Source organism: Pangasianodon hypophthalmus, chromosome 24 (genome assembly GCF_027358585.1).
Source record: "Pangasianodon hypophthalmus isolate fPanHyp1 chromosome 24, fPanHyp1.pri, whole genome shotgun sequence".
NCBI classification, from domain to species: Eukaryota; Metazoa; Chordata; class Actinopteri; order Siluriformes; family Pangasiidae; genus Pangasianodon; species Pangasianodon hypophthalmus.
Window position 1 is genome coordinate 16,106,235 of NC_069733.1, and position 144,179 is coordinate 16,250,413.

Genomic DNA, 144,179 nt, shown 5'->3' on the forward strand with positions numbered 1-144,179 from the left:
AAAAAACATTGTGCTTCCCATGTGAACGCTTTAGAATTGTGCCTGATCTCCAGTAGGACAAAAAACATTAAAGTTGTAAAGCTTCTAAATGGTTGTGATTCAGACCATTTAATGTTCTTTAGTGTGTTTCAACATTTGTCAGCCTGTCATATAATGGTTCCAACTGAATCGTCATCAAATTCAACTGAGTCCTGACTCAATTTATGACTCTTTGAGGCTGCACGGCTGGCTTTTATGATTAGAGTTCTGCTCATGCACTTCAGAATAACAAAGTGGCAGACCAGACGCTGAATTTTTCGAAGTTCAGAGAGAAAATGTTCAGGCCGTTGTCCTTTAAAAATCGTAGACAGACTGTAAACCAACACTGACATAATAGGTGTACTGCAGTGAAAAGGACATGATGAATTTAACCACTGAATAAAAAGACAGAATGTGAGCTTTGATTTTTAAAAAAATCCAGACATGATTAACATATTTTACAGACTAAAAGTTGCACTGGAGTAAGCCTGCATTATACACCACTCAAGCATTCATACAGTTTGTAGGTTCGTGACATGACAACAAGCAATGTTTTAATTAAGATTTCAGTTTTAAGCAAATTACTTATGGTGCCGTTAAGTGACAGATCAGAATTATTCATTCTGTCTGGGGAATTTCCTGTAGACAGTCTTATGTTTGACATCATCCCAATGTTCTGCTTTCACAGCTTTTCGATTCTAGGTTTATTTCTGATTCAAAAGAAGAAAATGTTATGTAGAAGGTTTCATCTTTTCCTTTTAACTTTAAAAATCTGGCAGCAGTGTAATATAGCATATAGACAACAATTCCCAAAATAACTGCAAATCTGTCAGGTGTGCAGAGTTTCCATTTGGCAAAAATTATGAGCACAACTGTTCTGAATGCCAAGAGTCTCTTTGAACTATTTCCCATCCAAGTTTGGTAGGAAAGATAGGTCATAACTAGTAGTAATAGTGTTACAGTGCAAGTTCCTGAGAAGCCAGCTCAAAGGGTTGTAGGACTTGAGTCCAGTCTTTGACTCAAGTTCAGGCTTGAGACATTTTGGTATTGACGTGGACTTGTCTTGGACATATTGACATTTGTTCTTGGAGTTGTATCATTCTTGCGCATTGGTGTTGCTAAACATGGTCTTGGTTGAGAGTTTCTAAAAACAATACTTGTGATAACTTTTCTTTTTTGCAAGTTTGACAAGAAGTAATTCCTTCTTCTAGAAAATAGCTACTAGTCAAGCCAACTAGTTGAAGTAAAGGCTTGGTCTCAATCTTGGCTCGGTCTCTTTCATTTGGACTCAGTCTTGACTTGGCCTCAACCCCCTTAAGACTCCGTCTTGACTTGATGTCGGCTAGTCCTGGTCTTGGACTTGACAACTGTGGTCTTGTCTACAGCCCTACCACTTCATCACAGGGCACCATGCACATTCATGGGCAATGTAGCATAGCCAATCCACAGACTGGATGTTTTTTTAGGAGGTGGGAGGAAACCAGAGAACCCAGAAAAAAACATCATACACACTCTACACAGACAGTAACTCAAGCTCAGGATCGAATTAGGGACGCTGAAGCTGTGAAGCAGCAACACTACTCGCTGTGTCAAGTGCCACACTTTCTCCATTCATTCATCTTCTTCATCCTGATTGGGTCGCATGGATCCGAAGGCCTATCCAGTTCATCACACACAGACACAGTGAGAATATCCAAAGGAGTCTTACTATTTGTTTAATGTCAATATTGAATACAGTGTGATAACATTTAAAATGTTTCCTAACACATAGATAATGTTAGTGCAGTGATTGCTTCCAAGGATGATACAAATGTGAACTGAGAAACTACCAACGGCCTGCCATGAGTTGCCTATTAAGGGGCCTTGTAAAAGATATTTAGCCTTATAACCATCCTCGAAGGACAGAAGCATTCACATTCACATTCAGCATTCTCGTTTAGTCTCAAGCAATGCATTTGGCTTTTTGAGCAGCCTGACAGGATGGAGGTTCCTCTACAAATTTACCTTTGTATCATCCTCAGAAAGAACATACATAACTATTTACAGTTAACAGCTCTATACTATTTATTTATTTATTATTATTTATATATTTATTATTTATTAACCACAGCACTGCACTATTGAATTCTCAATTCTGTTTGGTCTGTTGATTCATTTCCTACAACTTCAGCTCTGACACGACTGCAAATCACAAGTTTATATTAACACGCTTGTTCTAAAGCTAAAAAAAGAGGCTCGAAAAGAGAGGATAGTGAGGGAGTGATTGCTTATAGCTGCTATTATGTAAATGAGAACAGGAATGAACTTATTTATCAGGCATTTGACAACATTATAGGCAACTATAAATGGATAGAAACTACAATGTGTCATTCTTTAATAGATAAAAATGGTTAGTTTTAATAACTTTTGTGATAAGAGATATAAACCATTTCAAGTTGGCACGCTGTTTAGTATTTTCCTGTAAAAGCATGCCATTGGGTTTTGTTTCTTACTTATTATATTTACTAATGTTTGATAAAGATTGATCTTTGACAGTTTCACATATGTGCATTCTAGCTTTAAGCTCATTTATATTCCCTGTTCCCGTTAAATACCATATCAGAGCACAAACAGCTCATAGTACATATGGACATTTTGAAAAAACAAACAAACAGCAAAAAAAAGTAAATCCCATGCTCTGGTTAAGTCAGCTCTTTTTATATTAAATCATCTCCAATCAGAAATTCATTAAAAACAAATCTATGAAAATTACTAGAAGTAATGAGAAATAATACAATAATCATAAAAGACCTCTAGGACTACAAACTTGCTAGGCTGTTTTTATTAGGAAATTTTCTATTTCTGTTTAGAGCTAAAGGCATCTATAATATAAAGAACTAATTCACTGGGTCAGTAATTATTTCTTTTCCTTGTAGTTGAAATTGGATTGGTGTGTCAGTTACTCTAGCATACTCCAAAGATAATCTCTCAAGTCTCATCATAACAATTAGTGCATTCATGTCAGTAGGTCTGAAGGGAATCAAAAGCTATCTAAACAGTTTTCTGATGGCAAGTGACATGAACAGATCAGACATTGTTTTCTCTCCTTCTTTTTCTGGTGTAATATATAAACACTGAAACAATCGTAACAAGCATATGGCTCATTTTTATAGAGTGTATGGAGATTTCTTCTATAGTTCAAGTCACGTCTCCATTTACTCAAGTGAAAAACATATGTGCTTCCTCCATCACTGTAATTTAGTCTGGTGAGTCACTCATCATGAGTATGTGTTAAAGAGCATAAGTAACAAGACACTCTTTTAGCTCTTCGAAAGCACCGGAATATGAGATATCGACACAGTCTGTCATCCCAGACTTATTTTAAGCAGATGTGCTGCTTACTGTAACTCAAAGACTTCACAGTATGGTTTGATCTACTGTTATCCAACATATGGGTAGATTTCCATGCAATAGCATGACTAGCAGCATTGAAAAATAGCAGCTTGATGATAGTAGGAATTGCTTTTATTCAGAAATAATTATGTCGTTGCTTAATACAGTGTTCTGGAATAATGGACATTGGCACCTCACAGCTCCATGGTCCCTGAGTTCGATCCTGAGCTCGAGTTACTGTCTGGAGTTTCATATATTCTCCCAGTGTCCCTGTGGGTTTTATCGGTTTTGTCCTACTTCCCCAAAATACTGGAAAAAAAGCAAATTTTCTGTTAGGTATGAATGAGTGTGTGAATTTATGGTGCCCTTTGATAGACTGGCGTCACATCCAGGGTGTGTTCCCGCCACACACACAGTGTTCACGGGATAGGTTCTGGATTCACCGCCACTCAGACCAGGATAAAGTGCTTACTGAAGGTGAGTGTATGCAAAAAATGCATTGACGCTTCAACTAACCAAATGTGCCATATGGACAGAAGCTAGGAATATTGTTAGCTTAGAGAATATGGGTTTGTTTTCGGGACTGGAAGAATGTGAGCGATCCCTCGAACAAGGTCCCTCCATGGAAACTCTTGAAGATTCCATGCAGAGCTCAATAACATAGGGTCAGACCCCATCAGACAGGTTCTTAGCTAAAAGCAGAACCCCTTTAGGATGTGAAGAAACTTGGTGTTGCTGGAACAGTTGCAGTAACAGTTGGAAAACTGTTCTCTACACACTTTGGATGGTCTTTTTAAAGAGGATCTACGTGGTACCTTTTCTGGATGTTTCTTTAGTTTATCTATCTGGAAGAATCCTTAAAAGTTCTATTTACAGTAGACTCCTACAAGAGAGGGTTTCCTATCTAGAAAAGGGTCCAAGTGGAATACATTTATGAAGATGAAACCCTTGACCATCTGATGAACCTCTGAGAAACCCAACTTTGTCTAAGAGTGTATCGTTCTGCAAGCATACCATCAACACTATTGATCGGAAATCATTAATGTATCGGGCGCTTTTATCCAAAGTGTCTTATGAGTGAAACAAATCCAAATCTAAGCATCGACACTCTTAAGATACAGGGTTTCTCCAGTGTTATGTGGATGGTTAAGACTTCTGGCTTCCCTCAGTAAGGAATAAAACACAATGGAGCATAGTGTTATCAGAAATCAACCTGGAGCTGCTTATTTTCCTATAACAGTAGCAGGTTCTTCCTCTTACACCTCAGCAATTCGCCAACAATTCGCCAGTGATCACTTATGCAGCTTGGCATATAACTGAGCCCTCTGTCCTGAGAAAAAGTGCCTGTGTACGCTGTTACTATAGAAATAATAACGAATTAGAACAAGCTCATTAATATAAACCTGTGATTTGCATTGTAGCCAAAACTGTCAGAACTGCTGGTATAGAAAGTGAGTCAACACCTTCTGGCCAGGCAGATTCCAAAATATTTGATGCAGGATTTCCAATATTCCAATGGTGGCTGATGGTTTTCATTCATGCTCTGAGGGGTTTAATCATTTCCTGGTCAATAGCTACATTCCAAATGGCTATGTGTTGGACATATAGTGCACTACACAGGATGTAGGAGCCATTATTCCATAGTATAGAATAGGGAGCCATTTGGATATTTAGCCTATGTGTTAAATATTTCAATATCAGGCTCTTTTATTGTAAGTGCTTCAGTTCTCTTTCTGTTTCTCTCCCTCTTCTCACTCCCCCCTCTCCTCTCTTTTCTCTCCCCTCCCTTTCACTCCTCTCTCTCCCTAGCACTCTCTCGTTCAATCTCTCCCTCTCTCCCTCTCTCTCTCTCTCTCTCTCTCTCTCTCGTTCGCACTCTCTAGTCGCTGGGGGGCGTATTGTACTCAAGAATGAGTTCCAGATTTCCCAGGGATCCCTTCAAATTCCCTGGCTAATTTATTTCTTCCTCATCTCAGTTTGTGTTTTGTACATTTTGCTGAAGATGCCTCCTTTTTTGTTCTTTTCTTTTTTTTTTTTTAACTCGAAACAGAAAAATAAGTAATTAACCTGTGAGCCACATGACTCAGTCTCGGATTAAGTAAGACAACTATAAATGTTGGCCAATTTTCATTCCTGCTGTCATAACAGAAAACCCTGAAGTTAAAAATGCACATAGCATCATGATTGTGCAGTTTTATACAAGAAAGCATGAAGTTAATGCTGGATTGTTTTTTTTTTTTTTTAAATGCACCACTCAGGAGAAACTTCCAGAATACAATCATCTACAATGCCAAAGAAAAAAAACAAAAACAAAACATTCCTACTCCGGATTGTCACATTGGATTATATAGGCCATCCACAATGCCAGTAAACAATCCAATCTAGCACCTTAGATCGAGCCAGTGGAAGACACCTTAAAGGTTCTAAATAGAACCCTACAACTGAGGGTTTCTTATTTAGAAAGGGATCCAAATAGAAAGCCAGAATGAATTAACTATCAAAAGAACTCCTGAGATCCTTTTTTTTTCTAAGAGTGTGTAGCTAGACCTAGTCAAAATAGCCAATACAAGCAGTACAGTCTACACGTGTATCAGAACATGAAAACAGATATGAAGAACCTTGGAGAAAGATTGAACCCCAACGTTGATCATTTTCCAATAGCGAGAGTTTTGCTTCTCTTATACCACAGCAATTTGCCAATGCTTGCATTTTCTTTATTAAAGACAGACACATTGTACTTTTTATCCATTTACAGTTATATTTAATGTTATGGAATGTCTGCAAAACAATTTAGCTAACCAAAATCAGCGAGGTTCATTCCAAGGGCCCGGAGTTGCCTGGGGGACTAAGGGAACTGTAATGAAGAAAACTTCATCTGGGGTACAGTGCATTAACCTGTCAGATGATCCAAAATTCCAATCAACACCTTGTTGTCCATGTTGCCACAATTGGCAATTCACAATACCACTTTTTTAAGGACTGCACTGTGGAGTGCACCATCGATGGTAAAGCCCTTCAGGCCCACATCGACCCTGTAGTCTCGGAAGCTCTTACCAAATCACTCTGCCTAAATTTAATTGGAAGAGACCACCGAGACCAGAGGGACCTCATGGCAGCTGAGTAAGTAAAGTTGACTGAAGGCGAATTGTTGCGGTTTCCAGCAATCAATATGTTGTGTTTTTTTTTTTTTTGGTCAACGATCTACCATCCTAATCTATTTTTGTCCATCATGCATAGCCTATTAAATTATGTAGAGTTCCTTGAAGCTCCTATGAAGAATGCTGGCAGGCTCACTTTTTCAGCCACTAATTTGTTGACATGGTGCTGCCTATCCTAGATGGGGGAAATACATGTAGGGAGGGAGGAGTATGTTATAAAGAACTCAAAAGATGCTGGTACATCACTGGTAGCTTGGATAACCATCAAAATGGCTAGCTTTCCACTGTAGATGTTGTGTTGCTTGGCTCCTTTTACGTATGGTAATGGTGGGAGGGAAAACATTCTCTTTCTCCACTGTCAATCAGAGCAACACTAGCCAATCATGAGCATCCGTGAACTCGTGTATGTGGAAGAGGTTATATAGCGCTTTCAACAGAGTGTGTTACGCTGCAGTGTGAGCAGCAGTTGTGGTTGGCTGGCTTCATGCGTCTTAGAGAAAGCATGTGTCAGCCTTCACCTTTCCCGGAAAATTTTTAAAGAGGGAGAGAGAGAGAGAGAGAGTTTTCTACAATGGATCATTAGTGCTTCAAAAGAACTGCACAACTTGGTTAAATGAGTATTCCAGTGTTTTTTTTTTTTTTAATCAAATCTCTTGTCTACGCCATCTGTAGATTTTTTGCGAAGAAAACCAGCCTACTCAAAATTCTCTTATAATGAAAGTCTAAGGGCAGTTGCAGGCTGGTCAATAAACATTTATGCGAACCATTTTTTTTGCAAAAGCTTTCATTGAAGAATTGTTTAGTCAAAGGTCTTTGTAGTGAATATGAGCTCTAAAATTGGAACAATTCATCTTTTTCAGACATGGGACTACTTTTTCAGAGAGAAGAATATGTGGTTATCAAAGTAGTCAATTTCGGCCTGATTGATCATGGATGTCACAAAACCTTCACAAAAGCATAAAGAACCAAAATGACCTTTTATTATATTGCATCAAAATCGTAAGAACAACTTCAGCAAGACTTCTTCTGATGGTTGTCTCATCCTAAGCACTTTATTGTAATAGTATAACTGTTGTGTTATTACTGTATAGTCACTAATTCGACAGCACTGTTGAATTCTCAGTTCCGATTTCTATAGTATATACTGTATAGTCTATAGTAGTTTCTATAGTAACAACTCATTTACAGGGACTTGTATAGAGGATGGTCCACAGGCTGTTGTTATTGGAGGTGTGCTGTTATTGGAAAATAATCAACTTTGTGGTGGTAACAGTAACTCCGCTCCACGTCAGGTTGCATCACACCACCCAGTCACTGATTATTTTCCTAATAATTTCCATTTTATTCAGTTAATAAACCACTGTAGTATTCCTTTACCCTTTCATTTTGACCTTTTGACGATCCCGCTTATAAGCCTTATAAATTCACAGTTTTCACTCCAGACAAGCCGACAAGTGGTTCTGGACCCTGGACTTTGAGCGTGTCAGCTGTGTCCATTACACTCTGCTGGAAATCACAGCCTGTGTGTTTATAATAGTCTTTGTGTAAGAAGGTGGAGACGTGTTTGCTGCGCTGTTATCCAAACGGCCATCCAACTCAAAGCGCATGCAATTCATGAAAGATTCATTAGCACTTCATAGCTGCTGTAAAACATCATCTTTCTATCTCTTCCCTCCCTCTATCTCTCACACGCTCTCCCTCTCTCTGTGCATTCCTCTCTTAACAATTATCTCTCTTTCTCGGCATTCCTCTCAACCACCATTTCACTCCATCTCTCTCTCCCTCTACATGTTCCTCTTTCAACCATCACTCCTTTTTAACAGTTTTCTTTCTCTCTTTCACTCCGTGTATTCCTCTTTTAACTGCCCCCCTCTCTTTGTATTCCTGTCTTAACCATCATCTATCTCTCTCTCTCTCTTTCATTCTGTGTCTTCCTCTCTTAACCATTCTCTCTCTCTTAGTCCATCTCTCTCTCACACACACACTTGATGTATTCCTCTCTTAACCACCCCCTCTCTCTCCTCTCTCCTCTCTCTCTCTCTCTCCCCCTCCTCTCTCTTTCCCTCCCTCACTTCAATTCTTTCCTCTCCCAGCAGCGCTGCTTGTCTCCTTTCCTCTATCACTCTTTGCATGGACATTATTTGCTGGAATACTACATTCATCATTCCCTTTCCACCTCTGGATCACCTTTGACCCGTTCAGGATTCTCCACAAGACCGGACATTTATTATTATTATTATTATTATTATTATTATTATTATTATTATTCCCCCCCCCCACAAACCCCTCACTTTCACTTCAGTATATCGGGCTCGTGAGTGTTTGAACCCCCGCGTCTGTGCGCGCGCGCGCGTGTGTGCGTAGTGTGTGTGTCTCTGCATCTGGTCTTCGGTCCGGGATCCTAACCGCGCTCGCGTGCCCGATGCCCGATGAGTGAGCGCGGACCCGTCGGCGCGAGACTCCGCTCTCCGTCTCGCGCCTCTGTTGGCTGAATCCGCGAGCCGCGCTTTCTTTCCTTCCTTCCTTCCTTCCTTCCTTCCTCAAGCGCGCGCGGGATCAGGGATTTTGTTTTTTTTTGTTTTTCTTTTTTTTCTTTTTTTTTTTCAGTTGATCTCGGAGAGGTTTTCTGGACCGTTTAGCTGGAATTACTGGAATTTATTATTATTTTTTTTTTTTAAAAAAAAAGGGATTTATCCTTAATCATCGCCAATCATGAAGTCTCTCCTGCGCGAGGGTGAGTGTCCGAATTCACACCACAATTATTTTCAACTAAAGTTTATTCTTCTTTTAATTCTTGAGTGAGGCATAAGACTAAAAAAAAAAAAAAAAAAAAAAAATCAGTGATGCGCAGTAAAGCTGTGTCTGTTTACATGCATGAAGTAGAAATGCATATGTACATGCATAAAGTAGAAAACGCTGTATTTTAATGAGTAATGTGCGAAAAGCTCGCGCTGGGTCGCTTCGGAGCGCGTGCAGACGTGTTTCTGCAGATTTAGCGCCCATCTCGGATCTAATTTACACTTGGCTGAGCACCATATGAGTGCAAAACGCCCCACCACATTGTTAATGCTGTGTTAATGTTCACAGTGTCTAATTAACTCATACAACGTTGAATTAACACTTACAGAGTTTATTTAAATTCTAAACACAAATTCAGCAATGTGGGTCTTAATGCGACGCTGTAAGAATTTATTTCAATAACACAGGAGCTAAACACTGCGTGTTAATTCAGCATTAAGAGTTTAGTGTCGCCTTAGGTGTTAATTCAGCAATGCACGAGTTAATTCAACAATCTAGGAGTTAAAATTTTGCAGTGTCTCACCTGGGGAGAAATGGTACCTTTTTAGGTCTTGATTTTATCCCACAACCTCATTGTTTTTATTTAATTTAATTTTTTTTTGTAACACCCATGCTGTGTGTTTAAGTGTTACTGAAATGCATTGCTGAACTGCCAGGTTGGCATATGCATATGTTTTATCATAGCAGCATAGGTGCAGGCTTTGCAGGGGGGGTCTAGGAGGCTGTATGTGGACAGACATTCATCATTTATGATATCCAGTTCCAGCAAGAAGAGTGAGAATGAGACATCAAACTGGGCATCCTGCCTGTTTTCATCTCCTGTCCTATTAAAGTGCTGCCCAAGAATCACGGCTCGTTTTTCATTTTCCCAGCTCAGCATAACACAAGGATGCAACATCTAATCTGTAACGTCTTATCGCATGCTTTATGAGCACTGGCTTTCCTCACATGTACTCGAGGAAACAAGTCAGACAAGAGGACAATGTCAGCCTGATTTGCAGTGTTACTGATGCAGCATCATCAATTAAGACTGCAAGCAGACATAGCAAGTATCTATAGTATACAAGATGATTAGCTTATAAAAAAAAAAAGATTCATACAAATATGAAGGAACCAGTGAGGGGAAATCAGCAGAGCTCCACCCTGCTCTTATGTAACACACTGAAGAGGTACTCCATCCCAAGTCTGGTTCTTTTGGATGGAGAAAGGATAGAGTCCTCGATTCCCAAACTCCTTTAACCAAACACTTTTATTTGATTAAGAGAGTCAATTGGTCAGGCTGTGTGGGAGGTGAATACATTTTCACAGAGCACATGAAGCAACTGATCTACTTCTCAGGTGGAAGCTAGATGATGGATTATCCTTAAAACGGAAAAAGATTCCAGTAATCATGTGACTTTTAAAGGTGCAGTGTGAGATGTTTAATTAGAACACTTTTTGTAACATTTGGTGAAGTTCCTCTTACACTTTGGTGGCTGTCCATAAAATTTTATACTGAGAGGAATCATCTGGTCCATGAGCCACCCCAGGCTCTGTAAATGGTTAGTGAAGTGAGGTCCACCACATCCAACCAAACAGGACAAATAAGCCTCCACTTCCTTATTAATTCAGAATGTTCCCCTTATTGCAGTAGGATTTAGGCAATCTAGCATAGGCCAAGATGGCCTCCCACCTGCAAATTGGCATAATGCAATTAGTGAAAAGTTAAAACGAGGGTTAGGGTTAGTGGATATACATTTTGATATGGCTTCTTTAGAATAGAATTGGCTGAAATCCAACTGTCCTCATCTTTTGAGATCAGGTTTACAGCTTCTAGTATTATTAGCTTTAGAGGATGCATTAAAATGGAGGGAAGGCCGCATGGTGGTGGTAGCACAAATAAGCCCTGGTTTGATCCTGAGCTAGGGTTACTCTGTGGAGTTTCACATGTGTCCATGTAGGATTCTGTCAGGTTCTCTGGTTTCCTCCCACCTTCCAAATCTAATTGGCAAATCCAAATTGCTCCTCGCTGTGAATAAGTGTGTGAACATGTGTGTCCTCTGCGATGGACTGGCATCCTATCCAGGGTGTATTCCCATCTCACACCCACAGTTCCCAGTATAGGCTCTGGATCCAGAGCAACCCTGACCAGGATAAAGTGGTTATGAAAGAGGAGTGAATGAATTAAAATGGAGGGACTCTTTTAGAGGTGTGCATTGGGACTGGGATCCTGCATGATCCATCAGAGGTAATGGACAGTTTTTACTTTCACACAGGCTGGAATGGGTGGTCAGGTATGAAGCTTGTGGGACAAATAATACAGTGCATTTACAGTGTTTGTTCATTCATCCTTGGTTGCTGCTTTATCCTGGTTTGCACTAGAGGTCTTCTCGGGTCCTAAAATCCATACCTGACCCGAATCGACCCGAATCACTTCTTACCCAAACCCGACTTGCATAAATTAATTTTTTAAAAGAAAAACCCGACCCGAGACAGACCCGATGAAATTAGACCCGACCCCGACCCGACCCGAAGGCATTTATTTTCGAACCCGACTGGACCCGAACGTAAACGGCATTCACGTGTGCACGTCTTTTGTATTGTTGTCTATCACAACCAGACATTGGTTCGCGGGGTTAGTGCAAAAAGCTTCTGCCAGCAAGGTGGGCTGTTTATTGTAAATAGACACTCCGTTAAAGGGATTGGGTCTGATCGGGTCCATTTAGAAAAAGCACATTTATTTTAAATTACCCGAGACCCGAGGCAACTAATACCGAACCCGACCCATGTCCGAGGCACTCGTCGAAGTTTTGGACCCGAGTCTTGGGTCGGACCTCAGGTTTTCGGATCCAAGTGGACCCGTGAAGACCTCTAGTTTGCGCTGCTATGGTTTAAATGACTAAATTATTTATAATTTGGGAAACAGAACCAACCAAGGTCATTAGAAAGTACTGCAAGCGGGGACAAACAAAAATAATAACTGTGGAATTGAGCAGGATTGGTTAAGAGTTTCTGCGAGAGTGGATGGGATTGGTCGGGATTCCTTCAGGAGCAGGTGGGATTAGTCAAGAGTTTCTGCAGGATTGGATGGGATTGGTCAGAATTTCATCGGGAACCAGTGGGATTGGTCAGTGTTTTCAAGACATCCACCAAAATTGCTTGGACTTCGCCGTTGAAGGTTATGTCTGGGAAGACACACATGTAGAGACAGAAAGTTGACAGGAAATACAGTGTGCGAAAGTAAGAGAAAAAGAAAGGCAGAGTGGTCAAAGACATGCATTTTGCTGATCTGTGCTGGTGTCTTTTGACCGTGAGAGCTTTAGCGCAAGGCAGCATCCGGTCTGTGAAAGCACTGATTGGCGGCAGGCCAGTTGACTTACTGTATGTGTGTCAGAATAATGTGTGTGTTTCTCTGACTTCCTATCTCATAATGTCTCCTAACAAGCCTGCTGTAGCCCAACCCGCTGAATCCATGCTAACACACATTCACCTGCTGTTAATAAGAGTTTCCTAAACTGTATTTTAATTGAGATTTGAGCTTGCGGGTTGATGACTTTATGTTAGTTTTGTGTAAACAGGCCATTTTGGAGGTACGTAAGGAAAACAGTTTCTATCCTTCCTTCAATCTAATTATATTAATGGGTTCTAAATGCCAGCTTCATTCTTTCATTTCCTCCTTTACAGCTTGTTGTAATGAGCCTCTTTCAGCCCAGCCCGCTAACAGACACTGACATGGGAAACTATGGAGTCACTATGATGGCTCATTTAGAGAAGCACAGAAATGCATTCCTCATTATTTACCAGTCAAATTATGGGAATGATATGAATGCATGTCAGAGAGAGAGAGAGAGAGAGCGAGAGAGAGAGAAAGCAAGAGAGCAAGCTTGCTCAGACACCAGTAAACCTCTTTCTGCTGTATACAGCACGTCTACGTGTGCGTGAATGAGTCATTGGGGAGTTAGATTCATTTATCACAGCAGGTGTAAATTGGTTCATGTCACCTCTCATTTTGCATGGAGAATATTAATGATATGAATATGTTTTCATATGGCGATCCACATTTTAAAACAGCAAAATGTTCACTCATACATAGATAAACATCATGTTTAAATACGCATCATGTTTAAATACGCATTTATAAATATGCATTTATAAATAATTTTGCGTATTTAAATACGCATTGAATTCATTTTAGTTTTATATTTCATTAGTGAAGCACCATTACTCAGGCTTTATAATTCAGGTGCCAAACACACGAGCCCAAATTATAAACCAAAATTCTATTGAATTGCAAATCTGCAAGTGTGACTGTAACCTTATTGTTTTGCAAGTATAGTCATTGTAGTACACTGGGGGTGGACAAATCAGCAGCCTGGGGCAAGCAGATTTTGTGTCTGGGCTATTAGTTTTTCATAGGACAACCAAAAGTAGGTTTGACAACCAGAAAAAGAGAACAATCCTTCTTCTTCTTAATGACTTTCACAACAAATGCTTTTATTTGATTTGTAGCTTCACGGTGGTGTGACACAGCTCAATGTTGTAACTATATAATCAGAAATAAGTCTAGTTGCATTTCTAATTTTATATTTAAAATTTGTTGATGTGTATAACTGACTAATCACTTCAATACATGTTCATTCATTCATCTCATTTAAATGACATTTAGCCCAAAACCTCAAATACAGCATAATCAATAAATGAAGCCTAAAATTTTTTTCTAGGATAAACTATATTCAGTAGTTTCTGAATGACATAAAAAAACTAAAATTTTGGTTGACCTTTGGTTGACATCATATATCTGAAACGTCCTGATATTTTTATCCTATGCAACATCCAATCACATGCAAAAACTGGGAGAAGAAATTTCTTTAGCTTGCTTGAACTGTTTTAGGCTTACTAACGAATTCTCATAATGAGCAAACAAGTGTTGGACTAATCACTGACAATCAAGCAATGGAAACCTTTCTTGTAATGTAAACACCAGAAAACCTTATCAACAGCTCAGACAAAAAGCACCGGCAAGGAAGAAAAGGGATATAAATATACTGAATTGAAATGGGACGCAGGTGAAACCAACAATCATACAGGAAACTATGACCAAATAAGGAAAATGTGAACCGAAAGTCTCATATACAGTAGGTAGAATATGGAAAACGATAGGGGTCAGAACGTGGGCAGATGTGAGTGCATTCAATCTGAGCAAACACTGGGATGGCCATAAATAATTGGGTTCTGAATTTGTGCAGGTTGTGTAGGTTTTTTTTTACTCTAGTTTTTACATTAGTGTCCAATCCATATTTATCCTTAATGTGGTGTTAAGGAACTATTTACCTTCATAATAGCTAAGACAGAAACTGATTTTTTTTGTTGATTTTTTTCCTAATCCACCCCAGTTTTCCCAACAGTGCTCCATATATTTTAATCTGCTGACCTTCTAAACATGAATACATAAGTGAAGTGGTATTAGTTCATTAGCATTTGTAGATAAGTCTATAAGAGTTGGTGGTCCCACTTGGTATGTCATATTAACAATTATGTACTAGTGAAAAGAGTATTTCCTAGAAATGTAGAAATCGTTAATGTTTTTTTGTGAGCATTGTAACCAAACACATATAACAAACTTAATAATTTGTCATATTTAACATTTAAACACATTGTACTCTGTTATTTACAGTGTCCAAGCAACAGCCTGAAAGTTGTAATTCGATCCCATATGTTGACATATTCTTTTTGTTAAAGGATATCAGGGAAGGATTGGGGAATTAATGCATTGTAGGGCTTGACTGATTTCCACAACAGCCAATAGCCTTCGAAATATGCCAAATCTAAAGAAACTCAACAGTGGCTTATCAAACAAAAAAGCGGATTTTGAACAATGTTTCCATCATATTCAATATCTTAGAGTAGAGGTTTTCTAACCACTGGGTCTTGGCTTGGTACTGGGCCGTGGGTAGTTTGTTACTGGGTGTCATTCAACACAAGACCCTAAAGAAAACTGTATTGTGAAAAAAGCTTTCTAGACAACTTACACTTATACTAGTTCGACATCTTTAAATATCTTGCTTGCTCTCAGTGTCATACACACATTAGCTGTATCTTAACCGTGCTTTGTAGCTCATAGACCATTACAGTCAGTGCAGCCAACTTTTCAGCACTCAAGGGATAGTTTGGAAGGGAAATTAACTACACAAATGACCCATGTTTGCTGCTAATTAGCTGCTACTGTAGAGCGATAGCCGCAGTTTGTTTACAGGAGTGGGGTATACGGGCTCTAGAGAGTATTTGACTGGACATAGATTTGCAAGTACAGTATGAGTCATGGAAACTTTTTCAACATTTTCCCAGAAATGATAAATCTATAAAAAAAAAAAAAAAAAAACTGAATCAGAATAAGACAATTTTTGTAATTTTTTACATAGACTGGCATACTGGCATCCACAGTGCCAAGATACTCATACTTAAAGCTCTAAAACATTGATTATGATTTCATGGGTACTTTAAAATAAAATTTAGAAATATTGTTATGCAAAGCCCAAATGTAGTCACCCAAGACAGGTTTGTAGTTCTTTACTTTGCAGCTTCCTGATTGGTGGTCATAACTCTCTAGTACTTCTGAGGTACTGCCTCGTAGCATTAAGGAACAGAATTTGGATACCCAAAAAATATCATTGCTGATCAATTTCCTCATTGATACCAGAGAACTTTAACCACTCCCACTGATTTTAAGAGACACCACAAGTATATAATTGTTACTTGCATCTAATTTGGTTGATAAATCCAGTCCCATCCAGGGTGTAATCCTGGCTTACAGCCAGTGTTTCCAGGATAGGGTTCATCTGTGACCCTCAAGAGGATAAAGCATTTACTGAATATGAATGAATGAATGAATGAATGAATGAAAGTGCAGATGTAGGCACAGACATATACATAGACAGGCATACATTTGCAATTTTCACTAAGATCAGGCACCTGTGGTGCTCCAGTAACAAGCCCATAGGGGTTTAACAAGTTCTCCGTAAGATTCCAGTTACAATCTGCAGCTGTCAGAGAGAAGACTGTCTGTTGAAACGTTGCTGATAGACTGCAGAGAAGCACCAGGTTTCTGTGGAGAAAAAAAAAATGTTGATTCAGAGACTGTGAAGGCTGTGGGGAGACAAAATGGCTGCTCTCAAAAATAAACCACAGGAAATAATGTGCCAAGCACAGCAGACTGGGTGCGTACCTCTTCTGTATCACAGAGCACTCCATCAGACACTGCTGACTGACAGACTATAAGATAGATGCAGATATATCTGTGCAGGCCAAGAACGGCAAAACAGAGTCACGTATCTAGATGATGTTAAGATATGTCCACAATAAATGTTTACATATTCTCCAAAGAGCAAATAAATGTTGGAGCTGTCAGATAAACAAGGCACTAAAAACAACTTCAGAATCTGCTAATCTTTCTAAAAATTACAAAAAAAAACAAGCTTTATCCTAAATGCAAAGGATTTTAGTTGTGGTGTTTTAAAAGCCCAGCTCAGCTCAGACTGGATGGTAATCCATTAAAGGACAGCAGAGGCCATGTCGGACAGCAGCAAGCGTGAAATGCATGTTTAGAGAGGCTCATGGACAAGCAAAGGGCAAAACACTCTGAAGAGATCTATTCTGTTCAACAATATCCAACAATTTCCACTCTCCAAAATCTACCCCGAAACTTTCAGTGACCCTTAAAAGCCCAGTATGTCCCAAACTAAAAAGCGAACCTACCCTTCTTGGAACTTGGACAACAAATTTTAATCCTTCTTTTCTGTTCACTGGATGTCACATTGACCTACAACTGAACTTTCATTTCCTAATAATAGTAACTTTAATATTGTGAAATTGACAGTTATACTGTAAGAGGGTATATTACATTATCTCCAATGTTAGTAAGAAATAATAAGAAATAAAATATTTGGGGACATGCTGCTCTAAAATTTGCCAATTCCAACAATTTCTTTTCATTAAAGAGTGACAATACCTTATAGCCATTTATAGATATGTTTAATGGTGTCAAACATCCACAAAGCAGCTTCCTGTCATTATGTAGGTTTTAGCAGCTCACCAGCTTAACTTTTGCTTTGTATTGAAGTTAATAATGAAAAATGCACATTGTCTTGTTACTGAGAAACTGCAAAGCCTTCATTCTTCATCCTGAAGAATGTCCCATGTCCGAAAACTTGAAGGGACAGCTTTTCTTCTGACTGTTATAAACCACTGACACTGGAGTCTCCTTCCAAAATTGTCACAATTTGACTGTTTATCCCAGTATTAGCAGAATTATCTGAGAGCTCCAAAATTTATGTGCTTTTGAGAATATTTAAAGATTATCTTGAACATATCTCAACATCATCTTGATGCATTACATGTTCTACTGCCAGACCCATTAAAAATGTGATACTGAGATACCACAGTAATACCACTAGATACAGTTGTAAGATCTATCTTAAATAAATATTTATAGACATGTCAATGGGAATAGGCATGTTAAACTTCTCCATATGCTCATAGACATGCTCTGATGGCAGGTATGGGTGTTAAGCTGCCAATAAAAATGATGGAAAAATCAATTTTAGACCTGAATAGAAAATAAGAGTTAAAGGACCACAAAGAGCTCCAGAGTAAAGAGTCCAATCAGGCTACGCTGCTAACGTATGCTAGCTCCATCTCCTGATCACTCTGGGAAGGCTTTAGCTTTAAAAATTTACTCCACATAAATCTTTAAGCTAATGACCGGATCCTCCCACTCTTTTCAGGCTCCAGTGGCCGTGCTTTGTCCCTGTAGAAGCTAATTGATGTTTGTTCAATGAGGCCAGTCTCCCTGTCACGGCACATGGACACAAATGCTACAGCTAACCAAGCTAATGACTGTTTGGAGCCAAACAGAGGCTATAAAACTTTTATCGTTTAATCTAAGGCAGAAAAGGGGGTTGAAGAAAGTGTGGCTCATCAAAGAGGATCATCAGGGCCCACTAGCGCACATGACGGATGGTGTAGTAAATAGTTAATCAGACACAGCAGAGGAGGACCTAAAATTAGTCGCACAACTGGAGTCTTTGTCAGGACAATAAGTCAGTCTCTCCCACTCGTTTTTTTTAGCCATCATCTCTCTATTTCATCTTCGCCTCTGTATTCATCTCTGTCTTAATACCTCTGTCCATCTATATTCCCATCTCTCGCTCACTCACTCTCTCTCTCTCTCATACACACACACACACACACACACACACACACACACAGTCTTTCTGATAGTAAAACCACAAATCCATTAGTGCCTCCATGCCATCACTTAGAGAAATGAGGCCTATTAAAGTTTAAAAGGAAGCAGGTATGAACACAGATAGAGGTCTGTAGTTGTGCGATCCAGACGCTTCTCTGTTGTAGGTTTCTCTTTGTTTGATGCCTGACCAAGTCAAACACACAGCAGATCATTTTGTATACCCTTTTCAACACCAATTCAAATCAATTTTATTTGTAAAGCATGTTTAAGAACCGAAATGTCACAAATAAATATGGATGTACATTTTGATCCGTAATGAACAAGCCCGATATGACAGCGGGGAGACATCATGAGGAAGAAACAAATATTGAGAGGAACCAGACTCGAAGGAAACCCATCCTCATCTGGGTAACATCGGATAGTACTAAGTGTGCCACTATCTGTATTCGTATCTGTATCAGTGCTCCAGATATCTGTATCTGTATTCAGTGGGTGTGGCCTACCACTATGCCCACAGAAACACAAGAAAAAATGTGGTTTGTTCCTTCGCACAATAATTTCTAACTAATTTAGTTGGTTCTATTACCCAAAAGAAACTACTGGCCTAATTTAAACCACCATAGCCCTGATCAGGCAGTTGCTGTAAATGCATTACACAGGGCTGGTCTTTCTTTGTTCTGCAAGCTTCATATCTGACCACTCATTCTTATCAACATGAAAACCCTAATCCCAATTGCATGACCTTTTTGTCACATCCTGCAGGACCCCAGTTGCCATACCTTGTGAACCTTTCAGGCAAGCTTTCTAAAAGAAATGATCCATTTTGAACACTTTATCTGTTCAATCTGAATTATATATTCGGTTACATCCCTAGTGTGTTGAAAGGATGTTCAGTATGAGCAGAATACGAGTCATGGGATGAGCACAGGATAGTCTTTAGGATTACAGCAGCAGTCTTGGGAAAAATCTGTATTTGGGAAGTGCAGTTTTTAGGGTATTCATGTGGGACCATCGAGTTACAAGTGCAAAAGTAGAGCATCAGGATGAATCAGGCAAGTCCGAAAAGTGAGAGGAGCCACAGCAGTAGAAGTGTGTCAGGCAGCAGTATTGCACATACTCGTACATCACATACACAGATATATTGGAAATCGGTGACTTTTGGCATGGGCTGTTTTGAAGGTGACTTTTGGTTGTTTTATTAATCCCATAGACCTTGATGACATTTACTCAATTACAGCAATTGATCAGGATGACACAGGACCCAACAAAATCACTATATCAAATCCAGTATAGGTTTTTTTTTTAATCCGACTTGAATCTGAGTCATATTTAATGCAGAGTGATTATTGAGATTTTATCTTTCTATTGCATGGCAAACCAAAGCAGATGAAACATTACAACATAAGAGAGAGTATAAAAGCAATGTACATCAAACATTGATTTTATTCATTCAGGATGCATGTTGTTTTATTGTGGTAGTGAAGGCCAGTGCTTTTATCAATTCAGTGATCATTTAAACTTCACATATTTTTTTTCTTTCCTGTTTGGTATTGCCATTGTCTTCAGCAATGCATTTTACTTCCCATTTACAAAAGTATGAATCTTTTAGACCATTCGTTCCAATCTAGTCAATGTTTATGTATCAATGTTAGCAGTTTAAACAAATGCATTCATGGTATTCTAGATACCTTAGCAATGCTATGCAATGATTTTTCATTCATTCAATTATCCATACGGTATATACTGGTCAGGGTCACAGTGGATCTGGAGCCTATAAAACTCATTTCTAATGTTACAGTCAGTTCTAGCAATGGCAACTTTAGAACGCTAAATGTAATGCAAAATTCATACCAAGCAAGAGCTAGTTGGTGTTTACATGATTAAAATACACTATATGGCCAAATTTATGACCATCATACCCCTATGTGATTCTTCCCCAAACTGTTGCCACAACGTTGGAAGCACACAGTTGTATAGAATGTCTTTGTATGCTGTAGCATTACAATTTCCCTTCACTGGAACTAAGAGGCCCAAACCTGTTCCAGCATGACAATGCCCCTGTGCACAAAATCAAGCTCCATAAGACATTGTTTGACAAGGTTGGAGTGGAAGAATTCGAGTGTCCTGCACAGAGGCCTGACCTCAACCCCACTGAACACCTTTGGGATGAACTGGATCACCGACTGCGCCCCAGACCTAACGTCAGTGCCTGACATCACTAATGCTCCTGTGGCTCATGAGCCTTCCCAGAAGAGTGGAGGTTATTATAACAGCAAAGGGGGGCTAAATAAGATAATAATGGAATGCTCAACAAGCACATATGAATGTGATGGTAAGGTGTCCACATAAATTTGGCCATATAGTGTAATCAGAAAAACTATAAATGCTCCATGCACGTTTCTTCAAGCAAATCCTTATGAATTTGCAGCTCGGAACCTGCATTGGACAGTTGATCATTTAATGGTAATGACCCAAGCTGATTGATTATAATTAAATCTGCATCCTTACTCAATAAATGTATCACTATACTTCTTTGCTTATCCAGATTGAAAAGAAAGCCTTAAACAGAGTTACTCGATTTTGGATTGTTCCAGAAGAACAAATAATTTTCACTCCGTTTACTGTGAAACTGTAATGAAAAATAAATAAATAAATAAACGGACTACCGAGATTGGCGTTATATTTAGAAGACAAAAGAGTTATTTCTAGGAAGCTGAGGCCATATAACACAGAGCCCATTTATACTGTCACCTCACTTTCTGGGAAGAACGGATATGCCGTAGCCAGGTCGTTCTAAGAGTGGTAAACACATTAGATGTTATTTGGCAGTGTCTAAACAACTGCATTTGGCCATACACCATCAAATGATGAATGATTCCAGCAATAACATTTATGAAAGAGATCTATGAGATCGTCTCAGCGGATGAGATTTCATATATGGTACATCGAGTGAGTAAGGCTGGCTAGATGCAGCAGATGAAGCCAAACACCCACGCATGTGAATAGATATAAGGTGATATTAAAATTTCATAATCAAAAAAGTTGCATAACATATTATTACAATTTTTTTATCTTTTAAAAATGACTTTAGGTTTTTGATCAGTCAGTTGTACCGCATTTTAACTGAAAAGGAACTTCAGGAGAATCTCATTTCGGATTCAATTATCAGAACAGGATTATGGGATTGGATTTAAGGAGAAAGGCTCATGTGATGCTGGGCACAAATTTGTCCAAGATAAGAAAGCTTAGAAGATAGATATATGGGGCATTATGGACTTCACCTTGGGTTTGCCAAAATCTTGCCTACCTAGGCAATTTCTTCCTGAATGGAAGGCCAAACATTTATCATCTTAGTGTGAGACTGACAAGCAGACTGGCATAAAGTGTTATAGCTGCTGAACTGGTATGTGGTGGTGGAACAGGAGCTCAGTTTGCAGACAAAGCTCTCTATTTACCGGTCAGTCTACGTCCCTGTCCTTACGTGTGGTCACAAGCTGTGAGTCTTAAAGTCATAAGTACAGGAGGAGGAAATGAGTAAGCTGGGCTTACTCTCTGTGATAATGTGAGAAGCTTGAGAAATTTGGAAGAGCCTCAGAGTAGAACTTCAGGCCACACAGGAAAAGAGGGAAGTGGTCCAGAGAGAAAGCTCGTCCATAGAGACGGTCAAGAGAGGCGCTTTGGTGAAGCTGATCCTCAGCATAAAGATTTCATCATTCCAACCAGATAAATCATTGATGCTCCTGACACAGAGAGGAAGCGAGGAGTGGAAGGACGAGCAAGGGTGTGATTAGATCAAAAGGAACCAAATTACAGTGTGTGAAAACACTGAATGGTGGATGACATGTTTTACTTCCTCATCCGCCCCTTGAACATACGCACATACACACTGAAATTGCTCTGCATTTCACGTAGTGCCAGTGGGGTCAAAAAAACATAATAAACCATGAAACCAGTACTGAACTCTCAAATCCAGACAGGAGGGACGGGAGAGGAGGAGACGGTACGGCGTCATTCTAGCAAATTTGTACGAATTTACACAAAGCACTTCAAGGTAAATTTAGCTGAGGGGTGAAGATAGATAGCCAGTCCATCTACTGGCAGGTTTTTGGGAGATGGAAGAAACTGGAGAACCCAGAGAAAACCTACATGGACATGGAGAGAACATGAGAAACTCTGCACAGGAGTAACCCAAGCTCAGGATCAAACTGAGCTGTAAGGTAGGAACACTACCCACTAGTGAGACCAAGACGAGACCAGCACCACTCATGGTCGAGTCCATGTTAAGACTGAGACCAGGCCAAATGATTTAATTTGCTAGTTGTAGTATCTTCCTAACCTGATAAGAACTTTCAATTGAATTAACTAAAAGAACCCACGTGCTTTGGTATTATTATTTTGTATAAATAAGTACACGGGACACACATATGTCAAGTTAAGCATAGCCCATTCTTCTAGCAAGCAGTGCAGTGCATTTTGCTAGTTATACAAAAGATTCTTTTTTTTTTTAAAGAAATGCAACAGGAAGTAGTATAGCACATGTAAAGATTTGCGAATCAAAGCACACTTCCATTTATTTAAGCACACAGCAAGTAAATTTAAATGCATCATAAACTAGAATTTGTTTTGGCTCATACAGTTTTCTGAGACCAAATACAGCTGTAAACATAAGAGGATGAACTTGAAGTTTATACATTTTTTTTTATTGTAACTGTATTTGTTCATGGAAATTATGTTATGGTCTCAGGTGGTGTTGGAAAAATCTTTGTAGGTTGAGCCTGAGACAACACCAAATAAAATTTCACCCGAGTTTATGACAAGGCCAAGACCATTGATTTGTGGTCTTAAGACCGGTCTCGAGTACCACAACACTACAGTCTAGTACCTTTTTCTTTCACAATATAAAGGAAGATGGAAGGGCAGAGAGAAAAGAGAGGATGTTCGAACATGAGGTTGTTGAATGTGAAGAGCATTATTGTTATTCAGCAATCATGAGTACACTCCAGCTGTGTTTTACCAATGCCTCTCCAAGTGTGCTTGTGGGCATGTGTGTGTCTGCAATCGACAATCCTAGATAGTGTAGTTGCTGATTATTTAGTATAGATGTTACAAATTAAATGCCAAATTAAATGTGACCACAGTGCCTTTGCCAGAATATCCATTATAATGTGATCTGTAATCTCTCAGGTCTTTTGCAGGAGAGGAGAGAGCATAAGAGGAAATGTGTGTTTCTGTGTGGTGGGAAGATAGAGAAGGTTAGGCAAGGAAGAATATAGATCAGTGCTTGAAAACCTGTCACTGGCATAGCGTCATGAATCTTCCAAAGCAAGATTCAGGACAATTTGGTACGGAAGAAATACTCTCTTAGCAATTATATGTCACTATCTGAGAGATTATTACAAGGCTTGATATTACTCTATCTGGATCATGTTTGTGTCTAATATATAATAAATCAGTCCTTTCCCCATTTGACCTCTTACTCTAGTTGCCAATTTACACTTACATCAGCTCAGTGTGAACCGCAAGCAATAGTTCAGGTGTTTGGTCTAAATCAAGGACATTCTCTTAAAGTAAAACACTATCACACTCATTTACTGAACATAGACAGACTGTCCGATGAGTGTGATACTGCACAGATCCTCTGTACATTCCTAATAAATGGAAAATCCAGTCTTCAAACTCAGTGGCCACAAATTCTCCCAGAACAACGGACCAGTAAGAACAACCAGCCAGGTATTTTCAGCAATTTTGCTATTATTTTACTGAAACTCAATCAGCCCTTGTTCCAAAACACACATACACATGGCATCAGGTATGAATGGTATGAAAGACTACGAAGGTTAAGATTAGGGTTAGTGTGTGGTGAGCCTTTCTTACCTGACTTGATTTGCAACAAAGAAAATGGAACAGAATCCATCCACGGCATCAAAATGCTTGTTTGAATTTGTATAAATTTTTCACAAGGTCAGGTTTGTGTTGGCTAGGCTAGAACCCCAGGCTAGAAAATCCAATAAAATCCATCTGCCAGAAAAGTACATTCAAAATTGTTGCAATGAATTCCCACTGACTTCATTGCACCAATCCTATGGCGCAGGGAGTCTCTTGTCCATCGATTAACCTCACTTTTTTACTCACTTTTTTGCTTGTGATGTCTATAAAATTTACAGTAGAGTTTGGTGATCTTATATCAGAACGTAAAAAAGCTTGTCAGGCCATGGCCACAACACTGCAAAAAAATGACATATTTATATATACATAAACGGAAATATTTTGAATATAGTCAAATTTATCTAGTATTTCCTATTATAAGATTACTATAAACCAAATAGGAGATTATTAAACCTATTTTTTAAGCATTTAATTCTAGAAAGAAGCAAAATTATCTGCCAATAGAATACGAAATAGTTTAATAATCTTTTATTTGGTTTACTGTAAACTTATAATAGGAAATACTAAATGAGTATGATCATATTTAAGGTATTTTCATTTGGTAAGATGTCAGTTTTTGCAGTGAAGCAACAAATTGCTAGCAAAATGCGTGACTTGCTGCTTGCTAGTGTGAATGCAGGTGAGGTGAAAATTCAGAATGTGAAGCATCATAACGTGTAAGCGTTTGTAAACTTTTAGAGAGAATGATCAGTGTGATGCTCGCTCTACCATTTACTGATGGTAAGCCCTGACTGCATGGATGTTGCTGGTCTGCGTCATTAGTTTTTTTATTTATTTTTTTTTTCCCTATTCTGTGGGTGTTTCTTTAGCAAACTAGCTCAAAATCATGACCTCCAAGTGAGGGTCAGTGGGAATCCCACAAATGCAGCAAATCATTGTGATGAGCCAAGGTCATGGATGGAAAGTCCTTTTGTTACTTAGTGGGAGGCCAGATTTCATTTTGCATTAGCATCCATTTTGTATGATTTCCTATAAAAATGATACCAGCCATCAACTACAGAGGCAGTAGAATGGAAATGATTTGCAAAAGGGAAATAATTTCTCATGGCTTGAGCATAATAGGCAAATCAAAGTCCATTCTTTATAGCGTAGCACCGCTTACATGTATAAAAGAAACTTTTGTGAAAGTATGTGATTGGGTGCTAAATGAGAAGCCCATTAGTGTTGGTCACAGTATGTGTCATTGTGGCAAGGACACATGATAAAGTGCTTGGCTTCGAATAAAACAGTCTGCCAAACGATTCACTGTAAATAATATGAATAATTTTGTGACTCTGATGGAAAACCGGTGTTGTGTCAGCTTCAGTTGTTTCCGGTCAGCAGGAAATGTAATTATTTCAGCAACCAGACATACTAAGAGAGTTGTGCCCACAGCCATCTCAAGTTCTACTGTCTATAAGTAAATTAGCAGAAAGCTAGAGGAAATAAAAAAAGAATAAAAATCAACTGATGGCTGTCATACAGTCTCACAGCCTGACAAGAAAGATTTTCTGAGAATGAATCAATACAAGCATTATCCATTCAGACAAAGTCACATCACATTCAGAATCAATTCCACTGTCTTTACTGAGATCAAATCAACTGTTTTCACACGCTGTGGCCCGTATTCTAACGGAAATACGAGATACCAGCTTCAAATGAAGAGTCTGGAGTGGGGTTTAGTGGATACAGAGCTAATTTTGTACCAAACCTACTAAATAAAAAAATGTGAAGGATTTTTTCCATCATATCACATATTTCTGACTAAACTCAGTGTTTTCGCACACCTTTTTATTTGTTTATTAACTTCCTGACTGCTTTCTTTGCTTCTGAATCTTTACATTTTTTTTACAGGTGGCTAAAGGTACACACACTACATTTGAAATGACTTGGAGCATAAAACTAACTTCACAGTGGCGTATTTAATATCAGTCAAGGTTGAGGACATGGATGGCCTTTTAACTTCTTATGCAGTCATGGCCACTGCCATAATTTCTTTCGCAGTGCATTTTTTATGGGAAAAAAAATGGCACATAGTAAGTACTGCATAAATGAAATAGCAGGAACGAGTAGAGAGGAAATGAAAGTGAAAAATAATGACCCAGTGACCAGTTCAGCCTACGATTGGATCCAGTACTGGCTGTGTTTGTAAGTAAACAGCTCCATCCTGGAGGTTCGACTGCGTCTCTGTTGGTTTGGCGCTGTTGATATTGGCACCGCTCCTTTTCATGTGTCACTGATAGCAGCATTAAAATTTGGCCTTGTTGTTTATTACTGCCTTGCAAAATGTGGTGAAAAAAGCGAGGCCATGGCAGCTAATCAACGGAGTCCCAGTCCTCCTTCCTTCCAATGCGGTCTCAAATGGCTGAGATTTGCAGAGAATTAAAAATTAGTGATCCACCATGCCTGTTCTCTTTTACTGTTTTTCTGTTTGCTGGGAGAAGAGTTTTAATAAATTGGATTTTGTGCCTTACAGTGGAACTATTTCCACATTTTGAAAAGGCACCGCATGAATGAGCAGCTCAGATACAGGAGCCAAGAGAGCACCGGGACTGTGAAATTCCTTAAAAATTGCAATTTAATTTAAAAAATATTTAGCACTGCAATGCATTCAGAGATGAATTGGCCTATACTTTTATATTCAAAATTGTCTTAGACAAAAGAAACACACTTATTCAATTATTAGATAACTTAGAACGTTTAGATAAAAAGAATGTTTAGATTTTTAGATTAGATAATTGATTATTTTTTTAATTTGGCCACCACAAACACATGTTTATTATGTATAAAGGTTGCTGATATTACATAGCTAGACTTTCTTTTTTCTACTTATCTTCTTTTTTTCTACTTATTTTCAACATGTCTTCATGCAGCAATCTTTTTTTTTAAATGTAAATCCCATCCAACACAAATTGAGGCAGATTCCTAAATATTCACCATGTACAGTATGCTCACTACATAGGGTACAATGTGAGTAGACAAACAGCCATCTGAAGCCACAGAAAATAAGACTAAAGTAAGTGACTGCTGGAAATTAAATACTTCAATGTAAACTCACTTTTAGGATACATACTTTCAGAGGTCCAGCATTTATGATTTTGCCATATCTTTTACTACATAGTCCTGTTTCTTTACCTGACAGAAAAGCCAATACACTGAAGGGGAAAGGACACTTTTTCTAGATGAATTTGGAACTGTGTATTCTTTGCCTTATGAGTCAGTAGAAATTAAGTGGGTGTGACTGATCTCTTTGTATGCTGGATGATTAAATATTGCTCATACTAAACATGAGCGTCACTGTTTTTTTAACTGTTACTTGTAGGGAAGAAAATGACATATTCTAGGTTATTTTGTGATAAAATTCTATTTTTTCCCCTTTTTTCTCATTGCCTGCTTGGATTTTCTTGTTAGCAATGTAGGAACATTTTGTTCTTTGTTTCGTTCTTTCTTTCTTTTTTTTGTAATTTAAAAAAAATGACGATTATAAAATGGACTGCAAATTACATGCCTTTCTTCATTTATTTTCCTACATTAAGTGACACAAATGTTAAAAATATTCAGGTGACTAGAACATGCCATCAAAATCATTTAAATATATATTTTTTAATGTTGTAATATTTAAATATTATGTAAATATGTAAATATTATTATTAGAGCACTTGACTCATCTCATGCATCACTTCTAAACACATACACGCGAAGGCGTATTTGTGCCAATTACCATAAACATTACCAAACAGCTTAAATGTGTCTATGTGTATGTGAGACGATGCTCGTCACCAGTATTAGAACATGGATCATATCCCAAATGAAACGGTAATCTAGGAAAAACAAAGGGAAATCATAATAACATACCTGCAAACAAGAACCCCCGCTGTTTTGCATATGAGAGACTCTATTAGTCATCACTGAGTTTTCCTTCTCAGTTTCCCCGTCCTCCCCATCCTCCCTTCTCACTTTATTCTCTCCATCACTACTCTGGCTGATATCCCTCCCACAGAAACCCTATCACACTTTTAATATAAAGGATATTCCCTCTGGAACGCAGAGCATCTTCTGTGTTTCTTCCTTTGAAGCTGTTGCATACAATTACAGTTCAACTTTAACAAAAATATCACAATTAACTCCTTTTCAACACAAATGATCACACTGTTAACTAAACTGTACTCTTAAAATGAAACCTTTTACTTCTACAGTGTATAAACATAGGTACTGAAAGTGTATATTAAACTATAGGATTATCTGAAATGAATCATAGGAAGAAACGTAATGTACACTAAGGGTGCTTTCATACCTATTAGTCTGTTTGCTGAGTCGGAAGCAATCGATACTTTTGGTTTGTTTGCTATTTGGTTTGGTTTGGTTTCACACTGCTGGCTGAGGGTCTTGTTCTTATTAAACTTGTAAAACAGAAAAACAAACATTTGCAAAGTGCACAAAAATCACCAGAGCCTAGAGAACATGGAGTCAGTGCTAAATAAATCATTATATAATTATATAAATGATTAGCTTAAAACATTTTGTGTGTCACCTCCAGCATTTATTTTCACTTTTTGTTTGTGTTGTTGGTCCAAATGTCGGAACACTTCATATTTCTGCAGCACTACAGCTCTGTCCTGTGGCTCAGCTTAATATCTTGCATCTACAATAAACCCAAAATATAGCAGGTTTCATTCACTTCCTCTAGTCGAGTCGAATCGCTTTCTCACTGCAGTTGAATCGCACTGGGGTTCACGACATGGACGCGGACCGAGCCCATCTTGTTCAGATCCTCTCAGATCAGTTGTTTTGATCCGCACTCAAATGTGATTGCTGCCTAAAGAACCACACCAAACGCGTAGAGACTTCAGCGCACTTCTGCAAGTTGCTCTGGATAAGTGCGTCTGGTGGTTGCCATAAGTGTAAATTTAAATGATTCCATTCAAATGGACTAAACACTGCATATATGAAAGCACCTAAGTTACACCTAAATCTAGCTCTAATAGTGCAAACCCCTCCCCTAAAGACTGATTAACTAATCGTAGCCTAGAGACTGTTACCAGGCACCGCCACCTCTCACAAGCTTTCCTTAATATAAATATAAATCCTTCTTCAGTGTGTCCCTTTGCAAAAAACTTTAAACCCTATCAGAAAAGTGTTCCCAGGAAGCGATCTATCTTGCAACTTTAGATTATCAGAACATTGAATGTTACGGTTCTAGCAACATTTTGCTTGAATGTCTGAAAACATTTTAGTAACATTTGTAAATGTTCTTATTTTCAACTGAGTTACATTAACACTAACGTTACCATGAGGTTAATGTTTGTCTGATTGGAAATGGTATATGAGCAACGTTCTAATAACATTGTGAAATCCATTATCCCAGCAGATTTTTTTTTTTAGCATGGTAGGAAGACTTAATGCTCTAATAACATTTTCTGTTAAGTGAGTAACAACCTTTATCTAAAGAACCCTCGAGGAACCCCTTTTTTAAGAGTGTAGGTACGGTGTATCTACATATAGGTCACTTTGTAGGTCTTTAAATACTGACAGTAGCCCATCTGTTGGATCTGGACACAAGATCATAGGGCACCTGGAAACATTTAATAGCACAGATTAACTTTATGAACATAATCTCACTGTTTAAATATTAGGCTGATTATTTAAATGTGTATAATTATATTCTGGCTGTTTATTGGAGCAGTAGAGATTTTATTAAAATTGTCATTAGTTTACACTGACATTATTTATACAATGACTTGTTTTTGAGTCGTTGTAACTAAATAAAAAAAATCACTGATGCATTTGTGACTGATCGTTTGTTCACTGGCTTATCGGCCACAGTATATGAAAAAACCTCCATTTGACTCTTGTGTATTATCTGAGTATCAGCCATTCTGTTTGGACTGCTCAGGATTTCTTTTTGACTAATTAAGGCAATCACGGAAAGCGTGAACTAATGCGTTTTACACAGATAGCGGCTCCAAGGCATGTGGCGTGCACCGTGGGTCGAGAGCAGAGTCATTAACCGGTGATTAAACCTTCACAATGGCATTTTTATTGCTTAAGAGGCCTTAGAAGAAACAAGGGCACAGGGAGGGAGCTGATAGGTGCAAAAGTATCTGTGTTGTGCTCTGATATGGTGTGCCATTGTTTTCTAGTACATGGTTTATTTTTGTTTTTTGCTGTAGTTGCATTTTAGTTCTGAGTGTTCTTTAAAGTGGCCATGAAATTAAAATTGGTATTTCAGAGCTTTTTTTAACCTCTCCATTAGTGTTATGGACACTAATATGATAGTGTATTTAGAAAAAAAAATAGTAAAAAATAGCAGAAAATAGTTTTGAAGTTATCTGTGTTTTAATTTTATAGTTTTTCACTTCGAGAAAATTAATAATCTTTCCCCCCTTTTTCTCCCTATTTTGGTTATGTGCCAGCTCCCACTCACTACCTAGCTCTTCCTTATCACACAACAACTACAAACTGGGGGCGGTTAGGGTAATGCTGTTGTCAAGACCAGGAATAACTGAGTTCGAGTCTGGACTGAGTCTTAAGAGGGTCAAGTTAATTTCAAGTCCAGATGAAAGCAAGACCTTTTCAAGCCAAAGCCTTTACTTCAACTAGTTGGCTTCGTTTGTGAATTGCACCAATGATTAGGCTGTTTTCTGGAAAAAGGAATTACTTCTTGTCAAATGTTTTGTATACAAAAAGAAAAGACAACACAAACTCTCAGTCTCAGTCAAGACAGTACGGTACTCGGCGAGACCAAAACCCAAGGCTGAGACGAGTCCAAGTACAAATGCCAATAAATCCAAATCAATACAGAAAACATCTCAAGACCAGACTCAAGTCCTACAGGCCTAGGCGAAGGCTAGACTCGTGAAGTCAGCCATGGCATCTTTTCCAACTATGGCTCATGCTTCATCACAGGGCAGCTTAACACCTGAGCTCACAGCCACCCATGATTGACTAGTGTTGCATTGACTAGTGTTGACAGGGGAGAGACTAATGCCGTTCCTCCTACCTAGAGATCAGACAGAGAGTTGGGAGTCGTGAACATGATTAATATTTTTTGATTCATCCTTTACTTCACTTATGTTCATCCAGTTAAATGCTCTCTAGAAGGTATATGTCCCACCCACAGGGGCGGGTCTTGCTCTACACTAGCTTGGGGTTGTTCAATGCCACTGCTTCAGACTGCTCAAGAGTATGATTCCATCTTTATACACCGTCGGGGCTTCTCCATCAGGAAGAGTAAGTAGTATAATTTTATCAAATGGCATAACATTTAAGCTCAGATGCATTAGATGCCTCCTGGTGACAACGCTGTGGCTCTCTGTCACCATCGGCAACCAGTGACAGTTGCGCTCGGCTCAAACATGTACAGCATAACTCCAAAAACACACATCATCTCATATCGTACTTGTTAAAGTGGACAGGCATAGGTGACGTTGGCAGTGAGAAATCCTTCACTTTTTGCTGTTCTCCATTTTTAGCTAGTTCACTAAGCTACTGTCACGTTTGTTTAGATTCAGTGGGGGTGTGGCCTGGCGTATCTCCAGTGCTATTGGCTGTTGTGTAAATGAGTCAAGCACTTCAACACGCCCACATTCCGACTTCCTGTTTCAGCATGAAATGCATCAACGTACAGAATCAAATCACAGCTCTCAAACTGTATCATGGAGTGTTTAAAGAAGCATTTGAGGCATTCAGTTTCTAGTCTTTATTTTTTAGCACCAGTGAAGCTCAAAGCTCTGCAGATAAGAGAAGCTGCTGATTAGAAAGAAGTACAGCCTCTTGATATTGTATTTTACATTCTCCTTTTGAGGTTTTGGGAGTATATACAGTATATTTTATTAAGTGAGGTTCTAGTCACTGTGGCCACTGAGTCGTTTATGAGGTATCTATAGCTAAGTGTGATATCTCAAGTTGTTTATGAAGAGTCTGATGCTGATAGCATTCAGCACTGCTATCAGGAAGAAAATCTGGTAAGGGAGACTTAATAAAAATGATAGGGAGAGAAAGAGAGGAAAAGGGAGTGAAAGTGTCAGAGTGTTTGATCAAAGCCCTTGCTGTTTGAATATTCATGGGGCAGACATCACGTCTCGTTAATGTGCACAGCGCGTTCGTGATTGCGGCCTGTTTGCCACGCAGATCTGGAGGCCTTGCTCCTATTTTTTTGCTTTCTTGTCTGTCTTCAGCATTGAATTGAGATGCTTATCACATCGGCGGAGAATAAACAGACTCTCAGCGTCGGCTTAAACACACTACATGGGAAAGAAAATGAAAGACAGACGGATGAAGAGACAGACAGGCTGTGAGGCAGACGTGCCTGTTGTACGGCGGGGAATTACATAAGGAGGAGAATTCTTGAGCATGATTGATGGAGGATAAAGAGGAGAGGAAAGCGTGCCTGCTCTGTCGTTCTTTCCGGAGCTGACGAGGCAGGATCGTCTCATCACATATTCCGCAGCAGGAGGAGAAAAGCCGGGGATTCTTCGGCCAACTCGACTACATCTTCAAAGAGGAATTAACATAGCCATGGATCCCTTTTATCTCCACATTAGTTTCAAGGATATCAGGTGAAATTTAGAATTCAGAGCAAGAAAAAGACGAAAAATACGCTCAGAGAGCGAATGACAGAGAGAGACAGAAGGACGCAACCTTACTGTGAAGACTTCATACTGGGAAACATTAAAGAGATACACAACATGTACAGGGTTGATAAGGCAGAATTAAAAAGTTTGTTTTGGAATGATGAATAGAAACTCATAGATATTCTGTACTCATAGAACTCCAACTTCTTCTCCTACAAGAGGAACCAATAAAATGAACAACTTAGGGATGACTGGGAAAAGCAAGACTGAAATTATTAGCATTATATGGGATAGGTTTATAATAAACTTTAATATAATAAAAATTTTATGTTTTAGATGTTTTTTTAAAATTTTGTCTGATAAAAAGTAGTCCTGACAATTTTGACTAATTTTGTAACTGCATAAAATAATAAATAAATGAATGAATGAATGAATGTCTGGTGTGTGTGTGTGCGCATGTATTATTTCCCCCATTATTAAACATCAGTTTAATAATTTCTCTTTTTGCATGACAAACCTAGTATTTAAGCACCTCCAACACATACAGTAAGGCCCAAGAAGATTCATATTCACTATGTATGCTCACTACATGCTCACTACAAAAAATAATCACACCAAATTTTAAACCTTTGATTATAGTCTTTTACACTATATGGCCAAAAGTATGTGGACACCTGATCATCACACCCATATGTGGTTCTTCCCCAAACTGTTGCCACAAAGTTAGAAGCACACAATTGTACAGAATGTCTTTGAGGGCTGTAGAATTACAATTTCCCTTCACTGGAACTCAAACCTGTTCCAGCATGACAATGCCCCTGTGCACAAAGCGAGCTCCATGAAGGCATGGTGTGTGAAGGTTGGAGTGGAAGAACTCGAGTGTCCTGCACAGAGTCCTGACCTCAACCCCACTGAACACCTTTGGGATGAACTGGAACACCGACTGCAAAGCTCATGAATGCTCTTGTGGCTGAATGAACAAATCGTCACAGCCACGCTTGAAAATCTAGTGGAAAGCCTTCCCTGAAGAGAGGAGATTATTATACCTACCCACAAATGTACACGGGAGTTTGATACACTGATACTTGTTAGTTAGGCCAAAATCTCGATTGTCTCAAAAACACTACTGCATCTTTCTCCCTTAAAAAAATTGACTTGAGAAGCAAGGGATTTTGTCCTGTGAGTGAGATGCTGCTTTAATGGTGATTGGTGCTTCATTGATTCAATCAAGAAGGCTTATTACCTCATCGAATCAATGGCAATAAAAGAAACTACTCTTATCTCAAAGGGGTGTGGAGTGAGGCAGGGCTGCAGTTTAAACCCAATACAACTCAATAATTACATTAACAAATAGGCAAAGACCTTAGAGCCCTCTATTTATTGCCGTTGTTCTACAAGACTTAAAAATCAAATTCATTCAATCAAATTATATATAATCTTAAGTAAACAGCAGGTGGGATTTTTTTTAAATACCTGTAGTTCATTATTTTCCAATAACAGCACATTCTGAAATATTTTATTCCTCCTGTAACTCAGTAATTTGCCAATGATTAAATTCCTCTGCTTATTAAAGAACACATTATAGTTTTATCCATTTATAGTTATGTTTAATGTTGTGGAATGTCCAAGAAACAAGAAAGTTAGTTCCTATTAAGACTTATGTTATAGCAGCAATAAATATTCAGCAATAAATAAACCAGCCCCTCTGTTTTCTCTCTATTGATGTGAATACGAAAAAAAAAAACAGCTTGTGATGTTACCAAGAAACTCCTTTGTCCTGCAAATGTCTGAAAACTGAAAGATACCGCTTTACCCCTGATTGTTACAAAGCACTGACACTGGAGACTCCTTCCAAGAATGCTAAATAAACATCCGCTGACAGAAAACTTCACCATATCAACAACAATTACGTTTTTTTTTTTTAATTCATTTATGTGGACCATCTGCCATACAAATCAGTGTGAATGAGCTGTTACTATGGAAACATAACATATTAGAATGAGAGGTCCTAAATCACCTTAATAGATAACAGCATGGCAAAAATGGTCACACCCAAACAGACACGAATCAAAGAGACAAACAAAGCAACGCATTTATATGAGTTTCCAGTTAGAACCTGAGCAAAATATTTGCGTCAATAATTGACCTAGTTGCCCCCTTTTTTTCTTTGGAAGCAAAGTGTGTACAAATTTGGAAGAATTTAGAAAATGGGACAAAAATCCAACTCAGACCTTGTATGCACATGACCTTTATGTAGTTTCAAAAGCATCTTAGGTTCATTAGAACACAAAAACAAGGCATGTAAGGCAAAAGTAGGCCAATACACATGAATTACTAACATAACTGCCAACATGAAAAAAAAAAAAAAAACACCTACATGGTCTCATATGCAAATTCATATTAATTGCTCTATAGGTTTATTTTAGGATTAAGAGCAGGGTTAGTGTTCATACAGAATTCATTCCAAATTCATATCAGATCAGGTTGGGAAGCACTCAAAATAGAGTGATGTCTATTCCTTATTGCACTACTGGATTTCTAGCACACAATAAAGCCTCACAGGACCAGGACCAGAATAAAACTGCAAGCCTAATCAGAAATGAATTACAAACCCACCTGGAGCAAATCCACACAACAAAAGTAAAATGCATTTTCTTAAAGAGGCACATCTGTGTGGTTTACTACCTGAGCATGGAGATTTATAAGAAACCAAGAACCATGTTTGTGCAGTACAAACTAACTCGCAGGGTAAATACAGCTAGAACACTAGCTACATTTCTGAGGTTTTTAACCAAGGTGACATAACTTTGCATTCTTTTGTGTATCCAGTCTCCAGTCACATAAATAGCTAATCCCAAAACATGTATTTCTTATCTTGTGTTTAATTGCAAATGCTGAAGCTGAAAGTTAAAATATGCCAGAGGTAAGACGTTTGATGTATTACGAAACTCCAACATCTGATTATGTAACAGTTCAGTTCAGTTACAGTTCATGAGAGAGAGAGAGAGATGTGAAACTGATACTCTTGGTCATAAAAGATTTTATTTTTGATAAAAGACAAGTTAAATTTAAAAAATGCTATCCAAGCTTTAGCAGTAAATGTATAAGGAAAAAAAAAACACTTGGGGTCTTTTTGTTGATTATAGGAAAATAATCAACAACTGGATGTGCTTTTATAGGAAATAAATCAGCGACAGTATGGTTTAATGTGGCCTGACACAAAACGAAATGTTGTAGAATGTCTACAAAGCAAGTTAGTTCCTGTTATCACTATTTTTCTTTTTTTTCCCTCTGTTTTGAAGATAATAAGACAAAAATGCAATGTCGTGTTAGCGACAAACCAAAAAGCAAAAACCATGCAGTCCTGAAGACTTTCCCATAGTGGAAAACTTACTATTACAAAGCGCTGACACTGGAGACTCATTCCACAAATGCTAAATAAATAAAGATTTCTTTACAGAAAACTTCACCATATCAATGATTAGACATTTTCATTTTCAATAACAACACATTTTTAAGCCACTACTGTCAGAGCTGCTGCTATAGAATAAGTCAACACCTTCTGACCAATTTGCGTCATAGCAATAAATAAAGCAGGCTGAATGTATTTGAATGAGAGAGAGATAGAGAGAGAGAGAAAGAGCAGTAATGAGAATGAGAAATTGAAAATCGAGGAGGTGCTGCTGAGAGAGGAGTGTAAGCGCCAGTTCTTGTTAATGATGTCCGCACTGAACCTCAACCGAAAAACCTCTGCCAAAACCTCCATGTGGAATTCACCTTTAGCCGTGTCGTGGTTTAGGGTGGACATTCACCCAGAGACTAGAGTATGATCACTGTGTTAATGAGAGTGCGAGTGACACACTCCAGCTTCCTCACTACACCTGACCTGAGACTCGTCCTGCTGCACATGAAATGCCAATGTAAGCTGGTGTAATGCAAGCTGGTCTCAGATCAGCGAGTTTTGTTCAAATATGTCAGAACTGAAAAAAAACAAAACAAAAACACACCAGGATTTCTCTTCAAGGAATGAAGAACTGAACATCAGCTTCTTACAACATGAGCTGCAGTGGAATAAGCACAGTGTAGTAAATCAAACATCCACTATAGACAACGCTAAAAATAGCAGCGGGATATTAACATCGATTCGATGAAAAATGCACACTCTCTTCTTTTTCAGCCATAAGATATTGCATGTTCACACACACAAGCAAGATATATTGCATGTCCATGCAGCAATAATAATTCAATTGTTGTAGAAAATGTATCGATATTGAAAAAAAAGAGAAAAGAAAAAAGGGACAAAGAACTTTCATTTGGTGTTTATACTTCAAGACTCTAAGAACAAATTACAGTTATTATAAAAGATATTATAAAAGATATCTAGCATGTATATTAATAAAATGTAAAATAAGTATCTGTTGATGTAAATAACAACATATGTGAAATTTCAGTGAAATGTATGAAGTGAAATGTGCAGAAGTGTATATACAGAAGTGTAAAAGTGCCTATTAATTTCTAATACTAATATCAAGTTTAAGACAATATAAAGCTACTTAATATAAAATTAGCTAGAGGAAAATCTACTGGATTCCCTTGGTATCAATAAATTATCTATCTAACTCAGTCAAATTTGTTGAATTGCTTAATTTGTGTCACCTTTACATGGTATTTATGTGATCAAATTGGATGGTACTAACATTTTATTACAGGTTACAATATTATCATTATATCACAGTATTAAAAAATTGACAACACATTTGAGTGCAGTTTTGACTGAGCAGCATTTTAAAGAAAAATTAACCTTGGAAATGTCACAGCATCAAGAACTCATTTGCACACTGCTGACTTTTTTTTTTTTTTTTTTTTGCAAAAGGCTAATATTGAAGAAAATTATTAAATGGTGTACGCACAGGCAGTGTGCCCAGTCAAATGGAAGACCCAGGAAATCTTCAGAATGGAGGGCTTTGTGGTTTCTCAATAACATGACGAGCAGCATTTTTCTTTGTCTTATTACCTTCAAGAGAGTGAAAAAAGAGAGGTTGGTGAGTGACCAACTGCTATAATGTTAGTGATAACAGGAAATGACTTTTTTTACAGATATTGAACATAACCATAAATGGATAAAAACTATGACTTGTCATGCTTCAATAAATAAAACATTGTAACCAGTAGTAAGTTGCTGTGGTATAAAAGGAATAAAATACTTTGGGATGTGCTGGTGTAGGTAAACAATCAACAGCTCACCCTCTGTGTTTTATTCCTTACTTATTTTTCTTGGATCCAGCAGGCAAAAGCCATACCCAAATGATGACTCTGAGTCAAGCAATTATAAATAAACTGGTGATAAAATGCAACGGTACACTGGACACACACAAGCCCACTAAATTGGTCTGCTTAAATCTAAGGGTGATGGAGAGATTGAGAAAAGCCTGTATGAGTCACAGCGAAAGGCGGATTTATCGTGGGAGGGCGTTTCGTTCTCAATCACAAACAGCTTTACTAAGTCAGGGCCCTTTCCCTGATCCATCACAGGAATCATCTATTTTTGCGAAGCCCACACCCCCATGCTACATCCCTGGAACACACATTGCTCAAAAAACCCCGCCTCCTCAGCTTGGACATCCATATTTCATAACCTGCAGTCTTTCTTTGAAAGTTTGCCCAGCATGGACTTTTATAGGCCTGCTTTCATTCTTTTTTTCATCCAGTTTCATCTCTGATAGCAATTTACACAAACACAGCTTTAAGCAGAGGAAAGAAGATTTCTTTCAGATTGACGAGTCCATGCAGTGTCTCTCCTTCATAAAATCACCGCTGATTTTTTTGATACATACAGTACTGGATAAGAAGAAATGGTGAAATGGTGAAATGATAGCTGGGGCTTTTGTATGTACGGTATATGTTCATGCTGCAGAGATGCAAAAGCGAGGATCTCAGAAGAGTTTTTATCCAAAGCGGTGAGCACATTGAATATTGATGCTTTCCTCGTGCATTCAGGGCTCACCTTTTATCTCTCCATGTCCATCTCTCAGGCTGTCTGTCTATAAGACACTACCTTTAAATTCCTTGGTTCAGAGAAGCAGTGATGCAACTAACTCCAGCCATCCATCGTCTGCCATCAAAAATGCCCCCTGAGACTCAGTCGTAGAGCTGGAGAGCTCTACTTCCCATATAGTTCAGGGACAAACACAGGAGAATGCCAGTATTTTTACATTTAACAAGGTAGAACAGTATCTGTAGAGCCTGTAGCTGAGCTCAGCCATGAAATATTTAACATAAATAAGATGAAAGGATGTCTATATAATATATAGACCATTTCCAACAATAAGAGACTATATGTTTGTATAGTGCAAAGTTATAGTCCATTCTTACATGAAATATTGTATTTTTGCAACATCTGTATAAATTTATATAGCAACCTTTAATTGGTCACAGATGCAAAGGTCAGAATCATTTCTGCACAGCACCATGTCTTTTAACAGGGATCAAATCTGCTAAAACGAATCTTATAGCTTATTACATAGTTACTCATAGGGCACATATGGATGGCAGTGGTGACTCAGTGGCTGAACTTCTGTGTTCGTCATTGCAAGTTTGTGAGGTGAAATCCCAGGACTGCCAGAAAAACACAGTTGGTGTAACGTGCAGTTAGAGGCAGGATGTCAGGATTTTATCCTGGAAAATCGAAGAATCTCCATTATAGTCCATACACATGTAGACAACATCACAGTAGGATAATCCATATTCAGAAACGATAATACAAGCAAAGCAGAAACAATACACAGAGAAACGATGTAAGAACTGCATGATAGGTTGGCAAGACTTTGCAAAGAGGAATGGAGACAACAGGGCATAATGTATGAAAGTAATTAAGGGCTGAACACAGAACAGGTGCACACAATAGGGAAGAAAGCAACAACAAGACAGGGGCAGAGACAGGACTAGAGCCAAAACAAACACACATGGCAAAACAAAAACAAAAGCATATTGAAAATGAAAGGCAAAAGTAAGCAGCACTTGCTGTGTGAGGAACCATGACTTGCACTGAGAGGAGTAATTTGTGACAGTTAGACCTTTGAGCAAAGCACTTAACCCTCACTGTGGTAAAAATGTCTGCCAAAGAATTGTTTTCCCTACTGTACTTTATCCATGTGAAATGGCCTGTTAGATTTCTGTGAATTTAGTGTAACATTGGATTTGTTTCTTGTGAGTTCAAAACAACATTAAAAAACACAATGTTGTAGACAGTCAGTCAAGAGCTTCCACATGGTGCAACTGTCACCCAAAACCCACTGTCTGGTGGCTGATTATTAGCCATAATTTTATGCTGTTGTAACTTGCAGTGAGTAGAGACAGGACGCAAGTGTCATGTTTTATTTGGGCAAATTCAAAAATTGTAGTCAGAGTCCATAGCAGGTGTCAAAACACAGACAGGCAAGGTTAAACAAGGATCATCCACAATAAGAAACAAGGCAAACAAGTGAGTGGCAAAAAACAGGAAATACAACGAACCAGAACTTGGAAAACAAGGTTCAGATTTAAAGTAGCTCAACGCATGATAAGACTCTGCAAAGAACAGTGACACACAGAGAACATAAAAAGACAAACTAATCAATAACTAACACAGAACAGGTGAACACAATAGGGTAACAAACCAGTGGCACGAGAGGGGCAGAGACTGGAGAAGAACAGGATTCAAAACAAACATAAGCACATGCCAATTAGTGTTTAAAAGGATTGACACAGGTATGAAAATGGTAACTAGGCTAGGTTGTTTGGCTGCAAACCATATTCAACAGCACCACATAGTATAGAATATCACTATGTTTCCCATTACTGGTACATGGTAGGTGGTGTACTATTTTGATGTAGGCTTTTTAGTGCAACTGGGTCTTCGTTATCTTTTTTGTGATGAAGGAATTCAGACTACTGCCACCTCATGGTAGAGAGAGTTTCCTTTCAAATAGACACAGAACGCACATATCAACTTTTGTCTTTACACTGTGTTCAAGACCAGACTTTCCCTGAAGACATGAGGCGAAAGAGACACGAGCCTTGTTCTGCCATGATTGGCACTAGTTCTTCAGCACCTGCTTCAGATTTGCCCTCTCGTTAGGAAGTCGTGAGTTGGAATCCTGGAGATGCCAAGCCATCTGTGGCTAGGAGTCCATGAGAGGATGACTGGCCTGCTCTTTGGATATGAAGGATGACATTACTCTCTCCTGTCAATCAGTGCAATGCTAGCCAATCGCAGACATAGCACGTGCAGCAGTTTAAAAGGATGCAGTGGCTTTATGTATCTTGGAGGACATGTGTTTGCCTTCACCCACTCAGATTGGTAGCAAGATGGATCTAGCTAGTGGCTGGATATTGGAAATGAATAAATTAAGAGAGAAAACTGGGCATGAGTCCAGAAACATAATTAACTTTTTTAATATTGTGACACAAATCATCGGAAACAACTTCTAATATCTACTTTGTTGATGACGCCTGGAATATAACACTATATTAATTATAAAAATAAAAACCTCAGTAATAAAGCTTGAAGGTACAATGAACACATAAACTCATTAATGACCCACTCAAATCACTGTAATCAAGATGAGCAGCAGCAAGACCTAGAGAGAGGTGAAAAAAAAACAACACTACTTGCCCTTGAGGGGAAACAATTCAGCCATCAGATTTCCACTTACTGAAGAGGGCAGAGTTGCAATGTGAGCTGAGTAGAATAAAATTTCATGGTACATTAGACTGTGTGAGGACTCGCAGCTGCCAGCAGGTCTTCTCACCTTTAGCTGACGTAGTGAATCTCTCGGCCTCTCTGACGCTCACACACACTCGGCCAGGACACACAGGCAACTGATGTAACCATTAAATATCACCAGTCCTCAGCATGAGTAGTGGATATTTTATCACTTGTCATTTGTTCCTTATATTCCATTATGCCCAGGGCTGTTTCTAGCTATAAGTGGTATAAACAGTTTCTTAGGGCCCCCCAGCCTCCAAACCAACCCTCTAGTTGCTCTGATGTATCTGAAGTAGAGGAACAGTGGTAGGGTAAGATGTAGGCTTACCTCACTTAGGGCCACCAAAGGTTCAGAACCAACCCTGGTCATACCCTATTCCATACCAAATGTTCAGGTCGCACTTTATAGTGAACCTTTGTTGAACTCTCATCCAGTAAATAGCAACGTCTTCTCAGAGAAAGCTTTATTTCATACGATTTTGCTTTTAACTTGTCTAGTGAGGATATACAACTATCCTGATGTTGCCTTTTGAATAGGACAAACTTAATCTTTGGAGAAATACTAAACCAGAATGCTGCCTCCATAGTCAACTTCTGAAGTGTCCATGAACAATATTGTTCTTGTGGAATATCGTGACTGACTATAACTGATTTGTACATGACAAATTTCTAGAGGGGTACAGTAGACAAAATGAAATCTATTAATGTTTGTATGTAAAACTTAAACGAATACAGATTTAGTCAGGTCCAGAGTTATTGGCACCATTGGTGATAATGAGTAATAACTATTACACTATTATCGGGGGCAGTCGTGGCCTAATGGATAGAGCGTCGGACTTGCAACCCAAAGGTAAACCTGAAGGTCGTGGGTTCAAGTCTGAGGTCTGGCAGGGATTGTAGATGGGGGGAGTGAATGACCAGCTCTCTCGTTCCACCCTCAATACCACGACTGAGGTGAGACCCTTGAGCAAGGTGCACTTGGATGGGTTAAATGCAGAGCACAAATTCTGAGTATGGGTCACCATACTTGGCTACAAGTCACTTCACTTCATGTGTTTCTGTTATACATATAAGTGTATATATACAGTAGAGGTTTTAGATATTAATTAATGTTAAATTTCTCTGATATATTCACACAGGCATATTTTCATTCTAATTTTTTACCAATATTTACCAAGGGTGTCAATAATTCTGGAGCTGACCACATATATGTGATGTAATTTATTACTTTGTATATTTGAGTGGCTGTTTTATTTTCTTGCTTGTTTTATATGTTATGTCATTTTCCTTGCTGCTTTTATTCTATGTCGTTTTTCTTGGCAGTTTTATTTCAAGTCATTTTTCTTGCTGGTTTTATTTCATGGTAAAGTTATCTGTTACCTAATCTCAGTGGGACAGATGAGCTATTATTATTGTTTTATGGATGAGTAAGACTAAAGTAGTCCATGGTGTGTCTCATGCATGATTTCAGCACAAAAGTTGATTAGTCATGGGGAAAACAGTATTCCAACCAAAAGGTTCTTCAATCCCTGTTCAAGGCATATGCCAATTTACAATAAAGTTAGCTAATATAGCTAGATAATCTGGCCTAGAGTTCTAAAGGTGCTCGAACCGATGTTCTGCTACTCTTAATGTCTGCAAATAGTTAACAGTGCTGAACCATCTGCACTCTTAGAAACCAGGATTCCGCAGGGCTTCTTTGGATAATTAAGGGTTCTTAGTTTTTTGCCCTTCTTGAAACCTCTATGATTAGGAGACACTCTGTTGTAGGGTTCCACACAGAATGATTAGGAATTCACCCAAAGGGACAAAGTGAAGAACACTTTAGGGTAACCTAATCTAGTTTGACTTGACTCACTACTCCTACATTAACAATAATAGTTGATCCTTCCCCCTGAGTTTGATTGACAGGTAGACATGTCATAAAAGACAACTGGAAAGGTAGATCCTCTATAGGCATGGTTCTCAAAGTAGGTCCTTCATACCCACGATTCTCAAAGTAGATCCCCTATATGCATGGTCGTCAAAGTACAGTATATCTGCGATACCAACTTTGACAATGATGAGTATTGGTTCTTTAAACCGGTGGTAGATCTTCTATGCCCATGGTTCTCAAAGTAGATCCTCTACACCCATGGGTATTGAAGTAGATCCTCCACACCCAATGTTTTCAGACAAGATCCTCCCTGCACATGGTTCTCAAATTTGAACCTCTATAGCCATGATTCTCAAACAAGATCCTCTATACCCCTGTCTCTCAAAGTAGATCTATTCCCATGGTTCACAGAGTAGATCATCTATACCCATCATACTCAAAGTAGATCAACTATACCTATGCTTTCCAAAGTAGATCCTCTATACCTATGGTTCTCAAAGTAGCTCCTCTACATCCATGGTCCTCTAAGTAGACCCTCTACAGCTGTGGTTATTAAAGTAGCTCCTGCATGCCCAATGATTTCAAACTAGATCCTCTATACCCTTATCAGAGAAGACCCTCTAGTAGACATAGTTCTCAATGTAGATGCTCTAACTCATGGTTCTGAAACTAGATCCTCTATATCTCTGGTTCTCTACATCGAATTCAATGAACCATTGGAACATCTTTTTGTCTAAAATATACTGTCTACATTATTTAGTTATTATAGTTATTAGCATTTACTGTTTACTTGGATTGAATGGACTTTTTTACACTGGTTAAAGTTGTAACTAAGTACAAAACACTTGAGAACCTTCATTCTATACTAGTCATCCATTTGTAGTAACTGTAGATTTAACACCCCAACATGGCGCTCTTCATCACGGCATTCTTCATAGGGAGACAGCTGTTTCTCAGTCAAACATCGCTTATCGTGACTCGATTATGGCCCCTACTGCCTGCACTGATTTAGTTTAAGTGTCAGAGATTAGTTGGGATATTTGGGATCGTCACTCTCTATCTATTTATTACATAGCTACTATAATGCAGAAGATAAGAAGGTGATGAATGGATATGGAGAGACATGAATGAGATAAAGTAGGAAAATTTATCTACTGCACGTATTTTAAAAGAGACAGGCTCACAGTGGTGTTCTGGCAGAGGATTTACCACAGATTTCCAGGAGATATCACTTTCATTCTCAGACACAGATGGCATATTTCTCTCACTTTGGATATTTGATGCCTCTTATGGTTATAAATTAAGGAAGAATTGCTCTTAATAGTTGAGTGATGGATTAACAAGTGTGAAGATCTGACAAATGAGCCGATGAACTGATCAAAGAAAGTTATCAGGAAACTCCATTTTGTTCCGTTAGCTGCTCTCTCCCACCACGGGGTGTCTTGATTGTCAGGCAGCAGTTGACGGCAAATCTCCAAGCAACCCCATTTCATGTGTTATCAGACTTTCTGAGCTTAGACAAGGCTGCCGTCTGTCTGTCTGTCTGTCTCTCTCTCTCTCTCTCTCTCTCTCTGATGCCTCAGAAATGTCCTGCTCCCAAAGGAAGGAGTGTGTGTATTTCTATATGCCAGTCACTGTGTGGGAAATGGCAGGTGACTGAAGTTATTCTAGAGTGAAAGCCATTGTTTATGTGGATGCAGATGTTATCAATTCTCAGGAACTGGAACTGCCACTGTGGTCTCCTCCAGGTGGCTTACCCCAGAAACGGACAAGCAGCTCTTCTCTTTTAATCTCCTAAAGGCCAGTCTGGGCACTTAACACAAGAAGATAAGCAAGCTTTCAGTTCCGATAACGTCTTGCTCTCATCTTCCAAACATTACCAACCTGTCAGAATAATAAAAAAAAACATCAGTTTGCTTGGCTTAAGGGAAAGTATTAAGATTATGCCGTAGCATACAAGCTGCCCATGCTTTTTCCTATACATGTACCCCTGTCTTTCTTCTCCATCTCTCCACCGGATGTCTTTATGGGAAATATCTTTTGTAAAACCTCTAAATCCCATGTCATAATGCACATGCAACAGCAGCAGTGCAAAACAAATAAAGCCTCTTTTATCTGCAGCCTGCACTTTGATGAAATGTGGTATGTGCCAGGATTACTTGGGATTCATTCACTATAGCTGATGTCCATGTTTGCTCAGCAGCAGATTAGCCACAGACGGATGTGAACTGCAACTTGCCCTCGTTGCCTATTTACAATGCTAAAATCTGGGAAATGGCAGGCACTCACACTATTTGGTTCTTTAGTGGATTTGATCCCCGTTCAAACGGGCGGCTGGAGCTATGCGCAAATGACTTTGACCTTCACGTATGGGACTAATTAAAGGCTCCTGTCAGCCTCGACATGGCGAGGGCTTTTTGTTGATCAATGACAGCACTGAGCGCAGCAGCATCCGAGGTCCATTTTGGACAAATTTTAAAAGCAAAAGTTTCATTATGGGGTTTAATAATGGCACAACACTACCAAAACAAGCTGTAAATCCTCTGACTTGGTCATTCATGTGCTACAGGCTGGTGTATACAGACGATGGCTTGGGCCTGTACCAGCCATGCCAAAATATCTATTGTTAAGCTGCTTCCTATCATGTAATATTCAGGTTTTTTTTTTTTTTGCAAACCAGTGCTGCACTGCTAAACTACACATTGTCCATCTGGATTATTTTACTTTCGCTATTCTGGCTAGTTTTTCCATTCCACTTAAAGCCCACACCAATTTGTCACGGCAGAGGAGCCAGAACTGCTGAGATAATAGGTTTAGGTATCACAGCAGGATCTCCAGCTTTGTTTGCTATGCCTTATTGAATCATAATGAGGACACAGAGCAAAGCATGGCATGGACAGGAGAAGAGGAAAACGGTGGCTGAGCTTCCATTAATTGCCATCGATCAAGGCTCTCACTCAGAGCGATGCCAGGGACTCTAAACACACTTTCCTGGAGTGCACTGAAACCCTGGGAGTGTTCACTTGGTGACTGTGAAGCCTTCCAAGTCTAACTGTGAGAATGTTTAGCAATGTTTCCCTTAAAACTTTTCATCCATTCATCTTCAGTAACCGGATTATCCTGATCAGGGTCATATTGGAGCCTATCCCCAGAAAACTGAGTGCAAGGCGGGAATACATCCTGGATGGGACGCCAGTCCATTGCAGAGCTAAAAACTTTCCGTAATTGTTATTAAGATTCCATGACAGGCCAAGGGATTAGTGGCCATCAATAAAAGAATTCAAAGCAATGCACTCTCCTCCACAGTGCTCTTTGTCAAAAAAAGGTACCGAAAATATTTCCCAAAAGTACAAATTCTATGGAACCATTGAGGGTAAAGCAGTTCCTTCCACTTGACATAATGTCCTACCACCTTATTCATTTTTCAAAGTCTTCCAAATTCTCCCATGCTACTGAATAAAAAGTCTTAGGGACTGGAAAGAATCACAAGAAGTCAAATTATGTACCTTATGATGTTCCTGTACAATTATTATGTCCTTCTTCCTAAAGGTACAAAAAGCATTCTGAAGAAATATCATCCCAGTTACAAATGTGCCATAAAACCCACCTTTATTACCTTTTAGCTGAGGTCCAAAACCACACCCCTGTTTTTTTTTGGAAGTGATATCATCTTGTGTCTGAGGGTCCCTGGAGGACTAGTGATTAGCCACAGCACTCTCACTGGTGCGGCCCGAGTTCAATTCCTGGCCAGGGAACCAACCCCAGCCACTGGGGTTGCATGCAACAGTGTGCTCTCAGTGCCGGTGCCGAGCCCGGATAAAATTGAGGAGGGTTGCGTCAGGAAGGGCACCTGGCATAAAAACTGTGCCAAGTCAAATATGTGGACCAATGATTGTGGCGACCCCTAACGGGAGCAGCCGAAAGAGGAACATCATCTTGTGTCTGAATGCAAGATTGAGAACATCTAGCGTTCATGAAACATCACAATGCATTTGATTGATTAGTGTTCAAATGATGTACCTTAAAGCGTACAGAATATTAACTGATATTTGTACGTGGGTTGACAAAGGTTTTTTGGAAAGTTAAGAGGACTTAAGGTTCTGAAGGATTTCTGGTTGAAACCCTTTCTAAAAGGTGAACCCTCTGTTGTAGGGTTTTGCATAGAATCTTCAAGAGAACCTTGTTTTCTAAGAGTGTAGGGACTAGTTTGGACACAAGTAAAAGTCCAATGATTGGGTGCTAGAAGCTACAGGGTAACTAATCAGAGTACTCTGAACATATTGATGAGACATATTGCTTCTCAGAGGTACGTTGGATAGGTAACAGCTTTTAGACTCCTAAACATGTTCTATTTGAAAGCCTTTCTAAAAGTTGAATCCTTTGTTGTGGAGCTCTGCACAGAATCTTTAAGGGAACCTTGGAGTATTTAAGGGAACCTTGTTTCTAAGAGTGTAGGGAGTTGGATGCTATTTTGGACATAAGAGCAAACCCACTTATTGGTTGCTAGAGTCTGCAAAGTAACCTACTAAGAATCTGATTCAAACTGTCAGGAATATGCCAAAATTAGCAATGAACTATGTTTCCCATGAACCACTGCACCTCATGATCACGTCACATGACTGCATGCACCTGTTTCACATTTTGGATTAATTAGCACTAGTATTTAAGTCTTGTCTTTCACTGCACTCATTGTCTAGCTTTTGGCTTCCATTGCTGTTTATTACTCTTGTTATATTCTTTGGTCCATGTTTGCTTTTGCCTCGTTATCCTAGTTCATTTTGTGCTTCTAAACCTCGTTATTTGTAATGTTTGTGTTTTCATTAAAACACCCTCCACCCTGCTTTACGTGAGACACACCTTGCTAACATGAAAAGGCTTAGAAGAGAAGCAAGACTCGCAAAAAGATGGAAGAACAAGGACCTTTGGCTCAAGCAATTATAAAATGATCAATGAAAACGCCAAAGTTATTGATGAATTTGATTACTACTTTATTACCTAATCTACTTCACTGACATGTTCTTATCATGTAAGGGAAATCTTCACTAATGCAGATGAATGCCATTTAGCAGTTAGGTATTGACAGCTGGAATTAAGGCTTCCACACATAAATGACTCCCTGCTAGCCTCCTTCCCTCCCTTGCTGCCTCTGTCTCAGGGGAATCAATGACCCATAAGCTTAGTTGTAGACATGGCTTCACTTCAACAAATAAACCTAAAGTACATGAACCCTACATCACTGCCAATCTCAGCCAATGGTCACTTGAGGCAAAGAGAAGGGGAGGAAAGAGGAAGGATCTGCTGTAGCCCCACTGAGGATGATGATGAATGGGATGAGGAAGGGGGTGAGAGTGGCGGATGCAGCTGGTGTCGTCCTCTTGGGCACAATGACACTGATCATCAGTCAAGGCCTATCAGAGAGAGCAGTGTGGGTTTATGAAGGATCACTCTCACTAAGGGTGTGTAGTCGATCAATATTCGACCACAGAACAGCCACTGTAGAGATTAAACCACAGAAACTCTTTCCTAACAAGCTAACAAAACAAGCAGAGGCCATGAAGTTGTTTATGTGGGTTCAAGGGTGGAAAGACTTCACTCAGCCAAGCTTCTTTGTTGTGTTATTCTGTATTATGTTTCCCCTGTGCACAAAGACTTTGGGTAAGGCGTAAAACATGTATATCTTATGCTTTTAAGATCTCTTGCACGTGATCTTCTAGAAAATGGAATGGGTGTATCCGTTTACCATAACCATTTCCAAGTCATTTCCATATGTGTCTGGTGGAAAATTGGTACTTGTGGTATGAAACTTTTATATAAAGGGTGCTAAATATAGTGAATGTCAACTAACGAATGCATTCACATGTGTTTAGTGTTTAGTCCATATGACTTGACCCCTGGTGCATTCCCTCCCTTAGTGTGATTCTTTTATATTACATTATATATTAAAGAGTGCCTTTCATTGGTATGCCATCATTTCTATGGTAACAATTTTAATATATGGAATAACAGGAACTGACTTGTTTTTGTATAAATGGATAAAAAGTATGATTTGTCATTCTTTAATTACTAAAAGTATAGCAGGAATAAAATGTTCTGTTATTTGGAAATAATCACGTTTCACGTGGTACCTCTACTTTGTATCGGTCCACATCACACCACCCCATTGTTGATTAATTTCCTAAACAGCATGTCTCCAAGATGTTGTACTTATAATAGGTAGGCAATCCTCATTGGTGGCCTGTGTTTTGTTTTCTGGACAGATGAGCTCATAATTGAACTATTCACGCTCCCATGTTGGTGGCCTCCTCTAGGGATGAAGGTAGATGGGGCCTATAAATGCAGCTACCACTAACACTGGCCTACAGGCAGAGCTCCGATATTAAAACTGTGATAGCCATGAATCCCAGAGCTTTATCTAATTCAGGCAGGATATGAGCAAATGCGCCCAGAAAAGGAGTGAGTGAGCGGTTTACAAAGGAAAATGGTGGAGTTGTTGGAGTCATGTTGGTGGATGTAAATGGCAATATTCAGAAGAGAGCAAGAGAGAGAGAACAGAGAAAGTGAGTGAGAGAGAAAGTGAGGGAGGCAACCTGCTGTTTCTCTCTCTGCCTTTCTAATGAGCTGTGGTCCGTCCTGCTCCTGCTGCTCTCCTTTAGCCAGCTCCACCGAGACTAAAACACACAGATGGCTCACTCCGTAAAATGTCTGCATCAGCCCTTATCGTGCTTCTGAAATCCATGGCAGCATTTGTGAAGCTCTGTCTGGATTTTTGGAAGAAAAGCAACTCTAGCCATGCATACCACCAAGAGATGCCCAGATTAGCAGCATTTTCATTTTTTTTCATTTTCAGACCTGATCTTGTATTGACTACTTTTTCTTTAATATTTGTAAAAGCAGTTTAAAATGTATTCAAAAAGACTCTTGGCAATACTAGCATTTACTATTTAAGCTAATGTAAAAAGGATGATCCTGACTTAGCTATACTGCACCAAAAGCAGGAGTTTGTAACAAAAATGTAAAATTTAAATGTTAAGGTTTGTTTTTGCTTCTCTAAAAGGCTGATATCTACTGCAAGTTAAACCAAGGCATCTAAATCATATGCGTGTGTAGAGTGCTATCTGCATAATCTCACGTTGCTGGTAAAGGAGGTCATCTATTATTTGATCTGAAGTCCTTAGGGAATCCCAGAAACACTAGGGGGCAAGCTTGAGCTTTTCTTATTGACAGGATTGAGGCAAGAGAGATCATGGGAGAAGCCTATTAATATACTCTGCCTCTCTAGCTCTCCTTTCAGAGTCCCTCTTTCTCTGATTTCAGCTGATGCTTTAGCTACTTCGGTCTTGCCACTCATCCTCAGTGCTCTTCCTTATGTCCAGTCCACATAACCTTCCTCACCTGTCTTTCTTCCTATTACTTTCCTTTTTATTCTGCAGACTTTGTTTTCTTCCTACTCTACTAAAAAATGCAGCTCGATGCAAAGCTGTGCATACACTGCCTACTTGCATTACTATTTGTGTCGGCCTGATTCGATCATCCAGGCTCCAGGCTAGCATCACATCCTGAGGGATTCTTGCCTTATTTTTTAGCCCACATTTAGCTTGTCTTGTACCTGTGCCACCAAGCTCTCCAACGGTCCCTTGCTGTGGAGCAAGGCTGGCGTTGGGGGACTTCCTGTCGCGTCCACAAAAACTGGCAAAGCAGAAGGCAGACTGAAGGAAGGAAGAAAAAAACTGCTCTCAGTTTCTCTCTGTCCTCCTCCTTCATGGTTCTATTAGGAATCCATTTGGAAACTTTCAGCTCTACTGGGCTGAGGAATCATTTTCCAAGCGTAACCAGGCTTCTGCTGCTAGATAGGTTTATATTCTGTTTAAGAAGGCTAATTCATACAACCAGAGGCTGTTTCAGGGACAAAGCTTGACCTCTAATTTCAGCTGAAGCCTCTGCAAACTCAGATCAAGTGGAATCCAATGGAAAGGTATGTTTTTAGCTACATATAAGAAAGTCACGATGTTTAAATTCAATGTATTTGAGAATACCCATTTCTGTAGATTAGCTATCTGACATCAGCAATCATAGGCCTTGGACTGGAGGCTCTTAGATAACCACACTCAGAAGGGTCAGAAGGCACGACCATGTTTAACTAAGCTAAATGCCACCCATTATTATGAAAAGGAAGATTTAGTGCACTTTCACATCCAGTGTTTAGTCAGTTTGAATCGACCCTTGATGTGTTTCCCATTCTGATACGGTTCTTTTAGGCAGGTGAGAACACAGCAGTCACACTGAGGTGTGGAACAAAGCATTATTTTTCTTTTGGTTCATTTAATTTGGTTCATTAGAGTGTGAAGCCAAACCACACCAAATAGCAAAGAGCCAAAAGTATCCATTTTGCTTGGATTCAGACTCTGAAATGGACTAATAGGTGTGAAAGCACACATACTGAATCCTGATTAAGCGAAACAAGGTCCCTTTTATAAATCAGTGTTAATTTGTGTTTATGCAAAAGCATATGAATTCTACCAAACAAAACTAGGACAACATGGGAGTTGCTATATTTCAAACACCGTATGAAGCTCTTAGACTGAGAAGAGATGCTTGGGGAACTTGTGAAAAAAGCTAATTTCATGCAGCAGTATTAGCAGTTTAGCCAAAGCTCTTAAAACTGGCCACCCTGAGAGAGCATGACTTTGTGCAGAGAACTTTAAAAGCACCCAAACCTAATTAAGAAACACTGGAGAACGATCACAGGGCCATTAAACAAGCAGTGTTGGGAAGAGCTGATAGCAGGGGCAGAGCAATGACACAGGGCGATTTTAATGACTCATACCCTGGCTGTTTTCAGAAACAGCTTCAGCTTTACTGTAGCCTCATATGCCTCATATTTGGAGGGAGCATTAGAAATGGAAAAAAATACATATATATATATATATATATATATATATATATATATATATATACATATATCTCATTGAAAATGGCTGATGCCCAAAGCTTTTAGCTAAGTTCTTACACCACTTTGCAGCACTTTCATGGTTTCCCGAATGTCCAAGTTGCAAATCATTACTGTACGAAAGAAATGCTTATGGCCAAAAAACAGACCTCGAGAAAGATTCGAGAGTTTTATTAGCTCCCAGACAGTCTGTACTGACACACTGAACACTGCAGGACTGTCTCAAATTAGCCAGCCTGTCCCTGACGATGCTAAGCAGTGTTCGCGATTCAGCACTTTCTGGAAATGTCTTTTGTCAGGTGCGGCAGGCGGAGGTGATCACAGCTAATGGCTTCGTAAGCAAAAACCTGCCGTGTCTTGTCTTTGCTTATGAATAGGGCTGCAAAGTGCTAGTGTCGCTTTCGACGTGTCCTTTCTGAAATTGCGAGGGAAAACAAAGAGAAAAGTAAACAGGAAATAAAATAGGCCTTCGAACAGCATCAGGCGCAACAAAAGGTGTGTGAGAAAGAAAATAATATTGATTTAGGAGGGAGTAGAAGATACAGCGAGAGATGGAGGGAAATCAATATTGTGGGGATAACCAGGTGAAAAAAAGAACCGAAGGCGATATGAAGTGAATGAATCACCTCATCCACCTCAGTGCTGTCCTGGTGTGTGTTCTCTGGCCTAATGGTCTCTCCAGTATGCTAGTCATGCTTAGCGACGCCTGAAGCCATGCTACACATAAAGCCACTTAGCTGAAGCATGAAGGCTAATTACCTACACTAGGCGTAAACAATGTTTTTTCTTCTTCTTCTTTTCTTCTTTACCTCTCTGCTTAATTCAATGATACAGCATCCGTTGGTGCTGAAAATGGCTTTCCATAACACGCACTCATACAACACCTTTCTCTGAAGTTGATAATGGCTGTTTAGAACATGGAAGATTGTTGCTGGGTGTCGAAAGCTCTCATTAGCACCACAATAAAGCAAAAGCTCCAGTTACCTGGGTCATTACATGCATACATACTGCAGATGTGCATGGCCAAGTGATTGCATGAGAAATGACACAGGTCCATATCGAGAGGAATCTTTGTACTTGCTAGGTAATTAGTGCTCACAGTCTAGCAGCTTAGATTAGTAAGTGCTTCATAGATGGAGCTGCCATTTTGCAGCATTCTAAGAAGAAATATAGAATTAAGTAGGAAATCTTTTGCACATCATCCCTTACTGCACGATTTCCACATATGTTATAAACAGTATAACATATATACATATCCATATCTATCTATCTATCTATCTATCTATCTATCTGTCTATACTATTAGCATAACATCACTCTCAGATGACACATCCTTCTCCAAAAGATGTGTTGGGGTGTTGGGGCACAATGTACAACTGGTTTAGGTTTGGACACAGTGTACATTTGAGTCCCTCTTGAGGATGCGGATAAGCTGCGCTAAAATTTATTAGCCTAGTCTCTTTGGAAGCAAAGGAGAGGCGAAAAAGGAGTAAAGCAGCAGTCACTGTGAGCACAAATCAAATTAGCTAATTAACTTGAATTGGAAGCAATGCTAGAAAGTATGAAAGGAATCTGGTGGTTAATCTGAGGTTAATTTAGCTAGGTGAAAAAACATGCCTCATTGTTTTCTTAGTTGCTCACAGTTTATCTAGCTAAAGTTAGATGTTCACTGAATCACTATGTTCCCTCCAATCTCTTATCACACCATAAGGACTGTGGGGTTTGTGTTATCTTGGTGAAAAAAATAGCGACGTGACCGCTACTTTACACCACTTTCCTCTTGACTTTGCTACAGATTTATACATTTGCCCATAATACCTCTGGAAATACCATACATTACATTGCAGATAAGCAATCAAACCCCAAATCATCCTTCTCGCTGACATGGGTATGTTTTGCCAGAGAATATTTCCTCTTATCTGAAGTCTAGGTCGCGGCACCCTCCGTGTAAACCCCTCATCCTTTTAGCGAGGTGTGTGTACGGGAGCGTGGATCGACCTCCCTCTCTGTTTTACTGTCAGACAGGAGATAAAAGCCTGGCTGATAAGCTCGCTGCATCAGGGAGAGCGAAGAGCAGAGTTGTGACCTTTAAGAGAAAAGGGGAGTGATCCATGGTGAGGGTACATATAGGACGAGCACTTATCAGGCATGGCAACGGAGAGACAGGGCGAGGCGATGAAAAACGAAGCGTGCAATAGAGAGCAAGAGAGTGAGATAGAGAAATTTGGAGTGGAAACACAGGGAGGATGGATGAGATACAGAGAAAAGTAGCAAAGCAAGAGAGATAAGAATGGATGGAGAAAGATTTCACAGATTTCAAAGAGGAAGGCCAAGGGGAATAGCATGAAAAGGTGGGGTGGAGGAGTGCAGAGTGGGTCTCAGTCCTCTGGTCGTCCATTCCTCCTTTCCAATTCCTGCACTAAATCTGTCTCGCTGCAGTGGAGAGAGCTTTATCTGAATGGCCCAGCATGGAGGAGCACAGGCAGGTGCTAAATAATGCAGATGCTGTTATTAATTTTAGCAAGGACTGATTAGCTCTCTGTATTGGGAACTCAAGGAGTGGAAGTATGACCTTTAAAAGAAAATGGTGCTCTGTATATGGTATGCTTTAAGACCATTTACACAGAAATAAACGACCATAGAGATTTCTATTTTGGCAGTACCCACAAGGCAAGTCCTGTCATATACCATTAGTAAACCTGACATACACATATACTTGTGATATTAAGCTCTTGAACCTTGTTAACTTTCATCACAAGTACTTTAAGGAACTTGTTAAATTCCTGGTTATACAGAACAGTAGAAGGATCTTGTCTATTTGTAGGCTGTCTGTTAAACAAGTAAGTAAATGGGACGTAGTGATAGGTGAAAACCAGGGTGGCAGTAAAAATGTTGGTGTCTTTGACAATATCATGAACTGGGTCTGCCATCCAAATGATTTTGGTTGTACAGTTCCTTTGGACCCCCTGTCTACTCAGGTAACTTTCAATAATTCCCAATAACTTGCAATAACTTAAGCCCATTTCCAAACCCATTGATTGATTTTAAGAATTGGGCCCAATTTTAGCTTCATTGGCTATTATTCGATGTGCTGTGTGAAGAAGGTCTGATGTCCCATTAACTGGCCAAACGGCCTCTCAGACGAACGGATTCATGCCCAAACATACACACAGTAGAAAAAAAACATAGTCTGCAAAATAGTATAGCCATAAGGTACTAAACTCTCTCAACCAGCTTCATATATTTCTTCATTTCTTTGATATATTGTTATTGCACATATGATGCAAGTTGGCAAATCTGCTTGCTAAGCAAGTGGCCACATCAAATAACCCTTGCCACTCCTGTTACCATATTACCATCCAAACTCTGACCCCAGAATCTTTGAGAGCAAGGACCATTTCTAGCTATAAGCAGTCCCTTAGGACCAGTGACCCACCAGGAGACTCGTAATAATGTCAGTTAAAATAATGGCTCCCAACTAGGCCTCTCCAAAGTGCAATTATTAGACATGTTCTTGCTTTAGGGCACATTCACACTGATTAGACTAAATAAAGCAAAATTGATACTTTGGGTTTGTTTGATATTTGGTTTGGTTTCACACAGCACATAGGTGTGTGTAGAGCTGAAAACAGCCTTGTCAAACACTTTCATTCACTGGGCAGAAATACATTAGAAATCATAAAAAATAAAACATTACTACCCAAAATACAGCATTTTTGTTCCAGTTCATTCAGTCGAGTTGATTCAGAGTCTAATGACTTTCTCATTGCAATTAACTCACACTAGAGTTCACTACGAAGTGGACCGAGACCATCAGCTTTTTCACCTGCCTAAAGAGCCATACCTAGGGGGGAAAGAAACCATAGTTCCATTCAGAATGACTAAACACTGCATATACAAAGCACCTAAGACTATTTTTCTTCCCCTGTTTGTTCTTTCATTGACATTCAAAGCTAAGATAGCCAGGATACAGCTTCTGCTATCGTACCAAGAGAATTTTTACCTTTCTACTATGTATTTTTGCTAATTTTATTATTACTATTCACTTCCATGCCTGCTCATTCTGACAAGTGAGACAAGCATCTCTGCTGGGCTTGGCGTGACACTGCGACTCTACAATCCCTCACTCATAGTGAGAGGACATGGGGGGAGGAGGGGGTCGCGTTCAGGCTGATTTGCCTTGTAATTGTCGGCTTACAGTGCGGACAGCAGCGACCATCAAACAGGAGACAGATGGTCCCACCTCTCATGTCCTTCTCTGGAAGGGATTCGAAACACTTGATTGAATTCAAGTGCTTGGACTTTAAAGCCTCCTGCTGTCTCACTGTCACTTCTGTAGTTTTTTTTTTCCTCCATCCTCATGGCTCTTTCTTCCTGTCTGTCTCTTTCTGTCTATATTTTGTCCCTCTATTCTAGCTGCTATGCTTACACTTTCCTCTTCTTTCCTCTTTCTTATCTATCCTCTGCTCTCCTGCTGCTCCACTATCTCTCCTCTACAGTCCTTAATTCTCTCTCATCTCGCCTCTGAGTGGTAATAGTGCAGAAAGGGCATCATTTTGATTTGTTCAACTCATTTTCTGCTCTCTCTTTCCTCTGGAACTTTCTAGAACAGTGAGGGAAGCCAATTTAACCAGGAACTTTACTATAAATCCCCAGACATTGACTGCCTCGTCAAAAGCATTATTGTGGGAAAATGCAAATTCATTAGAATAAATAAATAAATAAAAAGGGATAGTAAAGCTTTGGAGATGATGCAATTGCATGATAGACCTTCTGCTCCCAGAGTTGCTAACATGGCTAATAAAAAAAATCATAGCAGGCAGAGAGAAAAAAGTAGTGTCAGTCGATGCAGTGGCTAATTTTTTTTCTGTGCATCAAGCAACAGTAAGGAAATTGTGAGCCATGTCAGGTGTGAGCACTAATTAAGCAGGCAATAAGCAGGTCCTCCATTTTTTACCAACCAGAAAGTCCTGCCTACTTGATTTCTATTGGCGTATAGACATAGGCTTGTTAATTCACAGGTCAAAGTTCACCACAAAGCAAATGTAATCCCGTCCTTTCCCCTTCAGTGAATAGACTTTTCTGCCAGAGCAGTTTTATTTGTGTTCGGTCTAGCTGCTACTCTGAAAAAGCAGAAAGCAGAGTTTTTCAGGGGTCTCCCCTATCACAGTAGCAAAGGGTCAAAAATCATAACTCCTATGGACTTATGCTCACACTGCAAATTAACCTGCATCAGTGCTTGTCTTAAAAAAAACAATGCACTCTGTAACTTCCCTGCTAGCAAGAAAGCTAAGCTCTCCCAGTGTTAACCACAGATGCAGAAAATAGTCTACTGTTCCTTAATGTGTTTCGTAGCCTGTTCAGAGAGCTGAAAAGAGATAAAAGGAGTGAGCTTTTTTCAGGTCAATTTGTCTCCCGGGTGTTTACACATGCTAAAGAGAGAGGGAGAGATCAGTGAGAAGCTGGTGTGGAAGAACTGAGGTTGATGCACTGTGTGGGTTATACGTGCATCGGCTAAATCCTACGCAGATCCTCGTCTGGGGAATAACTCAGGTCCTGAGAAACACTGATTGAGACCAGATCTCCTGTTTATTTTAATCTCTCCACTCATTTTTGAGATTAGTATTTGTGTAAGATCTTCTGGTCGTAAATAGAGTCTAATTTGTGCTATTAGAAGGCATCGGTGGAAATTAAATTCCTGGATTGGGCTCATTCAGTTACATGGTCGAAATTTATTGTATCACTGTTCTGTTGCCTAAAAAAGATCACTTACTTGCTAAATTTCTATAAATTCCCACGTCTCTCTTTCTCCAGTAGTAGAAGCAAGATAGAAGCAGCCTAGAACTCCAGCCCAAGTTTTACAGTTACATAATCACTCTTCATCTCATATACAGTCCATGCCCAAGTTTCACCCTTGCTTCAGTGACACCTGTAACACTGACACAATGACAGAATATGGTCAAGAGCGCAGAGCCTGAACTTGAACATCACACAGAATCACAGTTCAGGGAACAGGCTAGTCAAAACAGGAAATGGCAAACAAACAGTCAACAAATCCAAAAGGGGCAGGCAAAAACAGCACATTAATAAACAATCCAGGATTCAAAATACCAGAATATCATGACATGAAATAATCAACAGCCCAGAATTACAGACCAGAAAGAAAACAAAGAGTTAAATATAAACTAGTGCTTTTATAGTGTCTCTGAATTAGGAATTGATGGGAATCAGGATAACTAGGTGAAATGGGTTAGTGTTCTGGTGGTCGCGAGTGTTCAGGTGAGCACATTCCTCTTCTACAATTGTATACTGTAAACAAAGTTCAGTATTACGATATTGTGAGAGTCCTGGGGTGAGCACAGGACAGCATTTATGATTATATCAGCAGTCCTTAGGTACAAAGCTACATTATCCAAGTGAGATTACTCACTGAAGCAAGGGTGAGACTTGGGTGTGAACTATTTTGGGAAAGTGTAAATCTTTAGGATATACTTGTGGGACAAAACATAGCAAATAGTCTCTGACTTTCCAGTAGCAATTACAAGTTGGTAGGCATTTCAAATGGGCTTTTATTGCTTGAAGTTTAGAAATTTCCCAGGTTCCCCTTGAATGCGGCAGTTGCTGTATCAATAATGACTGATTCCAATTGATTGTATGCTAGGTATCATAATAACCAAACATTGAGGGATGTAAATGTGAAATACTGTAACAATGAGCCATCGGCACACAATACTTCACGACAGAATACTATATATCATTGCAGCTAGCATAGGAACTCAAAGTTAAGCTGATGCTCTCTCTGTGCTAACGCGAGAGCCGACACCAACCTGACCCCTGCTACAGCACGGGAAAGTGTGTCGTAGTGTTTTAGTAAGAAGAACGCACTATTTTTTATCTCTGTAAGAGGCTGGAAATTGGAACAGCATATGAGATATCAGATATCTGTTTATTTACATCCATGCTTGAGTTAAGGTAACAAATACATCTATGGGTCAAAGGTGGACTCTCATAGGAACAGTGTGTACTAATATACACAGCAATCCAGCTGAGAAATTCTTCAATTCTTTTGTAAGCATTATCTATATATAACCCTATCCATATTCAGAATGATAGTCTGCAGCGAGGAAAGCTTTTCAAGGAAAATAACACTTTGCACACACACACACACACACACACACACACACACACACAGACCTTTTGTGGTATACATTTTCTGCTATCTATCTGCTTCCCAGTTTCTCCTCAGTGTGAAGAAATTGTTAATGACAGCCATTGTTAGTAACATACTTGCCACTTATCTACTTCGTCAGCATAGCATTTGAAAGTGCAGTCTTGCAGAACCACTGGAGACAAGGATGGCCAATGAAGTCCAATATCACCAACCTAAAGCAGTCTAAAGCACATGCCAATTCTGATTTAGCTTCCAGAACACAGGAACGTATAGAGGAAAAGAATGAACTTCTTGATTTTTGCTTTTAATAGCTGAGGTTAGGAGTGCTGTGCCACTACTTATTGACTTAAAACAAAAACCCCAGATAACTAGTTATATACAACCAAAACCAAAACCAAACCAAAAGCTAAAAGTCTGTTTTAAAGGAGCAGTGTGTAATATTTAGAGCCCTCTTCTGCCTGTGAGGTGAAGTGCAATCATGATTAAAACATATACAATCCCTCCCCTTTCTTCAGTAAAGGGGTGGAGCTAAGTGGAATTATAGAGTTTAGAGTTAGAGTTTGTCTAAGTTATCTTTAAATTACATGATAATTATTGGAGAAACACTCAGCTGATACATATGCACATTATACTCGTCATAAAATATACTGAGACATAAAATTTTACCCAAATTGTTAAATATATCTTAACACTCATCCTAACACACTTATGTGTCATTTTGGTGAAATATGTTTATGGTTCTCCAAAGTTGAGGTGTCCAGAATTTGGCCAATTTTTGGTCAATTTCCAGAATTCAGATGAAGCCAAGGATATTGGCACGCATATTATTCAGTTAACGAGATGGAAAATAGTGCACAATGATTATGCTGTCATTAGAGTGCAGAGTATAAATGTGTAAGGTTGAATTAAAGTCAAAGGTTTCCATTGAAAAATTGATACTGGCACCTTTCTTTTTATATAAAGATTGCTACTGTGATGTGCCTCCCCTCCATTTGAAATATGGAGAAATTTCACAGAGAGGGAGAGAGAGAGAGAGAGAGAGAGAGAGAGATCTCAGATATCTTTTTGGATGGCAGCTCTGGTAATATTATCAGCCACACGCTGACATTTACCTCTGATGATGTGCACCAGCAAGAGCAGGTCAGTTAGAAAATGATCTAGTAGCCTTTTTCCATTTTAGATCTCAGAAGCACATCATTTCAGGTCTGTAAACCTTCGCTCAAGCCAATCTGTGATACAATTCAATGAGCCGTACTGTAATTCAGCTACTGAAACATGAGACGTTTTCACACCGGCTCAGGGACAGTGCCAGTGTATGGAAAGACATATGAGGACTGATTCAAAGACTTGAGAACAAAGCTGTCTGGCCCACAAGCCAGCCAACACACACACACACATGCATAAACACAGCAACATCAGACCAGTAATTCAGCAGGAATGATGGAGAGGCTCTCAGATCATACAGCACTGAGTCATTACTTCCCATTTCCCTTTTATTCTGGGGTAATGCATTTTTCTACCCTCAAGGCTGGCAAACCCACCAACTCCAAATTGAATTTTATTGCTAATAAAAGCTCTGGGAAAACGGTGAAACAGTTAGTCAATCTATCAGAATGGGAGGAACATCTTTTTAATAGTTTGGATAACAGCATGATGATTGATTCGCTTTGCAATTAAGGACAACGTCAAAACAAGGCCTTTGCTTAAAACTCAAGTTCACTTTAGCCACTGACATGCACATGGCGAAATTTATAAAATGTAAAATGATGTAAAAGTAGAGCAGGGCTAATGCTGCATCTGAATAGAGGTTGTATCTTGTAATTCCTGACCTCTGACCAGGAAAAACATAAAAAAAACACCCACTTGAATCATTCCTATTTCCCAATTCCTATTTGAGAGCTCAGGATAGTCTCCTCAACTCTGAGTTCAGCAAGTGACATCAAATCAGCATGGCTTCTCACAGCACCAGCAGTAAACAAAGCAGCAATTCTTACCTTTAAATGAGTTATACTGTATATACAAGTATTAACTTTAGATCGATCAACATATTCACTTGTTAAATCTATAATACTGACTATACAGTTCACTGTGTTTGAGGAGGAAAATATACATCACTCTTCACATTTAACTAGAGGTTTCATTTATAGTTACATTTAATGTTGTTAAACAAAATTCCTGTTATCACTTATGTTATAGCATCTATAAAAAGTATTTTGATCACCAACTTCTCTTTTGTCTCACTCTTGAAGTTAATAGGATAAAAAACACAGCTCGTCATGTGAAAAGCTGAGAAGTCGGAACGCATAAACCCCTTCACCATTTCAAAAATCCGTTTATGTGGAATTCCAGCGTACGAGTCCCTGTGTAAGTTGTTACTATAGAAACGATAACGTATTAGAATGAGCACATTTATTATAATTGAGTAATTTGCAGCTGTAACTACTGTCAGAGCTGCTGTTGTAGAAAATTAATCAACACCTTCTGACGAGTTGGAATCGAGAACTTGTTTTGTGGACGTCCCACAACTATAAACGAATAAACAGTATGACATAGAATTTTTTTTTTAATAAATAATAAACAGAATCGTTGTCAAATTGCTGGGGTATAGGCAAAATAAATCATCTCAGGATGTGCTTTTATGGGAAAATAATCAACTTCCAGGTGGTAACAGTAACTCCACTTCATATCAGGCTCCATCACGGCCTTTTCCGGTAACAGCATGTCCCCAAGTGTTTTCTTCCTTACTTATGCAATGTATCATGTGGATTTTTTTTTTTTTTACTACAACCCACAACAAAAGCTTAGCATGAGATTCTTTGTAATTAGCAGACTGGAGCAACCAAATTTCAGGCGCTATTAATATGTGATTAATTTTGCAGGCTCTAAATGAAACATTTAGCAGTGTGGTTCCAGTTCATGGCTTAAACTATGCAATATTTCTTTCCTCTCATGAGGCATATAAAGAAAACATTCAGCCTCTCTTTTGATGGCTTCTGCCATTTTCACCTCGCCTTCTGTTTATGTTGTCTATGTTACTGCACTTTGCATCATCCTCTAAGCATAGGGAGGTGGTATATCAACAACTAAACCTACACATGGTGAAACACTACCCGTATTGTTTATATGGGGCAATTTTGGATAAATACCCAGAGAACTGTACATTTGTATACAAAATGCAGACTCATTAAAGTGTTTTAGATCAGTCTGAAGTCCTCAATTTAGGGATTTTCTCAAAGGAAATTATCAGTTGTCTGTTGAAGGGCACTCATGACCTCCTCACATTTCAGGTCGATTCTTACTGTTACGTCAATAACATTTGAGTGGAACACGCACAGGTTAGCATCACCACTGAAATATTAATGAGGGAGGCAAAAAGTGCCTACGGTAGTCATGAAAACTTGATTCCGCAGTGGATGAACTCTGCTGAGGGAGAGACAAAGCTATAACAGACACCGGATGTCACGTTAAAATCATAGCTTTACAGAGACAGGCAGATTTGCAGCATGCTTTGCAAGTGATTATGATTGTATAATGTAGAGCTGAATGGAAATCATTTTCCACAAGACGTTCAGGAAAAGATGCATAACTGACAAACCTCGACCACCTACTGAATATAATCAGAGTGGGACAACTGCACGGAATGCAAAACAGCTCAAAATTACCAACAGCTGTCTACTTAATCACTTATCTAAACTAATTCAAGGTTTTTACTCCTTTTACTCAGCTGATACTTACTCAAGAATACATTTTTTAGTAAATTGGACAGATTTAAATCTAATCTGAATATATTGTTCACACACCATTTGCTTCATTTGCATTGATTCATGTTGTCAGATGCTTTTAGCCGACGTGACTTACAACTGAGGGGAAAAAATATAATCAGGAAACAGATGAGCTGTTAAGATGAGAGTTAAGGGATTTATTTAAAAGCACAATACAAGAATGGACAAATAATAAATTCATTAGCTAGCTCCCAAGGCAAGTAAAAGCTTGTGTGTCTTGCCCAGTCCCACGGAAACACAACGCGTACTAACACAGTTAGGAGCTAATGTTAAGTGCATTAATACAGACTAAGAGTAACAAATGTGTATCTGATTATTATCTAATTTAACAAAGTTTCTAATGTACCATATCATGTTTGCAGCTAGTTATGACCTGTTTGGCTAACGTCTCAACATACATGCATGTTTCTTGTACTAAAAAGATCGTTTGTCATCTGTGGACACTGATTAATCCGTCTAGTGAAAAATGTTCTACTGACAGCCAGATCGCATCTCAGCATGTGTGTGTAGTGCAGCAGGTGGTGGAATTAGGAACGAGTAGCGTGCGCTATAGTTACTGCACCAAAATGCTGAACCACATGAAATTTAAACATAGCAACATACTAACTGAAAACTTTATTTTGCAAGAATCAATAAGGAGTAGTTGTTTTTTTTCTTTTTGTGATTGCTGAGCCTATTTGTTCAACTACTTGTACACAGTGACACTGTTTAGTGTCTGTAACTGTAATCTGAAACTGTTTAGTGTTTCAAATATCTGTATATGTATTTAGATTTGAACCCAAAGTGGGTTTTAGAAATTAAATTTAAAACACTGTCACACTGACCAGCAAGTTACTAAGGATGAAGGAATAAACTCTGTAAAGTTTATACATCACACAGATACTAGTCCATCACACAGCATTTATTCACACTTATATATGCAGACCAGTAGTTTCAAAGTTTCAAAGCTATGATTGGTCAAGCTCTGTTTAGCAGAGTGTTTTTTTTGGGTGGTTAACGGTCCTAACTTTCTAAGGTGGCTCCATTTTGAACTTAAAACATATAGAAACTTTAAGAGTTCTATGAGATGGGTAAACTGAAGAGCCTTACATGGTGCTAGACAAAACCAGGTGTTTAATGTTTAGGAGTGGGCCAATTATATTAGATTTCCATGACGCATTCTACAAACTGACTCAGACTTTGAAACCTTTGAACTTTACTGTACTTCCTTTTCCGTACTTCGTTCAAGACTTCCTTGAAGACTTCATTGTCAGTGTGGTGTTTTGTCTGTGCTGCAGCTTGATCCCTATCATCTAACGAGCCATGTATGCACAGCTCTTCCTCACCCACTTCATCATGGGTGTTAAATATTGGCAGCTGACAGCTCCACACTCTACTGCTCGGCTACTTTGCGCTGCAGTTGATTGAAATGTGATACGCAGTTGTTTTAGCTCCTGATGCTGAGTACAAGAAGACAGACGCCAGCATGAAGGGTTTTGCGGTCTATGGCCAGCATTGCAAATGATTCAGAGGAGATAATGCATTAAAATGAGACGTTCTCATTGTTTCTGAGTAAAACACAGACACGATGTCATGGGTATCACTAGCATTATAACCAGAATGTCTTCGTAAATGATGTGGTTGGATTTCACAGCAAATTGTGCAAAAGTAGGAATTAGTAAATACATTTATATTGCTCTGAGACATCTATTTGGATGAATATTTTAAGAGCCACCTCAGTGGGTGACTTAACAGATGCTCTCTTTGCAGTACTTGTTCTAAGCAGGACATGCTTTAACTTGCGATAATAAGCACCACAAAGGCTAATTGCATTTCAGGCTATGTAATTTACAAACATACATATGCTCCATCGTGTTCCTCAAACCACTTGATCACACTAAACTGAATTAGTGTGCCTATTTGCTAATCCAAGATCTCATTATGTTTGGCACCTACAGGAAGTCAATCTGCAGAAGTTGGGAGGTGTCCAATGTCTACCTTGACTTGTAGGGAAATGAATTATTTATATAGTGATGAAAGTACCACATTTGGCACTCAGTTGAAGTGTCATTAAGAAAATGGGAAGCACTGCAAGTTTCTACTGTTTTGATGGGTTTGGTTTGAATTCTGCTGTTTGCTTTTGTGGATGCATTTTGGCAGGACACCACAATTCACAGCTTCAGGGTCCACGCTTCAATCCCGAGCTCAGGATACCGTCTGTGTGGAGATTTGCATGCACTCCCCATGGTCATGTGGGTTTCCTACAGGTTCTCTGGTTTCCACCCTCCTCTGAGGTGGACAGGTGACTCAGATTTGCACCTCAGTGGGAATGAGTGTGTGGATAGTGCCCTTTGATGGACTAGCATCCCATCCAGGATGCCTTCCCACCTCACTCCCATTGTTCCTGGGATAGACTCCACAACCGTCCTGAAAAGAATAAAGTGTTTAATGAAGATGAACGATGATATATATTTAGGTTGAAAGACAAAGCCTGGTGCAGCGGTACCATTAAGGGGGCCAAGAATCGTCCAGGGTGTGGAGGTCTCTACCCTGTAAAGGGAAGCAAATTCCATCAAATCCCCCTGGGAGAGGTCTAAATCTTTGACAAATTGCTACATGAACCAAAGAACAGTTAAAGGCCAGTGGTAGCTCAGCAGTTAGGGTTCTGTGGGAGTCATGAGAAGGCTGTGAATTCAAAATTTTTATCCCATACCAGCCAGAATCTGCACCTGCTAAACTATCTCTGGCCTTTACCTGTTGTTGTCTTATTCAACCAGCAAATTTTTTTATATTTCTCTCATCTAGCCAGGGGCATTATTTGGAATTTTAGGCCCCCTTACAGGGTAGTAATCCCCTGCTATGGACCATTTCAATTTTCTAGGGTCTGCTTGGGCCCCTTTATGATATCTGTGCACCCAGATTTATGTCTTTCAACCTAAACTTATATATCATCATTCATTATCAGTAAGGGGGCCCAAAATTCCAACTAATGCCCCAATTTCTGTGGTAGTAACCAGAAAGTGGAGTTTAAGCCAGGCTCAGATCTGTGCTTGGACTACCTCCTCAGTTGTACATCACTAGCTAAAAGCATTTGCCAAATAAATAAACCTGAATGGACCTTAGACATTTCTATAATAAACCCACTTTAATGTGGCATGTACATTCCTGCTTGGTTCACTGACCTGCTAAATGATGAAAACACTGCCCCAGATTCAGGTGTTTACCACAGGCTTTCAATATTGTTTTCTTTCAGGATTTGATCTGCTTTTTGTACCACCCGGTTTCCTGACAAAAAGTCAGTTTCCTTTGAGACCTTTTAGGCGTCTGTAAAAAAAAAAAATAAAAATAATAAATCATATAGAAAGATCAAGTCCAACAGAAACACAAGTGGTAGTGTCTAGACTAGATTATTAGTACACAGCATTTCTGAACAAGCATTACATTTTTCACTTATTACAAAATCAGTAGTTTGGAAAATACATGGGCCAATTCAATTTATTTTCATTTTTCTCTTCTCCCTTGACAAAAAAAGAAATACTTCTTATAGCAGAACAAGTCTTCGCCTAAGCGTTTTGTTAGCATGTATTAGAAATGGCTAAACAGCATTGTACATTATTTTCCCTATTTCTTTATTTTCAGCAGCATAAGAGCTAAATAAAATGAAGATTTATATCCCATAACAATTTGTATCACAAGATGCAAAGCTGGAAAATCAATGATTATTGTAGTTTATTGCCTCATTGTGGCTTTTATGGTGCAAATGCAGTAATGTGCTATGGAACAATGCGAGAAGTTTGCAGTGTTCCTCAACTGGATCATTAGTGCTGGAGCTGCTCTTATTTTTCACTACTGCAATGCTCTTTAGCATGCCATTTTGTCAATTCATTTTAATTCATTCACCATGTACTCAGCTTACATTTTCTTTTTTAATAGGGTGACTTTAGGGTCAGCATGGGGAACCTGCATTGTCACCAATAACATGATACAAAATCCAGAAACAAATAGAACTGTGGCCAAAAAAAGAAGAATAAACTGTCATATTTTGCAATATTGAGGTGACAGCATGATTCGTATAACAAATGGGGGAAATCAATCATGCCTTTAGGCAAGAACCTTTGGCAAGGGCATATAAGCCAAAGTCTAAGTGCGGTGTGCATTCGCATAGTTATGATTTGTACCCGCTATTTGTGAAGCACATATTTGTGATTTGTTTTAATATGAGCGCCCATGGCAGGAGTCTCTAGAGCTATGCTCTGTCTTTGCACTGCAGTTTCATATGTCACTAAATCAGTTGCTTGACTTGGCAACAGCTCTTAGAACAGTTACCGTGTACAATAGACTCTGGCAGCAACGAATAGGTTCGAGACCAACCCTGAGGCAGTGAATTTCATTCAAGTTTGACTTATGACCAGCACCCCATGAGCCAGATGGCAAATCCAGCTAGAAGTTACACAAATAATGCTACTAGTCAAGTCAGTTTTATAACCAGTGCCATTTTATGCCACTTTATTTCTCATTCTGTGCACTCCGTCGTCTCTATATCTGCTATGTGCTGTTCCTCGCAAAAAAGAGTTGCTGAAAAACAACTTTTGCATACACACAGACAGGGAGATGGAGGGCGGAGTCTGGACTGAGCATGGAATCAGAACAAAAGGAAGCTTTAAGGAAAGTTGGTATAAATGGGTTCACATGGTTAAGCACTCCCTCTCTTTAAAAGAAAAAAAAACCATAAAAAATAAGGCTAAATTTTTGGTAACTATATTGTCTATTTGCTGTTAGCAAATGGCTTAAAGTGGATTATTTTTGCAACCAAGAACAACAGCACCACCAATGGTCATAAATAAAAATACACAGAATGGCAGGAAGTAGAGAATTTTTAGATCCCTTTAGTAAATTTATTACAAAACAACAACAAAGCAAGCAGTCATTAACGACTGTCCTTCACTCGATATGGGTCTCCAGCTCACACCTGCTCGTTATACTAGTTGAGAGCAGGTTCACTCAACTCACCTCCAGTGGGTAAAGTCTGACTGACCTGTGCTTCTGTGAGCCAGTGCTTCAAATGGTCAACCACTGATTTTCTTTGTCCCTGGTTTTCAATTGTCTTGGTGATATTTACAGTAATAAAAATGAGTTATTCCGTCCGTAACCGTTTCCTTCACGTCTATTTACCGACTCCTCACTACCATTGCTTCATTTTGTTTGCATTCTTGATAGAAATTATAGAATTTTGTAAATATGAAAATAGTTAATTTATGGTACCATGATCAAAGTCTTTCTATACTATAAGAAAAAAGTTCTAATCTATAATTTTCTATTCAGATAATTCTATTCTATTCTAAAAGTCTTAAAAAATCTTTTTTCTTCATTGAATCGAATTTGTAACAATGGATCAATTAATATGAAATATATATCTATATCTATCTATATCTATCTATCTATCTATCTATATATCTATCTATCTATATATATCTATATATATATATATATATATATATATATATATATATATATATATATATGCACACACACACACACACACACACACATATATATATATATATATATATATATATATATATATATATATATATATATATATATATATATATATATATATATCCTACTAATTAGTTAGCTGTGCTTTATTTTTAATGTGTTAGAATTCCTATTAATTTTACTTGACATAATGTGGTCATCTGTCCTATAGACTCCAAATGTACTTCCTTTGTGTCCATGTTATGGCATTTCGCTTGCCATTTCCAATTCCAGGAATTTGTGTTATCTTATAAGAATCCGTGCACAGTATTTATCTTTATCTTAGCAGCGTGCCCACCTGAGTGACATTTCAAATCCCTTCACTGGTCAGATTCAGGGCATCCCTTGTGTCTGTAATGCCATTTACTTTACAAGTATTTGGAGCACACATGCACGTGTTTCATTCTTTTCCCCCGGTTATGTTGATTCCCTATGACCCGTGAGTCTCTGTTATTCATGAGCAATCTGCTTGGCTGGAACAATGAGGGGCAGCAGGCAGAAACAAATGCTCGCAGAGTCACTTGTTTTTCTGCTTGGTGTTAGCAGGACTAACGTCTATTCCAAAGAGCATTCTCCTGAAATCATTTCAATTACTCACTCTGTCTCTCAATTATTAACCCTTTTCTTCCATCAAGACCAAAATGGACAATATTAAAAATTTTATGATCTCAAAAAAGGAATAAGAATCACTTAGTTTTAAACTGCTTAACTGGAAATCTCTTTTAAGCATTTATCAGAACATTATTTTCTGTTTCGCTCATACTGTCTCTCTTTTTATCTGGCCGAATCCCTCCTTGTTCTGTTTCTCAGCAGCCAGATCTGGTACATGTGCACAAATAAGATGCATGGGGAGGTGGGTTTTCATTTTCCTATCAGCATAGAAATCCATATCTAGGTAATTAAATCAGCGGGGTAAATTATATTTACACATTCAAGATTGTGGTTTTTTTTTTTGGTTTAAGTAGTTTGTCTTCTTACTGGGATAATGGAAATATTGCTCACAGTTAGTTATACTTCTGCTTCTCTGCTCTATTCTATTCTAAATGTCTTCAAAAATCTTTTTTCTTCATTGAATCGAATTTGTAATTTGATATCCAAGTGATGTGTATCCATGTGTGTGTGTATATATATATATATATATATATATATATATATATATATATATATATATATCTATATATATATCACACATTGCTCACATAATATAATGCTCAGAGTTGGTCATACGTCTGCTTTGTGTACTTGTAACTCACTTTAATAATAATAATAATAATAAAGATGGATAAAATACATACAAAATAAATAATAAATAAGTAAAATAAACATAGATAGATAGATAGATAGAGTGAGTTTGTAGAGGTTTGATTAACTCCACAGGGGCTAAGTCGGTTGATGTTCTAACACCACCCTGACTTGTGTTAATTTAGCGTTAATTTTTTCACGTGTCGAATTCAGACGTGCAACTCGTCTGCGGTGTACGCTGCTGACGGGTATAACGCTGAAAGTGTCAAATCAACAGTGGTGGTGTACAGACATGCTAATTTTAAACTCTCACCCCTTGTCTTGTATGCTCATGAGTGTGAAAGAAATATACAGTGACGTCTGGTTTTATTTATATACAGTATATATATAAATATATGTGTGTGTGTGTGTGTGTGTGTGTAGTGGATTGGGTGCTATTGGGTGTCATATGGCTTTAAGGTCATGTAGCTTTAACATTTGTTGTTAGCTATATGGTGCTTTAACAAAATTTGAGTTGTATGTCTAACAACATCCTCTTCATATTGTTTAATGGTCATATGCCTTAACATGGGGCTTTAGTCATATGGGTTTAATGTGATGTTCGGGTCATATTGGATTATAGTCAAATAGATTAAACATATCACTTTGGCCATATAGTTTTATGGTCATATGCCTTTAGCACTTTAGTTTCACGGCCAAGCATTATGTTCATGGTTTCATGGCCAAGCATTATGTTCTGCGTTATGTTCATCTGGTGTTTGGGTCACATGGTTTTATGGTCAGATTTTACAACATGATAGTTGAATCCTATGACTTCATAGTCATATTGATTAAGCATAACATTTAGTCATATAGTTTTACCATGACATTTTAGTCATGTGTTTATATGGAAAATTGGCTTTAATATGATATTTTGTTCATATTACTTAATGGTTATATGGCATTAACATGACATTTTAGTAATATACAATAATGCTTGGGTCATATGGCTTTATGGTCATGTAGATTAAACCTAACAATTTGGTGATCTCGAGATTTATGGTCATGTGACTTTAACATGACATTTTAGTCATGTAATTTTATGGTCAAGTGGCTTTAACATAATGTTATGTTTGTATGGAATCAACATTGGAGTATGTGACCTCATAATCATATTGATTGATTGATTGATATTGATTAAACAAAACATTTGGGCATATAATTTTACCATGGCATATGATTTTATGATCATTTGGCTTTAATATAATGTTTGGATCATATTGCTTTATGGTCAGGTGGTTTTAACATAACATTTGGATTATATGATTTCATAGTAATATAGATTCAATTTTGGTCATATAGTTTTATGTTCATATTACTTTAAAGGTGCATTAGTTAAGATTAGTCTTTTTTAATATTTAGGTGAGTTTGACATTTGAATTTGAATTTTCCACAATTTGAATACACTTATGCTTAGGCCACTGCTTAAACCTTTATATTTGATCATGTTTTTCATATCTTCCAGGGTATTTGTACAAGTAAGGAATAAAACAAAACGACTATTGCACTTTAATATGACATTTTAGTAATATGGCTTTACGGTTTACTGCTTTAACATTTTGTTTGGGTCACATGATTTTATGGTTAGACTTTTTATCATGACAGTAGAGTCATATGGCTTGAGTCATATCCCAGGATGTGTCATGCATATAATAATTATACGTTTTGACTGAGTGATTATAATCTGAATAGTAGCAGCTAGCATATCTTACTAATGTTCAAGCAAAGGTTCTACTCTAACCATCTATTAGAAGCAATCAACCATAGCAAACTCAGTGGTTTCTCAGGTCGCTACATTTTAGCCCATTATGACTCATCTGCAAGCCTTTATTCATTCCCAACATGATCAATAACTCCCCGAGTCCCACAGGGCATGTATTGTCCCCCTCTCGACATGCCCCCGGTGGCACCAGGACAATAGTGGTTAGAAAATGGGCAGGCCATGTGCTGTGCTCATGTGGAGGAGATAAACTTGGAAATGTCTCTGTATTCACCCCGTGTTCTGTAGGGACACATGCAAATGAACACGGCGGCAAGGATTGCCACACTTCACTGCTCAAAGTCAACAAGATCCCTCCCTCCCTCTTTCTCATTGTCTCTCCCCTTCTGCACTCACAGTTATCTCAAGTGCCTGCTCTGTAGTGTTCCTCTTTTTGTTGTCCTCACAAATAATTTAATTAGACACCAGAGAAGTGTTTTTGATTTTTTTTTGTCCTGGTTCATCTGTGGTGTGGTGCTCGTCTCTCTGAATTTCTTTTATCAGGATGAGTGTTTTTTTCAGAGAGAGAGAGAACGGCAATCAATGCATTTCATGCAAAGCCGAGTGCTGGTGTTCAGCTTCCCCTGTAATGAGTCAGAGAGGTCCTCGTCATGCTAAGAGGCATCCTAATATTCTTCTCACTTGAGAATACTGCCTCACTCTTCCGCAGTGTGAAATCCGTGAGCTGCGGAATTAGAAAAAAAAAGATAGTCATTATGCATTGTGCTTTCTGTAATTAGAGAAATACTTGAAAGGCAATTCAAAGGGTTTTTCAGTACCAAACAGCTGTCAAGGATGTTATTCTGTACAGCAATTACATTATTAGATGCAGGCTTTAATGTTTAAAGGCTCTAGAACTATTCTGAGTTACAGGTACTAATTTTTATTAGTCAACCAGTAATTCGAAAAAGTAGTTGACTAATTGTCTTTTCCATAGTTAAAGCAAAAAAGGTTTCGAGACATCACTATTTTAGGGTGTTTCATTTGTGCAGCAAAGAACATATTACACCAATTAGTCATATTACAACAATTCCTGAATTGCACCTGTGTGGACGAGAAATACTTGAAAGGCTGAAATTGTTGATTCTGATGCTGAGAGTATGACAAGGAAACACCTTATAGCTTAATGATGGATGGAGGATGCAATATCTACAACAGTGTCCGAGAGGTTTTTCCACCATGCTCAATTCCGGCCTCAGTAGCATCCAAAAATGTTCTGGATCGGCCCCTTTGAGCTGCCACGTGCCTCTCATGTAACTCTAAACTAGGTGAGAGGGATTGGATAGTGATTTGCAACCCGTGGCTCCGACAGTGCAAGGGAATTTATTTTACATTTTATTTAGCATTAAAGAACAACAAAAATAACTATTAGAGGAATTCATTCAGGAGAGGACGGGAATGAGATGTAAAAAACCCCTGTGCATACATTTGCACTTAATGCAGTGTGACATCAAAGTGTTAATGGTCTATTAAATCAAATAAAAAAAAATTCCCCAGGATAGTCTTGTTCAGTTGGTTGTAGAATTGGCTTGATCTACTCAAAAATATTTTCAGACTAACAAAAGACAGTCAGCTTGCTTTCTTTACTGTCTGCCTTACTGTTTTTTAGTTGACAGCTAGTGCCAACTAGTGAATGTATTAGTCGACTAGTCTATGCAACCCCTATCCTGAGTTTGAAAGATGAGGGTAAAAGGAGAAAGGATGGTGATGGGGATCAGAGAAGAGAGAAGTGGATAGGAGGAAAACAGGATGAAATATAAAAGGAACATTTGGCTGATGTCAGTCAAATGGCCTTTTATGATCAAGGGTAACTAACCATAAAGGGTATGGACATGTGATCATCCAGGAGACCAGACGGTACTCTAAAATAATTGGAGGACAGTGGATGACATTTCAAGAAACTACATTAAAACTAACTAGATGAAAGGCAAGAGAGGCTGCATGCAGGTTAGCACAAGTGGCCAAGGCAAAGAGAAAAGGGAGCTTTGAAAGCAAATCTTGGCTATGCTTTGTGTAAGGGTGTGCATAGTCTGCTAATGACTAGCGGATAAAAAAGTAGGCCTGATGGATTCATGAAGCCTAACGCAGAACAGCCTGGCAATAGAATATTTTTATCCGCTGCGAAGCAGAAAGAGTGAAAGTCTGACAGCTTTCCGGCAGTGGAGGCTGATGGGAGAGGGGATGAGGGAGCGAAAGGAGAGAAAGAGGGAAAGAGAGAAGACAGGTTTTGAGGGAAAGTGTAGCACAGGATTGCTGTCAAGCCTCAAGCAAGCTCCATTTAACAAGCTGCAGGATGGAGGGACAGACACAGAGATGAGCTGAGGGCTGGAAAGATGCTAGAAACGTGGCCATGCTTCTATCTCTATTCAACACATTGTACTTTTCTGCCCATTAGCTGATATGAAGGAAAGTCATCTTTTTTTTCCTTGGTCTGTGTATAATAGGGTAGCAAAATGCATTTTCATGGCATTTAAAACATTTTATTCTGTAAACATTCATATTTCCATGTCTTTCTGTTCATTCCTCCTTAATATAAAATGCCAGATGGAACCTACAAAATTTCCTGGTTACCTAGCGTCTAACTCCTAGCTGGTATTGCAGAAATTCAGAATTTGTTAATACATAGACCACACAGATTATTAGGTCTTATCTTAATACAGCACTCCAAAACCTCATCATCATCAGGGGATTTATATCTAACATCCCTGACCAATCCAGCCACAAAGTCATGAGGAGACCCATCAAAGCACTCATCATTCCTTGGACAGACTAAAATGTCAAACCTTCTGCCATGCAGGAATCTGATTAGTTCCACTGCTCCTCCTAGTGCCAGCTAATTTTGTGCCAGGCCCACTTCCGTGATTAATTTATCAGCACTCACAATTGCCTGGGTCCTCATGGTTGCACTGGCTGATAGATGGGAATGGTCCCAAGGCGAAGATATCTGCTGGTAGTGCTTTTCTAACTGGAACGTTACAGCCGGCAATTTTAGAGGTGTTGTGCTGTGAAGCAGATAATTGTAACAAATTTGAAGGCTGTTACCAAATCCAAATCTGGATAAACAGGCTAATGTAGAGGGGAAGTTGATTTGAACATTTTGAAACATTTATGATCTCATTGCCTAAAATTGTTTTCTGGAATACAGGACTTACACAAGATTTACCCCCTGTGAATTGGTTTCCATTTTTTTTTGTAATAAAGCATCAGTTTGTTCTCACCTTAAAGGTTTTATTTAGAGTTGTTTCCCTATCAGAGAGGGTTTCAAGTAGCATCCCATCAGGAAGCTTACCTATGCAAAGAACCCTTGATGTACATTGTACATGTACACAAACATGAAATGATAACTAATATGCACATACTGACCCATTGTTCTTTGTCCTCTTTCCACAGGAGGCCGACTCTTCTGCCTGGTGCTATGGCTGAATGTTGTGCCAGTGTTGAATGGCTGCCCAGCAAAGTGTGTATGCTACAGTGAGCCGAGACCAACCGTGGCCTGTCAGCAGCAAGGCCTGTTCTCTATTCCTACCGAAATCCCTGTCCGTAGCCAGCGGATATTCCTCCAGAGCAACAAACTCACAGTGGTCCGTTCCACCAGCTTTAGCTCCGTGCATAACCTCACTGTCCTCTGGATGTACTCGAACAACATCAGCCACATTGAGTCTGGGGCCTTCTATGGCCTAGAGAGACTGGAAGAACTGGATATCGGTGACAACAGTAACCTTCGGATCATCAGTCCCTCTGCCTTTCGAGGTCTGACCAAGCTGCACACTTTGCACCTGCACAGGTGCGGACTGTCTGAACTTCCTATCGGGGTGTTTCGCGGACTCTACTCACTTCAGTACCTGTATTTACAGGACAACAACCTTCTAGCCCTGCACGATGACACTTTTGTGGATCTGGCCAACCTTACCTACCTGTTCCTGCACAACAACAAGATCAAGGTGGTGACGGACCACATGCTGAGAGGGTTGATCCACTTAGACCGTTTGCTCCTGCATCAAAACCGTATTGTTCATGTACAGCAGCGGGCTTTCAATGACCTCGGAAAGCTGACTACCTTGTTTCTGTTTTACAACAATCTCACTATGTTGAGTGGTGAGACGATGGAACCATTGGTGTCGCTCCAGTATTTACGTCTCAACGGGAACCAGTGGATTTGTGACTGCCGAGCCAGGCCTCTGTGGGATTGGTTCAAACGCTTCAAAGGTTCCAGCTCTGATCTTGAATGCCACCTTCCAGTCACTCTTGTGGGGAAGGACCTGAAACGACTTAAAAGCAATGACCTGGAAGGATGTATTGAGACTAACCCTCACTCTGGAAAGTTCCTGTCCTTTGATGACCCCATGGGAGAGAGTATTCCAAGATGCTGTCTGTCAGATAACGACAAATCCTCCATCATTTCCAGCAAGACTCTACCTGACCCCTCATCTTACAACAGCCGCCAAATTACAAACAACCCCCAGAAGGAGAAGGAGAACATTTCGAAGACAAAGGTCCTAGAAACAGAACGGATAAAGAACGAGACTCGCAGCAAGCAAGGAGTAAGTCTCAATGATGGGCCATTGGCAACCCTTTCCAATAACCTAGATCAGTCCCTGGACAAACTCAACCCAGACCTGTTGGATATGGAACCTTCAACAGCACCAGCTAAAAAGAAAAAAAAGTGCTCAAAAAAGCCCAAATCAGATCAGTCATGTCTGAAGGGCCATGGATCTACTCTTAGAGCATTGGGCCTTCTCTTTTTTCCCATGTTTTGGTTGTCCTTAACCATGTCTTAGTTTAAAGAGGACCAAATTCTCGGATCAGTTTTGCTCATGGCAATGGCACAAAAAAATACCTTTGGTAACCTAGAGTTACAGACAGAGACTGTAGAATGGGTTGCAAGGTTAACCTGCACGGTTGAGAATGAACAAATTCTAAAGCTAAAGACACATTTAAAGAAATGGATGCCTTTAAAAAACCCATATGATTCAATGTATATAAAAACTCAGTGCCCAAATGTTTGTTCTATGTAACTTTACATGTGCCGTGTTTAAGCAACACCGCAGAGAGAGTCCTCTTCCCCTTTACCTGCAAAAGCTTACACTGACCAGAAAGTGACTACCGAAAAATTCTGAAAAAAAAATGAAAGAGCTTAAAACAAAACCAGAGAGCCGAAAGCACACAAGAATGTCGAAAGTACAAGATGAAGATTTCCATTGCCAGTGTTATTCTTCAAAGAGTGATACATTTGTTCAATACTGTTATGTTTTTTTATGTTTATAAGTATTTCTGTAAAGATATAATGTTTATTTCTCCCTGAAACATGCAGCATTCTGTCTGCGTCACAACATGATTTTTACAGGTGGCGATTGTCAACGGAATGCTGTCTAACTGTTCACTGAGATTGCGATGGAATTATAGATATGCATTTTATTTTACTGGTGTACAAGCATAAATATATTACAAATAAAATATCTCATTTTGTATAGCGGCTTTTTATTATGCACTCTGTCACTGCACATATCACCTGCTGTCCAGCAAAAATAAGAAATGACAATGGTTTGCTGAATAATTACAAAACACGTCATTAGAAGCCCATATCATCAAATCGTCAAACCATGACAGACACAGCAGATCCATCTTCAAGGAAGTGAGAAAGAGAAGAACAAATGTTCATTTTATGTGTTTCATTATGTTTAGAATTAGGTTCATTAAAGGGCCCGGACAGAACTGCTAATGAAGTCATATACAAGTAACGTGCTGTTATAGGAAAATAATCAATGACGAGGTGGCATGATGTAGCCCAATACGAAATGGAGTTTCTGTTACCACCTTAGAGTTGATTATTTTCCAAGAATAGCAAGTCCTGTAGTGTTTTATTATACCACATCTAATTAATTTGTCAATGATTACAGTTTTTTTTTTTTAAATTTCTTAAAAAACTGACATCATACGTCACATAGTTAATGTTTTGGAATGTCTGCAAGACAAATTATTTCCTGTTTTCACTTACATTATAGCAGCTACAGTATAAAACTTTGTTTTTCACAAAATCCTCTATACTGAAACTGAAGACTCCTTACATAAATGTTAAATAAACATCTCCTAACAAAAAGTTTCATATCACCAATTATATGTTTTACTTTAATAAACAACAACACATAGACTTAACTGAGGTGCGTCCTCCATTCAAGTCCCTGTGTAAGCTGTTACTATAGAAATGATTAGAATGAGCACATTAATATAAATTACTGTCATTACTGTCAGGCTATTAAAGAAAATTAATCCCACACATTCTGAATTGAGAATCCAAAAGTGCTGTGTATAATGCATGTATAATTACCATGTGGATAAAGTCATGCAACATGCCTTTAATTTAAATTAACTCTCTGAAGTATGTTGAATTACTGTGCTATTTGAGCATCACATGCACGGCAATGTTTACACACCTACACCTATGCAACATGTGTCCCATTCTGTCCATCAAGAGCTGCAGTGCCTGTAGGTCCTCATTTCTAACTAGCTACCAACCAGCATCTAATTTAACTAATTAGGGTCTCTTTGATAATTAATTGAGCTCTTTGGTTGTAAAAAGATTGAAACCTCCAGTGAGTACCTAGATGTGAGGATGTTGGCTCTTTAACATTGAATTAAATGAAGAACCTCCATTCCCTGCAAACAAAATTGCTTGCACCTGGCACTCAAGGTCTTAAGTAACCATAATTATGACATTTATGTGAATTTATTTAGCATTATTTAGCACATATAATTTCTAGCATGCATAATGTCCAGTGCTCTTCATTTTTCGTCATTCTCTCAGCATGATATTACTAGTTATCACTAGTTCGAGAGATGTTATATTCAAGTGGACATTGGAGAGTTCATTTAATCAACAGAATTTCTACATAATTGAATAAAAAAATGCAATCAGTTTAACAATTGATGCACAGGTCAGAATTCCCACACATTAAAACTGCCTGTTTTCGAACTCTCGATCTCCTGATGATTAACTAAATAATATGTTATGTTTAAACAAATGACGATTCAGTGTATATTTACTTTAACATTTTACAAAATGATGGCTTCAAAATGATTGGCACTCCACAGTTATTAGGCCTCACTTATCAAGCTGGATATGAACAGATTTGTGTGTAAATCGTTAGTACAAGTACAGAAGAAATTTGGTATTTATGAAAATCCTGTAAATTTGTAAAAATGTTCATGTCCGACTTGTGTTCCTGGGAGTGTGTAAATTTACGCATAAGAAGGCTAACAAGCCTCAACTTGATTGACTTCAGATCACATTGTTTGCATGGATTACTGCACTTTTATATCTGGAATATACTATTGAATTTAAATTGTTCATTTTTATTACGTCCAGAGCGACTTATAGAAGTGCTTTGGAGTCTCTATCAAAAACACGTCCTCATGCTAGTTCACCAGGCCAGGGACAATTTTGTGAAAAACAGTCATTTTATATTATTGACATTAATTAATGAATATAAAAAATAAAGAAAGTAAGCCAAGACAAACCCATTATTGAGACGAATAAAATAAAAATTCAATTATGTTAAAAGAAATGGCACCGTATTAACGGAGAACAGGCCGGTCTGTCTGTGCAGAGCTGTAAGCTATAAACAAATGCCTCAGCTGACAGAAGATTTAGCGCTCTCTTGTTATTATTAATATTATATATTATGATATATTTTTATTGGCATAGTGGTGAGCCAAAAGAACTTTTATGGAGTGTTGTGGTCGTCACTACATGCAAATGAGCTGTGCCGTGCAGATGCTTGGTAATTTATAGATGGTCGGCATTCATCAACATAAGCACTCAAATACGAAGAAAATCAGCGTTTCTGAAACTTTTGTAAATCCGGTGGAAATTTCTAGTTTGGTTTGGTTTCCGCAAACATTTACATGCAACTTTACTTACTGATAAATGTGACTCAATATTTAGTGATCCAGTTCCTCCATTGTTTTTCTCAGAAAAAAATGTGTTCTAAGACTGCTAATCTTAACTCATTTCCAAAGACTGTGCAATTTTTTGTCTGCGAGAGCAAAATAGGACCACCTTTCCATGTACACAGCAAAATTGACAACCTTTGAAAGCAAATTCCCTTTTCATATTCTTGCCTTTCGTCTTTTCCCATTAGAAAGAATTGAACTTTCCACTAAGTCATCTATATCTGCTTTAAGTCTGATCACTGCTTAAGTGTTAATTATGCACACTTTGTTTCAGCCCTGTGGTGTGAATTTAATAATTCAAACAATTCAAAACAGCATGTTTCTCAACACTAGAATTTAATTAAACATTGCTGTGTCTCTGTTACTTGCATGGAAAATATTAGAGTACATTTGTATTAAGTTACCCAATATTCCCATGCATTCCATAAAATGGCTCAGTTCAAACTCTTAAAACATTCCTTCTTCATTCCAAGAAATCATATTATAGAGGCCACCTGGTAATGTTGGATTTTATTGCATTTTTTTCCTTGATGGATTTCTCAGCCAAAACATATTAGACAACCTAAAACAACACCCAATCTTCTCTAACGATCTTTTTTTTTTTTTTTGGACTATTTTCACACTTGTTATTTTCCTAGTTTGGATTGAGGTTCATCTCCAACATGAACGCCTTCATAAGCCGATGTACCCACAGAAAACACACTGCGATGGCCCGGGCTCTTCTCCTCTCCACTCCCTGAAACAGATGGCATGCCTTGCTGTGATACGCTTATTGTTTGCGGATGATAACCCACTGCTTTGTCAAACCTGGCCATGGCTCAAGTCCCTGTCCTCCACATTTAGCTACTTCTGCTTGTTGCCTGGTTCATGGGACTTTGTCTTGAGATAGAGCAACAGTTATTAGAGGCCTGGAGAGATTTAGCCAGAAATCTCATTGCTTATTTAACATCCTCAGCTCAAAACAAAGTAAAAATGTCTAGCTTTGGATCAAAGCATAGATTCAGACATGGTAGTACCTTACAAACACATACAAAACTGTTTTTGTGCAGGTGCAGAAGTAATGTAATTGTATAATGCCAAGGTATTGCTAATTTATTTGGGCTTGATTTATTTATTTTTTTTCTGGGATCAGAATGAGAATGTTTGCACTGATGTTGAGGAAACCACGCAACAGAGTGTATGACATTCAAAATCTACCACTACAGTTTTATTTTCCAACCCACTTTTGTTCAAAATCCCATAGAGACCCACTCTAGCACAGATGCAAGACGAAAATAATATTTTCCTAACTTCAACTGAATGCTTAAAAGTTTGGTCCTATTCCTTTCAACTACAACATCAACTTGTGAATGTACACTATGTACAGTATGTCAAGTAAGGCTGTAGTCAAGACCACCATCTTCAAGTCCAAGACAGGTCCAAGACCAGGACCACACAAGATCGATTCAAGACTGAGTTGTAAGAAGGTCAATGCCAAGACAAGTTCAAGTCCAAATGAAAGTGAGACAAAAGAGGCAATACTGAGACAAAAAAAAAAAAAAAACATTTTAGAGATCAAGCCTTTACTTTAATTTGTAGTCTTCATTTGTGCACTGAGTCTGTTTTCTAGAAGAAGGAATTACTTCTTGTCAAACTTTGTGCCTGTGAAAAGAAAAGACAAAATTAACTTTTTTTTTTAATCCAAATTCTCAGTCAAGACCAAAACCTTATTTAGCGATATAAGACTTAGACAAGTCAAAGAACAAATGCCAGTATGTCTGAAACAAGTCCAAGAAAATATCTCAAGACTAAACTCCATTCCAAGATTGGTCTTAAACGTCTTACATAGTCCTACAGCCCTAATGTCATGCCACATTGAAATGAAATCAAACTGAAATACTATCTAAATACAACTAACTGCATTTTATTTGTAACAAATTAGAACAAAGAAGACTTTTATTGTGGCTAATAAAAGTGAATTAGTTCAAGTTCAAGTCCAAGTTCAAGTGGCTTTATTGTCATTTCAACCATATACAGCTGGTACAGTACACAGTGAAATGGGACCATGGTGCTACGTGAAAACAACACAGAGCTACATGAGACTACACAGAGCTACATAAGACTACACAGAGCTACACAGGACTACATAACAGCAAAGACAGTACAGTAGGCACAGTAAAGGACAGTGCAGTGCTGACAAGTACACAGTTCTTGTGTGGAATAAGGTGTAAAGAGATATTTCAATATAATAATAAATGTTGTAATTGTAAACATAACATACTAATTAGCAGGAAAAATGCAGGGCATCAATACAGTATTGTGTTTATGGTGATTTAGGAGCAATTTCTACAAAACAAATTCCTCATATGTGTAAACATACCTGGCAATAAAGTTCATTCTGATTCTGATTCTGATTTAAGAAAGAAATGTGCAAAAATTTCATAGGTAGTGGAATGGTGTTCGGTTGAGCAGGAGTATGTGTGTGTGTATATTTGTGCAAATATGTGTGTCTGGGTTGGTGTCAGTCTCTGGGTGTTAAGGAGTCTGATGGTTCGGGGGAAGAAACTGTTAAACAGTCTGGCCGTGAGGGCCCAAATGCTTTGGTACCAGACAGCAGGAGGATGAAGGGTTTGTGTGAGGGGTGTGTGGGGTCATCCACTATGCCGGTGGCTTGTGTGGTGCAAATGTCTGTGATGGAAGGAAGAAAGACCCTGATGATCTTCTCAGCTGTCCACACTAACCTCTGGACAGTCTTGCGATCCAAAATGGTGCAATTTCCAAACCAGGCAGTGATGCAGCTGCTCAGGATGCTCTCGATAGTCCCTCTGTAGAATATGGTGAGGATGGGGGATGGGCTTTTCTCAGCCTTTGCAAAAAAGTAGAGATGCTGCTGAGCTTTCTTGGTTATGGAGCTGGCCTTGAGGGACCAGGTGAGGTTCTCCGCCAGGTGAACACCAAGGAATCTGGTGCTCTTGACGATCTCCACGGAGGAGCCGTTGATGTTTAGTGGAGAGTGGTTGCTCTGTGCTCTCCTGAAGTCAACTGATTATGCAGGATATACAGTAGACTGGAGAACCTCATAGACCCTACAGTTAACAGATCAATAAAGTGTCTAACAAAATGAGATGAAGAATTAGCTCATATAAAGGCATTATGAAGCCTTTGAGTGATGTCCAAAAAAGTACATGTGAACCACCTGGCAGCCATATTTAAATGTGGAGTCTGTAATTTAATACAATTGTAAATAATAACGTAGTGATTCCATGATTCTGGATCCATTTGTTTCCTACTAATATTACATTTGCAAACATGTATTTAACATAAAGGTAGAAAAAAAAGACATTTCAAACACATGTAAAGTGTCCTTCACATCATCCTTTGTGCATATTTCAGAAAAATAATATTAAACATTAATAAAACCTCTGCAGCACTTAGAAAGCAGCATTTTGTCTGTCCCAATAACTACACTTTACCTTGAAATATAATCATTAAAATATAAATATTTAAAGCCCATGCTTGAAATATCCTTTTCCATGAGTCATCCATTATAGGTTATAAAAAATGCACATTTCAGTCCCACAGCATTTACTCAAACTGTTACCCGAACACATTCACCCCTATGAAATATTTGGAGTCTTCCAAAGTCACATGTTGAACAGGAAGTTGCATCATTTGGATTTCCTGAACAACATGTGAAGAAGTAAAGTAAGTTCTCTCATTCTTTTTTTTCTTTGTTTTCAGAGATGATGTGATATTGAATGATGAGGTCACTCTGAAAATACAAGACCTGTTACACAAATTAGAGATTGGAAGTAAATTATTAATTTTAGGACATATTTTAAGTCGATCATTAGAATGTTGTTATTGTTACCAACAAAAAGACCCCAAAACTCAGCCTTGTTACTATTTTCAGAGCAAAATGCAACAAAGAAACCTTGTAAAAAATGAGATGGGATTTCCTGAGATGGGTTAACACACATCTTGAATGATTAAATACATGTGTTCTTGGATTCACATTTTCTTAAAAGAAGTTTTAAAATAAAGATTCTTAAGTGTTACAAAGGCTAAATGGCATGTCAGTCATGCTCACAGCGTGAAACACTCCATAGATGTGATCTTCATTTGCGCTGAAATCAGCAGTGATTGAGAAGGAATATGTGAAATACAGCCGTGGGTGTAAGGAAGTTGGATTATTTACTCTATAAGCCTTTGAAGGAGAAAATGAAGGCAGATAGAGTAAGCACACAATGTCTCATCGAAGTACAAATTTCACAAAAATGACAGATGACAGAACTGTAAGTTTAGTGTTTGTATGAAAGAGTTACAACTTTTATGATACCGTGTTTGGTATCCGGAGGCAACACAGCATGAATCCAGTAGAGCATTACGGAATTGAAATATTTAAAAAAATAAATAAAAAAAAAATCATGAATGTAGCCCCCTATCTGGCTTTAAATGTATGTGTAATAATTTGTAGTAATAATAATAATAATAATAATAATAATAATAATATTATGCCATTGATAAGACTCCATGATATAATGCATTGCTCAACCCTAATAGTTTAATTACCAAACTATTGATAGATTTTAATCTAATCTAATATCACAACCAGGCATCAGTGTAAATCCTGACAGTAAAGGTGGAGCAGAAGCATTTCATTTCCCGGTCTTAGAGAGTATACTTATATCTGCAATATGAAAGTAACCCTGGGGCAACCATTAAGTGGAAACTCTGTAAAGTGGAAGATGCTTTTAAACATATTGACTCCTGGAGGGAGAGAGCCATCAGGGATACTGCGTCGTCTCGTTTCATGTTTTTTTCACCCCAATTTTTCTTTTTAAGAGTAAAGGTCACTGGTTGCAGTGTCATCTGCTCTGAACAACCCAAACTGACATTCAAGAGTCTTTTTTCACATTCCTCCTAGCTTTCATTGGTGCTTCTTCATCTAGTAACAATCTATATTCTCCTTTTTAGCTCCCAAAGAGAAGCTCAAAGTTCATGTTACACCATAAACAAGTATATAAGCCTTAATGTGGAAAACATTAAAATAAATGGAGAAGAGTCACATTAAACTGCTTTCGATGGCCTCCTATGGATCTGATCTGTTAATGATGACAAGCAGAGGAATGGTGGTGCCGCAGCGTGCAGTAGTAATTATCGGTGTTTCTCACGCTGTCCTGGCACACCGCCTCAAGCACTCCACTCACTCACTCTCTCACACACACACACACACATATACACATATATATATAGGTGGGCACAGTGACTTAGTGGTTAGCACTGTGGTTTCCCAATGGTTTTCATCTGGGTACTCTGGTTTCCTCCTCCAGTCCAAAGATATGCATTGTAGGCTCTTTGGCATCGCTGAATTGTCCATAGTGTGTGAATGGGCATGTGTGTGTGATTGTGCCCTATGATGGGTTGTCCAGGGTGTCCCCCAGGTGTACCGCAAGTCCCCTGAGATAGGCTCCAGGATACCCTACGACCATGTGTAGGAAAAGCAGTACAGAGAATGGATGGAGTTTTATATATATATATATATATATATATATATATTTATATATATCCCGTGCCCCAGGCGTCTGCCGCTGCCATGAAGAAAAATAAAAAATGAGTTTGTTTACACCACCCACTTTGCACATGTGACAGTAGCTCCCATTAATGTGCTTTCAGCACACACAAAGACAATACAATGAAAGTAATAAGCTTATTGCCTTTGAGAAAATCTTTTTATTTCATCATAATGCTTGGTTTAATCCCAGAAACTTTATTTCCTTTTAGGCCTTGTTCACACTAATACAAAAGTCGTGTAAAAAATTCTTTCCCTCCGTTTTCAGCTAGTAACAAAACAAAGAAAAGACAGCAGCTTTCTGAAAATGTTCTCCATATCTAGCTAAATTTAAAAACACACTGATGGGTGTGTTTTTTTTTGTTCTTCAAAACAGCTAGCTTAAGCTAAGTTACAGCTAAATCAATCACAACACATTTAAATGTGGACTGTCGTCAAACCCTAAAATTTGCACAAACTTTAGACTATAGCTAAATAAATTTGAATATTTTTAGACTTTTTTTTTAAACATCTTTGATGAAAAACTATTATTGCCTGTCTGATATGAAAATGCTAATTTCAGGCAACTGTACTTTTTTAGCACCACAGTTGTTCATTGAAGGGCTTATGCTAATTTGTAAAAAAGAAAAAAGAAAAAAAAAAAGAGAGAGAAAGAGAGAATTTTTTTTTTTTTTCCCAAAGAAAGGCATGTGTTCTTTGAAAGAATATTAATACACACAACCTGCTGCTGAATGACCAGATTACTGACTGGGGTAAGGACTGTAACAATACGTATGATTGGTCATACAGTGTTTATGGTACAGCAGCACAGTCTCATCTCAGCTAGTAAGTGGTCTACAAGATGACTTGTTTGAAGAGAGTATACAGATGAGGAGGTGAGTGAGCTTGATAGATTAAAGGACTAACTCTCTTTAGGTGGATGGCCAAATCCCACTGCATCACTATCAGCTTGTGGTTATCCATTTAAGAAAGTGAACAAAGACCGACATGCCAATGAACGAAGTTTAGACTAACAAGTCAGCTCAGAATTTTATTATAAAAAATAAATCCTGGATGCCGTTGAAGGTCACATGTTAATTCTAAAGATTAATATACAAGGTTTTCAGGGGGAACTTTAAAAGGAAAAATCCGATACTTATCTCATATACAGCTAGATGATTAAACACTAGGGCATTGGAAATCCCAGCAAACAGCCACAATGATGATTAACTTGCTGGAACTGAATTGAAAGGGCACTGGACTGGGTCAGCAAACAAGAATTCACTGGACAGATTGTTTTTTTTTTGTTTTTTTTTAAACAGTAATTGTAGCAGTAGCAGTAATTGGGGTTGTGTGTGCAGCACATCACTGGTTTTGCTAATGAGTAAACTTTGTAGTTCCTTTTAAGTTATAAATCTGCTTACACAAACAGAGACAAATGTGCTAACATACACACACCATTCTCATAATTACATGAAGACACATATACACACACATGCAATCTAGCCTGAGTTTGTTATCTGACTTTTACAGCAAGAACACTGATGTTTGGCTTGGTATCAGTGTGAGATACACCCTGTGGCCTTTCTGGAACTTTCTAGATGCTCACTTCAGTTCTCATGTCACTCACAGTGGATTTTCCTCATTAGGCACTCCATGTTTATGCTCCTCACAATTATGAAATAGAAAAAAATTAGCCCTAATTATCACGCCCCCCATCTGCACAAGCACAGTCACTGCAGCACGAATTAGCATCCTGGCACCCGAGCACAACATCATAGTGTCAGAAAGAACTTCACGGTTGAAGGTTTGAAATAAAAGTTGCCATTTTGAGATTGAGACTTTGCATTAACAGGATCTGACAAGCTGATTTAAGACCCCGTTAAACATAAGGCCACATTTAAGACAGTTGACTTCTCTGAATTTCCTTAAAGGAATATTCCAGCATTTTTCGACGTATCTTTATCCAAAGCATTTGTAATGATGAGACGAGAATTTCAACATGGTTCTGTGTACGAACCGAAAACGTAGTTCTTTCTGAAGGAACAATTTGTGGAATAAAAATAAACTGCATTATGTAATGGGCAGGGCTTATTATATATTCTCTTTTAATATGGTATATCAACACTGTTTATGACCTGTCATTTTCTGTGGAGAAAATCTGTAAAATACCAAACTGTCCCTTGTCTGGTTAACTTTAGCACAGTACTAGTTATTTAGAACGCTGCAGTAAGTATTGAACCAGAAACATTCACTTCTTTGCTCCTTTTCCATTCATTCTTTAGTGAAAAGTGAGACTTTCATCTAGTTTTTCATTTTCTGCCCCCTAGTGGATACGTTTGCATTATATGCAGGTATAATGACGGACACCTATGACCCCCTTACATGTTTGCAGATACACAGGTACAGAATTAAGAACCATGCCTAAAACATTAATTGATGGAATTCAAGATCTGCCCTGGGACATCTATTATAAGTGAATTTGGAGTAGATTTGTTCTGAGTATTTGCGATTTGATGCTAGCATTTGGTGTTCACCATTCGTTTTTGAGGCCCTCCAGCTTCAAGAATGAATGGTTGATTCTTGCCTTACTTAATGATCACCTCAGATTTTGGCCTTACTTAATGATTTACCACTTGACCTACACTTCATCATAGCAGAAACATCAGGACTGGACTGTTGAAAACCCAATCTAGCAGCTGCTGTTGTTTATTAATGTGCTGGAACAGAATTACAGAAATTCAAAGCACACTGGTTTGTAAGGTCAGAAAACAAGACACGAGTGGACAGTTCAATTTTCCAAAATACACAGACATAAGCAAACATGCACAATCTCTGTCTCATCTGGCTTATAACATCATGAAATATTGATAACATGCAGAAATTTCCACGCTGGCAGGTTCTGAGGGCTACAGCACACTCTGTCACACTTATCTCTGTTTCTACAGTCTAGTAAATGTCATTTTCCACATTCAGTACGAGAATTTTGTGGCCTGCGATAGCACAATGTGTGTACACAGCTTGAAGCTTTGCGGCACATGAGGACTGAAGAAGATTTCAAAATCACAGGACACCAGGACTGGATTTCATTAACTATGTATGAACGTGCCAAATCCCAAAGCAAAGACCTGTTCTGAAGAACACGGTCTGTGACAGGGCTGGGTCAAAGATGCTGAATAGAAAATGAAATATGTCTACACTGGTTGGAACTTAAATAAATGCATTCATGAGGTGTGAGAGTGGAGGAGGGGTGGTGGTGCATGTTTTGTGAGTAACGACTACAGGAGCTGTGAAGGTAATGCTACAGGGACAGAGCAGAACAGATGCAGATATCGAAGTGCAAGGAAAAGGTACTAGCCACCGAATAATTAAATGTCAGGTGAAGAAAAAGAAACCCAGTATCACCAGAATGCAGGTATTACACATCACATCACACACACTGACTACAATGGATGTGTGCACGTAGCAAATGTATGAGACATCCATATTTTAGCTGTGAAGGTATTCATTTCGAATGACTGCTTCAGCACACACAATATATGTCGTGAGAAGTGACAAACCCATGTTGTAATTTTAGTTTGGAAAGTAGACCACTGGTATATCAGTGCTATGGTTTCTGCAAAGAGCACATGCTGTGTGCCGCAGTGTTGCACTTAACACGGCACCATCAACTTTCATTCACGGTTCAGAAGTGTGGATTACCTACATTACATACTAGACAAAGGTAGTAGACAGATAAGTTGCAGGCCAGGTACCTAGCAAGCCAGACTGCCAAGTCAAGTTAAAACAGATGAATGCCAAGTTATGTCCCCAAAAAAGAACAATAAGTCAAAAGTTAAATCCCAAGTAAAGACAGACATGTCCAAAATCAATTCCAAGTAAAGACAGACAAGTCCCAACTCAAGCAACACAAAAACTCAAGACAGATGAGTCACAGGTCAAGTCCCATAAAGACAGTAAAGTTCAAATTCAAGTCCTACATTAAGCAAAACAAGTCTCAAGTCAAGTGCTAAGCCAAGACAGATGAGACCCAAGTCAAGCAACACAAATTTCAAGTCCTATATGAAGTGAAGTGAAGTGACTTGTGGCCAAGTATGGTGACCCATACTCGGGGTATGGAATCTGCATACTTTGTGCTCTGCATTTAACCCATCCAAGTGCGCACACACACAGTAGTGAACACACATATACACCATGAACACACACCCGGAGCAGTGGGCAGCCTTTTTTTTGCCGTGGCGCCCGGGGAGCAGTTGGGGGTTCGGTGCCTTGCTCAAGGGTCTCACCTCAGTCGTGGTATTGAGGGTGGGAGAGAGCGCTGGTCATTCACTCTCCCCACCTACAATCCCTGCTGGACCCGAGACTCAAACCCACAACCTTCAGGTTCACCTTCGGGTCGCAAGTCCGACTCTCTATCCATTAGGCCACGACTGCCCCATATATCAAGACAGATGAGTCATAAGTCAAAAGTAAAGACAGACAAAGTTAAGCAACTCGTCCCAATTCAAGTGCAATAGAGAGATAAGTCTCTAGTCTCAAGTAAAGACAGACAAGTTCATAGTGAAGTCCCAAGTCAAGCAACACAAATCTCAAGTCCTATGTCAAGACAGGTGAGTCTTAGGTCAAGTCCCAAGTAAAGACAGACAAGTTCATAGTCATGTCCCAAGTTGAGACAAGCAAGTCCCAGGTTAAGACAGACAAGTCCAGAATCAAGTTAAGACAGACTGCTCTAACACACATATAGGGACCAGATCTGGGTTAATCTTCATCTTCGCATCTTCATCTTCGTCTTCTCATGCCTCACTAATTAACCAAACAATAGGCCTTGTATGTACGTGCTGCTAACATGTTGAGATGCTGCTTCGAGCTAGATTATTATATTATCTGGATTGCTAACAACACGCTGAATTTGGAGCAAGTTTTTTGTTAACATATTCTTCTCTCTGCTGGGGTGTTTTTTTTTTTAATCCCCCCTCCCCCTCGCCAGTTCATTCCTCAGCTTTCACATCCCCTGCTGTACAAAGGCTAATGAGTCTGTGACTTCATTCTGCTAGTGTATTTGAATGTTCTTTCCACCATAACACAAGCTCTTTCTGATTCAGGGTCACACTTGACCCAAGTGCTACAGCCTGCTAATTGCAAACGTCCATGCCCAACAGCAACTGATAAGCATGTATCAGTATGAAGCTGAGAAATCAGATCTTTCTAGGCATGTAGACATGGACATGGGGAGAGCATTCAAAACCCCACACAGATAGTAACAATCTGGGAACCTTGGAGCTACTAGGTGGCAACGTGCCACAAAGCACCACCCAATACTTTTACAAAGTTATCTCTTCATAACCAGCTTTTATAAACTGAAAGATTATTCTAGAGTTCTTGTCATCATAGGGTTCTAGCTATCGTTCAACCCTCACCTAAACCCTTACTTTAAAAAGTGTCAGTCACAAGGGTTTTTAAGGGTAATCCCTGACATGGTTAATCTATAGATGACTCAATTTAGCTAGGTTTTGTGGCCCTGTGGTGCTATCTGGAGGTTCATATGTGGAGGTTGAGGCTTTGATGCCTTTGATTTAAAAATAAATCAGAAACTGCAACTCCCACTCCATTCCATACAAGCCAGATGGTTCATATATCCGTAAGTTCAGATAAGTGTGTAGGCCTACTCATAGCTTGCTTAAACGGCAATAAAAAGGCAGCACACCCACACTCAAAAAGGCTAAAAGTGGGCATAGCCCTTTCATGCATGCAGAACACACACACAACCTTGCTCTAGAGGATTCAACCTGCCAGCATTTCTTCATCTGGTTTTCTGAATAGGTGGTAACCAACTCTCTTACACAACCACACATATCCACATTTTTAGCTGAATTTACACAACTCATTTACGACAACTGCACAACGTATTCGTATTTCATATTCTCTCCTGATCAGATATTGTACATCAAAGCAGCAGGTTTTGTCACATAACTGGTAAGATGTTTCGCTGTATATTTAAGGCCCTTCAGCCATTCGTTAGGTCTAAAGAACTCACAAAAATCAGTAGAGAAACATCTTTAATATTATAACCCGAGTCCAGCTCTTATTAATTTAGTTATACAGCGCTGTATAAGTATTCAACCCCTTGAACTTTTCTGGGATAAAAATGGAATTAATTGGAATCTTTTACCATTTAATGCCAACATTTAAAGGAGCAAAAAATTTTTATTGTGAAAAAGGTTAATTAAACAAAAAAGTTTGTTTAATTAGTTGGTTGCATAATTTTCCACCCACCTGGGTAAGTACTCAGTAGAACCAGCTTTGGCTGCAATTTCAACTGCAAGTCTTCTGGGATGTCTCTTTCAGCTATGCACATCTGGATCCTGATACAGTATTTTTTGCCCAAGCTCTATCAGATTGGATGGAGATAAGTGTTGAGCTGGGCTTTGACTTGTTCATTCTAACACATTCAGATTTTTGGTTTTGTACCATGTGTAGTACAGATTTGGCAGGATGTCCTGTCAGAAGGTGAAAGTCCACTACAGTCTCAAGTCTGTTGCAGACTGGCACGGGTTTCTTCTAGGATTTCTCTGTATTTGGCTCCATCCATATTGCCTCCAACCCTGACTAGTTCCCTAGTTCCTACTGATGAAAAGCATGCCCACAACATGATGCTGCCACCACCATGCATCACTGTGGGGATGGCATTCTCAGGCAGGATGAGCAGGGTTGGGTTTCTGCCAAACATAACTTTATAAAGTATATCTCTTCACAGCCAGCTGTTATTGGACCATTATTGTAATTAATAAAAATTATTTTAGGGTTCTTGCCTTCTTCAGGTTCTAGCTATCATGTTTTGTGGCCCTGTTGTGTCAAATCAAAGGATTTACTTGACAGAAATTAGGCGTTTACTTGAGCTGAGGTTGCACTTGCAAACTGGAATGGCAGCAAGGTGTCAATTCCCAGATGCTGCATATTTCACAAGCCTTGGCTAAAATGTTGGTAAAGATATGAGTAAAGTTCCATTTGAGATGCATTTTGAGATATTATGTAAACTATGTAATATTGTCAACCACTATGCTAGGAAAATGAAACTCTAATGTATGCTGAATGTTTTATCAGTAGAGGAACAAACTAGCTAAATTATTACACAATTTGTAAATGTTAAATCATTTTTTATTCTCCAATGGCATACTAAATGATGTACAAACTTTCTATGACAATTCTAACTTAATGCTAGCTAATGGTCTGTTCCATATGGAAGTCCTTAAAAAGTCCTTAAACAGAAATGTTGACATTTGGCTGTGAATTTATTGTCATTATACTTATATTATACTTATTATTATAAATATCATTTTTTTTTCATAAATATTATAAATGTGAAAGAATATTTCCACTACTCAAATGAGCTAATTCGACATGATCTCCCAATTACCAATTCCAAAGACCAAAATATAAATATGGACAGAAGTTAATAGTACTAGCAAAGTTTTTTTTTTTTCAACTTCACTCAAATTAAATGCAATGTGATGTGTGAAGAAATCTTTTCAAGATTATAACAAATCAACTCACTAACTCTAGGTAATTTATTTAACTGGATGGATGAAAATGTTCAAAATTGAGTCCCTTTAGGCCCCTGTAAAGGTCACCAGGTTGGACTGATATCTTGCTGCTCTTTTCTTGCTGATATTGTAGGCCATAACCTCACTGAATTTGCAGTACAGAAGTTCAGAAATGTCACCAACGTTCCCAACCTGTCAGTCATAACTGACAGCAGTATGTCAGGACACACTGAACAGATAGTTGTATCAATTCAGCAGTGCCACACAAACTCTGGAGCAAAAAGGTAGGAAGCAAGGTAGGAGCAAAGACCTTCCTATGCTTGAGGATCCTCTGTATGGCAGGTGGAGTGGCTACAGGACAGGCAAGGTCCCAAGTTTTGATGAGGTCCCCAAAGGGTGATCACATAAGTTCATAGTAATCTTACAGAAAAAAATTGTGGGAATCTCCTTTAAAACCCCTGACGCCCATCTGCGGCAACATCCCAGGAACTCCTTCACGCATCTTATGAATATGCCCATGACTTGTGCCTCTTGTGTAAATTAATGCTGAATAAATGTATTTGAATGAAGTGGACCTACATATCAGAAAGTCAAACAAAAAAGAGAAAGAAAACAAGAAGAAGAGTAAAACAGGAAGTGCCATCTGACCCCAGCAACTGATCCAGAATGCAGCTGCATGACTTGTTTTCAACTTCAACAAGTTCTCCCACATCACCTCATTGCTTCATTTCCTCCACTGGCTTCCTGTAGCTGCTTGCATCATGTATAAAACACTGATGCTTGGCTACAAAGCCAAAAATGGATCCTTTCCTACATGAAGACACCTGTCAAACTCCTTATTGGAAATCCCTTCCAATAAACTAGTATGGCTTCACTTGATCCAGCATCTGTCAAGATATGAGGAAGGCATGTCCCAAGACTTCCCCTTTGCTGTCCAAACAGCTGAGTCATGTGGCTGTCTTAAAAAAAACCAAAGACTTACCTCTTTACAAAAAAACTTAATAAAACACGAGATTTGCATTGTTTTTTCTTGCTCTACCAAATCATTGCACTAACTCCTCTCTAACAGGGTTTTTGCTTGATCATATTCTTAGACCCTGACCTGTGTGTACAAGCATGAGTATATGTATTTGATAGAGACTGCTAAGCACTATAAGTCTCTCTGGATAACAGCAAACAGCAAAATGCTGTAAATGTAAATGTAATCTAAATCTAAGAGCTTAGCTTTACACATTTTACATTTCTTTTTTTTTTTTTTATTATCTGCACCATTAACTTCTACTGTCTGCTGCACTTAGCAAACCCACATGATGAGGAAGAGCTTTCTTCACCACTACCACCAGCATTGCCACCACCATAAAAGGTGCTTTTTAGCACTTCCATCACACCACATCAGCAATACTTACCTGTAGCAGCAGAATCATTCACAAGTGAAGGTACAGGAGTTACGGCAAGCACTTTAATCATTTCAGATGATGATAAAATGCTAAATATTTTCTTCTGGATGAAACACAAAAGAGAAACATATTGATCACCCATAAGATTAAAACCACCTGCCTAATATTGTGTAGGTCACCCTTGTGTTTGCCAAAATGGCTCTGACCCATTGAGGCATGGACTCCATAAGACCTCTGATGGGGTGCTGTGGTACCTGGCACCAAGACATTAGCAGCAGATCCTTTAAATCCTGTAAGTTGCGAGGTGGGACCTCCAAGGATCTGACTTGTTTGTCAAGCACATCTCACAGATGCTTGATCGGATTGAGATCTGGGGAATTTGGAGGCCAAGTCAACACCGAGAACTCTTTGTCATGCTCCTCAAATCATTCCTGAACAATTTTTCCAGTGTGGCAGGGCGCATTATCCTGCTGAAGGAGGCCACTGCCATTAGGGAATATCGTTGCCATGAAGGAGTGTACTTGGTCTGCAACAATGTTTAGGTAGGTGATATGTGTCAAAGTAACATCCACATGAATGCCAGGACCCAAAGTTTTCCAGCACAACATTGCCAAGAACATCATACTGCATTCGCCAGCTTGCCTTCTTCCCATAGTGCATCCTGGTGCCATCTCTTCCCCAGGTAAGCGATGCACATGCACCCACCAGTCCACCTGATGGAAAAGAAAACATGATTCATTGGACCTGTCGCCGGTTCACCGGTTGTCCTTCCTTGGACCACAGTTTGTAGGTACTAACCACTGAATACCGGAAACACCCCACAAGACCTGCCGTTTTGGAGATGCTCTGACCCAGTTGTCTATTTTCATATTTTGGCTCTTGTCAAAGTCGCTACTGATCCTAATGCTTGCCCATTTTTCCTGCATCCAACACAACAACTTCGAGAACTGACTGTTCATTTGCTACCTAATATACCCCTATTATATCACTATTATCCCTCTATATATATATATATATATATATATATATATATATATATATATATATATATATATATATATATATATATATATATATTAGGTATAAGAAAATGTCAGAATTTCACCATGTGAAAGGCTTTCCCAGGCATCCACATATATTATAAATAAGACTGGGGGAAGTTAGGGTCACTGCTTTGATCCTCCCACACAGGAGAGTCAGTCTACATACATTTATTTATTTTCTTTTATTTATTTTTTTTACCAGGGGGACTCTCTCTGGAGCAGAATCTCGTTTGCAATGAAAAAGTAGCCACAGGCGTAGTATCAGTGAAACTACTTTAAATTTAATCATTGATTTAACCCATGCCTCTCTATCAGTGCGTACACCTGCAAGCTTCTCATTTAATATTTCAGTAAATGTTCAGTAAGTTTTTATTGTATTGTTTTGAATTTAACATCTAGAATGTTGCCAAGTGACCTTTCCAGAGCATTCATTAAGTCCTGGGAAGTGTGTACGCATATGTCATGCTGGAGAAGGAAAAGAAGGAGGAAATGTTGATAACACCACTTATCATCTGCTTACAATCAGCTACACTACTAACAGATTTACTGCAGCGTTTTCACACCAATTCACGCCTCCAGTCATGTGATCGGAAAATTTGTCATTGATGAAGCCATAGGTGTGAATCACACATTGTTTTAATGGGTCACTGTCCTACGCCATCTGCAAAACAGTGCGCAAAGTAGCTTTTCTCAATAATTAGTAGAACCTAATACACAATATGTTTGTTCATTAGAGAAATTTAGTGCAGATGTTGGAAAATAATTTTCTATTATTCCACCTTTTGGTAAAAATAATAATAATGGGTCATTTTTACCTAACCAGAACAGATGGGGTTTCCAAGCCAGCTGCCTTTTGCAAGCGATAAATTGTGCTCATTTTTTAAAAGCAGGAATTTACATAATGCTTAGTGCTCTCTGCCGTCTGTGAGGCAAAAAGCTATTTCAATAAAAAACATTGACAAACACTGACGACTCACCGACAACAATCTTCAGCTTTAATTTATTTATATTATGCGATATCTGGGACAGTACGTATACAGACACTTAAGTGGTGAAAATTGTTAGAAATGAAATTTATGAAATGCACTCCTACACTAAGACCTAATAATAGGTCTTGAGAACTTAAAAAAAACACATTTGAAAACACATTTTTATTTCTGGCCCGATCCTGACACTGTTCTACTGTTCCTATGCTCCTGTTTTGCACTTCTTGCTCACTTCCTTCTTCCATAGATGGTACCAAAACACCCAAGTCTGACCCTTTCTTCACCTGGATACTATAGATTTGTGCATAAAAACTGCTGCTGTAATCATAAAGACTGTCCTGTGTTCAATCCAGGACTTTTATTCACAATCTGCTCATACTGAACACACACTTAGTACTGTTTGTCTTTACTCTTCTCCACCTGGATACAGTAATGATTTATATTCCCACTATCTGGTGGCACCCAGAAGAGGACCAATTCCCTTTTGAGTCTGGTTCCTCTCAAGGTTTCTTCCTCACGTTTTCCCAGGGAGTTCTTCCTCACCGCTGTCGTCCCTGCTTTGTTCATTAGAGATCGAAATCTACATCTGGATATCTGTAAATCTGCTTTGTGACAATGTCTATTGTTAAAGGTGCTATAAAAATAAAATCAAATTGAATTGAGTAGATATATGAGACTATTTTTAAGCTTTATACATAACACTGGGGGTCTTTAAAATATGTGTTGTGGATTAGATCAGAGATTTCACAGTCTCATTAAGTGTTCTTGAATTCAGTCACTAATGAAACAGATTCAAAGGATCTGGGAAAAGGAACGTATTTCAAAAAGGCAAAAAGGAGTCGTATTAAATTTAGAAATGGAAAGTCTCTCTCCTGTTTTCCGAAGTAAACCACTGATTTGCAGTTGCAAATACTGGATTTACTTCTATATTATTAATAATAGCTTCACATTTGCAAAGAACTGGGTTTCTCTCCATATGTCTTCACTAATGAGACCTGCAAATGTACGATAGGGGTATTGTGTCAGGTTTATTAATATGCGGCTATATTAAGGTCAGCTGAAGTAAACTAGCCTAGACAACTCGAGCACAGTCTGGAAAGGAACTTTTCTTGGGAGTCATTTTAAAAATGAGCCCGAATAGATTAGAACCCCATGTTAAACATTTATATTAATCCCGATTTACAACCTCCTGTCAAATGTGGTGCTATTTATCTCCATTATTTTCACAGATGGACATTTCTGCTGCATGGGTGGCTGACTGGGAAAGGAGTTTCTATGCAAAATGATGGCCGTTTTAAGAGTAACTATTTAAATATAGTGTTACTCTAGGCTGGAGTTTATAATGAACAATGAAGAATGGTGTCATTAACTACTATAAAAACTCATATACACTATAACCCACAAACATTTGACGGCATTATTTATCATAATACATAATAATATAAATTAAAATTAAAATGAACTGAAAAGAATTCATGTCCCAGCATATCGGATGTTAAAAAAATAGAAATAGAAATTGCATATGGATTAATCCTGAAGCCGAGAGGATTTAGAGATTTTCGTCAGTGAGATTGCAATATATAAAATGGGACGACTAATGAACTTGCTTGGGAGCATGCATACACCCCATACACACCCTACCAACACACACACACCTGTTCCTCCACATGAACAAAATACATACACTCTCGCTCTCTTTCACCCTTCCCTGTATTTTTTCCATAGAGTCTCTCTCTCTCTCTCTCACTCACACACACACACACAGTTTAGTCATGGGTTGCGGCCAAACACTGTAGGGATCCATGTTGCCTGGCAGCTGCGTCTCCCCCGAGCTCTAAATCCTGATGAGTAGTGCATCTCTTGCAAATCCAGCGTTCAGCAGCGATGCCAAAGCACTCTTCGGCATGCCGTGACCTCACCAGCCTGCGACATTATACAAACTCAGCCATGCTCATGTGAGAGTTACAAATTTAGGACTGAATACGTATGTCAGAGGCATGTTTCAGCTCAAATGGCGAAACAATTTAATCACAAATATGACAAAATGATGTGGGCAAAATTAGCCGTGGTGGGTGGGAGGGATGACATACTCTCTTTCTCCCCTGTTAATCACAGTGACACTAGCCAATCATGTGTGTCTGTGAGCTCATGTAATGCTCTTCTCCAAGTGTGTTACGCTGCATTTGGCTGGCTTCACACGTCTAGGAGGAAGCACGTGTTAGCCGTCTCCCTGGTGGGTGGGAACTCTCAGGTGACCAAATTGGTGAAAACATGGGGATTAAAAAAAGTGGTTAAAACAGTCAATCTGCCTAAAGATATCTTAAACCTTGTTAGCTAAGTGTGTTTTCCTTACACAGTGAATGTCGCACTTCGATCATGTTGTAAAATGGACCTAAGGCTAATCAAGTCCAGCTTTTAAAATGGCAGCATCAAATTGTAAAAACACAGAAAAATGGAATACCTGTAGTTTCAGAACTTCGTATACTAGAAAATGTCAACATTTCAAGAGTTTTCCCACATGTGGATTTTACAATCAAAACAAAATGTTTTTAGTATCTCAAAAATGAATTTTTTCAAACTCTTTCACTTGTGTAAAAGACTCAGGGAGCGGATGACATGGTACTAAATCAGTATCAGTGTGCTAGGCTAACTAACTAACTAGCTAATCTTAGTGCTGAACAAAACTGTAATTGGTATATATCTTAAGAGATGTGGCTACTGTTAAATGAATGAAAGAAAATGTGGCTTGGATCCTGAAATTTAAAATGTTTCAACCTGTAACAAATGCGAGCCAGATTACTAGCAGTTTAACTAGCTGGCTAATAAACCTAGCTAATGTTAGTGATGAGCAGAATCATTGTTGTAATAGTAACATAGCATTATATTGTGTCTGATTTGGCTACTATACAAAATGGCTGAGAGTATGACATCGTAAATTGATGCTCACACACTGAAATCCCTCCCTGTTTACCAGGGGCAAATACGAGCATGTGTACTAGCAGTTAACTAGCCAGTTAGTTAATTTGATCACATGGGTACAGTTCCAATATGTGTATCATGACTGTAAAGGTGTAGAAATATTTCCAATTTTCTCTGGTATATTATGTATTAAATTACACAGTAAGGTGATGAAAATGATTTTTTCCCTCACCATTCTATCTAAAATCCAGAATATGAATGATTTTGCATTTATACCCCATCCCTATTCCCACAGAATTAAGCCACTCAAGCACAAATTTCCTGTGAGTTCCTATAATGGCAGCACTTTGTATAGAAAATCCATGAATTGGTAACAGTCCCCAGAGTTGGGCAATTTTTGATGGGATTCTTAAGACCCATCAGTGAAAAAGGCATTATTCATGGTGTGGTTTTTAGGTGCAAATTGGAACTTAGTACTTGAATAGAGAGAACTCGGGGAAATATCATTAAAATGGTGATTTAAAGCCAATCTCAGGTGTGGTATTTGGATTCGGGTTTCATTCTGCAGTTTAAATATATAATTTCTCAAGAGGTTTCGAGTGAAACACAGAAGGAAGAGAGGTTAGAGACTCGTTAATTCACAGAAATTCTGACCAATGCCAATGGATAGTCGATGCCAAGGGATGCAACATGTCATCAATTATGTATAAACACTCAAATACTGGCATTTGGCATCTCTTGCTTGTGCCTTAATATGTTTATTAGACATCATTTGATGTGACTTCTAGAAGAAAATCTGTAGAATCGTTCTCATATACTCACTATACCAAATATGAGTATTTAAATCTGTCGGCTCAGTGGTGAAATGACCACAAAGTTACAAGGTTACATGAACTTTCCTAAATGATTGATAAATGAAGCTTATTATTCCAATTATGGAAACATTAATGTTAACGTTCCTGCACCTAAAAATACAGATGCAATACTGTACAAACATTTATAGATGTCATGTTGAAACATTTTTGATATCTTAAAAATTGACAGAGTTCCTATAACTATAACATCCAGAAATTCAATCTGCTAAATTCAATTGGTAAGCTTGGTTGGATTGTTATCTGCCTCCTTACTTTGGATAAAACATCCACCGAATGAATAAATATGTCACATTCAACTGGTTATGACTGTCACAATTGGTATTTAACTATATGCACTGGAGAATGTTGTAATAAAGAATTCATTTTAGTAGCATTTTAGTAGGGAAGTGTTTTGAAGGGACTGTCTTGACTGATTATCATTCCCATCAAGTGGCCAGTGAATAACTGTCATAACAACTACCATATTTAAATTAATTACTGCAGCACACAAAGGGACTGAAGCAGCTTCAATACAAGCTTTAGTCATAGCTAACAGCAAAAATAAATTCAACATTCATCTGAGTTCCTTCCACCTTACTTACCCCCAAGCCATGTATTCTGTGCCACATGATCACCCAATTGCTAAGTCCTAAAAATTACAAATTATCACGACTCAATTCACATGGACAGTTATAATGGTTGACTTCGTTTTGTATAAAATCCAATGAAACCACTCTTGCATATTTGATTTCTTATAAATTTTCAGTGCGTGTCTAACAAGCCAGATTTTTTTAGCGTTTGCTAATGAATCTAATACCTTTCATTACTAAACATGGCAAAGAAGAGGCCATATGACTAACACTGGAAAAAGCCAAGTCCTTCTGGTAGAGTCTGTCCACTCTGCAGCCATCTTGGCAACGCTTCTTTTCAGTCATACTAGGCCAGACTTCTATCGACTAGAATGAGAAGAGACCCAAACACAGATTTGAAACGGCTGACAAAAATGGTGCAAATATTGTCTGGTCTTTGGTTCCAATAACACACACATTAAAAAGTGTGTGTCTATGTAAGAATCTGATAGGCCAGGCATTTTCTGTTAACCACCAAGATGACTGGATCTTTATTGAGGGGTGGGACTTGCGTAACACAGCCACTATGCTGAACCTAATCGTATGTTTAGCAGTAGCCTGTCCCAGCAGCCAATCAGCAGCTCAGCTTTATTTGTATAGCACTTTTAATAGTAGACATTATTAACAGACACTGTTTGACAGCTTTTACTTTCAGTCTCAAGAAGTGTGTGTCTTCCAAAAGTGTCGTTGTTCTTTCGGCTGCTCGGTAGCCACAGCAGATCATTGGTCCACGTATTTGATTTGGCTCAGGTTTTTTATTATTATTATTATTATTATTTTATGCCAGCTGCCCTTCCTGACGCAACCTTCCCCAGTTTTATCCGGGCTTGGGACCAGCACTGGGAGTGCACTTGTTCCCTCGCCGGGAATCAAACCTGGGCCGCGGCGGCAGCCTAACCACTAGTCCCCCAAGGACCCTGTGTGTGTTCCAAAGTACAGGTAGCCAATCAGATTTTGCAGCTAGTAATGTTACTAGATACTCTGTGAGTGATGGACAGAGGGTCTGAGGCTGAGATTAGTGCCAGTGTCACTCTCTTTCAGTCTTCATCACTCTGTGATTTCCTCCACTAGTGGCCTTTCTTTTTTAAAAAGCAGTACAGGACATAGGCAATACCAACGGACACAAACACAACTGATCTAACTCACTAGGTAATTATTGAGCATTTACAAAGACATCAAAGAAAACACAGCTGTGCTCTGAATTAGAATAATGTTATTATGTTAATCCAGATTTCATACATCATTTTTTTTTTCTGAGAAACAATTCCCTGCTTATGATTTTATCTTAATTACTTAATTATTTTATGGTTACTTATGATTATTTTTTGAAAATGTTCATTTTTCAGTTTATTTATTTATTTTTGTTTGCTATTTTCTTTATAAAGCACTTTGAGCTACATTTTCATGTATGAAATTTGTTTTATTCTTAAAGTTTATTATTATTTATTATTAACATAGTTAAGATCTTCCAATTGGGTGAGCGCTGTTTGGCCTATTCACCTTTGCTGGAAAATAATAGTGGGAAAATAATAATATAATAATTGGATCTAGGGCTATAGTCAAAACTGCCATTGTTAAGTCCAAGATCAGGACTAGCCAAGATCAAGTCAAGACTATGCCTTAAGGTGGTCCAAATGAAAGTGAGAGTCATGATTGAGACTAGAAAGCATTAAATCCTTTTCAAGGCCAAGCCTTTACTTCAACTAGTTGTGCCAATGATTTGGCTGTTTTCTAAAAGACTGAATCATGTCTTGTCAAACTTTGCACATGTGAAAAGAAAATGCAACATGAATATTGTTTGTGTAAATTCTCAGTTGAAAGGAAGGCCATATTTAGTGAGGCCAATGCCCAAGACCACGACAAGCCCAAGTTACAGAAAAACATCTTGAAACCAGACTCGAGTTCCACAGTCTTAATTGCATCCCAATAATAACCCCTAGTGATCCAGTTTCCCTCATAATACCAGTACATTATCACACTCATAAAGTGCCAAACCGACCATCATTTTTACATTGAAAAATAAATTGACTTGGCAGTTCAACCAAAAGAGACACAGAAGTGCCTAAACTCTTACTCTCTCCAGTAAGTTCAGATCCTATAAATATACAAATTGTCACAACCACTTCATCCCCTGGGAACTCTAATTCCCAGAACCCCCAAAGATGCGATGAAGCTGCCAAACCAGACAGAGTGTGGACTCCATCACAGCCTTATGGAACTGTGACAACTTCTTCACAGGGGAAAAGCTAATCAAATCTTCAGAACAGTCATTACATAACTCAGAACATTTTGACCTCTGGATGGTAGGGTGTGTAAAGCATTTTGAGACATACTCACCTTTGGTGAAAAATTGCTGAATTAAAATTCAAACTAAATCATTTTGCAAATCGGTGCCTGAGAGATGGAGGTTGTGTAACAGAATGAAAGCTTTATCACCATACTATACCTGTGGCAAAAGAAACAAAAAACAAAAAAAAAACTAAGTAAATAATCAGTGAAGTGGTGGTGTGGTATGACCCTACTCCAGAGATATCACTCCAAAGATGATTACTTTCCAATAATCGTATGTCCCGTAATGTTTTTAATTCCTTCTATACCACAATGATTTGCCAACTATTACTATTTTTTTATTAATTAAAGAAAGACACATCATACTTTTCATGTGTTCATAATTAAATGTTATGTATTGAAATGTCTATAAAACAAGTTACTTCCTGTTCTCACTTACGTTACAGCAGCTGTAAACTGTCGTTCCCTCACCAGCCTCTCTCTTTTTTTGGTTCTTTTTTTATCTTTCTTGAAACTAATTAATCAAAAAATGCAGCGTGGCATGTTAACAAGAAACTGAAAAGCATGAAATCCTCTGTCTGGTTACAAAGCACTGACACTGGAGACTCCTTCCGTAAACCTTATATAACCATCTCCTTATGGAAAACTCCACCATGTCAACAGTTATACATTTTTCTTTGTTAAATAACAGCACGTTTTTATTATTTATGATGTTATTTATTAGTCTTATACAATGTGTTTGTCACTTGGCTTTCTTTTGAGTGCACTATTTTAACCCATCTGTGGTACAACAATAAGAATAAACATGAACTTGATGGTTCTCTTATAGAATAAATATTTCCTTTTAAATTATGCATTGGCTATAAGGTTAGGTGTTGCATGTGCACATATGTGATGAAGTGTAAAAAGGTTTGTAGGATGTAGAATAGAATCTATCTTTTTTTTATAAACATGATAAATCATTAATGATAATGGACATGTGCTGTATAATAACTCCTGCTCTGGTGGAAAGGTGAAGCCTGAATCTGGATTGCATGTCAGAGTGCAGATGTATCATATGCTGTCTTTAATCCAGGGGCCAGTGAGATTGTGCACTACCAGCCCAAAATTTGTACACCCCTTCTAAAATTTACTATACTGAATAAAAATCCACATTATGAAATACTGAATGAAAATAAAAAACATAAAGTAGCTGTTATTGTTATCCTCTTATACCACAGTAACCTTTTTTTTTTAAGTAAAGAATGATATATTGCATTTATATCCACTTATAGTTACATTTCATGTTGTGACTAATTTATTTTTTCATCTGCAAAATAAGTTTTTAGAATAAGTTTTTTAAAATAAAGGTTAGCAACACTAACCTATTTTTTATTTATTATTTTAAATGTATATATTTTTATTTATTGACTTTTTATCCATTTATAGTTACATTGAATATTGTGGAATGTCTGTGAAACAAGTTAGTTCCCGTTATTACTTATGTTATAGCAGCTATAAACAGTCGTTCCCTCACCAGCCTCTTTTTTCTTTCTCTTGAAGATAATAATAAAAAAAAAAAAAAAAGCTTGTCATGTTACGGTGAAACTGGAAAGAAACTGAAGACTGGAAGACCTTCAACATAATGTTATATCTGTTACAAAGTGCCGACTCTGGAGACTCTTCCTAATCATACTGCATCTTTTTTTTTTTTACAGAAAAGTTCACCATATCAACAATTAATCAACAGTTATATTTTTTTCTTTATTAAATAACAACACTTATCTGTTAAAATATATCTGTGTATTATTACTCTTAGATTATGTGGAGCTGCCATACAAGTCCCTGAGAATAAGCTGTTGCTATAGAAACGATATTGTATTAGAATGAGTGCATTAATATAAACGTGGTTTGTAGCTGGAACTTCTGTCAGAGCTGATTCTGTCCAATCAGAATTGAGAATTCAACAGCACTGTGATATAATGCTAGTTAGTTAGTTATTAAAGTAAGCTAAGACTAAGCACCACAACTGAATAGAAATAACGTTATAACTATCTCATCACTATCATATCACCATCTTATCACACATCATCCACCTCGTCACAATTTACACAATTACGCTTCACTTCAATCCACCTCCTGAGAAGTTTCTTCCCCGAGATGGTTGAAGTTTCCTTCGCAGGAGATAATGAAGTCCTTGGTGTTCCTCCAGATGAAGATCATGAACAGGATTCGTGGTAAACATACATGAAGCATGAGTTTAGAGAAAAAACATGTTGCATAATGTCTTATCCATTACATCAAGGTCATTTCAGACAGGCGCTGGAATACCACTCCCGGATGAATAAAACATGGTGTCAGGATTCGAGCGATTAGATTCCACACTGCAGTGACTCATATTTGCGCAGACCTGTCATCTCTGTGTTCGCAGACAAGCTGAATTATAACTTCATGCTTTCAAACTCTATCTTTTAGCATAATAAGTGTATATTTCCATCCAGCGCCCACGCTAATTGCAACAGCTAAGACAGAATGTGCACTTAGTTTTGCCGTGTATAAAAGTGAACAAAAAGCAATGAATTTCAGGGCTTGGATATGCTGCCAGCCACGGCCAGCCCGGGTAGAGTTACAAAGAGCTACGAGTCATTAGAATAATAATTGCCTGTGAGAGTTTCCTATTAATTTCTTTTTCCCCACGCGCGCAGAAAATGTAGAGTATTACACCTCTTGTGATACCTATTGAACAGGCAAATCTGAAACAATGGAATATGAATATGCATGACTAATTATTTATCATTTTAATTAGAGATGGTGGCACGACAGCATCTGGTTGGTGGAGCAGGCTGCAGATTAAGTGCATTAATCAGTGTTAATGAGCGAATAAGACACCTCTGATCCATCTCTGTTTTAATAAAGCCACATAAAGGACAGCTGAAAAAAAAACACACAAATTTTATGCAATAGCAATAGGCTAATGAAGATTATGAATTCATAATGTGATTTATAGCTGTGCAATAGGTATAGTAGGTGAATCAAGTCAAATGAAATATGGACTAAAATCCAAATAAACAAGCTTTGCCTGTTTATGTTCTATGTTCTTCTTTTCACAAGAACGTAAAATAGTTGTTTTATTCCTCTCATACCACAGCAACTATTTATTTTATTAATTAAAGAATGATATGTTGCATTTGTATCCATTTATAGTTACATTGCATGTCGTGGAACATCTGCAAAATGAGTTTTTAGAATACTTTTTTTTTTTTTTTTTTTTTTTTTTGTAAGCAACACTAACTCTTTTTTTAATTATTATTTATTACTATTTTTCTATTTATTTATTTTTTTTTATCTCTTTATGCATGGTCAATTTTAAGTACAAAAGGTGCTATATAAATAAATTTGGCTGAAATCATCTAAATAGTTACTTACGGTGCTTATACAAAGCTCATATATTATTATACAACTGGTACTCGTACTTATGTGGGTGACAAAAAATATTTTTAATTATTAAAATAAAAATATGTACCTGTTTGTTAAAGCTAGGATGCATAGACATGCTTTTAAACAAACTAGTCAGTGTTACGACAGAGCTATTAATGGAGTGTGTTAGCTAAAATATTGTAATTATACCACAGAGCTGTTGAATTTTCTAATCTGACTGGTCAGAAGTGTTTGTTAATTTTCTGTAACAGCAGCTAATAGCTTACACACGAACCTGTATAGCAGACACGTCACGTAAAACGGATTAAAAAAAGTGTGAAATTTTCTGTAAGGAGATGTTTATTTAACCTTTTTGGAAGGAGTCTGCAGTGTCAGAGCTTTGTAACGGTCTGAAGTAAAGCTAAAACTTAAAAAAGATTACAGAAAGGAGGGCTTTGCAAGTTTTCAGGAACAAGCTGCATTTTTTTTTGTCTTTTAACTTCAAGCAAGAGGCTGAAAAAAAGAGTCTGGTGAGGGAACTAACGTGTGTCATGGACGTTCCGCAACAATAAGCATAGAGGTAACTATAAATGCATAAAACTTACAGCATGTCATTCTTAAATCAATTCTTAAATAAATGTTAGTACTGGGAAATTGCTGTGCTATAAGAGGAATAAAACACTCTTCATTTTGATTTTGAAGTTTCATGTTATCAGTCTCATTTTGTCTCATTATATCCATGATCATAAGTTATCATTTGTTGTCAAGTATTTCCTGTATTTAAGCTGCACTTCCTTGTTTGATTTTCAAGTTTCTAGAATATCCTGGTTCACCACTTTCACCATTTAAATGCTAATACTGGATTTACTTCTAATTACGATGTCTGCCTATGGGACCACCCTGGCTACAGACGCATGCTAGGACTCACAAACGTCCTAATAAAGACACTATGCAAATATGTCCAATTGGGCTCCTATGTGATCCAAACACTCATCAAAAAATGTCTTTGAAGCGATGTGAACAGATTGGGAGAATGTGAAAACAGGAAGTCCAGAGTATCACACATCCCATGATGCCCTCTGTCACCACAGCAACAGTCTTCACAAGTGTTCAGATGTTGACTGAAAACCAAGGCAATTTATTTGGTCTGGGATTTAAAAGATCAGACTTCGGTGCCATACATTTGTAATCCTGCTTGTCGGAAAGCTTTGGGTAAACAGACTGATTGGGCAAAAAAAAAAAAAAGCCTGAATATTTTAGCCCAGGCTGAGATAAGACTATTAAGAAAGATGACAATGAAGAGACACACTGCACTGAGAACAAAACGAACGACAGTCGAGATCAATGGATTTCAAAATAATTGAAGTTGTGGGTGTAAACACCGTTCCCAATTAAGGAAAGAATTTGCCCAAGACTAAAAGCAAAACTGAATTTTCTTGGCAGTACGATAACCCGCAACGCTTTTATTTTATTTCTTAAGTGAATGTTACCTATGCTGAGAGGAATAAAGAAAACTGTCAAACTAGCAATGGTCAAATGAGCAGGTATATGGGTTGATAAACCTGTCAACAGTGTGCAAAGCTCATTTCCAGCCTTCAAATAGTGAGTGACAGAAATCCACTGGAGCCATCAATATGTGTGAATGTTTCAGCCAAGCACTCAGAGAGGGGTTCATTCAGCCGGCAGTGACTCCTAATTCTTACAAGCTCCTGTGGTGGACGGATTTCAATGGGATTGACATTATCGGAAAAGACATTTGAAGCACACGGGACAAAGCTTCTTAGAATCTTCTTAGCAAACCTGGTACTTACCTAATGCATGGGTGGTTGCAAAATTTGCACAATAACAGAGGTGGTTATGAGGACTAAAATTTTCACACCACCATAGAGCTCTTCCAAAAAAAAAAAAAAAAACAAGGTAGTAGCAAAAAATAAATAAATAAATAAATTCATTATCCAAAGCAATTTACAAGTTGATCAGATGAGCGTTGCTCAAGATCCAGCAGTGACACTTTTGGCAGTACCAGGATTCCAATTCATAACCATTCATGTCAGGGTGAAGTATTCGTACTTGCAGGTAACCTGAGTGTGTCCTCTAGGAGGCGCTGTCACGTGTACCACACCAGAATTTACTTATTCATACAGCGAAGAAAAGCTGAAAAACAACGCACGTTCTGTGTTATCTGTAGGAATAATAAATAGATAACATGGACATGGACAAATGTTGTTTTGCAAAGTGTAGAGAAAAAGAAACCTTGTGTGATTAATTGTAAACCAAGTCAGTTCTCACTGAAAGTGTTTCTGAAGTCTTTTAACTCGTCGTCAGTATTCAGCAGTATGAGCGGAACTTGTATCGATCTTGTGTCGAAGTACTTCAACTTAACTCATGTTTAAATCCACAATTCTATCAATCGTGAAATGACAATGGTTTAGATTTTATTTTTATTGACTTCTTCTGGTTTACATCACCTACATTGGGTGTTAGAGGATTAAACTGGCCGTTCTAATGAACTACAGCCGTTATGAAGCCTCAGACTTTATGTAATATATGCAGTATACAGTATAATATGTATATTTGTATTAATGCAATATCATGATTGTAGTTTTTTGTACATAAAGCCATTATACAGTAATGTGATCATATCGCCGTGTGTGAAGCAAACATTAAAACGCAGGTGAAAAACTCGCTTGTGGTCATTTATACTCGCTGCTCAGTGTGAGTTTTATCATAGAAGAGAAGTGTTTATTAAAAACACCAGTCTGAGAAACTGAGTGAATATGCTTAAACTGGGATTTTTACAGACAATTTTTTTTATCCATTTCTATCGCAAGCTGCTTTACGTTTTTTTTTTTTTTTAATGGACCACACTTTCAGAAAGCAGTTTCTAAGCACGAGCTTGTCTATAGAAGATGGAAAGTTCTGGATGCGACGAGAGAAAATGTATTATTGTTTAGCATTTTATTGTTTGCACTTCAGATGTACTTTGAAAAAGTATTGGAAGAAAGAAAGTATTATTTTGATTTCACAGTATTAATCTGAATTTGATTAAACCCCTAAAGAAGTGTCACAACGCCTAAGAAAACCATTTTCTTGAACACAATCAGACACGCCTCCCAGCCAACCAATCAGCATTCACCTGAAGCATAGCACAGAAGAGACACACAACAGACAGTCAGCTTGTGGGAGGCCTGTGCGCTAGCACATCTCTGCGTGTCACGTTTACCCATGATCCCCCTCTCTGCATCGTGAAGCAAAGCCGCAAACACACGTTAAAGCAGAAGTATAAATCTTGAGCCATCACTGCCTTAATTTGGTGTGTAGTTGGCTGGTCTGGTTGGAAATAAAATCACAAGCATAATGATGTTAAATGATGGAATTACCCCAGATCCCCTGACATTCCACAAATGACTGATAAGACAAATTTACAAATATACACGTTTTGTAACCTCTCTTTGTAAACAATACTCTCAACAATTTGTCACACTGAGAGCTATTAATCGACCGAAACATACATCTGGTATCTGGAACCATATCTCTAAACACAGACATTTTAATAAAGTTTCATACCTAATTATGATGTTATTAGTTTCCTGCAGAGACGACTGCATAGCTGCCAGAACAACACTGTCAGAGATTTATACATCAAACAAATCCCAGTGTGTTTGCCAAGTAAATAGAATACATCACTTCCCTTGGGTAAACAGTGAAGTAAATACCAAGGATGTACCACAGGACTATGACAAAGTAGGACACCAATATGCAGAAGAAACTGTATATTCTAAAGAAAATATGCTCATAACATGCTAGTAATGAGGGTTATGGATTTACAGCACAACTGTCCGACCCTTTTCGTTTCCTCTTTGATCATTTGCATGCCTTTCCTACTAAACCCCACCCAAAAGCAGTACGTAATTTATGGCGTCGCTACACGATCTGCGTCCCCTGCCTGATTCGCGCAGTGCACTGTCATCACTGTTGTGCATTCACACATTTTATGATGATTGACGACGCTGCCTGATCTGTACTGCACGCCATTTTATGACATTTCCTTGAAACTGATGAAGGATACTTCTTTAAAAGATATTTTATAAGATATGATAGAGCATAGGGAATAGTGCAAAACAACCTGAGTGTAAATAAGACATGCTATATGGAAGAAATGATTTCCTTCTTAAAGACTTGTTTGGATAAGAAACAGTGAGGAATCGGGAAATAACCCTTTAGATATAACTCCATTAGGAATACCATCAATTACCACTGGAATGTTTTATTGATTTAAACACTCTGAATATGGCTTTTTTTTGCCTTAAACAGCTGAGAAACTAATAGAATGTTGTTATTACACCAATTTTGGAATATAGATTTAGTTTTGTATTCATTACTTTGGTTATTCCAACTACAACTATGCTCAAAAATCAGGACCAAAAGCATTTCTTGATGGAAATTGGATAGCTAATTTATTTATCTTTAATATATTTTTCAAGGAAGTAATATTAAACAGGATTAGACCATACTATTCATAATAACACATCACATCTGTATGTCATAAATGTGGATACTGACCCTTCTTCATTATTAAGCCATATGCGAATATTAATGCGAATGTGAATATATCCTGTTAGATACACAGATGATCTACTACTCATGTCAAATTTCCAAGATCCAAGAGTGATCTTTTTGGTATACTACATTGTGGTTACTTCATTTTCAAAATAAAAGCCAGAAAACAGCGATGAAGGAGGAAAACTAAAGGTACACTATATGGCCAAGTTTGCGAACACCTGACCATCACATTTGCTTCATCATATTTGCTTTTTGAACATCCCATTTCAGATTTAGTCCCCTTTTGCTGTTATAATAAGCTCCACTTTTGTGGGAAGGCTTTCTACTAGATTTTGGAGCATGGCTGTGGGGATTTTTCCACTCAGCCATAAGAGCATTACTGAGATCAGGCACTGATGTTGGTGAGGAGGCCTGGGGCACAGTCAGCATTCCAATTCATCCCAAAGGTGTTCAGTGGGGTTGAGGTAAGGGCTCTGTGCAGGCCACTCGAGTTCCTCCACAACAACCTTCATGTCTTCATGGAGCTTGCTTTGTGCACAGGGACATTGTCAAGCTGGAACATGTTTGGGCCTCTTAGTTCCAGTGAACTTAAAATTGTAATGCTACAGCTTACAAAGACATTCTATACAATTGTGTGTTTCCAACTTTGTGGCAACAGTTTGGGGAAAGACCACATATGGGTGTGATGGTCAGGTGTCCACAAACTTTTGGCCATATAGTGTATAAAAAAAAAAGGTTTTTGTACCAATACCAAATAATAACCTACTTAGTATTAATAACCTACTTAGTATTAATCAATCGGGAACTTCACAGAACATTTTATTTAGCTCTGTTTATTTTTCCCCGGTGTAAATAGTGGCCATGAAAATCACACATCTATTCATACGCTTCAGTAACTAGGCATGTTCTTTATGATATTAGCTAGTAGATTTTTAATCAAGTATGTTAGCTGGCTATATGAGAGCTCGCTATATCATTTTGCAGTAGAGAAGAGTGGATTTGGTTTCACTTCAAAAAAAAAAGCGCTTCTGTAGAGCCGTAAGGAAAGTACGTTTTTGTTTTCTTTGCATGAGAATCCCTAGGATTCACTGGGTTGTCAGTGACTGATAGTGGCTAATCGTCACAAATAACATACTGAGTAAGGCCCTGTTCACACGTGGCATTAACGTGAGCCCTGGTGATTGGATCACAAGTGGACAGCACTAAGTTTAAATGTGAAAGCATTGTGATCTGATCAAATCACATTCTGAGGTGGTCTGGGATGCATGCAGGCACATCATATTTGTAGTGTGAACAAAAATGCGTCTTGATGCATCCCGGACAGCAACAAAGCACCGCCTATTCAACTACACCATTGCCTTAACTGGAAAATATGTAATCATAGTGAGACTGTTTGGAAATCGCAGATTTAGAGTAGAGAAATGATGCTATAACAGCAGAGATTAAAGCAGCTGCTTTTCATAGCTTCACTGGTCATCTCATATTATATTCATTTATAAGTTTCGTTAACAGGCCAGACGATTAAAACATTTTAAACAGTCCGTAAGGGTGCATGAGATAGGATTTGTGGGACAATCCGATCAATCCGATCACAAGTGGTCACTGAAGATGCGTTCATAATGCCCGGTGTGAACGGCTATGCGTCTTGACTGTACACTTGTGATCTGATCACCCATGATGCATGTTAATGCCCGGTGTGAACGGCTATGCGTCTCGACTATACACTTGTGATCTGATCACCCAGGATGCATGTTAATGCCCGGTGTGAACGGCTATGCGTCTCGACTGTACACTTGTGATCTGATCACCCAGGATGCGTGTTAATGCCCGGTGTGAACGGCTATGCGTCTCGACTGTACACTTGTGATCTGATCACCCAGGACGCTGCGTGTTAATGCCCGGTGTGAACGGCTATGCGTCTCGACTGTACACTTGTGATCTGATCACCCAGGACGCTGCGTGTTAATGCCCGGTGTGAACGGCTATGCGTCTCGACTGTACACTTGTGATCTGATCACCCAGGACGCTGCGTGTTAATGCCCGGTGTGAACGGCTATGCGTCTCGACTGTACACTTGTGATCTGATCACCCAGGACGCTGGGTGTTAATGCCCGGTGTGAACGGCTATGCGTCTCGACTGTACACTTGTGATCTGATCACCCAGGACGCTGGGTGTTAATGCCAGGTCTGAACAGTGTCTTAGATCTGTTATTTTCACTTACCTAGCGTTGACTATACAGATTTTTCTAGCCTAGATAGTGTTTGCTGCTAGTTTTATGTTTCTGTTTGATCAGGTTACTTGAATTTCTTCCTCTTTATATTTTTGCAGGGCACAATTTGCAGTTTGGGCTAATCATTAATCATGAAATATGTCCAGATTGCTGTCATTTTGCATCATTTGTTCGTTAGAGCTACAATATACACTAGGCTTAAGCCACATAGTATCACATGTAAATCACTAGTAAAGATCATAGTTATATTGTTGTTGTATTCAGTTGAAAATCACATTCACGTAACTGAAAAATACCAATAGCAGCTCACTATAGGGGGAAAGACAACTGTCTTCTCCTGTTCTTCCCTTCTACTCTTGTCTATGGTCAATGCAGGAATAGATTAACTCAAACACATCCTTTGTCTTTATGCTATTTTTTTTCTTGTTTATACCGCAAATTCCAGCATTCCTAGTTTATTTCCCATTTTTTTTGTTTTAATTCTTGATTTCCTTTTCATGTAGGGAGTTCTGGTAGTAGTTTGTACCTGCGCCTCAGTTTACTCTAATTACACATAATCACATGCCAATTATCCACACATGAATCCTATCATGTTCCACCATTGCTCACGTTACAGCTCAAACACAAGAACCCATCCATCCACTGTGTTCTTTTTCAATAACATCCTATGCTAGTGGCATTTCCTCACTTAATAAAAAAGACATACTTGGGATATTACTTCATGCTGGATTGTCAGAGCTACGTTATTAAACTGAATGCATGAAATCAATTCCCGTTCGCTTCATATCAAGGAAAATACAGCAATGTCTGGCTCAAAGGGAACATGTATTGTTATCCTCAGTTCCTCTTTCAGAGGTTAATAACCCAGGCTTATTCCGTTCATTTCAAGGTGGATACAGCAAACGAATAAATGAATTTTTATGACAATGTGGCAATGAAATTTATTCTTATTGGTGCTGCAATTTCACATTAAGCCTATTCATTTACATTTACTCATTTGGCAGACTTCCAGTTAAAGTAGGTCACATTCCAAGTGTACTATATCCAGTTGTATAGCCGAGCGATTCAAGGTTATGGGTCTTTATTCAAGGACTTAAATCCAGGGATTTGAATTCCCAAAGCACAATAACCAAGAGTGCACATTTAAACAATGACACATGTGGAAATCCCTAAGAGCATTATAAATGTAGCTGGAATAGATCATATTAGATCAGGATAATCTTTAACACAAAAGCAGTTTTTGAGACAGATAAGATGGACAGCACCATATGCCAGAAAAAAAAGCTGATTGGCAGTAATTCACATAAAGCCAAGTGCTGATTACTGCTTTACATAGTGAAGCCCAATCAAAATTGGGAAGAGGAAAATGAATTTTGCAAGCCAAAACTGCAATTTGTATCTTATTTTCCTCTGGGGGCCACTGTGCTTGAGGGTATCTTCTTAAAAATGCTTCTAATGTTTTTATTCCATAAAAAGGAACAAATCTTCAGATCTTCAGACCCAAGAGGAGTCAATGATCTTCAAATCACTGGCTCTTCTGAGTCAATGACCTTCTTTTCTCTTGCACTTTGAGTCAAATTAGTGGTAATTTAACAAAACCAGGAAACTATGGAAGGCTCAAAATTGCATTTTCTTCTGATTTTGAGTTATTTTTCATTATCACAAAACAAAAACATTGTTTTGCTAAAATAACAGGGTGATATTCTTGGGAACCCAAGACTGACTTTAAACTTAACTTTGATAACAAATCTAATTATGATCTCACTTGAGAAAATTAAAAAAAAACACACACACACACACACAAAAAAAAATGCTTTCTCAATATAACATGGTCATGGGCCTACAAAAGGCAATGTTTGATTTATTTCTGGAAACATTTAATATATTTCATGTAGCATTTAATATGAATCAAGAATAAACTAGTATAAAAGCACATCACAACAGAGGTGAGTGGGAAGGATGTAATGTGCAGACTGAAGTCTATGATGACATGAAATGTGGAGCAGTGAATCCTGGACCAGCAGAGGTGGAGCTGGATGTGATAGTGATGTATCAATAATCTTCAATCAAGCATGCTGTATTATGAAAGTAATACTACCAGGGTGGGGGAGATGTTAGTGGCACTACACCTGTTTTTGTATAACAGCATGGTCTGTCATGTGTTAAATATGTTGTTATTTCTACTTCAGCATTAGATTAAAATAATGACATTAACACAAATTTGTCGAATATATAATAGTTTATAGTTATAATAATTCTGTATGCTGGTTTACAGAGCGTAAGTAAGCCAGATATTGCTTTAGTTAAATTCAGTTGACAAATACTGTATACATCTAATGATTTATAATTGACTTAAATTCATTTTTTTCTCTTTTTTTCATGAGGTTCATGGTGACTTAATACACGAACTAGACCTATTCTATAGTGTTTAATTAGTAAATGAGTAAATATCAGTTTTGCCTCTCAGCACTGAGTCTAACCTTTTATTTTCACCTCCAGTCTCCAATAAACTCTGGTTAAGAGAAGCGACTGACCCGAGATCAGCTGAGACGTTTCATCAGAGCAACAGAAGTAATTGGATGGATGGGGCTTGCTAGGTAATATTGAAAAAGGTTAGTCCTTTAATGTGGAGCTTCAGGCCACTCTGACCATACAATGGTGGGGTTGAGGAGGTTTTTAGTGGGTGACCTGGTGAGAGCAGTAATGGCTGGGTGGGAAGTGGGGCTCAGAAAGGCTTTCCCATTGACACTGGGTGCCTTGGAGCAAATGCAGCACACTTCAAATGAGTTCTGGCCTCAAAATCAGTCCGAAGATGAAATGCAGCATGTCCTGACAAGACGGGCTCTATAAAAGGAAAAAGAATAAAAATATAGAAGAGGAAGAGGATGGCAGGGGCAGAGAACGAGATCTACATGCATATCTTCAATGGATTATGGCATTGTGACGCAAGTGTGCGTTTTTCAGACGTGCATGTACGACAGCTTCATTTGCACTTCACATGAAATTCATGAACAATATGCTAAGCTAAGCATACTGAGGCTCATCTCTCAAACAGGATACAAACATTTGCGCAAATTTGGAAAAATGTTCACATCGTATGAGAGCACTGGAGTGTAAATTTACGCATAAGGATACTCACTAATGTGAACCTCGATGAAAATTCTTCAATCATTTTATATTAATGACTTGAAAGACAGCAGTCCAGAACAAATCCATAAATTAAGATGAATTATACTAGCCATTCTTTTAGGACAAATGTAATGGCACCCTAAAAAGGAAAGAGATGTTAGTGTGTCTCAGGTTGCTGACACGCTGCAGTGGCTGAGCTGCATTATTGGTGCACAGTATGTTTAGTTGACATTTTGTTGTCTACAGCTCTCTCTCTTTTGTGGGCGTCAGTAAATGTAAATCAGCTTTGCCATCAAAGTGCTTAGTAATTTCTAAGCATTCGCATTTATCAACATATGCATGCAAGTACAAAGAAAATCAGCAGTACTTAAACTTTTTCAAATTTGGTGGGAATTTTTAGCTTGGTTTGGCTTTTGTTTTTGTCTTGGTCCTAACCCCGACCCACTGTTCTGTCATTTGTTTATTACCTGATTACACTCACATGTTCTCCATTTAGCCTTGATTAGTTTGTCTATTTATATGCTTTTGTATCTTTGTCTCATTGTGAAGTCTTGCCAATTGTATCATGCATTTCTGATCATTGTTTCTTGTTTCTCATGTTTCCTGGCCTTTGTTGCTCATGTGACTTCCTGGTTCTGACTCAAGCTTGTGGTTATGTTGTTGATTATAGTTTATCCTAGTTTAATGTTGCCTACCTCTGTTTACAATCCATGGTATGGACATTGATTATGATTCTTTAAATTTCCCAAAATAAATAGCAGGTTCAGGTTACATAGTTGCATTATCTTCATCTTACTTTTGTTTTCTTAATGGCAGATTATATTTTCTGTGAAGTCGGAGGGATTTACACACAATTTACTAGAGACACATGTCTCATCACAAAATTTCCATATCAACATATCCATTCATTAGATCCACGGCATTAAAATGCACATTAAACCCAGCACACATCGGTTTACATTTAACACACTCTCACTTCCATATCCTCACACCTGCATAATCCTCATAAAAAGTGACCTTTTCAAAATCTGCAGTATATAACGGAAGGTCAGTGCTTTAGCCTCTATCATTAAAGCCTTAGTGTATTGCTCCGTAAACAGGGCTAAACCAAGGCTGGAGTGGCACTCGAAGCATATACATGGCACCTATCATCCCATTATTTGCCTCTCAGCGAGGCACAGGCTGTTCACTGTTCACTTCCCATAATTCATTACACCAGCAAGGAACTGTCAAAGAGTTCCAGCAGCCATTACGCCTCGAAGTTCTCTAACAAAGCTCTGATTTGTTAAATAAGAGTGATATCAATTTAGAAAGAGAGGCTTCTTTCTGTGAACTTGGAATTAAGTGGTGAATCCAGCAGTTTGGTCAGACTGAAGTTTTTAATTGGGGCTGAAGAGATGGGTTTAATGTGCAGAGTGTGTGCAGAGAGATGAAACCACAGGAAGTAGCTCAGACTCAGGTTACTGAAAGTCTTGGAGACAAAGCTGAGGAATGATAATTTTTGGATTTTCCGGTTAATAGGATGTTGCTTGTGCTATAAACACTAAAAATCATATGACAACCTTTAATGTTAACTATGCAACATATTATTGCAATATTCATTAGAATAAAATGTCTTGTTTGTTATGCGTTCTAGCATTTTTGGTATTTTTGACAATTTTTGTATATCCAGCTACTGCCCTGCAGACAAAGCCTCCTGCTGGGCAAATCCTCTAGTTGGATAAAACCCCTGGTTGAATGGAGGTAGAAGGTTTAAATTGCCTTAAATAACAAGGTGATGAAATAACTGACATAAGTTTCATAAAAGGTTTGCTGTAACCATGCAATTAGTAAGGAATAAAACACTTCTGGACAGGCTGTTATAGAAGAATAATTAACAACAGAGTGGTGTGATGCCATCCGAGTTACTACTCCCACTCTAAAGTTGATTAGTTTTCTATAACAGCACATCCTGAAGTGTTTTACTTCTCTTACACCACAGAAATTTGCCAACACTATCGATTTTTTTAGTGACCCATCATATTTTAATTTATAGTTCCATTTAATGTTGGGGAAAGTCAGTGAAACAAGTTAGTTCCTGTTATCACTTACATTATAGCAGCTATAAACTGTTGTTCCCTCACCAACCTCTCTTTTCTTCTCTTTCTTGAAGTTAATAAGACAAAAAATGCAGCTTGTCATGTTATTAAGAAACCACAAAGCCCTTCCCCATGTCGGAAAAGGTAAAGCCTCTGACGCTGGAGAATCCTTCCAAAAATGTCTGCCATACAAGTGGCTGTGTAAGTTCTTACTATAGAAATGCTAACATATAAAACGACCACATTAACATAAACCTGAGATTTGCCTTTTATTCTGATCTTGCGTCAGAGCTGCTGTTATAGAAAATTAATCAACACCTTCTGACCAATCAGATTTGAGAATTCAAAAGCACTGTAATGTAATTGACAAACAGTAAGGGAAATAGCTGCTAACAACAAACTCGTTTTTCTGTAAATGATTGTTAGGTTGTTACTTAGCAACTGTTAGCTTAGTCACATGACATCATACTTTTATTTTGAACAAGATACTTTTATTTTTATTTTTAATTCCACTGATTTGCTGTAAAAGAACAGTTTACTTCCAACCAATTAAGGGCTGTAAATACTATAAATGTGAAACCTTTTGTACATAATTATCTTTGTAATACTGTATACTATATTTTTGTCTGTTTACTGAATCAGCTCTTCAAATCTGTTAACCATTGTTGCCTTTGAGCTGGTGCTAAATTATATTGCTTGGATAAATGCCTCATTCAGAAGTCAGTTGCTCTCTGAGGTATGATTTATTGCCTATCCTCTTGAAAGTCTCACCAGTTATGGTGGCTATATATTAACAAATCAATGTAACTGTAGGTAGCTATAAGTTAGATTCGTGTTTCTGGAAGTTGTTGACTAGGGGCGTGTCTCAATCAGCTCTCTAGTTCAGTAGTCAGGGCAATAATCAGGGAGTCGGCCATTTTAAGGGCTGTCTCAATTGCAAAATCCTTCCAGTGCACTGGAATGCTCGCGCCCTAAAAAAATCCCACAATGCACTGCAAAAACCAGGGAGCGCATCAATGCTCACTATGTTCCCTTATTGGAAATGACGTCATATTTTCTGAAGCCTCTCAGCTCGAAAAAAATGGCTGAAGAACTCTCAGCCAACTTCATCTTCAAATAGCTTGTTGTCATGGTTGTAGCTCTCAAATGATTATTTACGTCAGTGATTTTTAACTTTATTTGATGTTCTATACACGGTTTGTGTGAGTCTAATGACTTTTAAGTGTTTATTGATTTAAAAAAAAAATCCACCAGCTAGCCTACGATCCTGCTTGAAGTACCATGACAGAAACGCATGTGATTAAGCTAACAAATTTATAAGATGTATAATGTCATAAAGATATTCGTCCTGCCTGTTGTTAATAAATGCCAGTGGTGATGTTTTACAGCACAAGTACATAATCATGTCTGAAATTGAGTCATCAGTGTCCCAATGTGTAGTGAGCCAGGGTCCATACCAGTGCCCGAACTTGCCTAAATGATATACTGATTCAGGACCTAGGGAGCCTATATAACACACAACGTCGTAGCTCTTCTGGCTATGTTATTTGCTAGCTGTGCACTTGCTAGCCACTAATGAAGTAATCTAGTGAACAGTAGGAGTGTTATGAAAATACCAGACAAAAAAGTTACAGCTAGTTTGGGATCCATCCTCAGCTAACCTAATAAAGTTCCTGGTGTGAATAAACAAATGCTGTGCTTAGCATGCACAAATGCTGCGCTTAGCATTATGATATGTCCCAAATCTAATGCTTTCAAAAAATGTATCTGTTGAGGCAGCGGATCCAAAGCAGAGTGTTTTCATTACAAAACATTTGCACTTAGGCACTCCAGGCAGTTTGGCCTTGATAAGATAATTAGCAACTACATTTGGATTCTCTAGCGCATTGCTGTCAGACGCACAGGCTAAACTTTTGACAGACATTGGATTTTTTCGGATATATATTGAGTTGTTTACAGTTCGTTTTCTGTAAATATTGTATTTGTTGACATTTGTCTTCTCACTGGTGCACCATCCCTGTCACTTATGTGTTAAGCTAATGACTGTGATAAGCGTGCAAATGATTCACGAACCACATGACTCCCAACTGCCAATATAGCCAAATGTAGGTAGCGACTCAGGAGTACCATGCATTTTGTTTGTTATGCAAACTGGCACACTTGGGGGACTTTATGTTTATTCACTATTTGTGCTTTTGCAGATCTGCACCTGGATTACTATTGGTTTTTTTTATGCATATGTTTCCATGCTTATCACTGTCGTGCTGTTTCAGTCTCAAAAACAATCCCAATCACACACTCTTACCCACTCACACAGCCGCCAGGAGCTTGCCAGGTTTTGAGCTTACCAGGGGAATACTCTCCCATCATGAATACTAATAGATCAGTCCTGCTTAATTTTCGCATTCTACCCAGTTTTCAGGAAGCACAAAAAAAGTTTCAGAGTCTTCAACTAGCATAAGTGTAAGAGCATTTGAAATTCAGGCAGCATCTGTAGCGGATCTCCAAACACTCCAAAACACGTCTTCAGCTCATGAAGCATGAAGCTGAGATGGAGGATGAGTCCCAATGGTGCTCTGAACTTCAAGACTGATATGCCGTTCTCATACTGACCAGCATTTCTGACAGCAAGCAGAGCTCCAGCTTCAAATGAGAAAAGGAAACAGACACATGTGGTATCATGTCTCTGGTCTTTTGTTTCAGAAATGGGCTCTCTTTTTGGTTAGTAAACACTCATTCAGGCCGCAATTGGATCATGAACAAAGGGCGTTTAAGCAACAGAGGCTGCTTTGTGCCTGCTATTCTGTGTGAACTCAGTGTACCTGTATTACAGCACTCTCATCTCAGTATGAGTGTGTGGGAGCTGAATAAAGCTACAGGCCTCAAATGTTAACACTTAGAACAGAATGTAAGCATTAAAACACGACAGGGCTGCTGTTATAGGAAAATAATCAACGACAGGGTAAAGTAGAGCTTCTCTTACTACCCAGATGTTGATTATTTTGTGTCATTTTCCTTTTGTACCACAGAAATTTACCAAGAATTACAATTTTATGAGTTTTAAAAAATAAAAAAAAGCATCACACAGATATGAGAATATGAGACAGGGTCAAGAAGTTGTGTTAGGTGTAGTAACATAAAGTCAGTCTTAATCTTAATATGTGTGTATGTATGTGTGTGTGTTTTGCCTTGTCTTTTTGAAATTTCCAACTGTGTGTCTGTGTCCAATGTAGCCTCAAATTTTCTGCTCACCACAGTTGTACAAAGTGGTTCGTTGAGGTACCATAGCCTTCCTGTCAGCACAAACCCATCTGGACATTCCCCTCTGACTTCGCTCTTCCATAAGGTGTTTCCACCTGCAGAACATCCCAAAAGATCAGCAGTTTCTGAAACACTCAAACCAGCACCAACCATGCTACGGTCAACATCACTGAGATCGCTTTTTCCCCCAATTCCACCAAATCTGATATTTGATGTGAACATGAACCGAGGCTCTTGGCCTGTATTGGCATGATTTTATGCATTGTGCTGCTGCCACATGATTAGCCGATTGAATAATTTCATATATGAGCAGGTGTAGAGGTGTTGTTTATAAAGTGGACAGTGACATTGTTTCCCAGCTGATAAAGGCCTTCATGTCATCATTTAATTTGCTCAGTCTTAAATGTTATGTTTTATAGACTCACTTATGTGCATAATTGTATTTTATTACATTCTGGACATTGTATGTTCTCCAGGCCATGCCTCAAGGTTAAAGTGAAAAATCACCTTCATGTCAAGGCATTTATCTCTATAAATAATAAATCATGTAGGAAACACAGGCTGAATTATATATAAACATACAGTATGTCTCCGGTTAATGCATTTTTACTCAATTTGCTATTGGCTGGGCTGCAGTTATAAGCTGATTGTCTCAATTCCCACCAGGACTTCTGGATACAATGCAGAAATAAACACGTCTAACCGGCTGGGACAGAGTGGAGTCAAACGTGGAGACGAATGGGATTGTGATGGCACGCTGCATGCTCTGTGTGTCCATCACCTTCAGCTAAAGCCTACGTGCTGAGTTTATCCTCTCCCAACAGGACATGGCTGATCCCAGTGGGTTAAAGCTCCACAGGCTGAAATGTTAGATCTGAAGATTGAGGTTAGAGAGCTAATGGAAGATACTGTATGTTAGTGAATAGTGCAAATCTCCTGAAAATGTATTACTCCTACAAGTTATTTCTTCTTGTATCACAGCACTGTTGAATTCTCAATTCTAACTGGCCAGAAGGTGTTGATTTATTTTCTATAACAGCAGCTATGACAGAAGTTCTGGCTGTTTGTTCTATGTTATCGTTTCTATAGTAACAGCTCGTTCACAGGGACTTGTATGGCAGACACTTCATATAAACAATGTGTAATTGTTGATATGGTGAAGAGTGTTCTGTGAAGAGACATCTATTTAACATTTATGGATGGAGTCTCCAGTGTCAGCGCCTTGTAAATGTCAGAAGTAAAATAAACATTTTCCAATACAAGTAAGTCTTCATAGTTTGCGCTTTGTCGTTTCGTAGTGACATGACAAGCTGCATTTTGCTTAATAAATAAAAAAAGTTAGTGTTAGCAAATTGTTGTGCACTTCTGAAACTCCGCTTCATCACACCATCCCATTGCTGATTACTTATTTTTTTATATTATTTAAAATTATAATTGTTAATTATAGACTGTTGTTATTATGAATTAATATAAAACCTTAGCTAACTAGCAAACGCAACCTTTGCTAGCTGTCTATAAGCTACTCCATACTATCTTTCACACAATAAACATCCACTCAGTAGAACATTTGTATAATATCCATAAGGATCTTCCTTTTTCCCCAAAGATGAAAAGAATAATCTTAAACTAAATGATGTTTTGTGGATAAAAATATTAAAAGCATTGTTCCAACACATTACTGTGTTAAAGAGAATATAATAAGAAATTTGTATTTCACCTTCATTAGTAACTCTACAAAATAAGCTAACCTACTACCTAGCATTATACGAAATAAGCTAAAACACACAAAAAGACACAATTTCAAATTCCCCTGACAGAGTTAGGATTCTAAGCTGTACTAAGATGGAAAATAGCTAAAGTAATGTTGATGTAATATTATAGAGAACACAGTTAAATTCTTTGAATTAGCATAAAAAATAGCTAACTAGCAAACCAGAAGTTTGCTAGCTGTCTATAAGTTACTCTATGCTCTCGTTTTTAGTTTATGTAGGTTGGAATATAACCTTTTTTCCCAAAGTTGAGAAGAATAAGCTTAAACGTTGAGTTTGTGATTAAAAATAAAATATATAAAATATTATTGCCTTACCATATTCCAACACACAACCATGTATAAGGTGATAAAATTAGCAACTGGAATTGAAGCCTATTAAGGCCCACACAGCATCTGTGATAATATCAAATTGTATTTTAGATTACAAAGAAAGCTACATTACAATGAAAGATTACAAAAAAAGAGAATTTGTGAAATTATGGGATGGCTTGGCTTTAATATCTGTGCAAATGCAAACATGAATAAAAGGGGCATCATATACATCCATCTTTGTCAGAAATTAAGGAATCTATATATTTCTTTGCAATTCCCTGAGTGTACCTGGAACAGTAAGTGTGTATTGTCCACTTTGGGCTGTGTATCTATGCTCGTATTCACCAATCTGTTCACCCCCTAAGGAAAGAGAGTCTCTGCAGGGCGATCCTTTCTTACTGCTTTGATTTATGGTCGTGTGTTGTCTTGGTTCACAGCATGCTTACAAAAATCCCTGCTATAATTGAAGTAAATGATAAAGCTGTCGTCTCCCTACGCAGTGGAATTACAGCGCTGTGCCCCAGGACAGGAAAGTAATAAAATTAATGCCCTTGATTCAATTTACACACAAACGTAAACTGCACAGCACACGCACACCGAAACACACATCACTGTTTAATGGTAAGTAAGCTATTCAGTACAAAGCGTTCATGTTTATCCTTGCTCATTTGAACCACTGTATTGTGCTCACAGTTGTAAGCTTTTAGTCCAAAATAGCAGCGTAAAACATTCCTCGATTTTCGTCGGCCACGTCCCTGACCGTAGTTTACACCATAATATCAGAAAAGGAAGCACATTAGACCTTAGAAAAAAAGGAATTCAAGGGAACATTACACTACACTACACCTGAATGCTGTTTTGAAGAATTTTTTTAAAAATATTTTTATATTAAAAAAGTAAATTTATTAAAAAAAAACATACCTGCATGTAGGCATGATCAAAAACATTCCTATTTTCTCATTGTACCAACTGAAAAGGAAACTATAACTACAGTAATTCAGGTTTTCCAATATTCAGCTACGCCATCTTTATTTTTTAAAATAATGTGCCAAAACACTGCAGTGCTAGTTTCTGCACTTTTACCAATTTGCAGACTGAAACCCTGATTTACTATTTTAATCTACATTATGTATGTAATTAATAAATTGTTTGTGCAGCTAGTTGTCATGTTGCAAGTCTTTCATAAAGAATAGTGGCATAACTGATGCTGTTGAAAGGAAAAATGTAAATAAGACTTTTACATGTGCTAATCGATCTCAATAATCGCAGCGAGATGTTTTCGAAAGATTCAAACTTCATTCAAACTACAGCTCGAGTATACTGTAAAACTTAATACAATACATTTGCAAAATAAAATATAGAGTATATTATGTCCGTTCTGTCAATAATATAATGTGAATAAAAATCTTTTTACAGGATTTTTGAATTTGAGACAAATATATAATATGAAAACCATGTTTACCTTTTGTTTACCTTTGCTGGTAAAGATTGAAAAACAAAAAATATTGTATGGTCTTTTTTTCAATTATTAACTGTCGAGTGAGTCTGTGTCCAACGTAGTCTCAGATTCCTATTCTTCACTGACAGGAGTAGAAACTGATGTAGTTGTCTGTGCATTCTGAGATGCTTTTCTGCTCATCACGGCTGTAAAGAGTGATTATTTGAGTTACCGCAGCCTTTCTATCCACTCAAACCAGTCTGGTCATTCTCTCTCTCTCTCACCTCTCTCATCAACAGGGCATTTCTACACACAGAACTGCAGCTCACTGAATGTTTTCTGTTTTTTTCACCATTCTGTGTAAACTCTAGTGACTGTTGTGTGAAAATCCCAGGAGATCAGCAGTTTCTGAAATACTCAAACTGGCACCAATAATCATGCCATGGTCAAATTCACTGAGATCACATTTTCTCCCATTCTTATGTTTGATATGAACATTAACTGACCTGTATCTGCATGATTTTATGCATTGCATTGCTGCCACATAATTGGTTGCTTGGATAAGTGCATGAATGCACAGTTGCCAATGACTGCATATTCAGCTGTATTATAACGTAATATTATATAATAGATATATAATAAAAGAATATATTAGAAAAATGATTGCTGGACAGAATGCTTCAGAAAAACCTGTACAACCCCTTTCATCCATTTTGTGTGCTCTAAAAACGCAGCTAATAGCTGCCTGCATCAATTATGGTTCATTAATATTGCAATATGATTAATGGCCATATATATATATATGCACTCCTTCCTAAATATAGATAGCATTGATGTAGCTGAGATGAAACTTATCCTTAGTCTAAATTACATAAGATTCAAGTTTACTCAAAAATCAGAAACAGAGATGATTTTGCATTGCATAAAATTAAAAACCTGCCTCTCACACAACCTTTTTGTTGCATCTCCTATTCACATCTGTATTTGTATTTGTTTAGAACACATTATCTGTTCATTATGAGTAATGTATTTGTATTTGGTTACAGGCCTACAATGATGTACAATAACTGGCAAGCTATTGCTCACCACCAAAATAACAAAACACAAAAATAACAGGATTTAGGATTTAGTCTACTTTACCAGGCTTAAAAAAAAAACTTTCTCTTGTCATTCAGGACCTCTTATGTCTGTGGGCTGAAAAAGAAATGTGTTTAAAAAAAAAAAAAAACTGTGGTAAAAAAAAAAAAAAACAGCATCAGCACCAGTGTTAGATATATATATATATATATAAAAGCTTGTGCTATTTCTGTCCATCGCTCATCTTTCTGCTAAAGTGCTAATGCATTTGTGTGTGTGTGTGTGTGTGTGTGTGTGTGTATGCAGATGGTAATGTCAGGAGTTAACAGGTAAACACTGGTATTTTTAGACACAGAAACAGAAAAGAGGAAAAAAATTATTTATGAGCCCAACATTGCTTAAATTTTTAATATCAAGTTATATTTTACAGTGAAATTCATCTACATTTTCAAGCTGTATATAGAAAAAAATGATCTAGGTATCTGCATTGTCTTTGTTGTTGGTGCAGCATTACATCATTATTGTTTTGAGGCTAAACTCATTAAATGAGGTGATCTTGTTCATGAGCATAAAGTGACTCAAACACTTACAAAGAGAATAAAATTGTGTTCATAAATGAAAGTTTTAAGGACCTGGGACACTGTCTGATTCAGGGGGCAAAAGTAGGTTAAGTTTACTCACAATTAAACTTCCACAACCTCACAGATGTTAAAAAAAACACTGCAAAACCTTCTAGACAAAAGGAGGCAAATGAGCGTAAGGAGTGACTCAGTTCATGGCAGTAAACAATACTGAAAAATCGCATTAGAATAAAGCTTAAAAAAGCAAGTTTGAATTATGTTTGAGTTTGATTTAACATATGTATAACTTTGTATACATACGGAGTTGGACAAATTTGAATTTAGCAATCTTTTCTTGTATTTAATATATTTAAGGTGCCATAAATTGCAGGACACGAGTGTGTAAACACGGTATATGCTTTATTGGGCAAATCCAAGAATCATAATGCAGATCTATGGCAGAGAGGCAAAGTTAAACAAGGATAATCCATAATCAGAAAACGTCTCCAGGTTACGTATGTAACCATGGTTCCCCGAGGGAACGAGACGCTGCGTCACGAAACGCTATGGGAACGCCCCCGCGTGACCGCGCTCTGAATCACGTGTCTAATCCGTCCAATGGATGGGCGAGACGTCACGGGCGGGGTGACGTAGCGACCCGGAAGCATAAAAGCCCGAGCGGCGAGCCCCGCGTTAGCTTACTGGAAAATGAAGCAAGCGCCGCAGGGACGCCGGAAGTGTGGCACCGAGACGCAGCGTCTCGTTCCCTCGGGGAACCATGGTTACATACGTAACCTGGAGACGTTCCCCTTCAGGAACTCGAGCTGCGTCACGAAACGCTATGGGAATGAGTATACCCACGCTGCCAGACTTACAAGTCCCTGCCTCCAGGAGGAGGCAAGCCTAAGACACAAGGACAGAGGAGCCGGGAGTAGCTCGGGTATCTAGGTCATAAAACCTAGCAAAGGTCAGGGGCGTGGACCATCCCGCCGCGTTGCAGATGTCCTGTAAGGACACACCTGCCAGAAAGGCCTTAGAGGCCGCCACCACTCGGGTAGAGTGAGCCTTGACCCCCAGGGGACTGGGGAGACCAGAGGACTCGAAAGCCAGAGAAATGGATTCTACAATCCACCGGCTGAGGGTCTGCTTAGAAGCAGGAAAACCCCTCTTAGGGGGACCAAAGCAAACAAGCAACTGGTCCGCCTTTCTCCACAGGGCAGTTCTGTGGATGTGCTCGCACTGGACACGTACAATTGAGCTTCCGATGGTCGGGCTCCCTAAAGGGAGGAGGACAGAAAGCCTGCAGCATGACCGGCCGTGGTGCCGAGGAGGGGACTTTCGGTACGTACCCCGCTCGGGGGTACAAGAATGCTTTGGCCAAACCAGGCGCAAAGTCTAAATAGGAAGGGGCCACCGAGAGGGCCTGAAGATCCCCCACTCTCCTAAGAGAGGAAATTGCCAAGAGAAAGGCAGTTTTCAATGTCAGAAGACGGTCCGAAATCTCCTCTATGGGCTCGAAGGGGGGTTTGCAGAGAGCCTCTAAAACCACGGCCAGGTCCCACGAGGGGACCCGAGATCGAGCTGGAGGTCTGATCCTCAGCGCACCGCGGAGGAAACGTGTCACCCAGGGGTGCCTGCCCACTGACTGGCCATCGAGAGGGGCATGGCAGGCCGCAATAGCCGCCACGTACACCTTCAGGGTGGAGTGGGTCAGTCCCGCGGAGAGGCGGGCCTGCAAGAACTCCAGCACTGTACCAACTGGGCAGTGAACAGGGTCAAGCCGGCGGTCTCCGCACCAGGAAGTGAAAAGTTTCCACTTCAGGTCGTACAGTTTCCTCGTAGAGGGAGCTCTGGACTGGAGGATGGTCTCCACAACCTCGGTTGAGAGACCGGAAGCGCGGAGTTGTGCCCCCTCAGAGGCCACACCCACAGCTTCCACAGCTCCGGGCGGGGGTGAAGATGGCCCCCCGCCTGTGAGAGGAGATCCCTCCTGATCGGAATCTCCCATGGGGAGCCGTCTAGGAGGGAAATCAGGTCCGAGAACCATACTCGGCCCGGCCAGAACGGGGCTACTAACAGTAGACGAATTCCGTCCCGGCGCACTCTGTCCAGAACTCCCGGGAGCAGAGCGACCGGAGGAAAGGCGTACAGACGCAGCCTCGGCCACGGCTGTACCATGGCATCCAGTCCAAGAGGAGCTGGATGAATCAGAGAGAACCAAAGGGGACAGTGCGACGTCTCCTGCGTCGCAAACAGATCCACCTGGGCTCTGCCGAACATACGCCATATGAGCTCCACCACCTCGGGGTGGAGTCTCCATTCCCCGGGCACCGGCCCCTGCCTCGACAGGGCGTCCGCTCCCACGTTGAGATGACCAGGGATGTAGGCCGCTCTCAATGAGAGGAGGTTCCCTTGGGACCACACAAGGATCTGGAGCGCCAGCCTGTAAAGGGGGCGCGAGCGCAGACCTCCCTGGCGGTTGATGTAAGAGACCACCGTCGTGTTGTCGGTGCGCACCAACACGTGGCGGCCTCTTAGGTCTGGGAGAAAGTGTTTCAGAGCTAGAAACACGGCCAGCATCTCCAGGCGGTTGATGTGCCAAGTGAGATGGCGGCCGCTCCACAGACCACGGGCAGGACGGCCACTCATGACCGCTCCCCATCCGGTGAGGGACGCATCCGTCGCTAGCACTACGCGGCGACCAGGAGTTCCCAGGACCGGGCCCTGAGACAAGAACCCAGGTTCTCTCCACACAGCTAAGGCACGGCGGCATCGTCGCGTGACCTTGATCATGCGGAGCGGGTTTCCTCTGTTTCGGAAAAACCCCCTGGTCTTGAGCCACCACTGTAGGGGTCTCATGTGCAGCAGGCCAAACGGTATCACGTTGGACGCAGCTGCCAATAGGCCCAGCAGTCTCTGAAACTGCTTTACAGTGAGTGACCGGCCTACTTTCACTCTCGCGACCGCTGTGAGGACCGACTCGATCCGAGCAGGAGACAAACGTGCCTGCATCGTGGTCGAATCCCACACGACGCCTAGATAAGCGGTTCTCTGAGCTGGAGAAAGCACGCTTTTCTCGGCGTTTAGTCTTAACCCCAGTTCCTTCATATGGGCGAGAACGGCATCTCGATGCCGAGCCGCCATCTGCTCTGAATGAGCTAAAATCAACCAGTCGTCGATATAGTTCAGTATGCGGATGCCCTGTAGTCGCATAGGAGCCAGGGCAGCATCCACGTACTTCGTGAAGGTGCGGGGTGAGAGTGCTAGGCCGAAGGGAAGAACCCGATACTGGTAAGCTTCGCCCCCGAAAGCGAACCTCAGGAACTTCCTGTGCAGGGGAAGGATGGAGATGTGGAAATACGCATCTTTTAGGTCGATCGTGACTAACCAGTCCTCGGACCTGATCTGAGACACGACCTGAGTGACCGTAAGCATCCTGAACTTCAGTCGAGCGACTGAGAGGTTCAATTGCCGCAAGTCCAAAATGGGACGCAGCCCTCCCCTCTTCTTGGGAACAATGAAGTACCGGCTGTAGAACCCTGACTCCCTGTCGTGAGGAGGGACCACCTCGATGGCCTCCTTCCTCAGGAGAGTACGTACTTCCTGCTCCAATACCAGAGCCTGCTCGGGACCCACCACAGTGGGAAGAACCCCAGAAAAATGAGGTGGAGGCGAGCCGAACTGAATTCGGTAGCCTCTTTCTACAGTACGCAGGACCCAATGAGACACATTCGGCAGAAGTTTCCACGCTGCCAGAAAGCTCACTAAGGGAATCAGTCTCTCGAGACTGACCTCTGGTGTAATAGAAGCGGTTAGCTGGGTGCCCTGAGGCTGCGAACCGACATGGGGGAAATGAGCTAACCGCTGCGAAGGCCTCAGGAGAGGCCGCGAGCCTCCCAGACCCGCTACGTTGCCGGGCGAGAACTGGGAGAGGCGCTCGCCGGAGACCGCTGCGCCCTGAAGCACCATAGGTGGCAGGGTTGGCAGATCGACCTCCTGAGGGCACTGGGGGGACCCGGGCACCGTAAGATGAGATGTACGCCGCGTCGCCCCAGAGGGGCCCGCCCTCGGAAGCCCTGGGCCAAAACCATCAGGGCTTCTTAGCCGCGGCCCTTCTGGACATGAGGACGGTCCTCAGATCCGCCTTAGTGCCCGAAGGGCCGGGCCCAAAAGCAGAGCGTCGCCTCCCGTGCTCCCCCGAGGCGGGAGCAGGAGTCGCGACGACGCTCTGCTTTTGGGCCTCCCTGTAGGAGGGGGCCGTACACGGAGGGGGCTGCCCCCGCCCGGCAGCCCCACGCGCTAGAGAGCGACGGGGGAGGAACCGCTGGAACGCCACCGCCTGAGCACGGGCCTGCTGGTATCTCTCGACGACGGAGTCTACCGCGTCGCCAAACAGGCCCGAGGGAGTAAGCGGGGCGTCCATGAGCACGACCCTGTCCTTCTCTTTCATATCGGACAGGGTCAGCCAGAGATGCCTCTCCGCCGCCACCAGGACTGCCATAGACCGACCGATAGCACGGGCGGTCTCCTTGGTGGCGCGGAGGGACAGATCAGCGGCCCGCCTGAGCTCAGCTACCTGCTCAGACGTACTCTCCCCCTGCTCATCCAGCTCTGTAAGCAGGTCAGCCTGGTACGCCTGTAACACCGCCATGGTGTGCAGACACGCACCGGCCTGACCTGCTGCCGTGTACGCCTTGCCTACCAGCGCTGAGGTGGTCCGCAGCGGCTTGGTAGGCAACGCCGGAGCCTTCAGGGACGATGCAGCAGCAGGGGACAGATAGCTGGCTAGCGTCTGTTCAACCCTGGGCATCGCCCTGTAGCCGGAGTAGTCCAGCCCCGCCACATTAGCGTACTGGGAAGACGCGGGGCTGAACAACCGGGCCGAAAATGGCCTATTCCAGGACCTCGACACCCCAGTGTGGAGGTCCGGAAAAAAGGGCAGGCTCCGGGGCGGAGGTGGCGGCCTACTGCGCAAAAAACGCTCCTCCAGTCTAGAGCCCTGAGGCTCAGGCCGTGACTCAGTGGGCCAGTCAATGCTAAGCTTAGCGACTGCCCGTGCAACCACCTCGAGCAGCTCCCCGTATTGAGGAGACTGCGGCTCAGGGTCGACGCTCTCCACATCGACCTCCTCGGAGGACGATAGGTGGAGCGCCGAGTCCGCTCCCCGGGGGGAAGAAACCGCAGAGCGTGCTTCCAAGCCCAGGGAGGGGACAGAGGACCTGGAGGGTGAGGAAGGAGAAAGGGACGGGCCCGTCTCCATTCCCTCCGCCAGGTCCATCTGCGAGCCCCACGAGCGCAACCGCCGCTCTGCCTCGGCAGAAGCGGGGCCGGCACCGCGAGGCACGCTAGTGAGGGCTCCCTCCTCAAAGAGAGCCCAGCGGGAGCGGAGAGTGCGCAGCGGTAAACGCTCGCAATGTGCGCAGCCGGCTCCCTCGAGAGCCGACTGAACATGCTCCGCTCCCAAACAGGCAACGCACAGACTGTGTGTATCCCCGCCCGTAATAAATCGCGGACAGGGAGGAACACACGGCCTGAAGCGCTGCCCGCTCTCGCCCTTAGTCTTAACCTTGGCTTTAGGCATGCCAACGATAAAACACCAAAAGACAAAAATAGACAGACAATAAACACAGAGCGCTTGCTGAAAACAGGAAGCTAACGCGGGGCTCGCCGCTCGGGCTTTTATGCTTCCGGGTCGCTACGTCACCCCGCCCGTGACGTCTCGCCCATCCATTGGACGGATTAGACACGTGATTCAGAGCGCGGTCACGCGGGGGCTTTCCCATAGCGTTTCGTGACGCAGCTCGAGTTCCTGAAGGGGAACCAGCAAGTGTCTGAACTAGGGAAATGCAGGACTAGATAATGCTTATGGAAAACAAATCTTGGACTTAACAACAAAACTGCATGGCTGCAAGACTTCGCGATGATACATTAACACACCCAGGTATCGATATACGAATTAATCAGAACTAAGCACAGAACAGGCGAACACAATAGGACAACAAACCAATATCAGGACAGGGGCAGGGACATGACTAGAACAGAAAGCAAAACAAAAAAAAAAAGTTCATAGCTATGGGAACCACAATACAATATCTAGCCAAAGTTTCATCTTGTTATTAGGAATAACTGTTCTACACTTCATATCAGTGTCAATCAAAATACCGCTATCATAACAACTCATCTCATGGTCCCTATGGAATGTTAGAATAATTATCGTGAACTCAGTTTATATCCGAAAAGATTTACGCCCTACAGGAGTTACGGCATATAACAACAGAAGGATACCTCCAGGCCAGAGAAGCATCTGCCATTTGTCCGAGGTTGAATTCTTTGTGCTTTGTGATTAGGAAATGATCAATGTGCTGTGATGAATCACCCATGATGCATTGGGAATCCCCAAGCTCGTAAATGTGCCAAGGCTGTCGCAAGCATTAATCAAAGTATTTTCCTTGTGTGTGTGTGTGTGTGTGTGTGTGTGTACGTATACAAACCTTTATGAAATATATCTGTGTGTTATCAAGACGTTAACCCCACCCACACTGTCACCCGGTAGGAAAAGAAAAAAAAAAAAAAAACATAATTCTTTGTCACTTGTAAGAAATATGAGGTATAGTTGCTAGAGAGCAGAGATCAATGGGAGTACAAGAACACACTGAAAGAAACATCATTTTGAAACTTGTTTGCATTGAAAAGTTCTATCGCTTAGTCAATTTTTTTGTGGCCAAAAGCTAAAAAGCTATAACAATTTCATTACGTACAGTTTAATTTAAATTACAAGACACAGGAGGCAATCAGTTGATCATTTCTACAGCAAATGTTAGATACGAGTACAACTCAGATGTTCGCGAGTCCTGTGGTAAATTATTGCAATTTATTTCAAATCAATTTCTATTTGATAATTCAGAGCAATTCATTTAGTCATGACATGCATCAGAAAAAATAGCTCTGTAAAATCCCCACATCAGTGTTGGCAGGACCGCAGCTTTCACACGGAAAAAGGCTATTTTTGGACATTAGCATAGATTCAATTAATTACAGCAATGTTTTCCAAGCCAAATAGGAAAGCTAGAGGGTTTTGTTAAAGGAAAAATCCATTAGTCTTGTGCAATATAGTAACATATTAGTCTTTATATTTAACAGGATTTATTTTGTAATCAAATACTTAGTACAAGGGTTTTTTTTTTAAGTTTAAATTTCTTTCATCAACGTGTTTTCATGTTTCCTTCATGGTTTCCTACAATACCCACAATGCCATTCAGCTACCTCCTGATTCAGTGCAGTGGGATTTAGCCCCTCACTTCATCTTTACGTAAGGAGAACGATGCAGCAGTGCTTTAGTCCTTTAGTCTGTCCAGCTCTTTCACTTCAAACAGCTTCCAAAGCTTCAACTTTTATGCTAAAACCACCGTCAACTCCATTGCTCTCGTCTTCTTATAGATCACTAACTAACCGAGATGAGTCTGTGCTGTAACCTGGCGCAATTACATCATACTGTATACAGTAGATGCGTGGCATTCTGGGACGTTTGTACCAACGTCTCCACTGCTTCTACAATTGATTTCTTTTTAATACGACGATGGACACTGATGGAGCGTGGTGAGGGAAAAAAGAAATTCTTGCTCTTTTATTTTCATTTTATTATCTTTGAGAAACTTTTTTCTATTAAAAACCACTGTAACTGTCTAGCAATAACAGTGTGCCCATGTGACATCAGTGCGACACATGACTGCTCACTTCACAAAGTTACAACAAAGTAGCTCCAGAATCGCTAAACACATATAAATAAACATATTCAATGTGCTTCAAATGGACTCTTCTTTTAATGTAAATAGTAATTGGTGTATTGGTAAAAATAAGATTAGTAAATGTATATGGACTAAAAATAATGTTGACCGCAATTACTGTATAAATGAGCTTGATTCACTCATTCTCACAGACTTTATTTATTTATTTAAGGGACATTGGGCTACTTTTGTCAAGCATACCTGGCAACCCTACATCCTCTTATCTATAATAAGTCTGTTGGAGTGTTGTTATAAACCTCTTTTAGTTCTTTCCTTTCATATAATTATGGGATGTCTTGGTCTTAAATCCATGGGCACCACATGAAGTGAAGTGAAGTGACTTGTGGCCAAGTATGGTGACCCATACTCGGAAATTGTGCTCTGCATTTAACCCATCCAAGTGCGCACACACACAGTAGTGAACACATACACACCGTGAACACACACCCGGAGCAGTGGGCAGCCTTTTTTGCTGCGGCACCTGGGGAGCAGTTGGGGGTTCGGTGCCTTGCTCAAGGGTCTCACCTCAGTCGTGGTATTGAGGGTGGGAGAGAGCGCTGGTCATTCACTCCCCCCACCTACAATCCCTGCTGGACCTGAGACTCGAACCCACAACCTTTAGGTTCACCTTCGGGTTGCAAGTCCAACTCTCTATCCATTAGGCCACGACTGCCCCCACACACTGGATTTTAATAGAAAAAAAAGTTTCTCAAAGATGTCAAACACAAGGAATAACGCTCGGCTTTCACAGTTAACTCGTGAAAATAAAAGAGCAAGAATTTCTTTTTTCCCTCACCACGCTCCATCAGTGTCCATCGTCGTATTAAAAAGAAATCAATTGTAGAAGTAGTGGAGACAATGAAGACACACTGCATTACATATCAACGTCTTGCACAAGAAGTTAGCCAGGTACAATTTGTAAATTTCCATAACAATAAATGCAGGATGTTGAAGCTCAGACTGGTAAGTCACAGTGAGGAGCATTACAGCACATTAGTAGAAAAGTGGAAGTCGTATCCTGACATTATTGCACAAATTGGAAAGTCTTGAGAAGAGCATAATTTGTAGTTCACTGACAATGTGAGATCTCTGGAGCTTAGACTTCCAGCTTCTGTGCAAAGATAAAGTCCAGGCTTCCTCTCTTGGACAAATCCCAGAGACCACAGCTCCATCTGTGATCTCCTAGCCATGTTTAGTAGGTGTAGTGTACTCTGTATATGCCTGCTAATAATATTGCAATATTGATGAACCATAATTGATGCATGCAGCTATTAACTGCTTTTAAAGCAGGCAGAACTGGGGAAGGACTGTTTTTTTTTTTTTATTTTTTTATTTTTTTTTTTGAATAAAGCATTCTCTCCAGTACTTTCAAGCTAGATAATCAGACTCTTCCTGTTATAATGCCGATCAGCTTTAAAGCTCAATGTGTATGCACGTTTTATTAAACTCGCATGAAAACCTTCAGCTTTGGCTCCTGTTTTACGGGTCATGCTAAATGTTCTAAACTATATCCTTTCTTTTTAATTATTCACTTTTTGTTAAGGAATTAATTTTAGTATCCAAACTGATCAAAATGGGAAAGCTGTAGCTGTAGTGGTTTTGCAGTATTCTTAGAAAAAACTGGAGGGAAATGATATTATGTCATAAAATAGACTAGCCAATCATGTTCCAGTGTGCAAACTGTAAATGTGCAGATAAATGTTTTATGTGTTTTTCTCTTCTATTTTTTTTTATTTTATTTTTTAATTTTATAGAACCACCGTATCCAGCAAATTATGTCATTACATTAAAAATATGGTCTTCAAAATGAGTTTTGGATGATCTTAAGTTGACAATCTGTCCAAATGCAGAAAGAGGAAAGTTGAAAGAAAATTCAGTAGCTCTTTGGTATAAAAGTAGATATTGGTCAGGATGTCACTGATTTCTTTCTTGTAGAGTTTGCAGTTTGTTTTTCACATGTTCAGCATTGGGTTAAACGTTTTTTGGCCAATTTCTACGCAAATTAAGTTGAACCTGCAGGTAGTGAGCAGGTAATCATATGACATTTGTACAACATACTGTAGCTATCATGATTTATGTCCACCATATATATCAACTTTAAAGAGCCTGACTCTGTTAAGAGCACTCTTCTTTATTTTTTTTTTTAATAATTATAAAATTATGAAACTAATGGAAACCAAGCAATATTACACTACTGGATTTTCCCACAATGCTCCAGGCAGTGGGAATCATAATGAACCTTGTTATTCAATTTACAATGCAGAGCGCAACTCTTTTATATTCTTTTAAAGCACAAAACGTTTGATTGTAATTACAGGTTGTGAAAGGACAGCTAATACTGCTGAATGAAAACCTGAGTTTAGAGTGACAATCATAATAATAATAATAATAATAATAATAATAATAATAATAATAATAATGCTCCACAACCAGACTGTATTTAGTGCTAGAACCTTAGTAGAGGTTGACAAATTACTAACTAGCATGAAAATAATTGTAGCTTCCCAAAGCTGAGTCTGATAACATGCATTAATGAGAATTACTCTTCTCTCTGAAGAGACGGTTATTCTGACATTATTGCACATTATTGGACCTTCTGTAAAGTCTGGTGAGAAGGATTTATAGTTATCTCACTGTCAGTGTAAGATATCTGTGATTTTTCAGTAGATAGTTTTTACTTTGGTGTTCTTCTTTATATTACTTCATATGTCTTTCACATGTGATCCTGTAATATGTGATTAAATGAAAGTCCAAGTGAATAATGTGTGATAAATAAAACCATGTCCTACTTGTGAAAAATCAGTCAGTGTGTTAAATATAACAGGTTAAACAAATCAAGTGTAAAAACGTACATTTGAATAAATCAACTGTGTAAAATTCACTTGTGAAAATATATTAATTCTGGGTAAATGTGAAATTTTAAAAAATCATAAAATTTCACAAAAACATGAAAATAAATGAATCGTGTAAAAAAAAATCACATGAAAGTAAATGAATCTGTAAAAATCTGAAAAGAAATGAATCATGTGTAAAAATGACCTGTGGAAATAAATCATGAGAAAAAAAATCACGCGAATATAATCATGAATCATGTTTAAAACGTCACAAGTAACAATAAAGAAATCATGTGAAAATGTATGAATCATGAGGAAAAAATTACCTGTAGAAATACATGAATTATGTGTAAAAATGACATGAAAATAAATAAAGCATAGGGGAAAAACGCATAACAAATAAAATGTGTAAAAAATCACATGAAAATAAAATGAATCGTGTGAAAAAAATTACATTTGGAAATAAATGAATCATGTGTAATGTAAAAGAATTACTTGTAATAGTTACATAATAATTGTGAAAGAAAATCACATGTTAAAGTAGATGAATTGTGTATAGAAATCACATGTGAAAATGGATCATAAAAAAATCATATTTGAAAACATAAATTGTGTAAAAATGGTGTGAAAATAAATCAATTGTGTAAAAAATATCAGTTGAAAAATGATGCATGAAAATATCATATGCAAAAAATAAATAAAATGTGTAAAAAAACCACACGAATATAATCTTTGAAAACTACATGTGAACACAGATTAAAAAAAACACGTCATGTGAAAAATGAATCATCTGTAAAAAAAAAAAAAAAAATCACATGTGGAAAAAATAAAAACACAAAAAAACCACATGTAAATTTCACATGTGACTCATGTGATTACTCATATATGATGTTTTATGTGACTTTTCTGTAAATATGATTTTGTTTGTAATTTATTTCTAGCTTTAGTCCCTCGATCACAGTGCTGTATAGGTCTAGTATGTCTAGTGTATTTTTGCAAGCGAGGTAGAGAAAATTCATTCACTATGTAAACACTGCCTTTCTGTTAATCACAGGCCAGTCACTCTAGAGCCATCTTTAATGGATCCTTTGAGAAAACAGTTTTCCCACAATGCTACACGCAATCAGCAGCCTAATCAACCTTATTATTGTTATTATTATTGTGTTCAGCTTCCAAAGCTCTGGGAGCAATTTATTGACCTGTGTATTGACGAGATACAACCATGTCTAATTATGACTACACTGTCTATAAGGGCAGCCAGCGCTCAGGAATAACACACTTCATCACAGTTTAGAGTTTAGACTGAGAGTGAATCACTTATTTTTATCAAACTGACAGATTCACAGTTGCAAATTTCATAGGAATGAATAGTTTATGTTTAAGGTTAGAGTTTTGGGAGAAGTTGGCGATCATAGCATTTCTTCGGCTTCATTTCAAAAAAGTCAAACAAAATGCACTGATCCAAAGCCCAAGTCACTGAATCTATTCGAGCTACCACAAGATGATCAATTATTTTTTTGCAGCCAGTTTTTGTATCACTCCAAGTAGAATCCAAAAACAAGACCAAAAGTACAAAGGAAAGATACATAAACAATGTTAAATCACTCCAACAAACAGCAAAATTAAAAGAAGCTTATACGCTGAATTTACTTGATTCAAATGTGTACATTGGTTTTGCACAAATGAAATATGTTACTTCGACATAAATTCATCTCTAACATTTGTTGGTTAACTTGGTGCCACGTGAATAAATTGATTTATATTAACACGTTTTAAATTAAAAATGTTTTTTGTACAGCTAACAAGATCTAATCATGTATAATTGTAGGCCTAGAATAAGATCAGTGTGAAACTCCACACAGACAGCACTCCACCTGTCATGGTAGTGCTGACACAGCGCTGGACTACAACACCCATAAGTCACTGCACGTCACATGCTCACTGCACCCACCATGTCACATGACCACGAGCACCTGAATCATGTTGTCTAATTATAACAGGTATTTAAGTCACGTATTGCATAGCACTTCTTGTTGATCTTTAGTCGTTGTAATCTGTATGCGTATCAAGTTCACGTTGTTGTATTTTGTTGGTTATTTGAATTAGTACTACAATCAGAGCTGTTGTTATAGAAAATGAGTCAACACCTTCTGACCAATCAGAATCCAAAATTCAGCTGTTGTAACAGTCCACTTTATTAAAACATTTTTTGTACATTTAATTTGTATGTTTTAAAATAGTACAATTTGTAAACCAACTAGCTGCTATTTCTTAGCATTGACATTAGCAGACACTCAAAGTGCATTCTGGGTAATGCCCACTCCCACACTCCCCTGGCCGCAGAGATTACACAGAATGAACCCTTGAAAATAATGACTATCAAGAATTTTACCATTTAAGGCATGCAGTGAGTCAGTGACTATAAGACAGCAGAAATTCAGTTTCTGCAAATAGTAAAATCCCCCAGATGGGATGGGATTGGATATCTGCAGCAGGCAGGGAGCTCCTCTGCCTCCTAACACCGTCATTTCAAAAGCTCCTTCACTCTTGATGTGCTCTGAGTCAGAGAGGAAAATCATTCTGCCTTCCTCTCTTCTCTTGCTAACTTGGTGTCATTCTGACTTCTCCTCTCACGAACATAATGTGCAGCTGACACATAAGATGTGACAAACTCATTTTAAAGGGAAAATGTTCTTTCTCCACCCTCACTATTCAGTTTAATATTTGAAGGAAAACAGTCATGATTGGTTATTTTTAATAGAGCACGGTTAAACACTGAAAGCACTGTCATACCACAATTTAAAAGAAAACTCAATTATTTTACTATCAAGGTAATTTTAGAGAAAACAGTGAAAAAATAACCTATGATGTCAACATGTCTATATCCATTCTATTTCCAAGAAGTTGGAACTGCAGCATGACATGCGTGGTTCACCCCTTAGAACATCCATCAGTCTGTCCTGTAGTCCATCTTCTAGTTGATCTCTAGTCAATCCATCAGTCCCTATGATAGATCATCCCCTAGTCCCTGGTCCATTGCCTAGTCTATCTCCCAGTCCATTCTCTATTTTATCCCCCAGTCCATCCCCAGTCCAACTCCTACCCCAACCTTCTATCCATCCTCCAGTCAATACCTTAGTCCACTACCTAGTCTATCTCCCAGTATGGCTCCTAATCCATTCCTTTAGTCTATCCACTAGTTCATTTCCCCCAGTCCAGCTAGTACCCCAACTTCCTATACATCCTCCTGTTCATCCCATAGTCTATCTCATAGTCCAGCCCATAGTCTATCCCCAGTCCAGCTCCTAGACTATCATCTGTCCAATCCCCCAGTCCACCTTGTGGTCCATCCACCATTCAATCCCCCAGTCCATCAAATAGTCCATCCCCCCCAATCCATGCCCCAGTCTATCCCTCAGTCCAGCTCCTGGCCTAAACTCCCATCCATCCTCTAGTCCATCCCAAGAGTCAAGTCAAGAGTCACGTATTTGTCATTTGCACAGTTACACTGGGTATGCTGGGCACGCTGGGCATTGAAACGCTTGTGACGAGGCTCGGATTCAGACATTGACAGTACAAACACTTATTAGACATTAACAAACACATATTTAGACATGAATGGTTAATGGTAAGGTAAATGAAAACAGTGGTGGACAATGGCAAAGTAGAATTGACGTGCTATTAAGCAAGGCAGAACAGTCTACTCTCTATCCTCAATGGATATAAAAAAGTCTACACACCTCTGTTAAAATGGCAGGTTTTATGATGTAAAACCAAAATGAAACCAAGATAAATCATGTCAGAACTTTTTCCACCCTCAGAGTGAAATTACAAGGTATAAAAATTAAATGAAAAACAATCAGAAACATTTTAGAGAAAATAGAGAAAATAAAAAAGTTACAGTAAACTGGTTACATAAGTGTGCACACCCCTAAACTAATACTTAGCTGAAGCACCTTTAGATTTTATCAGAGTATTCAATCTTTTAGTGTAAGAGTCAGTTTGGCACATCTTGACTTGGCAATATTTTGCCATTCTTCCTTGCAAAAGCATTCTAACTCTGTCAGATTGGCTGGGCATCTCCTGTGCACAGCCCTCTTCAGGTCACCCCACAGATTTTCGGTTCTGTTTAGATCTTCACTCTGGTTGGGCCATTCCAAAACCTTAATCTTGTTTTGGTGAAGCCATTCCTTTGTTGATTTGGATGTATGCTTTCAGTCGTTGTCATGCTGAAAGGTGAAATTCCTCTTCATCTTAAGTGCTTCAGCAGAAGCCTTAAGGTTTTGCACCAAAACTCCATCCAACATCTAGCCCATTCTCATGTCCATTCCACATTCCATCACCTAGTCTATACTCCAATCCATTCCATATTCCAACCCCCAGAACTTCTGGCCTAGTCCATCTCCTATTTCATCCCCTAGCCTGTGGCCTAGTCTGCACCCTTTATACTTTCAATCATAGTATCATCACCTTTACATAATAGTGACTAATAGTGTTACAGGACAATGGAAGGAGATCTTGAGATCTTCAGTGGTGGTAAAGTTTCAGCAAATAATATCAGACCAAGCTCTTTGAATTCCAATCTTGTGGTTACAATTTTAAATTCCTTGCAATCTTTTGGATTGTTTTGAACATGTTCAAGTGTTTTGAACATATTCAAACGCTTTTCACCTCATCTAATGGCATGTTTTTAATTATATTTCAAGTTATTAATAGCAAATAAACACTTTTAGCCTCTTAAAGAATTTTAGCGATATGTGATGCAGAGTTTGGTTCATCAAGAGCACTCACACTGGCTGACTCTGTGAACTTGGATATTAAATTTACTTAAAACTCAAACTTGAAGATATTCTCCTGAGTTACAGGAGATGAGAGTCCTCCACACTGTTTTGGTTAAAGTGGGATAATAACAAATTAAGAGTGGCATACTATGCATACTACTCATATTAAAAAAAAAAAAAAAAGCAAGTTTTATCCAGTATGTGAATAACATTTAATATTGTCAGTAAGTACTGCAAAGATACCTGAATGATGCACTGCTCAGTTTTTGGTATATTACATCCCAAAATGCAATTTATTAAATGCAATGCATAAATTTATATATATTTATTAAAGTCAAGACAAATGCAGTGATGAAGCAAACAGCAGTAGCAACTGTAGATATAAAGACCATGCTGCAGTAGGTTTTCATCTACGTGTTGTAGGTAAGTATTGTATTGTAACAGCTTACACAGAGAATTTATGTGAGCTGCTCCATATGAAAGAAAAAGTGTGTAATTGTTGATATTTTCTGTATTCTGTAATATAAGTAATATTATAGGAAGGAGTCTCCAGTGTCTGTACTTTGTAACAGTCAAGGACATTTTCCAACATGGAAAAGTCTTAAGGACAGAGCGCAAGCTGCATTTTTTTGTCTTCAAGAGAGAGAATAAAAAGAGGCTGGTGATGGAACGACTGTTTATAGCTACTATAACATAAGTGAGAACAGGAACTAACTTGTTCTGTGAACATTAAATGCAACTCTAAACTGATAAAAAGTATGATGTGTTGTTCTTTAATGAATAAAATTTATTAGCGTTGGCAAATTGCTGTGGAATAAGAGATAGAACACACTTCAGGGTGTGCTGTTATTGGAATAAAATGAATATTGGTTGTGTTTGTCTACTTCATCATACTGTACCACCCTGTTGTTGAATAATTTCCTACAATAGCATGACCCCAAGTTATTCCTTACAAATTTTATAGCAGACAAATGTCAGATTTAATTTATTTTAAATTAAATAAAAGTAAAAACTGTTACAACATTATACCTGGACTCCCCTACTGAATTTGTTTGAGAGGTAGTCAAGGGTAAAGTACTAAATGATAACTGTTGCATACTTTATTATATAGTGTATGCTACAAGAAGCAAATAGTATGTACTATGCAGTGTATACTGTTGCACTATACAGGATGCCATTTCAAACACATGGCCCCATAGGGACAGTTCAGTTTCATAAACCGCACCACAAAATGTCATGTTTTTGTTCTGTAACATTTGTTTAGTGGACTGCTCAGTTGATCACAGGTCTACTTAACTGTGTGACTGTTTTCCTTTAACACTGAGTCCTGCCTCCTGGAGAGGAGAGACGGAGACATATTACAATCTGATTTCGGTTCATATCTAGAATTCACACAAAGAGCTGAAGGGTATCATTTGTATCAGGAGCCCACACTGCTTTGCCCATTTAAAAAACATTCAGGCTGCATCTGGCAATGAGTTTGATTGATATGAGGGAGCCCTGCCGGTTAGAGCTACATTTTATGTGATTCACATGGATGAAAGATACGGCCTGCTATTATTTGTGCCAGAACACTTCATATTCAATCTGAAACAATTTACAAAGATGCTATTTCATTGGTTATGCCAAAACACAATGTCCTCTTGTTGGTTTCAGTCGTAAAAAGATGAATGTGGAAT

General features: G+C 38.9%; 1 protein-coding gene across 1 annotated transcript; it reads left to right on the top strand.

Moving 5' to 3' along the window:
* The first annotated feature begins 8,525 nt into the window (after positions 1-8,525).
* rtn4r (reticulon 4 receptor) lies at positions 8,526-77,615 on the top strand. Its single transcript, XM_026931149.3, has 2 exons — positions 8,526-9,282; positions 75,538-77,615. Exons 1-2 carry the CDS (start codon positions 9,261-9,263, stop codon positions 76,923-76,925), a joined length of 1,410 nt encoding a protein of 469 aa, XP_026786950.1. The 5' UTR covers positions 8,526-9,260; the 3' UTR covers positions 76,926-77,615.
* Positions 77,616-144,179: the final 66,564 nt, after the last annotated feature.

Coding starts and splice junctions, on each gene's coding strand:
- rtn4r (XM_026931149.3), top strand. CDS start 9,261: ATGAAGTCTCTCCTGCGCGAGG. Junction 9,283..75,537: donor GAAGTCTCTCCTGCGCGAGG/GTGAGTGTCCGA, acceptor CTCTTTCCACAG/GAGGCCGACTCTTCTGCCTG.